General features: G+C 37.3%; 1 pseudogene; it reads left to right on the forward strand.

The window, feature by feature from the left end:
• Nucleotides 1–22,724: 22,724 nt before the first annotated feature.
• Nucleotides 22,725–111,453, forward strand: LOC130859236 (uncharacterized; annotated as a pseudogene).
• Nucleotides 111,454–144,179: the final 32,726 nt, after the last annotated feature.

Raw genomic sequence — 144,179 nt, forward strand, 5'->3', positions numbered from 1 at the left:
CCAAACTCTCTCCCCAATATCACACAGCAACATAAGTGCAGAATAAGGATGGAGGCTGTTACTGTAATTATAAAACAGACAGTTGGTTTTCAGATTTGGGCTGAGATTTATCTTTTTTGATTTCAGTATGAATTAATCCAGTTTCCTACCTACAAGCTCTGAGATCACTGATGAAGTATTTGTCCAACTCTCTTTCTCACCACGCCTACAAGTGATTACACATGATTTTCTCAGCCTAGAATTCCTGCTGTGAAAGAGCTTTGCAGTATTTGAATATTTTCAAAAGTCGCTTAGGGTAGCATGAGGAACACTGAAAAAAGGACAGCAAATCAACTAAACCCAGCCCTCAGAAATATTTTGTCTAGCTAACACAGGTATTCTTTGTGTTTTTGTTTGGATGTTTGCTTTCACTGAATTTGAGTGTCTCTAAAGCAAGGCACACAGCCTCAGAGTTCATCAACAGTTTCCCCTACTCCCCCTTTCCTTACACAAAGTCCCAGCCTACCTCAGTGTTACCTATAGGCAGTAGAGTCTAAGAGACAGTCGCTGCACCACTGGAGAGAGGGCATCTGTTTTGCCAAGTGGAGTTTGCACAGAACTAAAAAATCAAGACAGCTGAGGGGATTTTTAGGGACTATGTAAGGGAAGGGGGAGAAAATGACAGTTGAGGCTAACAGCAAAAAGAGAAATTTTGAGAATGAAAACCAAACAATGTACTGGAGAGTCGTATTAAGGGTCTGCTAGGCTATGTGTAATGGAAATCCTACCCTGTGCACAGAAGAGTTTCAATAAAATAGTAATTTCTCATGAATGTATTATAAAATTGGATGAGTTCTGAGGAGCCAATCAAGTACTGAGTGTCTTAGTACAAGGCAAGGGCTGAAGATCTTGGACCACATCTGGGTTACATCAGCACAGAAGGGTAAATCCTTGCATTTGGGATTCTCTCTCTACCCAAGTTAATATGTGAGAGTTTCCTGCCATACAGCTAAGGAAGTTAACTGCATTTAGCTGGCATACAGGAGCTGAGCTCAGCCAATCAGATGCTTCTGCTGGCACTTAGAAACTTGAGAGAATGAAAGAGGACAGACACAGTGACAGGGATTACTTACAGTTCAGTGCATTCCAGGCAAACATTTAGTCTAAAGTGAAAGTATTCAAATAGTTCAGGAAATTTGGATTGGATGCTTTAGTTAATTTATTCTACTGGAGGTCAAAATCATTTTAAAACTTATTAAACCCATTTAGAAGTTATGTCAACAATCTCAATTTTAAAATATGTACATAAGAAAAAAATATCAAACTGTACACTTTAAATATATGCAGGTTATTGTATGTCAATTGTATCTCAAAAAAAGTTCTTAAATAAAAATAAAAATATATACAGAATATAAAGCTCTCGAGGAATTATAACTGTATTTATTAAGTTGCAACACAGTGGATTCACTTAGAATTCAAATCCCAATTTACCACTTGCCAGCTGTGTGATCCTGAACAAGTTACTTAACTTCTCTGTACCTCAGTTTCCTTATCTATAGCCTCAACCACCAAAGGCAAGGTGGGGGTGATTACCATAATGGACAGCAGAGTCAGAGCAGCAATCAGAATGGTCTGACTCTCACAGATATATGGTGTTGTCTAGTATTAGTTAGCTAGGACTGCCATAACAGAACACCGTAGACTGGCTGGCCTACACAACAGAAAGCTACTTCCCCATATCCTGTAGCTTGCAAGTCCACAGTCAAGGTGTTGGCAGGTATGGTTTCTCCTGAAGCCTCTCTTCTTTGCTGGCAGCTGACTTTCTCTGTGTGCATGTACATGCCTGGCATCTCTTCCTCTTCTCAAAAGGACATCAATCATTTTGGATTAGGCCCCCACACTTATGACTTCATTTAACCTTAGTCACCTCTTGAAAGGCCCCACTTCCGAAACAGTGCCTACCTCATAGGGCTGCTGGGAGGATTAAGTGAGTTAATATTTGTAACGTATTTAGAACAGTGGCTGGTACAAAGGAGTGCCATGCAAATGTTTATTAAGTGGTATGGGAAAAAAATTAAAGACTTTAAAAATCTGAATTAATTTCCTCATCTGTAAAATTGCATGGCCCCGCTCTTTTCGGCAGATAGGAATGAGGCATGTGTATTCGCTATCTATTTCTGCATAACAAATACCCCCAGGTTTAGCAACTTAAAACAGAAACAAACATTTGCTCTCTCACACTGTTTCTGTGGGACAGGAATTCAGGAGCAGCTCTGCCCGGTCACTCTGGCTCAGTCTCTCACGAGGTTGTAATGGAGACATTATCTGAAGGCTTGACTGTGGCTGGAGGATCCACTTCCAAGATGGTTCACTCACATGACTGATAAGTTGGTGCCGGCTATTGGCAGGACACTTCCATCCCTCACCACGTGGACTTCTCCAAAAGGCTGATGAAGTGCCCTCACAATATGGCAGCTGGCTTCCTCGAAAGCAAGTGAACCAAGAGAGAGCAAGGTAGAACTGACAATATTTATTATGACCTGGCCTCAGAAGTTACATTCCATCACTTCTGCTATATTCTATTGGTCACAAAGATCAACCCTGACATAATATGAGAGGGGACTACACAGGGCCTGAATACCAAGCAACATCATGAATAGGAGTCATCTCAGAGAATGGCTACCAAACTTGGCCACTCAGATGCTGCTGCCAGGACTTTGAAACATGAAACTGAAACAAGGATATAGTAACAATTGAAGATTATTTACAGCTCGGCACAAATACCAAGTAGAGACAGCATCAGTTACAGCATGCCAAGCATACAACAACCCTGGTGTATTCTGAACTGTATTTTCCATTGTGTTAGAATTTTTTTTTTGGTTCTGTCTCATTCTTTAAACCTATTTCCCAGTCTCTCAATTGATTCTGTGATAGGCCCAATATTTTTTCAATAATTAGTTTTTTAATCTGCTAGCTAGTCAGCCGGCTTCTGTTATTTGTATCCAAGAACCTTGACTGATACAATCTAGAAAATTTCCCCTCTGTCCTCTGCCACTATTCATCTCCCTCTTTCCTCAGACTTCATCTCCCAGGTCATACATTATTTCTTCAATAAAGCCTTCCCTAACCCCTCAAACTAGGACAGGCACCTCACTCCATGTTTTAATAGCACTTTTTCTCATTCTCACCTCTGTACTAAAAGTTATAATTAATTCTTAACCGCTATTATATAATCAATTTTCCTCCAGTAGAATTTGTCTCCATGGGGGCAGAAAACAACCATCTTGTTCACTGCTATATCCTCAGACTCTCACATAGTGGGCCTCTCAAAAAAATGAAGACTAAAAGTCAAACACAAACTTTTTGCTGTCCTTATTGTCTTTATGAAAGAGCTGACATCCACAATCATCCATTTTAGTTTGGCTTGAAAGGGATGTTGTCATTTATTTTTACATTTTCCTATGTATTTTTTCTTTTAATTTTGAAATTGGCGTTTGTTTTCAAAGCTGTTTGATGTTGCCATCCTCTATCACCAAAGATTCCAGTTTAATATAGTTTTTATTCAGTCAATTCTTTCCCTATGGGGAGGCCAAAATATAATTAGAAGTTTGCTTCATGAACATGGAATTTGAACATGAAGGGAGTTAATTATTTGATTTGACTGTTCAATGGCATCTGGCTAAGGAAACTTGACTGAGCACTGAGATATTCCTGCCAGGATGTCTGACAGGTCCCTGAGCCAGCGTTCCCTCTGCAGGGATGGGAAGTGCCAATGCTCGACTTTCTGGCCCTTGTTTTCTCTATTGACCCCTCTCCACTTTCAAGTATTTCACTTTCTTTAGATACGCTATTACCAACCAAGTCCCCATTTGACGGTGTGGAACGATTTATTTAAAGGTCAGGCTTGCCTGATCAGGATTGGAAGATAGAAAGCGGCGGAGGAGAAGCGAAAGTCTTAGAATGATTCTTTAAGGTCTGTTTTGTTTTGTTTTAATTCATCTGGTAAATTCAGTATGACCTGCATCACCAGTTTAAGGTACAATTAAGATAATAAATCTTTTTCAGATTCAAATTAATCATCCAATCCCCGACAGGACCAATTTAAAAGGAAATCCAGTGGCTACCTCTTGAAATCTCTCCCCTTACCCAAGCTGTCAAGAACCATGAACGTTTACACAGTCCAAAGGGGTCTTCTCTGTTTTTCAGTTACTCATCTCTAGCAGAAGAACAGAAAGAGGCAGGGAGAGAGATGGAGGAAGGGAAAGAAAGAAAGAAACTAAGGGAGGAAGAAGAGAAGGCACTCAAGCTGCCCAGTTTCAGACTAACCCCAACATTCAACTGTCATTTCTGTTTTCACTTTCATGCAAATTTACTGCACTTAATTGATCTGGTCCAGTGCATTCATTGGAGCCTTTTTACCCTCCCCAATGATGCAGCATAAGCTGCAGAGGTCTATCAAAGAGGTATAAGATTTCTTCTCACCCTTTCAGTCTAAGCCACTGTTCCCACAGTGTCTCCTTGTGACAGGGAGGTCTCCCAGGTACAGACTGTTATGGAATGAACCTGCACGACTTCCTACAATTTACTTGTCAAATATCTGCCTTGCCTTGGGGACAAATGCTCCTGGGAGGACACAGGTGAACTAATTTGAAATCATCTCAATCTATCCAATGTTAGGATAAGGTCATCTCAAATGAAATAGGGACATTCTATTTCCTGCTGGAAGTCCTTGACCATGTAAATTTACTCCACTTTTGTCCAAGCTTGCATAGCGAAAGATACATGGAGAAAACTTTAAAGGAGTCACAAAATATTCTAAGTCAATGGGTTCCTACTTCTTCCATTTGAATAATAAGTGACCTAAAAGAAATTCTCAGAATTAAGAAAATCTCCAAATTGACACTGTATATAGTCACCTAGGAGAAAAATGGCTTGCACCTTCTTTCCCCAACCGAGACACAAAAACTGTTCTATCTTGCCAGGTATCCCTCATACTTCTATACAAAAATAAAATAAAAATACAGCCCATAATCAGTAAAGATATTATATATAAGAAAATGTGGAACTGACTTGAAAGGTATAATATAGTAGATAACTGGACCATTTAGCACAGAGTTACCCTTGGTAATAGTACCCTAAATTTTGTCCAAGTATTTATTCTTTCTACATGCAACCTATGTGATTGGAAGCAACTGATTCTACAGTCCCACGTCCATAGAGACAGACTTGTACTGCAGGTCTAAACTAATTCTGTTTCACTGGACACACTGATTCAGGGATGGGTCCATGGCTCAATATCAACTTAGGAGAACCAAGTTTTTGCTCTACTCTTGAAGGGCAGAAGTTCTCTTTCCTGCTACATAAGTAACCACCACTAAAAAGCCTGCCTTAAGATGGAGCCGACCCAGATTAAGCAGAACTAGTAATAAATCTTAATCATAACAGATATAGAGTGCTCAATTAATGAAACAATAAGCTTCATTTTCAGTTGAGTTATTTCAGTTTGGGATTTCTGTCGCTTTCTATCAAAAGAATCTCATCTGATACACAAGAACCAATTAGCATATCAGAAGGTTAAAACAGGAGACGGGAAAGAGTGGGGAAGTACATTTTCTTTTTCTCTTTAAATTTGTGCCTCCGGTAACAACAGGAAGTATAGTTTAATTGGAAATAGGCTAACACAGCTCTAAGAATAATCATCTAAGGCTAACTGCCTGGGTAGTTTTTACGTCAGATAAATTGGCTCTCCTGTTATACAGTGCATCTCTCCTGATTCGTACTTGATGAAACTACAGCAACAAAAATAACCTCTTAGAACTGCAATATCAACATCTTTCCGGATTCCATTTTTCTGAGCAAGAGAATAAGCAAAGCACATTGTTTAGATGTTTTTAATTGGATGAATATCAGCTATACAATGTTTTACTATCACCGATGCCTTGTGTGCTAAGAATTTCATTACATTCTAGTATCACCACATAAAAATTTCCTTGTATTTGTCACAAAAATATTCTTACACAAAGATAATAATACAACTTCACTATCTATATATTAAATTTTTCTTTAAGAGTATCCACTTGAAGTCATGGAACACCTGACCCGGTTGAAAGATTCTGCTTTTGACCATGATTTGTTCTTTCCAAAATAGACTCTTAAAAAGAGAAACATTTGAATAGATTTTTGTTTCACCATTAGGTCCTAAGCAGTTACTGATTACCCAAATCCATGTTGTTCTCTAAGAAAAGAAAAGGAAACTCAGAATGTGGCCCTTGTCCTCCAGAAGTTTATAAGCTGGTTCCAGTTACAAAATAAGCAGAGTGAAAATTTTTTAGTACCATTTACACAGTAAAATACGAATGACTATAATACAGAATCATTAAGTGATGTGAAAATATTTGGTTAAAGTGGCTTCTAGCAAATATTTGTGGCCTCATTCGAAGGAAATATGTTAGTCAGCAGAGGCTGTTTTTACATTCACCAGTACCTGAAGAGTCACATAATGTCCCCGAACGAATGATTTTTAACATTCATCTGTTCAAGAAAGGATTACACGCATTCTACGTGTTAGATGCTGTATTAGGGGCTCCTCTTGGTCCTTCTTGTTTTACTTAGTCTTTTATTTTGGATGCGCACCAGGTGTGCAGAATCATCATCCCTGGTTCACGACACTATCATTGATTCATTCAGGGAGCGCGGTGAGCTGACTCCAGTGGGCGGCTATCAGATACCTGTTTCCTGATACACATGACTGTATATACATAAGGGAGTGGAACTGCTGAGTCAGATGGTATACAAACGCTCTAATTCACAAGATAATGCCAAATTATTCTCTAAAGTAGATGAACCCATTTATAGTCCTACCAGCAACGAATAAGAAATCCAATTGCTCTACATCCACACCAACACTTGGTATTGCTAGACTGCTTAATTTTTTCCCGTCTACTGTGTGTAAAATGGTATCTCATTGTGGTCTTGTTTTCCTAATTAATTATAGGTTAAGCATCTCTTCATATATTTTGTGGTAATATATGCATTCTTTCTTTCTCCATTTCTGACTCTATTAATATTCTTAACATTATAGGTACAGATAACAGACATAGATAATAAAATAGCAAAATACAAGATTCTAGCAAGTCAGCAAAATATGAAGGATCACTTAAGAGCTCAAAGTCTCTCATATTCTTTGTTTCTTGGGGATGTGTGAGAGAAGATGTGAACTTTGGCCTAGTAATTAAAGGAAATATTATTAACTTCCAACTATTATTCACCTTTCGTAATATTAGACAAGTTTGCATCAGAATCCCTCAATTTCTCAGCCTTTCCCGTACGTCATCTCACTCCCATAGAGTTCTAGTCAAATCAAAAGAAGAGAATGTGGACAGGAAAGGTCCCTTCTACACAGAATGATTCTGAGTGACCTGAGACCAAGACCTTTTCAAACTGGAAAGCTCATGGGTTCTGGTCATGGTCTGGAGACTAGCTGATTGGCCAGAAACCCAGAACCCTAAGGTCACCTGGAGCCACCCCAGATGACCACACCCAGATGACCTGTACTGTGAGACCACAGAAAATCATTTCAAAGAAAAGTCAAACCGGAATATACACTAGATTCAGAGGCACAAGAGATATTTGCTTTGGGTATGTGGCAGAATACCAACTAAAGTGGTACTCTCACTTCTATTTCCAGATGTGGAAGATAGACAGATAATGACTGCACAAAAATGTTAGCTTCACTAGAGGCCTGACACTCACTGAAAAGCACAATGAAATACTGGAGACATTTACAGCTATAAAGACAAACCAAAAATAATTTAATAAGATAAAAAATGTTTTAAGCTTTTAAAAGGTGGAAAGAAAAATTTACATATTCAAGACATATTCAGAAGTTCTAAACCTTTTTAAGATCATGGTTTTTTCCCCTCAAATGAAAGCAAGAAATTTCAAAACTTCAGAATCCAAAGTTGCTAAGCAAGCATAAAAGGTGGGAGAAGCCTCAACTGTAATGATCTTTGCTTGCATTCCTATACTGTTCTCGTAATCCGTTCAAGCTGCTGTAATAAAATGTGACAGACTGGGTAACCTAGAAACCGTAAACATTTATTTCTTACAGTTCTAGAGGCTAGGAAGCCCAAGATCAAGGTGCTAGCATGGTTGTGTTATGGTGAAGGCCTGCCTCCTGGTTCATAGCCTGTGTCCTCACATAGTGGAAGATTTAGGGATCTCTCTGGAGCCACTTTTATAAGGCACTGATCCCATTCATGAGGGCTCCACTCTCATGGCTTAAGTACCTCTCAAAGGCTCCACCTATTAACACCATTGCATTGGGCATTAGGGTTTCAGCATAGAAATACAGGAAGAGACACAAACATTGTCTATAGCAGCTACTATTATGCCTAGTATATTTTCTTCCTCAACATTCCAGTATATTCAGAACAGGCAGGTATCTAAATTTTCATTTTAACCAGTGGACAAATTGAATCAAAGAGAAATAAGGCAACTTTCTGAAAGCTACAAGGGGATTAGCCTCACCAACAGACCTAGAAGTCACATCTCCTAAATCTTACCTGTAATTGGGCAATTCTACTCTTCTCATGATAAACAGGTTAAAAGAAAGTACAATTTCAATATCACATCAATTCAAAGCTTTTTTTTAAAAAAAGGTATAAACATGCCATGTGATCAGCTATTTTAATTCTGTGTGTATATAAAGAATCTGTGAAAAGCTTCTGAAACCAGTGATCAGCCACCCCAACTCTTTTGTGCTTCCTTTTAAAAATTTCCAGATGTCACAACTGTCACACCTACTTGTTAAATTGGAGAAATTCTTGAACCACAGTAAGCAGATGCTAGAACAGATGGAAAGTTTCTTTTTGGGCTGAGAAAAAGAAATTTCCAATTAAGAAATGCCTGGACACTATTTTGTCTCCCTTCTAGTTGACTGAACTATGAGATTTCCTTATGTCACAGTTTAGAATTTAAAAAAAAAAAAAAAAAAAAAACTTTGTTTCGCTCAGTATGCTTTATTTCTTCATGTACCCATAAACATTAGCATAAAATATGCTCATTTCTATATCCCCTTTATAAAATTGCTATGCTGCTTTAAAAAAATGGAAAATTAATGAAATATTTTCACATAATGTTTATATTTAACACCTTTATTCTTGCCCATCTTGTGTTAAGTTTGCCTCTTACATTTTCTCTCCATTCACTTACAACATTAAACAGTAAATGAATGTGTGGAACATTCATTTTTTTCACTATTTTATCCCCTACCTATCCCAAAAGAAGCATCACAAAATGCAACATAAAATAGCTCATTTGCGCAGGTATGAAGGCAGATGTCGGCTTTTCTACCAACTATCGTTCCAGCTCCCCAAGTGCAACCTCCACCCAACAGTTATCTTCCTTAGTATCTTTCTAGGGAAAAGGTGAGCTGGTTCACTCCTGAACCATCCACCTGGCAGCTGCTTCGCTGACAGGTACTCTCACCATGCCCTGATTTTTCTTGTGAGCTTTTTCCAGGTTTCACTGCTGCCACCATCCCAAGTTCTTTACTCCCCCAAATTATAAGCAAGCTCAAGGGCACGCAGAACTGCCTTCATGGAAGGTCTGTGGCCATAGAGGGAGATGTACAGCAGCTCACAGCTGCCTGAGGTACCTAGAGATAAAATATCAGGCCTAGTCTTTAAATGTCCTCAGCCATTTAAGTGCGCTTACTTTTTAGCGCAGTTTTAATTTCACAGCAAAATTGAGCAGAAAGTACAGCGAGTTCCCATGTACCACCTGCCCCACACATGCACAATCTCCTCCACTATCAATATCCAGCACCAAAGGGGATAGTGTAATTGTTAAAACTGATGAACTTACACTGACACATCACTACCTCAAATCCATAGTTTTCATTAGTGTTCACTCTTGGTGTTTTAAATTTTATAAATTTTGACAAATACTTAATGACACATACCCACCATTGTACTACCACACAGAATAATTTCACTGCCCCCAAAATCCTCTGTACTCTGCCTGTTCATCCTTCCCTCCCCCTAACCCCTGGCAACCACTGGTCTCTATCTCCACAGTTTTGCCTTTTCCAGAATGTCCTATAGTTGCAATCATACAGTATGTAGTCTTTTCAGTTTGGTTTCTTTCACTTAGTAATATTGTGTTTTCATGACTTGATAGCTCATTTCTTTTTAGTTGTTGAGTGATATTCCATTGTCTGGAGGTACCACAGTTTATTTATCCATTCACCTACTGAAGGACACCTTGGTTGCTTCCAGGTTGGAGCCATTATGAATAAAGATGCTATAAGCATCCTTGTACAGGCTTCTGTGTAGACATAAGTTTTCCATTCATTAAGGTAAATTCCAAGCAGCACAATGGTAAGAGTATTTAGTTTCGTGAAAATCCATCAAACCATCTTCCAAAGTGGCTGTACTATTCTGCACCCCACAAGCAATGAATGAGAGTTCCTGCTGCTCTATATCCTCTCCAGGACTTGGTGTTGTCAGTGTTTGGGATCTCGGCCATTCTAACAAATGTGTAGTGGTATCTCGTTTAATTTGCAATTTCCTAATTACATACAATATGGAACATTTTTTCTTGTATATGTGTATCTTCTTGGTGAAGTGTCTACTCAGGTCCCATTTTGGGGGGGAGGTGACACTTATAAACAACTAAAATTTATTTCTCACAGTTTTGGAGTCCGGGAAGCCCAAGATGAAGGCACTGGCAGACTCCCTGCCTGATAAGGGCCTGCTTCCTGGTTCACATACGTCCATCTTCTCGCTGTAACTTCACATGGTGGATGAGCTCTCGTGCCCATTATTCAATCAGGCTATTTTCTTATTGTTGAGTTTTAAGAGTTCTTTGTATATTTTGGATAACAGTCCTTTATCAGATACGTCTTTTGCAAATATTTTCTCCCAGTTTGTGGCCTGTCTTCTCATTCTCTTGGCAGTGTCCTTCACAGAGCACGTTTTTAGTTTTAATGAAGACCACTTTATCAATTATTTTTTTCATAGATGGTATGTTGGTGTTATATCTAAAGTCATTGCCATATCCAAGGTCATTAAGATATTTTTTCTGTTATTTTCAGGAGTTTTATGGTTTTACATTTTACATTCAGGTCAAAGATCCATTCTGAGTTTTGGTGACGTGTGTAAGGAAAGCCTGGGTCTAGATTCCTTTTTTCGCCCATGGATGTCCAATTGTTCTAGCACCCTCAGTCATTTTTTCAATAACTGAATTTTCAGCTTCCCTAAGCTCCAGAGTTCCAGTTTATTTTTATTGTGAAATAACGTTCCTATTCACCATCTTCTCAGTTTTCCCACAGGGCCTAATTTTTATAACCTAACTCACTGATTAAGGTGTATCTAAGTGAGATGCTTCCTTCCTGTGCGTCCTCGGTTAGAACATGTTAGGGAACATCTGGGTGGGAGGGGTGGGGCTCATTGACTCTGCCATAATTTTATTCCAAATGCAGATAAAACAGACCCAGTACTATCATATAAAAAAGTAATCAATTATTGTGCTGGACAGCTTTCTCGTTTGTATCTTGTGCTTTTTCTTTTTTATCTTTCTCTTCTTTCTCAATGTTTTGTGAAATAAAACCACAAATAGACTTGAGAATGAAATCTTGGTTGCAGTATTCAAGAAACAAAATTACTTACTACGTTATACACATGGTCTCTGTATTTTACCCTTAAGTACTTGTTTGCCAATATTTAATAAACCCTCCAAATTTCAAATGCTCACTCTTCTATCCTGATTCTGGCAATACGTAGCATCCTGTTTTCTAAGATGTATCTTAAATAAGTCAACACATTGTAGAAAATAGTTTAATAAATGAATAAAGCACTTTATTTTCACCTGCTTTCCAACTTCAAGGAAGAATTTTAAATAACTATTACATGTCTTACACTATGTAAGAAAAGACTTAAGGGGCTAACTATTCAGAGTTGTTTGCAAGCTATAATAGAAAAGTGTTTAAAAATGTCTTCATGATGAAGACAGGAAACATATGAGGAAAGATAAAGCAGTAAGAGACAGTAATAAATGGCTGCCATGATATACACGAACCCTCAGAAATGCGAGGACAGCATTAAAACAAAGTAGCTGTGTAATTAGAGAGGTGAGGATCATACAATGATACCCTTTTTCTTGGAATTCCAACTGCATCAGGGCCCATTAATTTTGGGTAAATGAAATTCCACTAATGTTCCTTAGAGTCATTAGCTTTGAACCGCTATAAAAACATGCTTTAATTGATTCTGGAGATTTAGTAATATTTCACAGACTAATACCTAATGAAATAGGAATAATCATTACTATTCATTTTTGTTTCAACTTGACTTGTACAGGCCTTAGAACTATTGGAAACGTTTTTATAAATATTTATAAAGACATTCCTCATATTCTGGAGTTAATTGGTGTTTTCTTGCCTTCTATGAAAAAAGGTAAACAAACAGAGAAATTAAATGAATTTTTAAAGAGAACCCTAAAGATATGAAGACAATCATTCTTTTCCCTAGAAACTGTCTCCTTTCTACCAATCTTCTTAAAACAAAATAATTTTCCAGTAAAAAATAAAAAGGCAAATGTCTAAAAATCAACAAGGGTAATATATACACATCAACACATTATTTTCTCTTGACAATGTAAGCAATAAATTGCCAATGCTCTATAAGACTGCTTAAGAGTTAGTCCAAAAATAAAAGGGTAAGAAAATAAAACTTTAATCTCTTTATAGAATTAGGCTTTATATATTTACCTCTTTTTCCCCTTAAATTCTATTTCATTTTATATATAGGCTGCAGATTTTCTGTTTTTCAATAATGTCCCTCCTTGTTTTCCTAGATGAAAGATGTAATGATCCCACTAATTCTTTCTAAATTAAGGTTTTACAGTAAAACTGACATTACCTCTTTATGTTCATTGCTTTTCTTTAGCAAACAAGTTTTAAGGTTAAATATGTCCATTAAAAGCCAACAAAATAAGATCACTTCTTAAACTTGTGCCCAGGGCTGCATTTGGGGCCTCTTTTGCAAATGTGTGATCACATTTTCATGCAGTTGAAACAATAACAATTTCTCCTCCAAGTTACTTTGTGTCCCCACAACCAAGTGGACTTCAGTGTGTAAAAAAACAGAAATTTCGGAGGTTTGAGGAGAGGATCCTCTTCAGAACCTTGGTTGCTTCAATTCAACAGGAGTGCCTCTTCATTTTTTACCCACTGCAAACAAAGAACTCCTAGCTTTTTCACAGCAACAATGAGAAACAATTAAAGACTCATGAGCAGCTTTTCAAGTCATCAGCCCAGCTGAGGAATTGGCCACTGACAGCTGGACTGATGGAATATTATGAGTCGTCAAAGGAAACCCACAAGAACCATATGGAGTGACATTCCAACACTTTTAATATGCCCATCAGAAACTCCCACAGCTGATGGTGTTCACACAGCTGTAGGTTATTAGGAAGGAGCCTTAAATGAATGAGGGAGCCCTCTTTAGGGTCATTCACTATCATAATAATGTTAACTAAAACCTGCTGGTGGTGAAGCAAGTTAGTGGAGAAGAAGAGTACATCACTGTTTCCTGACAGCTGCCATAAACTATAGGGAGTTCTATCTTTTGTGTGTTGTAAGAAATTAATTTTATGTCTGAGTTTTATAGTGATCTCCTGGGGCTAATATATGTGGCTTTTTATCTGACTTGCAGTTCCTGAAATTCCAAAATATGCCTTTATTAAATAAATAGAATTTCATTGGAATTACATGCTAAAAAATTACCAAAAAAAACCAAAAAACCCAGAAAGAGAATCTCTAAATAATCTCCAGAATGGAACTTCCCCGGTGGTCCAATGGGTAAGACTCCACACTCCCAATGCAGGGAACTAGATCGCGCATTCATGCCACAACTAAGTTTGTATGCCGCAACTAAGTCCACATGCCACAACTATGAAGTCCACATGCCGCAACTAAAATCCCACATGCCACAACTAAGACCTGCCACAGCCTAAATAAATAATCTCTAGCATACCTCAAGAGAATAATCAAAAAAATTTATAATTTACAACCAACATGAAGGTTTTAGAATACCATCCTGAATAGTCAAGGTTCCATGTGAAATGAAGATATAGGGATAGGTATTCTTCTCCCCCAAATTATTTCTTTATTGTTATTGATAACATATTAAAAATATTTTACTTATTAGTAAAAATCAACCATTAGGTAAAAAGTAGCTTGAAGATAAACTTGACCTATAACTTTCATTCTACAATGGAGAAGCCAGTTTCTTTTCCCATTTGAGTTTCAAGCATGCCAATATTGAAAAAAAAAACATGATAAAATAAGGATCACATCACAGTCTAACAATAATCGGTGACTCCCTCTACTGTTCCTTCCACATCTAGTAATCACCTGTTATATGATTAAAATAGCTGTGGCTCAGTTTAAGAGCTTCTGTTTCTGGACATGGCTAAGAGAAATTAGGTCAAATGTCAAGCCAAATTCACTGGCTTCTGTATGAAGCCAATAATAGAATGCCAAGGAATCACTTACAGCTCATTACAAGATAATGATCAGATTCTTCTCATCTGTGTAGGTGCTTTATTCAACGAGGTTAATGTTGTTGAATCAGCAAAAGCACTTCATCAAAAAACACAACCAAGAAACCTATTAAATAAAGAAAACGTTTTTAAGTTTTCCTTTGCAATTGCAGTGTTTCTCTGTACATGCACAGCACTTGAATCAGGACCAACCCTAGCAGAGAAGTGTTGCTCTGATGCAGTACCATTCTTTCTCTTGACTGCACACAGCAGTCACTCCTCATCCACAGACCACAGCATGAAGCATTCACGCAGTGGAGGAGCTGCAAGTTAGGGGCAGGCGGAGCTGCTGACAGTCTGAAGAGCAAATGTCTCAAGAGGACATTCGGCTCCTGCTTGTTAAAGAGCGACTCCCAGAGCAGTTTGTTGATTTCCCTCTTTCCCTTGATTTTTAAGTTTTTCTGTTTTCAAATTTCTGGCCCGTTTTGTGTTGTTTTGTGAGGTGGTCAGTCAGGGGTGGCCACAAGAGGAGACAGAGCAGAGACTCAGAAAGACAAAGTTCATTACACTCACAGGTCCTAGAGAGGAGGCACAGCAGGGCATGCCGTGCAGGGCCACATGGAAAATCACCTGGATGGTCACGGACAGAAGACAGCTTAGGCTTCCACCTTCATTGGGGTTTCTGTGGGAAAAGCAAGACAGGGCAGGTAAACAGGTTAGGAGTGGCTAGTTTGAATAATTTCAAAGGACCCTGGGCTATAGGGATGGTCCTCTAGTTGCCTGGTACCTGGCCTTGGGATGATTAAAAGAGAGGAATATTGCTCCTGTGGTGTATGGATCAGATAGAGGAGGTGTTGCTTTGACTGGTGAGTTTGCATATCAAAGGCATGCTTGCACTGCTTGATCTCTGCTATCTCTAAGACTTAGCTCACCCTACAAAGGGCCATTTCTCCTCAGTCAGAAAGATTTTTTTTTTTAAGATGTCAAAACATCGTAATATATAGAAATTTTTAAAGTATATACAACACCTGGCCTTAAAATGAACCCAATTAAATAAGTTAGACAAAGAGAAACCTTACATTAATTTATCTTTACACAAAAATAGTAGTAAGGGAAGAAGTCGTGGGAGGGAGGAGATATGGGGATATATGTATAAATACAGCTGATTCACTGTGTTGTACAACAAAAAACTGGCACAACAGTGTAAAGCAATTATATTCCAATACAGAGCTTAAAGAAAATAGTGAATGATGGTCACTTACACACTATGTTTTTCAGGGTTCTTTAAGAAGACTGATGTTGATTTGTTCCCCATCATAGATTTTTTTTTTTTAAAGCAGCAATATTTATGATGATAAATCTGCAGAAGAGCCAAATAAGAACTTGGTCTCAGCTTCACTGCTCTCTCACTTTTGAGCTATATTTCAAAAACCCAATTTTTCTTTCCTTCCTCCTATACTGCATGAAGGCTTAGATATGTCATCTTTATTTCTATCTATAATAAAAGAGATCCCAGCACAAGGACCAATCCTTATGACATACACAGGATGAGCACGGAGGCATCTCTGGCTGAGATCCAGGCCGTCATGGAGAAGACAGAGCAAGAAGCTGGTGAGGCCCACTTTGGTGAGACTCCAGGGGCTGAGTCTTGCCCTATGTTGATGCCTCAGTGTGTGAACGACTCCTCAAAGCTAAAAGGAAAAGGACTAGCTATCAATTTTCACATACTAAAGGACACAAAGACCCACAAGAAACAAATTATGTTTGTTTGTTTTCCTTTGTTTCCAAAAGGATAAAAATCCTTGGAAGGTGTTGCATGGCTAGGTGGCCACACATCTTGGTTGGCCCAGCTCCCTGCCAGGTTACACCTATTGTCCCAAGGTGTTCTGAACAGTGGTCCCTTTTGTTTTCAAAAGTGTTCTGACAGCCTGAGTTCGGATTCTAGCTCCACTAACTTCCACGACAACTGGGGTGAGTGGCTTGACCTCTGTCACAGGTTTATTATATGTGAGTGGGAATAGTAGTGCTTCTCTCATAGGGTGGTTTTAAGAACTATATAGATTAATGCCTAGGAGATGCTTAGAATAGTACCTGATACTTATTAGCAAGTACTCGCTCAATAAGAGTTAGCTATGATTTTATGTCCTGGCATTTATGTTATGACTCAGAAGGTATTATATAGTAATTTCTTACATTTTGGATTCATCATTAGTTATCTGCCTATAAATATACATCAAATAATTATCAGAAGATATTAGCTCTAGAAAGAATACACATTCTCATTGTGTATAAGGTATAATTTTTTTGGCCTGAGATAGATAAAAAAAGTATTAGTAGAATCTTTAAAATTGGAGTTCTGCATATAATAAATAAATGTAGAATGCACTAGTTATTCAATACTAAGATTCACTGTTTCTCTGAACAGATCTCTATTCAGAAAATCACTTGCAATCAATGCTGTATAAATGCTTTGGTATCCCCCATGCCACAAACAACTTGTCTTTCAAATCATGAGATTTGGAATCATAAAAATAACGATATTTAGAAACATATACACAATCATATGTACATGTTAAATACCAGATTTTAATATGTGTGTGCATGTTTGTGTGTGAAATGGCTTAATTCACAAAGAAAAATACTGATACAGTTAACCATATTAAAATTAAGACAAAAAATGGCAAGACTAGCTATAAAATGCGAGAAGACACCTGAAACACATATAACTGAAGGTTATAGTATCAAGAATATACAAAGTCATACAAGTCAATAAGGAAAACAGAAAAATGGGAGAAAGGAGTAACTATTTTATACAAAAGAAACATCTGGCCAATAAAGAGATAAAGTAGATCAATCTCACCAAAAATCTTGACAATGCATATCAGATCACAATGCAATATCATTTTTCAAAATCTGTGGCAAAAATTAAGTACTCTGACAATACCAAGTGTTAGAAAGTGAAACTGTCTTCCTGGTTTTATGAAAACAATCTGTAGAGTTGTAAATCCTGTAGATTTGAAAGTGAGTATACCGTACAGCCAGCAAATGCCTTTCAAGGTATATATGCAAGGTAAATATTTGCATGTGTGCACCAGGAATCCAGATAAGAGAGATCTTGTATCACAGTTCAGAAAAGCAACAGCTTTGACAAGTCCAAATGCCTATCGCAGGAAAATGGATAAATCAATAGTGGTACGTGTTCAGCATATAACAGGAAAAAAGGAACGAATTACAGATACAAGGACATAGACAAACCTTAGCAACAACGTTGAACGAAAGGAAGTAAAACTAACTCAAAACTAAACAATGTATTTTTTAGATATATGCATCTCTTTGTTTATGTGTATGAAATAAAACTATTTTTAAAGGAATAATAAACACAAAATTTGGGATACTGCTTACCCCTGAGGGGAGAGAAGAGGGACAGAAAAGATGTATAGATAAATTTAGTATAAATATAATAATCCAGTTCTTGGGTTAGGTGGTAAGCTCTTTAGATGGACATCTTTATGTTATTAAAACAAATAAAAGAGGGTCAGGTTAAGTCAAGTGATGATAGCATGTCCTAGATCAAGAATTATGATTAATCCAATACCAGGCATCTGGGGTCCAGAAAAGATGGCAGCTCCCATTAAAAGACTAGTGATGAGTGGGGTATTTGCTTTTACATTGTTTCCTTGTTATATGTTGTATTTTGTATACTGTGGGAGTCACTCCATGTCATTACCACTTCTTCTATAGCAAATATCAAAAGACAAAATTTTACAGAATAGAAGAATGTTTCCTTTCACATTTTACAAAATCTACTATAGTGATCACTGCTTAGTAGGCAATAGACAGCATTGCTGGTATCTTCAAAGATTCACCAAGTGACTGGAGAACTTGATGAGACAAAAGAAATAACAGACCAAAAACAAAACAAAACAAAAACACCTAGAGAAGCCTATTTGCTTTTCTTTTTTTCTTGCCACTTCTATTTTGTAGGTCACTAACTGCCGCACATGTGCCCCATGCTCCTGGTGATAAGGAATAATCACGTAAAGTCCATTGTCAAATTTAAAACATAAATGCATATTTTCATTTGTAGAAATAATCATAAAATGTACACACAAAATGGTTTTTAAAAAGACTCAAGAAACTTTTCAAGCTCATTAATCTAATTATTACTACCTACACTGAGATTAAAGTGTTATAGAAAAGGGCAGCTTTAGACACATTATGCCCTGTGCTTGGTAATTTTAAGTTTAAAATTAAAAACTGCGATTGTGACCAACCAAATTCCTGAACTGACCAAGGAATATTTAGAGGTATAGTAAAAGTCAATAACATATCACGGGCAGGCTGATATATAGAATATAAGAACATGAAGTTATAAATCTGAACCAACCTAACAAAAACCATTCATAAACCTGTAGCTAATTATTCACTCTACATAGTATTGTGTTGACTAATTCCAGAAACGAACAGGCAGAAATGTTCTCCCTCATCCCCCAGAACTTTTAGAAGATGATGACAACAGACTTCGCATTTGATCATAACCTGTAAATTGGTGATGTCAAGAAGTTCAGCCGGGGAGCATGTGTGTCTGTTCCCTCACGTGGTTGCTCTCGAAGCCATGCTTCACGACTCATCTGTTTTCAGCCAGAGAGCTTTCTGGTCCAAGAGAAGCCGGGAGTGGTGTATAACAAGAAGCAAAGAGGGCGAGCTTCCCTGGTGGTGCAGCGGTTAAGAACCCGCCTGCCAATGCAAGAGACATGGGTTTAAGCCCTGGTCCGGGAAGGTCCCACACGCCATGGGGCAACTAAGCCCGTGCACCACAACTACTGAGCCTGCACTCTAGAGCCCATGCACCACAACTATTGAGCCCATGTGCCGCAACTACTGAAGCCCACACACCTAGAGCCCGTGCTTCGCAACAAGAGAAGCCACCACAATGAGAAGCCCGCACATAGCAATGAAGAGTAGCCCCCCACTCTCCACAACTACAGAAAGCCTGTGCGCAGCAACGAAGACCCAATGCAGCCAATAAAAAAAAAAAAAAAAAAGCAAAGAGGGCAAAGACCTATATACCTTCATTTATGCAAGAAATATTTGTTCTCTATCCTCTATATGCCACGCACTTTTGTTGGATGCTGGAAAATAATGTGGAGCAAAATGAACAACTGGATTACATAGTGGTGTGTGCTGTGATAACTGAATAGACTAGAAGGGAACAAGTCAGGATGCAAGAAAACCAGTTAGGAAACTACTGCAGTAATCCAGGGAGGAGATACTGGTCTGAACTAGGAGCATGGGGAGAAAAATGATATTCAAGGGTCTTTATAAGGTAGAATCAATTGGTTTCGGTGCTTGAAAAAGAAAATAAAGGTTTAGTCTAGACATGGAAATGATATTTTAATCTTTATTCTGAGTAGCTTCTACTTATGGGGAATAGCGGGAAAGGACACTCTGGCAAGGCACTAATGTGGTGTATGGTAAAGAAAAGAAAGACATTCAGATATTTCTCCACCCAATGCGTATGTATATACATACATACATCTAGTTACATGGTGATCTGTGTGGGGACAAGTGTGCATTTTGCCGATAGCTATCGGTTAGAAGATTGTAGGAAAGATTTTTATAGTTATGTTTGCCTTCTGTTTGATACTGGAGCACAATTACTTGTGATACAAAGTAAGTTTTAATTTCAAAATGTATTTGCATTTTTGTAGTTCAAAATTAGTCATCAGGAGCAGGTGATCTGCCTGTCTGAAAAGGCACAGAAATGAACTATTTTATGTATTACCAGAACACTGGAAATGTTCCAGAACAGGGATTCCCAAATTTGTCTGCAAATTAGGATCACCTGGGATCTTTTAAAAACTGCAGGGACTTCTCTGGCAGTCCAGTGGCTAATACTCCACACTCCCATTGCAGGGGGCACAGGTTCCACCCTGGGCAGGTGACCAAGATCCCAAATGCCGCAGGCAAGGTGCGGCCTAGAAACAAACAAACAAACAAAATTGCAAAGCACAGGCCACAACCCAGATCAACTGACAGGAAAATCACTGGGGATGGGACACAGGCATTGGTACTTTTTTTAAGCTCCCCAGGTGGAACCAATGTGTAGACAAGTTTGGGAACCACTGGTCTAGAACAGGAAGATAAACAAAGGGGAACTGAAACTCTCTGCATAAAGAACCTGGTCTAATTTTCAGGCCTACAAACGCAGATCTATTTTTAAAAATCATTATCTTTCTGTAAATGACTCGGATTTCTCTTTTAGGGCCCCAATTCCACAGAGTAGCCGAAGTTTGCTCTCAGGCCCAGGGTTTCTCTCCTTTCTTCCCTCCGTTGCTCTTTCACTGGGGCTGGGGGAGGGGAGAGCTATAAAGTACAAGGCGGAGAGAGGGGTTAGAGGGGTGGCACCCATCCAACCCTCAGCTGATATCCCTCCACGCGGGTTCCACTGGCTCCCCTCAACACAAGCCTTCTCCAGTGCAGTTTCTGAGGTCCCTAGTGCAGCTGCCTCGTCTCACCCGCGGCGCTCTGGGATCTCCAGCCTCATTGCTCACAGCCTCACAGCTCCTGGCCGCAAAGGCAGACATTCTGTGCTGCCCCACATCACACTGAAGCTCAGGGGGTGAGGGTAGCCTTTAAAAACAGTGTAGAAAGGAATTACAGGTATTGAGAATGAAAAACACTTTAATAATATAACAAAATAAATTATGATATGTATTTCTCCTTGTCATCGACTAATTACACAAAACAATTTTTATGTTTGTTACGATTTGTTTGGCTTGCTATTATAAGTATTTTCTTCAACCCTCTACTTCTTTCCTGAAATCTTCTTAAGCTGCTTGTCCATTATGTGAGTTAATTTTTTTAAATAAAAAACAGAATCCATAAACCTACTTAACAGTGCACAAAACTGCAATACTGTTCAATATATTGAAAGTTAACAAGCGGCCTCTCCACTTCAGAGAATTCCCAGTATTCCCTCAGGAAATACTTCCTGGACCATATGTGACTCAGGACTGGCTGATAAAATATCAGTTTCAATTCTTTAAGAGTCAAATTGTTCATAAATACAAGATAAACCCATTTAAAGATGAATACTGGCCAGCATCCATCTTGCAATAGTTCTTCAGTTTCTGTATGAATCTCTATTGTGCGTACTCATCACAGGGCTGTTTCTAGCATCGGTGAATAATAAACTTATCGACGTGAGAGGAGTATACTTCTGGTTGGTGAGGTTGCTGTTACTTTACAATTTTTTTCCCTTAATCCCTCAAGAAACTAAATACCTCAGAATATACACATGCAGGTCCTATTATATCTCTAGATCACTATCCATTAAAAGATGCAATAATATACTGGGATGTACGAGAATCATTTTTGTTAGGTTAGGAAATATTTAACTTAAAGTTGCAGCTCACAATGTGTGCTTACTATAAACAAAGCATGCTTAACACTAGGTAAAAAGTATTTGCAGATTTGAAGAAATACTGAAAGAAAACAAGAAATCTAATGATTACATGTTAGATGGTTGGGAAATGGGTGTTTTTCTTTTAGATTTTCTTGAATATCGTAACACTGAACATTTTTAATAGTCTTTTGATGTGTATTATGCTAGATATAAACAGAACTGCAGCTCTGCTCACTAGAATATAGTTCAGGGCATATCCTGGCTTGAGTAAAGCTTCTTAAACTATAGCTAAAACCCCAACCTGATTATAGCACAAGAATTAGGACATGCCAAAGCACCAGCATTACAAAGGACTACCGCTTTCTGTAAAGGCTTTTCTACATCTGAAAGCTGAGGGTCTAACTGCTGTGGCAGGTTTATTTTTAAACTGCTGCATGGCGGTATAGGTATGTGAAAGCACTTATCATTCTTCGATAAAAATGTGCTCAGGCTGCGTGCTTTTAAATATGCATGACTAAGTTCCCAGTGTACTCTGTGGTCATTCATTGGCTGTGTGCTAGCCCGCCTGATTGCCTGTTATCTCATCAGCAGAAGCAGTTCAGAACTTGATGTGGTAGCAGAGAAAGCTCAGGTTCAGACCACTGACTCTGAAGACTGACTGATATTGCATGGTGTCTGAAAGAGGAATTAAAAGGGCTCTAAATGAGAGCAAGAATGAGCATATCTGAAGCCTTATTACTGAGAAAGGAATGGGCTAGAATCCTATTATTGAGAAAGGATCCTGGCTAGGATCAACTTTCCACATACCAGAAGATCTTCCTGCACAGTGATGTTTTTTCTCCTTAAAGTAAGCAGATTCCATGTCACATTCTGTGCCACAAAGGTGAGTTTTCACAGACACGGTGAAATGGTATCTGGGCTATGGAAAGAAGAGGGTTGGGATGAACCCACCTTCTTTAGATGAGAAACAGATGAGCTGCAATTTCTAAACTGAAACAAAAATACCCAAATACAAAGACTCTTCCTCCCATCCTTGGCAAGTTCAAAATAAGATTTATTGAACTTCAGCTATATTTAGAGGCTTCTGACAAAGACTGTGAGGTTCCAGAGATGGTCCTACCCCATGCATCTCCCAGTCAAGTAGAAGCAGGTAAGTATCAACAGCCAATGTGCAAGGCAGAGTGAAGAAACGGGCCACAAAAGAGATGATTCATTGTGTAAGAAAATAAGATGCCTGGCTTAGAGGATCAGGAGGAACTTTGTGGAAGACGTAGAATTTAAGGTAGACTGCAATGACAGGTAAGGCTTCAATAGACTTGATGTAAAGGAGGCATTCCTGGGGCTAGGAACTACAAGAACAAGGGCAGAGAGACAAGACCACAGACGTCATGATGGGAGAAAGGTCGGGCGTGGAACATAAAGCCTGCACTGGGGAGCGAGAGAAAGATACTACATACAATGGGAGCACACTTTCAGACGGTGAGCTGAATTTAGCTACCTGATGACTTGTTTGGCCTGGTCAGTGTTCAGTTTTATTTTCTATTTATTTCTATTTATTTTACTGCAGAAATAGAAAGACAGACAGAGAGCTTGCTGTATTTGAATTAGCTACCAGTATTTATTTATTAATTTTTTATTTTTTATTTTTTTTCCCAGCTAGCTACCAGTATTTAAATAATGGGAGAATTATACATCGAAGTCTGAGTGTTTGGCTTCTCTTGAAAAATCTAAAGTTCTGGCAGCAATGCTGGGGCTGCCTTCCCACAGATCAGCAGCCAGCGGAGATGAGCAGAAGTGGACCCCTGGACAGGGCACAAATTCCGTTGATGGCTACAGGGCCTCGTATTTCCTGTTGCCTCTGCAAATGTCAGCTGCCATTTATTGTTATGTCTGGGCTAGCTTGTTGTTGTTGTTTGTAGTAAAGACAAAAGCTTTTCTTAAACCTTGCTTCATGTATGTCTGATGGGTGTAGGTACTTGCGGTTTGTCTGTCTTTTAACCTCCACCAAAAAGGAAGACATTGAACATCAGCTAGAAGCATTTGTTCTTCATTTGGTAGCCAGTGATGAAGCTCTGAAATATTTTGAGGATTTAAGTGGCTAATGGGAGGTGTGCTTTAGGAAGCTTACCCTAGAAAATGAAAATAAAATTAATTGCAAAGGAAAAAGAGAGATGGCAAGAAAAAAAAAAAAAAACAGAGGCCAATTTAGCATTCAAGAGGCTAAGATGGTTGGGGTTTGGGGCCATGAGTGGCAATGGAAAAAAAAAAAAAGACATCTGTCAGAGACACTGCAGAGAAGGAACCAGGCAACTTACTGAACTGGAAGAAGAGATGGAGAAAGATTAAGCAATTAAAAATGACACTGAGATCTCAGGCCAGACTAGGATGGTGGTTCCACTAACAGAGAGGTGAGTAGACTGGAGTCACTGCTAATTTTCCCAAGGGAGACTATCACTTGCTTTGGAGCATGGTGAGTTTGTATTGCTGGCTGAATATTCTGGTGGAGAAATTCATCAAGAGGAGTAGCTGTTTCTAAAAGTCAGTAGAACACAACAGTTCAAAGCATGGGCTCTGGAATCAGACAGAGCTCATACTGATCATCTGTAAAATGAGGGTAATATCAGATCCTACTTTCCTCCAGAGGCCTAGCTAATGAAATGTACTACTTTAAAAAAAACATTGTTATGTATTTGAGTTGAGAATTAGCTACACTAGCTCGTGGAAGCTGTGGGAATGGGAGAAATAACTAAAGAGACAACTATAGAAACAGAACATGTGATGTGGATGCCGCTAGAAATGCAGTGATGACTAAGTCAAACTTTTGGTGATTCTGGATGGATGGATGGATAGATAGGTAGATAGGAGATGGTGTATTGTGCAGTACTTCCTCAAATTAAAAATATTTTGTCAAAATATCTTACACTAGGTTAAAGATACAAAAACTCCTACTATTAGTAAATTTAACATTTGTATTTTCAACCTCTCACAAAATTCAGTGATACTCAGACAAAAGAGAAAATTTGGCTAATGAGTAGGCCTGGCTAAGTGTCAGCATTTTATGTCAACATGCCTCTTGCAAAAAAAAAAAAAAATTCTTTTTTCCAACCTCTCTTCCCCAAGATTTTTAACCCTAGAGTTGGAAATAGAAGAAGCCAATGAAAACACTGGTTGTCTGTAAGATTAGAATGTTCAACTCAGTAGTCACTTAGTGTCTTAGAATGATATGAATATTTTATATAGAAATAAAAGCAAGAGATAAACAGTTTTCACCTATACTCCAGTCAGAGTAAAAATTGGTCACTTAGTGAGAAAGAAAACTTTACTGAAAGCTGAAAAGATTGTTAAAATGTGGCAAGTTACACAACCATTTCACTTGTTAATTCAGGAATTCACGAAATGTCACCTGTCCAGGGTGTGCAATACTGGTTTGTTATGGGCATGTCTTTAACAGGTCTGTTAGAAAGAAATACCCTCCAGAAGAACAACTGAAAGGCAGGAAAATGGGAATTTAAGTCTCAGTTTGCCAGGTAACCACTTACTTCTGCACCTTACCACATAAACAAGCCTTGGCAATTAAGTCAGTGACTCAGCCCAGCCCTCAGTTTATTTAAGGTACAAGAAAAGGTGGTGAGTGGATTAGATTAAATGATTTCTAGTTTTGAGAAATTTCCAGGTCTAACAACTTATGACACTCTATAGAAATGGATTCTGCAATATATATTATGTTAATGTTCCACTCTTTTTACACTCCTCTAAATCGTATGTTTGGGATGAATAAGAGTCTTTCTGCCTTCACAGAAGACCTTGAGTTTTGTTAATTTCTCCCAGTACTAGGTTCCACAATGACTGATAAAATGAGCCACGAGGTGAAGGCCATTTTCCAAGGCTTCTCATTAGGGTGCGCCTAGAGACTGCTTCCTAAGAACAAGATATGACTTTGAAGAATGTCTAACCAGCCAAGAGAATCACCAGGGACCTCTTTTAGCTACTTCTGGCACAGAGTCCAGTTTAGGCCCACAGCCTCCCACTGGTTCCTCAAGAGAGACCAGCATCTACATGGATTTTGCTGTGTTTGTCAAATTCCCTTATTCAAACAAGAGACAGTGATACAAAGTGTCTCCAAAACAAAACTCAAAAGTGCCTCAAGTTAGGATAATCTGTTTTTTTTGTGGCTCAGTTACAGTTCTTGACTGAAACCTCCCTAGAGGAAGGACACACATTATGGGGCCCAGCACCTCACTTCCTCACACATACCTGCATTCAGCTGGAATAGATATAAATAAAACAAAATGAAATCATCAGAACTGCTTTTCCTCAAAAGATACATGGACTGTTCAACTGAATTCCACTCATCTTGATATAATGAAAAGTCATTTGTAGCACAGAAAAAAATTTTTTCAATGATATTTTTACAACTTTTACAATTTTAAAGTTGAGGAACTAAAAATGTACTTTGAGATATTTGACCTAAACGTGTTAAGTTTTAACTGATTTCAGAATATACACTTACAGGGCAAATCTCCCTTCTTTGAAGCTTTCACTTCAAAAATGTTGCCAATCTGCAAAGCTCTGAACTAAAACCATTCAATATCAGACTCAGAAATCTGCTCTACTGGCTGGATCTCACTGCTAAAACAGAAATATGTTCAAAAGACAAAACATTTCATTGACTTGGAGAGATCATAAAGCGTGCCAAACAGATTTCAGGCAATTAAGATCATAAGAAGTACATCCAAAATATCAAGAATTTATAAGACAGAGAGGCATCCTATTCCTGATGACTTTACGGCATGTACTTTTCACAAGTTCTAATATTTCTTCCTCGAATAAAATGTTCACAATGAAACTGGATAATCAAAATTACTCTTTACCTGGGGTGCATAGTACTTGTCAGAATTTTTAGAGTAGCATCTGAAAATGGTGATGTTACTAAATACTACAAGATGAGAGCCCTCTAATTTTAATACTAATCAAACTAAACCATTTGGAAGCACTCTGATTTCTCTTCCTTCTGAAGCTTATTATATTCATTACCTCACTTCAATCAGGTTCTGGATGACTTGTTTCTATTCTAGTTAGAGCCTTTGTTAGAGCGGTTTAATCATACTAATAAGTATTGGCCCGAATTTTCCCATCCCTATGCCCATGTAACTTCCATAAAGTCAGAACCCCTTTCAAAGTGCCTCAACCTTGAGAATTCATGTGGTGTCCATATGGGAATATTTTGTACATCTTGAAGATGATTGTTTCTTTGTTGTTATTATTACCTTCTTCTCAAAACAAATAGAGCAAACAGTGCATGTCATGCCCATCATTTTCAGAGAAGAAATCTCCAGAAAGTGCTTAATGGCCAATTGGAAAATGTTCTAACAATAGTCTTTCCTAGTTTTTCAATTTACTACAGGTGGATAATCTCTGAAAAACCCAAGACAGTAAACAGATTGAATCACTTTTAACAATTTGAATCTTGAATGAATTCCAGAGTGCTCAGAGTGAAGCTGTTTTGGCTTTCTTTAACTAATGCCTCAAATAAAGATTAAATAATTTTTCATTGAAAATTGGCCGAAAGTACTGGAAAATTGTGTGCTTAGAAAACCACATTCATTATAAGATGAAAATTTGGGCATTATAATTACACTGATATTTTATTTGCCGTTGTCATAAATTTGGGGGCAGGGATTATCTCAAAATCTTTCCTTGGTATGCTGAAGTTCTCTAAAAGAGACACAATTCTAATAAACTGAGAAACTGAAACATAATTAGAATATAATGGGGCTTTCAAAAGACAAGTTGCAGACTTTCAAACTGAATACAGTAACATATTTTCCAGTCTTGTTATGGGGTCTCAGAATTCTAGTTTGGTATAAAGTCCATCACCAGCATGATAGGACTATTCTAAATTTAGTATTAACTACTCTTTTAGGCTGAATTTGCCATCAACTAAAACAAAGGCCAGGAAAGTAAAAGTATGCATACGGCTTAAAAAGATGGTCTGTGTTCTATTAAATTATAATGCATATAACAAAATAAATCAAAATATAAAGCTTGCCCAACTAACACGAAATCTCTAATTGAGATCGATCTCTCTTTTTAAAATATGCACATTTAGATGTTTTCAAAATTTACTTTGGATTTCCACTGTTGATGAGCACAGTCAAAACTGCCTCTTACTTTCTTGATTTAAATATGGTAAATGCTAAGAAAGACAGATTACTGGTTCTGGACATAAAGGAAATAGCGCTAGCAACAATGCCCAATAGATCCATCATAGTGTATGAAGAAAATGGACTTTTTATAGTCCTCCTGTGTCAAGGAGAACCTTTCAATCGAGCCATCTCATTCCACCATGTGCACAGGAAATGTTTACCATCGTAATCACACAGGTCGATGAACACTGTAGAAACCTCGTAAATGAGCCCAGACTTTGCCGTCACTTCGGGACTGGCAGATTCTGGCCAAACTTACACTGAAGAAGAATGTGAGCTATTGGAGAGGTGACATAAAGATAATTTATCCTAGCAGTTGCTTCGGAATTTGAACATTAGGGAAAAAAGATCAAAATTGGCACCTGTATTGTACAAAATGCATAGCTACATAAGAAAATCTCATCTTTTTTTGTAAAAACTTCTGTTTCCCCAGTTGCACTGCTTAAAAGTGAATCTGTGTACCAGAAGGTTGTTCAGGATTAAGAAACTTAATGCATTTTACCACAAGCAAATATAAACATTTTCAAGGAAAGCACAAGGCAAGAGACATGAAAGACCATATGTTTTCAATGCTCTCCATGTCAAAACAATACCAGTCTCCAAAAAATAACTGCTAGTCATATTGAATTATTTTGCCAGATATCTTCCAAAAGTTACTTGGAAGAAAGTACAGTGCACTCCATGTACCATGTAGTGAATAAAAATAGATTTCCCCAGACTAAACGTATTACATTCATGAATTATCTTGTTGGCTATAATACTTTATAAGGTTTCTGAGTTTACTGTTCATGGCTTAGTGGCAAAGGTAAAAATGAGATAAGAGAAAACAGAAGCTTAATTTTCTGGAAAAGGTTTCTCAACAAGCTGTGTAAACTCCTTTACTTAATACTTAACACGCAAAAACAGAGCATTTTCCCCTTCCGCTGGGGCAAAGGCACTGTAAGCAGCCTTCCTGTTTTAACACTCCATGGTCACCTGTATTTTTCACCTGTATAAAAACACTGCTCAGCTGACCAGATGGACGGGGCGCCGCAAAGGAGTTGCTCAACCTAGCGTCCTTTCTCTGACTGCCCTCGCATTGCCAAACCACTTCCTAAATAATAACATCAAAAACTTGGTGAATGAATCCTCAAAAACAAAATCTCTAATATCAAAGGAACAAACCACGCCCTAGAATTAGCCACGGATACTGAAGATGGGAAAAGAAAAGCAAAAGCAAAATGGAAGGATTCTTTACTCGGGATTCTGGCAAGATTAGCTGTCCCTGCCAGAATTTCTCTCCTAATCTTTTTATACTTCGAAGGCCCACAGTTTCCTTCCTAATCCCTTTGTTTATCAGAACCCACCACGTTACCAGATGCTTCGCTAGACGCTTCCTATACCTTATCTCACCTAATCTTTCCAGCAACCTAATGCACATCTTGACATACCCAATGGGCTAAATAATTTGCAGCGCCCAGTGCAAAATGAAAACATGAGGCTCCTGGTTCCAAAAGCTACTAAAACGCGCCATTACAGACACTAAAATATAAAACCTTTATCTGTCTTTCGCAGTCTCTCTCACGTTGTTTCCTTCCTTGGAGCTCCCTGGACGCAGGAGTAAATGCGCAGCCTCTCACAACGCCGCCGCCTCACCTGGCACGTATCACGTGGCGCGTGCGCACCTGCACGCGGAAGCCCACAGTTGCCTGGTGTGCCCTCTTGCCAGCTACCCAACCCACACGCCCCGCGTCTGTTGGGGGCAAGGTTGTTGAGCCAGGCATCTTCCCCTGCTACGAGCCGCACACCCCAACGCAAGTCAGCAGGGATGCACTAGTTACCTGGATCCAAAGTGGGTAACAGGCTTGCCCCACCCCCTCCCTTGCAATGCCCTAGGGCCCGGCTCTTAGACACCTGGGGCAGGAGAGATCCTCCCCGCGCCTGCGCCCAGGCCCCTGCTGACAGCGGAGGTCCCAGCTGTCAGTGGTGGATCAAGATGGGAAGGCCAGTCAGGGCCCAGGAAGCCAGGGGCATGGGAGGCTGGCAACCAAGAAACCATCTCAGAGTGGCGAGCAGGCAGCGGAGAGGCCCCAAGCACTTCTCCATCGCCATATCCGACTTCACTTACAGATCACAAAATCAAAGATAACGTTATTAAGAATTTTAGAATGCTGATCATAGTAACTTAAACCAAGCACAGGACGGTACCAAACGCGAAGCCCTGTGCGGCTGCGCTGGTCGCATGTCCATGAAGCTTAGCACTGCTGCCACCAAGAAGACATCCAATAAATATCAGTCCCTTTCTCTTCCTCAACAATGCCCTCACTCTAAGAACCCTGACCAACCCCTCCCGCCCACCCAATGGAAGGTTTCCTAGGCAAAAATATAGCAGATACATTTCCACCAAGGGAAGAGAAGAAACTTTTTTTCTCTTATGTCTTCCTTTTTTTTTTTTTTGGAAAATGAGGAAACTGACACAGAGCTTAAGTGACATGCTAAGAGATAATCCACCCGGTATGTGTGTCTGTGGACCTGAGTCTAAAACCAGGGCCCTTCACCTTTCCATTATGTGCAGCTGTCAGGTAGCTAGAGTGGAAAATGCACAATGAACACTTCCTAATAAAATATGTTGATATCTCACAATGTTACAACCCTATTTTACCACTGACTTTTAGGGGAAAAGAATAACCAAAACACCTTGGCCTTTTAGCAGACGTTCCAGAAATGTCCTTTTGTGTGTTATGGTTTTAATGTGAATGCAGTGCTTACTTAGTAGAGTAAGAGTCTACTTGAAGCTGGTCATCATTAACTTGTTACTCATGTATGGTATAATGTATAAATGTGATTTTTGTTTTAGAAGTAAGATATAACTAATTGTAAGCTTATTCTTATAATAGTCTTGAAATGCATTATAAACGTAACCCCGTAATAGTCTTGAACTGTATGAACATGTCATTATATAAGCCAGTGTATTTTAGATAACTTTTTGTTTTATTGTTTAAACAAATTAATATTTATCAAAACATTAAAAAACCACATTATAGGAAATTTGGACTATGAGAAAAAGAAAATAGATCACCCATACGCTCTCCAGTCTCACCCAAACACACTATTAATTTTGGTCTACTTTCCTTCAAGTATTGTTATATAAGCAACAATATGCAATCATACTATAGTGTTTCATTTTAATAAAAGGAAAATCTAAAACCAAAGATAAAAAGCTCTACACATGATTTTATTATTTTGTCTAAAGAGAGACATGGACTAGATACTTTTTAAAGATCCTTTCTATATTGGAACTGAAACTATAACTTTTTAATTTGTAAAATACTAAAAAGTAAAAATCTCCCAAAGCTGACCTAAGAAGTAAAATTTTCCCCCCATTTCATCTGTCTAATTCCCTCCCTTAGACTTAGTTACTCCTATAGTTTGGTGTATATCTTGTTTAAATTTCCCAAATCTACATTGGCATGTATAAAAATACATGAATATATACATGAATTATTATAAAATCTGAATCATACTATACATACAGGTCTGTGACTTTATTTGTATACTCAATAGTTTATAACCTACAGCTGGTACTAAAATATTAAATCACAGTGTTGACCTGCTTATGTTTATTAATGTCTATCTAAATAAGTAAAGCTTAAAGGGTAAGATGTGTTCAGGTCAGAAAATAACATTTCTCAATATCTTGTAATAACCTATGATGGAAAAGAATCTGAAAAGGAATAGATATATGTATGTACAATTGAATCACTTTGCTGTACACCTGAAACATTGTAAACCAACTATACTTCAACAAAGAAATAAAAGCTATTGTTATATCAAATAGGAGAAAGAAAGAAAGAAAGAAAAAAGAAAAGGAAAGGAAAGGAAGGGAAAGAAAAGAGAAAAGAAAAGAAAGAAAGGAGGGAAGGAAGCAAGGAAGCAAGGAAGGAAGGAAATAACATTTCTCACACTGACATATCTAGAAGTCTTTTTAACATGAAGATACTTTTATTGGCCCGTCATCAACGGGGCATCCTTCCTAGGCAAAAGCACTTTTGCCCACCTCCTATTCTTCGTTTATAACTTCCTTGTGGGACAAGAAGTCTCTTTGTGTTACAGCTAAATACATAAGTGAAATCTTCTTACCTAAACTACAAGATATTGAAGAAAGAACAAACCTAATGTATCTTGCTTTTCCTATAGTCCTTAGAATAGTGTCTTGTATAAAGTATGCCCTTAATGTTTGTTGCTTAAACGAGGGCATGAGTGACTGACCCATTGTTTCACTAACAGTAGTATTAGATTTGCACTAATCAATCCAGGCCCTCCTGTAGTCTTTCTTGGTGACCAGTATGTCAGATGACAGATCAAATTCAGTATGTGAGCAGTGCCAGAATAACTGATGAGTATATATAATGGCTGAACCCAAAGCTTTGTATTCTAACCTGGTAATTAGCAGGGAAATTTCATTAGGCACTGTAACCTTTCAAAACATCCCCTCACATTTATTTAACCATTTTAAACCTATTTGAATAGATCAGGACAGTGATAAATGTCTTAAAAACTCGACCATTTTTAGTCTCTAGGAATAAATAATTTTTCAAATAGATACTTTTGTAAGATTTTAAACTTCTATCAAATTACACACATATGCCTTAATTTATTAATAGATACATGCATGCATATCTGTGTGTCTGTTTTAGTTTCTCTATTCTTATACACACTTAACCTTGTAAATAGTATTTTCTCTTGTTTTGATTCCCTGTTTCTTTTAGATTGATTATGCAAAATTTCAAATGTACACAAAAAGAGAATAGTATAATAAACTCATCCCCAAACTTCAACAAATTATTTAGCAAATGTTTACAGTGCTAAAAGTGACATAATTTGTTTCCAAAGCATCGTACAACAGTTCTTGTCAGGCTCCTTTTCAAATACTAGACAAGGCTCTATGCAAAAGTAAACAGGACAAGAGTCACCTCAAAACAAACGATTCTCAGGAAGTAAAAACCGGAACCACATGTGCACCTTTAACTGCAGCTTTCCATGCAAGACAGGTCTTATACTGAAGCATCTTCTTTGCAAAAATAAAGCAGAAGAATGCAGAGTTAAGAGCAGAAAAGACTGCTCAAGATATCCAGAGTGCTACCACGTGCCCAGAAATTGCTGGACCCTGTAGAATGCACAGGGTAAGTACGAGGCACAACCCTTGTCATCAAGGAACACACAGATTTGTAGGGGATGATAAGCTATGTAATTACCAGGCAAAAAAAGTATATATTTAATTTGATAAGCCAGAAATAAATCATTACAATGGTGTTGAATCATTTATTTATATCCTATGTACTTTTTTTCCAATCCAAGTAATAATTTCCCTTGTTTTCAAACTACTAGGAGACATGTTAATGATAATAAACTTGCAGGTTGGTGGAAAATACCAACTTTTGTACCTTTATCAACAAAACCACATGAAGCTTAACAAAAAAAAAAATCTCATGTAGTACCTATGTCACCAATGATCTTGTTACTTCTGTTGTAGCCCATGAGCCATCTCGACAAATCAATATGTGAAAGAACATGTAACTTCTTTTCAGTTGATATAAAGGCAGCAAAGTTTTCTAGAAACTATCCTTAAGCTTATCCTCTTAGCATCACAATTCCCTCTGACCTGCCTCAGTTAAAAAGGTAGGTCAACTGCTGGAGAGAAGGGAAATAAAGAAAAATGAAGTGGAATCATAAAATTTACTCCAGTTCCTCATCCACATTACAAAGTGTAGTGCAAGGGCCACCCTGAAAACTTGTCAGAAATGAAGAATCAAAGGCTTCACCCAGCTCTCCTGAAGCAGAATTTGTATTTTAATAAGATCCTCAACTGTTTCTTTTGCCTATTAAAGTTTGAGAAGCACTATCTTAAGCTTTCTTCCATCTCTATGCAGATCCTATACAATTATATTATTTTGCCACATCTCTGAAAACATGGTTTCTTTTGACTAGAGAATCAGATTTCATGTAACTGTTTCTGAATGATATGTACGCTCACGGATACATTTAAGTTAATATTCTTTTGTATATAAAACTTGAGTTTAAAGACCAGTCATATTAGCTGCTCTCCTTTAAAGTTAATTTACTTGGAGGTCTTAATTAAAAAGTTGAAATTGGAGTTAGAACCTTTGATTTCTGGAAATCAATTAGAAGCTTCAGCTAGAAAAGAAACTCATTTCACGATAATCAACAGATTCATCCATGTCTCTATGTCTCAGCAAGAAAGAGTGAAGAAAGAATAAATATTAAAACAAAATATTAGATAGAAAATGGAAATACTGCCACTAGCAAGCTCCAACCAAGGCCATTATAAAAACACTTAAGCACACAATTTCATAGCATCTTTCATAGTCATTTCTTATAGAGGAAATACGGATTTAATCTAAAAACTTTTGTTTTCTGAATATCTGCAAAATAATTTTAATTGAAGAAATATGAGAAGGCTGAAGTGGTTTTCATTCTATTACATTGGCCCCTTTGCATTTTAGTGAGCTACACTATGAGTTTTTAAAGTATTTAAAATGTTAAAATAATTTTTGGTTAACTATTTGTTTTTACATACATTTTGATTTTAGCAATGGTGACTATACAAATGGTCTCTTGTATCTGGGTTAGAATATATATGTCATGAATGTCTTTATGAATCCACAAAATATTCAACAAATCTGCCAGAATTTACCACTTTTATTAAAAAGACACATCTGAACTCAAAAAACTAAGTTCCTTCTGAAAACTGTAATTTAGTGGGGTGGAAATGAGATGAACTGATGAAGCAGAGGAGAGTTTGGCTTTGGTGGTGGGTGAAGGGACAGATTCAGACATTGGAGACGGTGAGTGGGGTGTGGGGCACAGGGATAAAGAGGGACAACTCTCCCTCCTCTTTCTTTCCTTTTCCTCCTCCTCTCCCTCCACTGTCACCATCAGCTTCTACATTTTTTTTTTTTCACAGATCAAAGAACTTCTGTCCTCACCAGCTAGGGAAGGTCAAGAAACATCTTCGGAAGACTGTTCCCTTAATTTGCCACAGGCAGTTCATTAGGGACTGTCAGAAAGAAAGACAGATCTGGTAGTTTCAATTTTAAATTAACCATATTCATGTTTTTAACACAGAACATAAAATCACAGGTATGATCTTAGTAGTTAAGGACCCCCTTAAGGTTTTTATTAGGATACATGTCGATTCAATATGTTGGAATTGTAAACATAAGAATGATTCAGCATCAGGTTTGCCAAGACGTAAGTTGCCTGAGAAAAGGAAGATACTGGAATAAGGCAGACCTAGGGCTAAGAAATGAAATTAACTTCACTGCGGTTCAAGAGGATGTGGGCAGAAGTCTAAATTGGGCCCTCCAAAAAGGGCATGGAGAGGCTGCTTCATTCCTGGCCCATTTCAGCCTCCATAAGTAATGGAATCGAAACCTGTGTGGACAGCAGTAGGAGCTGCAAGCTGAGACAATCCTTGAGGACAGCCAGGTGGTAGCATTCATCTGAAATCTTCCACGTGCTTTGAAAAGTAATTCCATTTTGGAAATTGGAACATAGATATCTGAAGCTTCGATAATATTAGCTTCTGATCAAATTTTCCTCCTAAGAAACACTTGACACCATTCCTCCTTTTGTTTTTCTTATGCCAAAACTCTTAAATTATCTTCTCAAATCTGAGATTATCTTGACAGAGCTATCTTGCTATAAGATGTTTCCCCTTCTTGTCAGACACATGTGTGTTTCATCATAAGAAATGGTATAAAAAAATATTTGTTCTTCAGCATTATTTGTGAAGTTAGTGTTTCACTTCCCTTATTCTTCTTTCTCTTCCAAACTCTTGACTTTCAAATACAGGAAGAGTTGTTTTTTTTTTGTTTTTTTAATTCCAGCTGTTAACCCAAACCATTCAGTTTATACATTAGAATTAAAATGTACAAGAAATGCGTTCTAGATATTTTTCTCAGTGATATATTTTTCTTCTTAGTGTATTAGCAGAACTGTGTAGAAGTTGGTAGGTTATGAGAATCTTAATACACCTTGAGATTTTCCATGGAAACTACACCATAGCAAGTAGCCTCCCAACACTACCATGATTTTTCCTATAAGGCCAAAGATCACTATTGTTCCACAGAATGCAAGAAGGTTCTGCTTCAAAGGTCAGAATTTTGAGAGATGAGCCTTATATTTTACTAGATGAGCCTTATCTAACTCCAGAAGCAGTTTCTTGAACTTTTTCTCTGTAGTATAACATGTGTTCACTCACCAGAATTTTAACCCTAATGTTTTTCTTACACCTCCGCAAGCTATTTTATTTTGTTTCTGTTTTATATGTCTTAACATTTCATCTAGAAGCTCTTCATCCTCCTAAATAAGTTGGAACAAAACCAGAAACTCCTCAAGAGCTTTTACAAAGTTGTGTTTTCCTCTACCATGTAATAGTAACATTTTTTACATACTCCATTTGTGTTATATTTTTAAGCTTTCCATGTATCATTAAACTTTCCATCTCTCCCCAAAAATTATATTCTCCACAGAAGATACTATTGATTTTTAACTAACACCACAACCACCATCCCCACCTCTGAGCCTAATACACCTGAGACATCAAATAGGGATCTAATACGTCTTAGATGAATTACCAAATGAACCAAAAACCATTCCTTTTGTGGCCAAAATTCTTTTAGTGCCAAGTGTATTACAAGCCAGTGCAGGGGAAAACTCCTACAAATTCTAGAGGAATAGGAGATCCCTTTGAACTCTGAATGTCTACTTCTTGGGTCCAAAAAACTGCTAATCTTCTGAGCATTAGAAATTAGCTCAGATGTGCACCAGCCAATGAGCCCAAACCCCTTCATTAACCACAATAGCACCCTTACATTCTCACCAGCAATGTAACAAAGTATTTCATTCAGCTCTTCCTGCCATTATCTCTATCTCCTAGTACTTCTTGCTTTGGAGATATCAGATTTTTAGAGACCCTGTTTTAAAGACTTACATGGCTACTTCACAATCCCTTGATCCTTCCTGTTAGAAATTTTCCATTTCTTATTTAAGAATAAATTAGTTTCCGAAGAATAAGTAAATTTAGGCTTTATATTTACGTTTCTACTCTTTCATAATCAGAGTGCAACAGAAAATAAAATTACAATCCCTGTGTAATATTTTGGTAATTTTACCTTGGTTTTCAAATATTTTTAAAAGTCTTTTTATAGTTGCATAATAACATCAGGGGAAAAAAGATTAACAGTTTCTTAAATGGAACCAGAGAACTAGAGAATAAACTGTTGCAGTAAAAATTGGAAATCAAACACTAAGGAACTCATAATTCAATAAATGTTAAATATCAGCATCATACTATTCATTGAAAGCTGATTGTTATTCTATAAATCTTTACAAAAATTATTCATCTTTGAACCGTCAGGACCTCAGTGGTTCATGATGTCTTGTATATAATAAGTTTAACTGAACTATACACAGTAATCAGTGAGGTACCAAGGAGAGTTAGAACAGAAATAGAGAACATTTATTCTTAAGAAATTTGCAGTTTAACAAAGCTGCAATATATTGCAAATATAACATAACTATTTGAGCAGATATATTAATAATACTGGACACGAAATTAAATTAGTTTCTTTATTGAAAAACTTCCTGGAGCCCTTAGAATATTCAGGGACAATGAGAAAGATGGATATAGTGAGCAGAATTACACAAATTTAGTTGACCATAAATTTCTTTTCCTCTCCCTTCAAAAGAATACTTATTAATATCTCTCAAGAAAGCGATGCTCCATTAAAAAAAATTTTTTTTCAGAAAGTGAGAACTAATATGATGACAGCTAAAACAAGACATGAGTAATCAAGAAAAGATTTATGTGATCAAGACAGTATGGTACTGGCATAAAAACAGAAAGGTAGATCAATGGAACAGAATAGAGAACCAAGAGGTAAACCCAAGCACATATGGGCACCTTATCTTCGACAAAGGAGGCAAGAATATACAATGGAAAAAAGACAGCCTCTTCAATAAGCGGTGCTGGGAAAATTGGACAGCTGCATGTAAAAGAATGAAATTAGAACACTTCCTAACACCATACACAAAAATAAACTCAAAATGGATTAAAGACCTAAATGGAAGGCCAGACACTATAAAACTCCTGGAGGAAAACATAGGCAGAGCACGCTAGGACATACATCAAAGCAAGATCCTTTTTGACACACCTCCTAGAATCATGGAAATAAAATCAAGAATAAACAAATGGGACCTCATGAAACTTAAAGGCTTTTGCACTGCAAAGGAAACCATAAACAAGACAAGAAGGCGACCCTAAGAATGGGAGAAAATACTTGCCAATGAAGCAACAGACAAAGGATTAATCTCCAAAATATACAAGCAGCTCATGCAGCTTCATACCAAAAAAACAAATAACCCAATCCACAAATGGGCGGAAGACCTAAATAGACATTTCTCCAAAGAAGACATACAGATGGCCAACAAACACATGAAAAGATGCTCAACATCACTAATCATCAGAGAAATGCAAGTCAAAGCCACAAAGAGGTATCCTCACACTGGTCAGAATGGCCATCATCACAAAATCTAGAATCAAATGTTGGAGAGGGTGTGGAGAAAAGGGAACCCTCCTGCACTGTTGGTGGGAATGTAAGTTGGTACAACCACTATGAAAAAGTTTGGAGTTTCCTTAAAAAACTAAAAATGGAACTACCGTATGACCCAGCAATCCCATGCCTGGGCATATACCCAGAGAAAACCATAATCCAAAAAGAAACATGTACCAGAATGTTCATTGCAGCACTACTTACAATAGCCAGGGCATGGAGGCAACCTAAATGCCCATCAATAGATGAATGGATAAAGAAGATGAGGCACATATATACAATGGAATATTACTCAGCCAAAGAAAGGAGTGAAATGGAGCTATATGTAATGAGGTGGACAGACCTAGAGACTGTCATACAGAGTGAAGTAAGCCAGAAAGAGATAAACAAATACCATATGCTAACTCATATATATGAAATCTAAAAAAATGGTACTGATGAACTCAGTGGCAGGACAAGAATAAAGATGCAGATGTAGAGAATGGACTTGAGGGCATGGAATTTTTGTGGGGGGAGGTGCAGGGGGCGAAGGGGAAGCTGGGATGAAGTGAGAGAGTAGCATTGACATATATACACTACCAAATGTAAATTGATAGCTAGTGGGAAGTTGCTGTATAACACAAGGAGATCAACTCGATGATGGGTGATGACTTATAGGGCCAGGATAAGGAGGGTGGGAGGGAGGGGATGTGGGGATATATGTATAAATATAGCTGATTCACTTAGGTGTACCTCAAAAACTGGCACAAGAGTGTAAAGCAATTATATTCCAATAAAGAGCTTTAAAAAAAAAAAAGAAAGAAAGAAAAGATTCCAAGACAGGAGTCCTGAATTGAGTTTTCAAGGAGGGTGACATGTTTGGGGAAAAGGCATAACAAGGCAAGACTAACAAATGTTTTTAACTCTCATTTAGAAGAAATGTAAAACACAGAATACACATTAGCTTAACTGTAGTGGTATCAATAAACTAAAGATGACAAGAAAGGAACCTTTAGACATATTTTACTGGAATAGATGAAGGTCAGTTACAACTTTTAAAACAAAGATTTCACAGAGATTGTGCTTGTAGGTATATTTATACTGATGTGATTATGGGTACACCTTCAAACAGTGAAAACATGAAAATAAATGCAGTTTGTTGCCTACACTGAGTAATATTAGTCTAATATTGTATCTTGCTAGTCCAAAAGTGGGCTCACTTATCTGTTGGAGAAACTGAAGGTCATCTTCCAAATTGAATGCCCATTTGGATGAGATGAGATACATTTGAAAAGAATGGAAATATGAGGTATGTGGGAGATGAAGAACCTAGGGAAAAATAAGAGAAAAATGGTAGATAATGGGATGTCTTGATGTCATTCTGCCAAACAGTTCTGAGGATGGGTTTTGTAACACATAAAGAAGAAAAATTAGATTCAGAACTAAAGATGCTATTTTCCAGTAAAACACTGAGATGATAGGCTCTAGCACCTAAAGAGAAGTTTGAAGCTAATACGGAAATAGGAACATCTCCACCTTAGGACCAAAAGAGGGTGGCAACGTCTCATAGGGCGCGAAGAGCAGTGGCCAAGCAGTGGTATCCACCCTTGAGGCCCATGGAGTGGCAGGGAAGATGCTTTCCCCAGGAAGGCATCAACTGCAGTTGTGATGCGACAACTCCCTCAAAAGTCCTGTTTGGCAGCGTGATGAAAAAACATGAGTGAATTTCTTTTTCTCTTGCATTTGAGACATCCCTGGATATTTGCAAAAATAGGTGGTGCTGATGTCCAATAGTCATATATGTAAATAATCATAATTATATAGCATTAAAAATAAGACTACTTGAACTGGTAGATGGGTCAGATCTGGCGATATTTTTGTAATGTAGAGCTATCGTGTTTCTATATGGTGCTTGAAGACACACTTCTAGGTCAAGAATTGCAAACAGTAATGTCTACGGGGTTGAGGGGAGCGGTGCAGTACATATAGATATGTATAGTGCACCAGGTATAACATCGCCGATATAGCTCGTACCCCCCCCCCCGCAACATCACTCTTTCCATGAGGTATTACAGCTTAAAACACTATCTAGGCGTAACCAAAAGGCAGTAAGAGGCTTTACTGTTTCACCTTTGCTCTCAGTGCTCCTCTTGATCCTCAGTTTTTGCCCATTATCTTACAAAATAAAATCTGGTCTCACTGCCATGTCCCTCGCGGGTCCATCACAATTTAGATTATTACTCTGTCTTCATCTCTTATTGTCCCTCATTGATTCTCTAGAATCCAGCTGAAAATTCATGATGAAGGAATACCAAAAAAATGCATTTCTTTTCCAAAACACTGCTAAAAGCAATGCTGTGACAAATATTAAAATCACATAATCTTTCATCAAGAATTTGAGTCCATATTTCTCCATGAAATGGGCATAGACCATAGAAAAAGAATATAACCTAATTAAGGCTACAAGGAAAAGTAAGAATAGTTCTAATTTATTAATATTTGCTGTGTGCCACCATTTGGCTATGAGATGTCTGTTTACCAAATCTCCTATAGGCTAGGTTTGTGAATACACCCCATGTCTTCATCATTTCAGCATCATATTTCTCTATGGCCCAGATACAGTGCATGAAACTTCATCCCTGTAGGCCCTCTTCACGCTATACAAGTAGATGCATACTGAGGGCAGTCACCGTCCCCAAATGGCCAATTTCAATGCAGGCTTTAGCGAGATCACCCTGCTACACATCTACAGAAATAATGACTATCAATTTTTCTCTCATTTGCCTAAATTAATAATGTTAATACTTTCCATCCCATGTACCTCTGACCACTTTATATAATAGCCATTGAAATAAAATCCGTGAACTGTAAAGAAAAAGACCATAGCTTTTAACACATCTGTCTTCATGAGTGGTACTCACCACTATAGTTAAATGGACTAGTAGCATCCACACTTTCTCTCATCAAGATGCAGTAAATAAACTACTCCACTGAAATCTAGCAAATTTACTGTATCTAGATCACCAAGACTCACATATTTCCACAGCAGAAATAGTTTTTCTGGGTCCCAGACCCAGACAAGTTCAAAGCAGGATTTTGAAACATTATTTTTGATCACTCTGATTTCTCTCACATTAATACAGATTGAAATATAGTATTTTCCTTAAAAATATAGTATTTTCCTTGTTCTTAAAATTATTTTGAGTCCATGTTTATGCTCGAAGAAAACCAACATTGACAAAAGCATAACTATTTTCCAGTTGAGCCAGAAAAGTAAAATGATATTAAATGTAACTTCTTTAGATTACAAAGTTGCCTTCAACAGGAAACTGTTGGGACAACAACTTGGTGGGACTCATCATCCCTCTTGTGCTGATGAAATTCAGCTTTCGTGCCCTCCTAGTTCCCTGGTGCGGTTTCTCCCTCTTGATAAAGCAGCCTTCCTTCTCTGTAACTGCCTTGGCAGACATGCTGGCTCCATATGGTTAGTGTGTGGATGAGGTTTCAGATCTTGAGTCTTTAGAAGCACTAGTCTGCAGGATCTGGAAAGGTTATATCACAGTAACCCCTCTGATATGGAATCGTTGGTTCACTTCCCATTTAAAAGGTCATTTCACATTCTTCATATTTTTATGTTCCACACCCAACATCCATTTTACAAGCCAAGTGCACTAAATCTGAGAACTTCAAAGAATCACAGATTTCAGAAGGACTTTGAGAATTCATTGAATGCAACTTCTTGCTTACAAGCAATGTTGCACTTAAGCTATCACAGAAAACTATCCTGGTTTTAAAGCCATCTTAGAAAGGTTTTCCCAGTCTGCCTAAACATCCTATTACAAACCCCTAGCAGACTTTCCTTACAAAAAATTCTTCCTCACACACTATCTAAATCTTTCACATCCTAGCTTGTGTTTTTTTTCCTGCTCCAATCCTTTGCTAACTCACGATCTTTCCTACCAATTTCCATTGCTTATTTCAGTTGATGGCAATATTCTGTTAATTATCAGTGGTCTAAGTTATAGATATCTATTTTTCAGGACTTTCAAGCCATCAGTTGACTGATCACTAATCAAATCTTCCTCCACAAACTTTCATGAATCCATTTGTTTTCTCTGCATTCCCAGAGTCTCCAACTGAGTTCACTGTGCTGCCTCGTAAGTAGGATATAGCAGAAAGAATGCTGAACAGAATTCTGGAAACTTATCTCCAGTGTTTGCCCAAAATAGATTAATGATTAACAGCCTTCGATAAGTCACTGCATCTTCCTGAGCATCAAATTCCTCCTTAGTAAACTGAAAGAATTAAAATAAATTTCTTAGGCTAGTTTACCCTTTATTTTTCTATAAGTTTATGATTCTTTAAAACTTGTTAACTGGTCCTCTGTTTTTATATTCCACTCACCCTGTACACTGTCATTAAATTAAAATTCTCAACTTGCCATTACCTCTCTATGAGGAATCTGAGGCTTTGAGAGAGTAACTTGTACTTCCAAGGTCACATACTTCACAGTTGATAGAACCAATTGGAAAGTTGGGAAGGATTGAGAGGGGAAGGCCAAAACTTTGGCCCCTTAATTATGCTTGTATGGGGTAACTACCAGTAGTCTAGCTAAAACTAAAATAACTGAAGTTAAGTTTGAGCTGCTGCTCACTGAATGAGAGAAAGAGCTTATAATTTGAGTTCTACCAAGCTAACTGCCTGCTGAAAAATTTTACAAAACTCAATTTTCTTTAGATAAGTAATGTAAACCAGTTTCTACACTATATCATTCACAATCATGAGGATAAAATCTAAACTTATTTGACATACAAAGAAACAGGAAAATATGAACCATTCTCAAGAGAAAAGACATTCAATTGAGACTAATCCTGAGATGACACAGAAGTTGAAATTAGTAAATAAGGATTTTTAAGCAGCCATTAAAATTATTCTCAAAGACATAAAAGAATATATGTGTACAATTAATAAAAAAAATATAAAATCTCACCAAAGAAATAGAAGCTAAAAAAGAATCAAATGGAAATTCTAGACCTGAAAATGCAATACTTGAAATTTAAAATTGTATTGGATAAGCTTAAGAGCAGAACTTAAATGACAGAAAAGACAGTGAACTTGAAGATAGATCAATATAAATAATCCAATCTGAAGAATAGAGAGAAAATGACTGGAAAAAATAAAGAGTCTCAGGGATTTTAGGGATATTTTCAAAAGTTATAACATGGGTATAACTGAAGTCCCAGGAAGATAGAAGAGAGAATATAACAGAAAACATATTAGAAGAAATAATGGCCAAATTTTTTTCCCAAATTAGGTTTAAAAAGACATAAGTGTACAGATTCAAGCTCAGCAAAACACAAACAGAACAAATCTCTCCCCAAATCCACATACACATAGATCCATCATAATAAACTACTAAAAACAAAATAGAAAGAGACAAATGTTGACAGAAGTCAAATAAAAATGATACATTTCATATAGGGGAACAACAATTTAAATGACTGCTGACATCTTCTCAGAAACAATGGGGGCTACACTGAGAAACATCCTTAATGGGGTGAAAGGAAAAAAAACTGCGAGCCCCAAATTCTATATGTTGTGAAAATATATGGAGGGAAAATATATACTGGTAGACATGTGCCAGTAAATTCAGAATTACATGCTGTTTTACCCCTACTTCTTTGATTCCTTCAGAAAATTTGTTTCCTAACCTGCCTCAAAAACTCAAGATTTATAAGCATTCATATAAAGCATCTTCCACCTTCCACTCAGTACAGCAAGATATACCTGCTGATTTACCCATTATACCAACATGTTTTTAAACTTTGTAGGGATTAGGGATCTACCCTCTATATCTTTATGTTTCCTATGGTTATGCCATTGCCTTTACAAATGTGAGACATGCCATTAGAACTTCAGCTGTGTTCTAATTTCCCATCAACGAGAAAGCTGATAATACTTCCCTTTTAGGGTAGGGCAAATAAGGGCTTGGGTTACTTCAATATTTTGAGAGCCTTACACAAAAAGATATCAGAATGTTGTTTACAGCAATGTTAAAAAATCAAGCTGGCACTCAGATGTAAACATAGAGGTTTTATATAAAGTGTTTTTAATTCCTTGGACAAAATAATCATGTAACTACAGCATATTTAGATAATATATCCTAGATTATCAGATACCCTAGAGAACTTTAATATGATAGTAAAATTAATAAATATGATCATTGCTATATACGTTTTTTTTCTTTCTCTTTTGTAAATCTACCAAGATAAAATCTTACTTTGAGAAATCTAACACAGAGAATTTTTTCTTTTTATTTGTTTTCTCTTTGCACAATTATTAATCTGTAATTAAATAAAAATACTAAGTGCTGTTTATGCTTGGAGTATTTGCTAAGCTTTCTGAAGACTATTTTTCTTCCTTAAACATCTGGCTGTGAAACCAGAAAGGCTAACTTCCAAGTTTGAGAAGCAAAGTAAGCAGAAAAATTTTCACAGTGATTCTTCTTTCCTAGATTCTCCATTAGTATTTCTGGTGGAACTACTGACTGCAGAACTGAGGTAAGCCACATGGAGAATTCTATTGTTAACTGAGATGGCCTCAGCCAAACAATGTTTGAGGAGCTTTGACTTTGTGGCTTGGTTTTATACATCAACCTTCTCATGTTACATACACTAGTCTTAACCCTGATATGAACTCTTTAAAACTGAAGAGTAATTTTCAATAAGTATTTTCCCACCACACAAAGTATTCTGTAAGAATTCTGTAATCACAAACCACACACTAAAAGTGATGTGTTTGCAAATCTTCCCTCAAATTGGTCATTTTCATTCTCATAAGTCTCACCACCCTGAGTCATTCAAGAAATAAACAACCCACTACTTGTTTGAGAACATGAAATTATTTTTCCTTGTTGTACAAGTTTTAAATCCATGCTTTGTTTCTGAAACTCACATTATATCTTCTAAAGTAGTTCAATACAATCACCAGAATTGGGACAATGTAAGTGAATATATTGACACGTATAAAACTTCTTGCTGCTGTGAAATACCCCCACTTGTTTTCTCCCCTACCTACCATTTACTTTATGTTTTCCAATTTCCAGCTACCTCAGTAAGTATTTTGTATACATTCTCTTATTTCATTCTCACAAAAATTCTAAGAGGATGTTGCTTTTCCCCATTTAAAGTTGGAAAAACTAAGACTCATAAAAACGAAGTAAAGTACCCTAAGTTGTGCAGTTAGTAAGAGGCAGAACTAAGATCTAAAACGTGTGGAGTTGAGTCTATTATCAACTGCTTCCCTATTGTCTCTCTTTTTAATACAGTGTGGTAATATATAATATCCAATCAAATCATATATGTTATAAAATGATACAACTATATATTATATGTTTATCTAATTATAATATGTATAATGTACTTATATAACATAATATAATGCTGTATATTTATATATAAATCATATATAATTTAAATTATATAAATGTATATTAGAAAATTAAATAAATATAATATTCAAATACTACCAAAACATGCATTATGTATCTAATAAATAGGTGATTATAGTATCTGAGTTCTAAACAATTTGTATATTTATTATAATCTGAAAGTAGACTTGAGAATCAGTGTTCTGTGGTATAGTTATAACTGAACATTATAAGCCGGTATATTTTAATCAAATCTTACACTTTGAAAACATCTTTGTACCAGATCTACGTAGCACGTCAAATTATGATTGCTTCTCCCCACAAGTCAGTTTGACTAATAATGGCTCTGTTAATTATGCCACTAGAAGATTTACAACTAATTATTTAGCAATAGTAGATGTGGCAATTATTTTTGTTAAAGCAACTTGTATTGATTACAATGAAAAATATGAATAAAATTTTATTTGTAAAATTTGTTTTATTGAAAATAATGTTGAGCCATGGTTTGGTAACATGGCAATACAATAAACTGCTGGGAAATGTATTGCTACTTTTTGATGTTGACAGTGGTCTAATTGTATGCACCCAAAGAGTATACAGCAAAATAATGTGTCTGTTATGATTAGTTGCTTCCTGTCCTATGTTGCTTGTTAAATATTTTAATTGTAACCCTAGTTTCATAAATACATGAAGCTTGAACTTTCTTGTGCTTGTGTGGTAAAGATAAAGCTTTAGTAAATAGCCCTAACGCTCATATTTTAGGCATTTGGCTTAGAAATAGCAGCATATGTCTTCTTTTTGGTTCCTTTAACTTGTTTTCAAAATACATGAATTTAATCAAATATTTCGGCTGGATAAACTTGTTTCTGCAAGATAAAAGTACATAGAATAAAGAAATATCATATTCAAATAAAGGAGACTGAAGGAACCAATATTTTAAATTCAAAACAAAATTTCAAAGGACTAAGATCAGCTTGAAAAAGATTATTTGATTTTTAATAGGCTTGCACCAACTTGGATGTGCACATATAGGGGTTTGATAAGGAGGCCTCCATTTTCTGTGATAGACAACAGAGGTTTAAAATGTAGATTTGACAATTTGAAACTTTTATTGGATAAAGTGATGCTTAGATTTTTTTTTAAGCTAAGAACTTAAATTGCCAGAAATTAGCTCCTTTTTCTTATCTTTACCCTTCCTTAATATGGTATTTTTAGCAACAATTTCAAATAGAAATATTGTTTTTTGCATCACTTTTTGGCAAAGCAGGCCGTTTCACTGAGCATAAGCAGAGAGTGATACAGGCCAAGTAGAAAGGAAGTAAAACTAATGAGCTCTAGTATAAAAAAAGTGTGAAGCCAAGTTAGAAGTAGGTGAGAAAAATGTACACAAAAAAATACAAGGGCAAGCATGAGAAGATATGCAGTCATTAGTTTACTAATAGATGTGAATACAACTTAAAATGCTTGCAGGGAAAAAAAAGTGTAAAACGGTGTAGAATTAATTAAGTCCATGTTCACAACTGTGATTCCTAAAAGAACTCTCACCAACCAGGCTAAGTGTCCTGGAGCCTTAAAGATACTGTCTACCCAGAAATGATGTCATTTCCACAGTGGTGCAGAATAATAGTAATCCTTAAAAGGCTGTACAATACATGTCTACACTGGGTTATTTGCTAAGGGCAGCTTAGAGTTTCCACTTAGGCAGCTTTGGTATTTTAGAACTCTGCTGTTTGACTTACAGTTGAACCACAAAGAATCACACAAAGAATAACACTACACACTTTATTCCCAGGAGATAGAAAGTATGTCTAAGTGGGGAGACATAGCTTAATTTATAATCTGGAAGGAGTGTGGGGCATGGAATTTATAATGATAGGTAAATATTTGAAATTTTTGAGGATTTTCTTTTCTTTAGTATGGATTTGCCTTGTAATATTTTAAGTAAGCCACAATTAGATATATTGCCATATATATTTTAGGTACTTGCCTTTGAAGTTCTTTTATATCATGTTAATTGGAACATTTCTGGTGCATTTTCTCAGGAAAATAATGATCAGGGGATTTGGAATTAGAAAATGTAGGTTTAGTTCTAGTTGAACAAATTGTTTATCTGGGTCAGTTTCCTGGAGCTAATAGTATCTCTCAAGTGTTGAATAAGTCAGTCAAATGATAATCACTGTCAGAAAAGAAAAAAGAGTAGCTACTAAGCTAGATGCTTGACTTATTGTAATTCATTTAATCCTACTAATTCTCAAGGAAAGGATTGTTTATTTCACTTTTCAGATGAAAAAATGAAGGCATAAAGAGGTAACTAGCCTCAGCTAGCATACGTAGCAAGTGCGGGAGGCACGGGTTAAATTCAAGCCTGTCTTATCTCAAAGACCACACTTTTTTCACTATGTCACCCTGCCTACCTAAGGGATAGGACAGTATTTTGTAAATTGAAAAGTTTATTGAATATTATTGTTGAAAGCAAGGATTAATGATTAGAATGATTGATTACCTAATACAGTTGATTAACAGTTGGCTTCGTATTCTGAGTATAGTGTGATACACTAGGAATTTCTTATTTCCACTTTCTATTCTGGTTTCCATGTAGATGAAAGCTCAGGAAGAGATACTTCCTTTGACAGATATTTCCTTTTCCTTCTGGGCCCACAGCTAGACTACAGTTCCCAGCCTCCAATGCAGTTAGAGTTGGCCATGTATTTAAGTTTCAGATGATGAACTGTAGGCAAAAGTAATACACAGAGCTTGCAGGGCTGGCCCCTAAACCCTTCCAACTTTCTTTCCTCATCAACTGATCCAATGCCAAGGATCCAGGGAAGGACTCAAATCCTTTGGGCATACTGGAGCCACTAGACAAAAGGAATCACATCCTTAAGTAACTACATGAAATAGAACTCCTGCCCCCACCTAAACCTTGCCAATCCACATTACGCTGTAACTTGAGCAGTAAACCTTTTGCTGTATTAAGCCACTGAGATTTCAGAGTAAGTCACAACAGCAGTTAGTCTACCCTGACTCATACAAGAGTGTGTCTAAGAAATGGTTTATAAAATCAGACCTGTGGCCCATTTAGTTCAGACACCTGTCACAGTCAATTACACAGGGGTACATTACATAAGAATAACATAATAATGGAGTAATAACCATCCTATAAAGTGCTTCCTATTTGCTAAGCACTGTGTTAAATTCAAGCCACCAACGTCAGCTGTACATGTATTATTTTACTAAATCTTCACTCTTTGAGGTAGGTGCTATTCACTATTGTCATTTACAAAAAGGAGATTCTAACTCAGGTAACTTGCTCAAACAATTCATTCTGACTCCCAAGCTCATGCCTACATCCACTGTATAGAAAGGTTTTGTTGTCCTGAATTCCTTGAAGAATCTAACCAGAATCTGTCATTATAAGTTTATCTAAACATTTTGACAACACGTATACTTTCAATGTGGACCACCTCAGCCTCAAACATTTACTAACTTCTCTGTATGTTTTCAAGCTTCCTGCTTGGAGATATAAGAAGTGACCCCTCATTCTCTGCAATTCATTGGTTTTCTTGATGCAAAACATCTAAAATAATAGCTAATAATATGTTTCAAAATTCTATTTTTTAAACAGCTTTATTATAATACTTAGATTGGTTTCAAAGAGCATTTCTGATCATTTCCATGATTTCCTCTGAAATCATGAAAGAATATCAAGCTGACATTGACCAAAAAAAAAAAAAAATCTACAAGATGTCCATTGGTTCATAAAGTTCTAATTATTTTCCATATAGACTGTCTTACACTTGTATGCATCAAAGTTACTGTCTATTTTCTGCTCACTTGCAGAACCTGCAATTTCCTTTTCTCTCAGAGATTTCACAGGCCAGAGAAGGCTGTATCATAAGGAAATTTGACATTTTACTCTGCCTTCTTTACTCCATGCTAATTAAAATAGTCAATAAAACGATGTCGCCACTAATCCAAAATGGGCACTAGTGTAGAGATTTATCTATGTGGTAAATAACTGTTTATCCCTAATTATTCCTTTCTTTTCTGAAGCCAATCCCAACCACTTATAAACCGTCTTCTCCAACATATGTGGAAGCTACCTGGGCCAGCATAAAACCAGAGGAGCGAGGGGGAGAGAGTGAGACTTAGAGAATATCTTGAGACTGCCACTGAAATGGGTAATGAGAAAGCTGAACTATAGTAAAGAGATGTTTCATCTGATTTAGGCCTCTCTATATATTGGTTTGTTCATCATGAAAAACATTGTACCTTAATAACAAAATTCATATTTGCTCTTATGCAATTACCTAATTTGGGGAGCTATAATCCTTTTTTTAGCTTATAATCCTTCATGGTCAGTGAAACAACTGGTTATTATGACTCTTCTATCTTAATTTTACCACTCCATACATTTATCCTTTCTAATTCTTCAATATTGATATTGGAAATATAAACGAAATCTGATAAAAAGCAAAAACTGCATTGCCAAATTGATTAAACTAGAGACTTCTAAATAAGCTCCTCCAAATCAAAATTTTGCTTCTAAGAAAGCCATTCTCTAGTAATAATTGTTAAGCAGTTTTCACCTATATGGTCTCCAAGGAGCATAGATTCCATTTTCCCCTGATTGCAGTGGCGGCTGGTAGGAAAATCTCACTGTTTTTCTTCCCCAGTAATCCAGCTACTCACTTTGCTTTTCCTCCATAGGTTTCTCTGTCCACATAGAAGAGCAATATTGTTACACAAAAACCACAGAGTTATTTTTAGTCTCTTTTGTTAATTTTCCAAAAACCTTCTATGAAGAAATTCTAAAATGTCACAGAACATAAATGTCCTTTCTGCTATATGCGTCTGTCATTTCCCTCAACTCATCCTCTACAGAGATAGTAGGGTAACCTATCTAAAGTGTAAGTTGAAGGTTAAAAAAATCTCAAATGATTCCTCCTTCCCCTTCAGAGTAAAGCCCAAGCATCTTCACATAGCCACCAAGTGCTTTCATGATCTAGGCCTTGCCCAGCTATCCAGTCTCCTGGCCTCACTGATTATGCACCAGCAATACAGAACTAACACTCCAGGCACTTTGTCACTTCTGGGCTTGGTTTCTATGTCTTCTACCCTCCACCATGCGTAGCACCTCAGAGTCATACAATTCAATGTCACCTCCCCCGGGAATCCTTCCCTGAAACTGTACTCCCCCAGCCTACCTCAGCAGAGGTTACATATTCTTTCTCCTGAATGTTATAGTAGCCGGGGCCCAACACCATCACTGCTTTTGCCATGTGGCATTTTAAATTATCTCTGCATATATCTGTCTTCACCATCACACTATGATCTGGAGGCCAGGGACTTTATCAGTTCTTTTCATTTTAAATCCCAATGTCTTGGCAGATGGTGTAGCACATAGTAGACACTCAATAAATATTTCCTGGACGGGAAAAATTAAACATATGTATTGAAAGTAAGCTCAGCTGAACCATCCAAATTTCAGGTCTGATTCAACTTTGCCGGTATGCATCTCCATGCATGCTGCTTGCCTCAACTCTAGTCTTGCAGCTGTCCTTTTACCTGAGCATCTCTTTTAACCTGTGTGGGTTTTGTTTTCTTGTTTTGTTTTTTTACACCTTCACTCATTATCTGTTTTCTACTTTTCCTTTTCTCTTTCTCAGTTCTCCAATCATATTATATGGTTAGTTAATAATGAGTAAGTTGTTGGCAAAAATTACACCACAACTTATGTTTTTTAAAAAATTGTCCTTAAATAACTGTAAATGCTATGATGTTTTAATAAACTATGATTTAACTAACAAAATTATTTCAGTGTATGTATACTTACACCTATTTTGATCATCTGCAGATTGAAAATCACTCTCAGTCTATAACTGTTAGCTTTACTGACTATTGGGTTCATATTATGTTAGTCCATGGGGGATTCTTTTTTTTTTTTCTTGTTTCTCGTTTTTATTTAACTCAAAATAGCTAATAACAAAAACATTTAAAAAATATCTCCAACAGTTGACTATTCAGTCATTTTTGGTTGATGACACGATTATTTAGTTCTTGCTTATTTCTTGCATGTAGTAACACATCTATCATAAATAACTCTCTAAGAGTCTGCAGCAAGTTTTAAATCTGTATATTTAGATCCTAACCAAAAACCATAATTTAGTTATTAGTTTTGAATCTAAATATTTTTCTCCCACGCAGAAGCTTATTAAACTAATAACCATAAATAGGCTAGCTATTAAATAGTTTTTAAGGAAATGCCCAAATACAGCACATATATACAGGCTGCATATATGCTTTTATCCTTTGCTGCTCAAAATCTGAACGTCTATAAGAGGTACAGTGGAGTTACATCATAAACACATTTAATTTACATTAACTTAATATATGAGGTCAGTGAAAAGGAAATGATAAGGAACAAGGAAAATAATCATCTGGCAATTATACCACCTATTCAATGAATGGATGCTCTCGAGTAAACCAAGATGAGTGCTGTCAATCTGGTGTTCCCTCAGTCACTGTCAGTTCACATCTGTCTTTTAGAGGGCAAACATCTTACAAGGCTAAGTATAATTCTACAGTTTAAAGTTATGTGTTTTTCCTGCAAAATAGTCCCTAAACAAACAACAACTTCAATTGGTCTTCAACTGAAGAAACAGTTATCTCTTCCAACAATGAAAAAAAACTGGCTGTCACGGATGGAGATTTCCAATATGGTACCATTCTAAAGGGCTTTCAAGGATAATCTTGAGACCCCATTTTATCTCATGTGCCGATATTAGACGTTAACCCCTGGATGTGATGCAGCTCCACCGTAATGCAAAGTAAAATGCCATGATTTTTAAAATGCCCTAATATTATCAGTATAATTTCATTTCCAGTTTAGTTCCTTCCTCACATTTAGCACTGTGTATTTCTGTGATGCTTTCTTGGTGCCAGCACCTCAGAACGTCATCTAACACTGGCTGAGAAAAATCTCATGATGAAAAGATTAGTGTGTCATAAAATCTGAACAAAAAAGTTATCAAAGTTGATCAGTCTCACTATGATTTGGGATAAGATTTTCAATTAACAAATGGTGTGACTGAAGCCGAGAGTAGCTGTTTTGCTGCACTCGGAGCTTCCAAAGATCTTCTTTATTCTTTCGCCTTCTCTTCCTGGGTTTCTAAATTGGCAGCTACATTCTACTTTTTATACACTTGGCCTTAACCTCAGTACTGCCCAGGTTCAGTTTCTATTTTTAAAAGCACCATTCTAATGGAAATGTCCCTGCTCTGAATTAAGCTGGGACTGTGAATTTTACGACTAGCAAGAGCCGTTACGTCATAGAGTTTAGATTAATTTGGTAGGTATCGATTTCCTTGACTACGACTTGGAAACTTGCTTCAGCTTCTTCTAGCCATGGAGGATTTCTACCTGGGCTGTAGATGAGGGGGGCCTGGAGCCCAAATTTCTGGGTCTTAAAGCTAAGGGTTGTGTCAACTTCCTGCCCTCAACCTCAAATTTTTATAACTTTTTTTTCCTCCTGCTACAATTAAGGTACAAAGACAAATATACCTAAGAGCAGAACATTTTGATTATTTACAATGCAGCTGAGTAAAATGTACCTGCTTTGAAGATAGATTTAAAGATAAAGATGGCTGTTTTTATAATAATTTTTAGCATCTAAGAGTAAAACTCTTCAACATCCAAAAGTGCAAAATAAAGGCTGTGCATATATTACACTGCAAGGCAAACAAAACACACAAATCAAGAAAAAGGAAAAAAAACTGCAATGTACAAACATATGCATGTTTATATAATATATTAAAAAAAAAGTTGACAATAGTGACTTAAAGAGCAATGGCTTTGAATTACATTTTAATGTTGGTATGCTGTCAATACGCAAAAATTATCATACTAAGTAAAGTAAGTCAGACAAAGACAAATATCATATGTATCACTTATATGTGGAATCTAAAAATGATACAAATGAACGTATTTACAAAACAGAAACAGACTCACAGACATAGTAAAAAACAAACTTACAGTTACCAAAGGGGAAAGGTCCGGGAAAGGATAAATTAGGAATTTGGGAGTAACATATACCCACTGCTATATATAAAACAGACAAAACAACAAGGACTGTATAGCATAGGGAACTATACTCAATATTTTGTAGTAACCTATATGGGAAAAGAATCTGAAAAAGAATACACACACACACACACACACACACATATATACCTGAATCACTTAGCTGCACACCTGAAACTAAGACAAGATTATAAATCAACTATACGTCAATAAAATTTATTTTAAATATTAAAGACATGATCAATACCAAATTACATTTCTATAGTATAACAAATAATATAATGTATGGAGAATAAATAAAACTATATCAAAATGTTAACAATATTTGAGTGGAAGAAATACAATTTTTTTTCTTCTCTGCCTTTCTGTATTTTCCAGTTTTCCAAACCAAAGATCTATTCAAACGGAAAACATAATTTCCACTCAAAAAAAGAAACAAGGGCATGATCTTTGCCTTTCTATAGCTCACACTTCAAGCTATAATCTCTAGTAATTTGTAGCTTTTAAACTATTTTCACATTTAATATGTCATTTGAGCCTCACAAGAAAACAGATTCCTACAAATGAGAAAAATTAGGCTCAGAAATTAAAGTACTTTCTCAAGATCCCTCAGCTATTAAGTGGCAGAGACACTTTTTAAACAAATTCTAGTTATGTTTTAAATATGAACTATTTTTATGAAAGAGATAGCATAGACTCACGAAGAAGGTGTAGGAGCCAGAGGGAAAGCCACAGATACAGAGAAGAGAAGGGATTACTGGAACATAAACCAAGAATTAACATTTAATGAGTGTGGACCACATGCCCCACTGAGTTCTAAGCACTTTGCACACAAAATGGCCTTTATCTTCTACTTAATTTCCCCATCTCCATTTTACAGATAGGGAAATTGAAGTACAGAGAAGCTAAGTAAGTTAATCAAAGTCACAGAGAGGTAAGGCGCAGAGCCAGAATTCAAACCCACACATTGTGACCCATTAATCCAGACTCTGAAGCCTACTCTACCTATTCCCAGTCTGAGTCATAGAAGTCACCAACCAACAGACCTCCCTCAAGTTTACTTGACAGATCTGAATAATCAGAAATGAATCAATTTTCACTTTTTTCAGCAAACTTGTAATAGGGAAGAAACTTTGTATTCTATTACAAATTAACCATTAAAGGGATGTTGCTATAAGCTTAAATTATACATAATGCCCATCTCTGGGAACCCTGCCTCCCCATAAAAAGCATTAAGGTAAAACACCTTTGCATAGCTTACAGGAAACATCCTGACTAGGTCTACCTGTGAATGACTGCAGGAAGGAAGGAATTAACACATCCCCTCCAGAGGATAACTGGAACTAGGAAATGTTTGACTTTACTCCCTCCCCTTTTAGTGCAAAAGAAGTCTGAATTCTAAACTTGGGCAAGATGGTTCTTTGGGACACAAGTCCACCACCTTCTTGGTGTGCTGACTTTCCAAATAAAGTTATCATTCCTTGCCCCAACAACTTGTCTCTTGATTCATTGGCCTGTCATGTGGTGAGCAGTACAAGCTTGGACTCGGTAACGAATTAACCTCTTGAAATTCATCATTTTCTTACAACGTTGGTTTTAGTTTCTTTTTAATAGGTAGATGGAAATCAAAGGATTAAATAATAAAGTTTAGCATTGATTTAACAACCTAATTATTATTTTTTAAAATCACTACTTTATTGGAGAAAAAACTGCTTTTATTGCATGAAAATACAAATTATCTGGCTATATTAATCATGAGCTAGATGCAATTGCAGATTAAACAATAACTGAGTAAACAATTACCTAATCTTGAGGCCACAGTATAGGAACACCTTCAACCCTTCCCATTCATCTATAAATCTAACATCCTGGTTTTTGTTTTCCTCCTGCTCAGAGCTATAGATGTAACCATTTAAATGGGGGAGGGGAGAAATAGGTATATAACAAATATATATTGACAGAAAGAGAGAGGCTTTTAAGAGTCTTGTCTTCTTATAGTAAATCCAGAGATGGAGCCGTTTTACCTTGGACTTTACTAGATTTTGTTGAAAATAAATAGATTTTCTGACTTCTGATACCCACTGAGTCAAAAAAAAAATTCCTTTTGATATTTGAGTTCTATAAAACTTGATTTGAATGTACCACTTAATCATTCCAGATTGTATGCCCATTTCCTACTGGCTCTAGACCAAGTGAATTTAAACCTTTATCTCTTGCAGTCACATTTGAACATGGTACACTCAACAATAACAAGCACAAGAACAGTGAAGCTAGACCTAAGGCAAACAGTGAGTCTCAAGTTTATCTCCTTTAGGCTTTCTACATGGAATTTAGTGAATCAATTATTAAATATTAGTGCCACTCATTGAGTTAGATAATCTACTAGCTTTACTGTTCTGCTCTTACCTATTCACTTCCTTTGTCTGGACTGATTTTCAGAGATAGAGACACAAGATAAATTGCCTGGCTAGATTTTAAACTCTTTACCTTTAGGCATTTTCTCTGCTGTTCTTTTTTTTTTTTTTTTTTTTTTTTTTTAATCCTTGCAAATTTAGACACCATAGAATACTGTTATTTGCCTCATAATGGCCTCTTCAGTATGTTTCACAGTCTTTCGTGGAGAATAATGACATAATGATAGTGTTCTCACACCCATATTTTCTACTTGATAAACTAGCAATTATATGATTAAAGCATTTTTAGAAACTCACTTAAGTATATGATACTCTAGAAACCAGTCCATCATGTAATTACACAGTCAGGAGAGAAATTTACATAACTAAAAACCATCTGAAACAGTGTTCATGACCAGTATGTGATTTTTTTTTTTAATGGACAAATATTTAGGAAATATTAAATAATTCTATAAATAATATACTTTTAGTTAGGATTATAAATTCTGAATTTTATGAATTGTGTTTAAACTTTTATTTTTTTGCCCCCTACTAAAAGAACACTATGCTGAGCATTGCTGAAAACATGTGCTGGATACTTTGAGACCAGCTGAGAAAAACCTATGATCTTTCTCTAAGAAAACACATACCTACAGAGAAAAGAGAGAGGCAGGCGATGCCTAGGTGTTTAAGCTCTGTGATGATCACCAGTTTGCCCAAGAGTTTTCTTACATATCTCTGAAAGGCAAATCTGACTAGATCTTTGTGATTCTTTTTAAATGTCAGGTTATTACACCAACATCTTCATGAGTTGGAGGAGATATAAATATATTCACACACACTATTTTCTTTAGAAAACAGGAAGGACATTTAACAGGATGCCCACGAACCTCAAACAGCATGTATTGGAAGGACCCATCCTCAAAATATAAACAAAATAACATCTCTTTTCACTTTTTTGCTCAACTTCTGGAAGAACCAGTTACCTCGCTTTTTCCCCAGTTCATTGAGAAAAACTACAATTACAGAAGTATATCCTGAGAACCAACCTCTCAAAGGGATAATTTTATACATACAATTACTTGGGTGAGTATTGCCTAAAAAGAATGCTTAAGTTATGAAGTAAAAATAATCAAGGTGCAAAACCATGTATGTTATTCTAAGACACTGGCTTGTTTTTTAAGAAAGACAAATAATATATACTTATACTGGGTTACAGCTATTTAAAAAGTATCTCTGTAAATATACACAAGAAATCATAGCAGGGTTACTTTGCTTATGGTTGTGGTAGAGAAGGATGTATATGAATTAGATGTGGGGAGAAAGCAAGGAAGATTTTTTTATGTATATTTGTACACTTTCTGTTTTTTGTTTGAGTCATTTGAATGTATTATCTACTCAATAATTATGTCAGTTTTAAAAAAAGAAAGGAGTCTTGATCCCTGTGTGGAGTAGATAAGGGAGTGTGAGCTAGACCAAGTGTATTCTTAGCTGTAATGCCAAGTGAGCTTTAAGAGAAAAAAGTCACCAAAGTTAGATGCTTCTTGTTACTGGTTTATTCCATCGCCATTACCACCCACAATGACACTGGCTTCTAACTTAAAAGAAGTTGAAAAACACACCTTATTTTATGTTATAATGATAGCAACATGGCAGAATCAAACCACCACAGGGCATTATCAGCATAATCATAAATACTCGTGACAGTTCCTGAAACAGATGAGGAAAACTAGCCATGGCCAACAACCAATTGCCACCATTCCGTATAAAGCTTAACCTTGACCCTCAATAATGTAACTGGGATACCCATTCTCAAAAGCCCTGCCATTTAAAGCACTACAAAGGGCTCAGAATAAAAACAAAGACAGCTAATGAAGTACACAAATACTATCACAGCCTTCCTGATCTGACCAACTTCTATGCAGTTATCTGGCTCTTCCAGACCTACACTTCTTGCGCCATTCACTTTGTGACCAGGATATCATTAACTCTGGTATTAGGCAACAAGATAAAAGAACTGTTAAGTTGTCAGTCCTTGTGTAAAGGATAAAAATGATGGTGATACCACTTGGCATAAAGCTTCACAGAACTATCACTTGCAGAAACTTGTGACCCCATCATGACTCTAAGAAGTTAGGTAGGGCAGGGGTCATTAGCTATACTTTCCTATCACTTAGTGGGTGAGAAATCTGCTTCAAGGCTAGTAGGCGGCAGGACCAGGACTCTATCTGAGATCTTTCTGAGCTCATGTTCACTGCTATTACATACCCTGTGTCTTCTCAGTTTCTGGGTTTTCTCCTTCCCCAAAGAGCAAGCTTTTACAAAATTGTGGGAAAGTGAGACATATAAATGCTTACTAAAGTTTACCGCTATGCTGAGGGAGAAGTCAACAACATGCTGTTTTCTAGGTCTCTACTGAAATTTCTGTATAAAGGGCAAAACTGTTAAAAAGGAACTGCTGTATTTTGCAAAATGAAACAAACACGGATTGCAACATTTGAGCTTTCGACTCAGAACTTCAGAACACTCTGTTCTGTAATTTTGATTTTAGATAACGAACTGTAACTACTGATACATCCCCTGGCTGACCTTATTGGTTTATATCTAGGAATGCTTTAGTGGAGAAATAGTGAGTTGCTTCTTTATTCTACTTCTACCCACCTGTGTGATTCCCATCTTCCTAGCCACAATGGGAGGCAATGTGGTAGCATGTCGACATAACACACTACAGAAAAGAGTCAAAACTTGATGGGAAATCTAAATCACACTCCACTTTGGGCTATTCAAATATGAAAAAAAAAATCTTGAAGAAGTGCTTTCTGTTTTTATTTCCACTGCACTCTGGTAATTGCTGGTAGAATTTCAATGCACACTAGCTCTCAGGCCTTCAAAGTAAAAACGGTGGAGGTCAGGCAGGCTCCCCTGTTGTCATTCATTTCCTGTGCTAATGTTACACTGAAGAAACTTTTAATGGTTTGGTGTAAACAGAGCAAGATTAAAAAGAAAGCTTTTAGAAAATAGATTTTCAGAAAATAAAAAAGGCAATAATTATTGCATTAAAAACTCCTTTATTTGTGCCTTAATATTGTGACCTATCAAAAAATGACACTTTAATTGTTTTAACATCTCTTTAAATGTTTTGTATTTATTGTTATTCCCAGCAGCTAACAATAAGAAAATAGCAGCATTAAGCTCAGTTTGAGAACATTTTTACTAGAAATTATGATACTAATGAGCTGTGAAGAAAATGTTGCTAATCATACTTCTTTTGCAGTCTTGTAAAATATTACAAACAAATAATAAAGTAGACAAAGTAAATGTAGATGTGTGTGTATAGCTTGACAGAAAAACTTCTTTTTTTTTTTTTTTTTTTTAATTGTGGCCCACGAGCTTAGTTGCTCCGCGGCATGTGGGATCTTCCGGGAGCAGGGATTGAACCTGTGTCCCCTGCATTGGCAGGTGGATTCTTAACTACTGCGCCACCTAGGAAGCCCGACAGGTAAACTTCTTTAATAAAAAAAAAAATAAACTCAAAGTTTTAGTTTCTCTCTTTTCCATACAACAAACCATGTTTAATGAATTTCACTTAAAATTCACAGTAGATATTGAACGAAAAAGAACACGACAACAAAATATTTCAGCATATGTTGAATAGCGCTCAGATCCCATCTGTGGCAATATGTACCCCAGAAGCAGATTATCCTGTGATGCTGGGGTATTTGAGAGGCCCTCTGATAACAAAGCCCATGTAGCTGGTCTTGGGCACAGAAGATCTGGAGTCTAGCCCTGATCTAGCCATCCACTGTACGTTGAAGAGCTCTAATTCTCACCTTCATATCTTTAAAATGGAGATCTTAATTCCTGTGTTACGGGATATTTGAGAGATTTAAATTCAGCATGTAAACAAAAGTGCCTAATAAACTTGTAAAATGATATGTAAATGGAAGATATCATGTTATCATTACTAATACCTGAACTTGGTCATAAACAGCACTAAAATTCTAGTATACAGATTCAAACAATCCCAATTTTTTGAGTAGAAAGAGGAAAATAGGTTATCATTTTAATTTTTGTTACTGTTTTGAAAATATAATACAGATGAAACATATTGGAGGGAAAGCAGAAAATCTGCACTTATTCTTAAAGGTAAGTATTCATCTCCTACTCCTACTTATTCGGCAAAACACAGAATGTTCATCTCCTACTTGATAGACAAAACACAAAGATGTTAATAATGTTATTTTAAATAAGGCAGTAGAAGAACTGGGTTCTAGAATCCCACAGACCTCTCAGATCCACCCACTAATTCTGCAACCTCAGGTAAGTTACTTAACGTATTTCAGTTTCTTCACTTATAAAAAGCAGACAGTGGAAGTACCAATGACTCAGAAGACTTGTGAATAGAAATGACTTATCACAGGTTTAGAGTTTAGTACACTGTCTGACACATAGTAAGAATGCAATACTCATTTGTTGTTACAATATTATTTTATATTTCCTCACATGGGCATTTTAGACACAAAATCTGAGTGATCCTTGCTTTCAAATGCAGCTGGTGAACCTGATCATCAAAATCATCTCACACACACACACAAAAAGCTCTAATACACTTTAAATACACTTTAACAGCTTAATGGACATATTTTCTAGTCTTAAACAATGACAGTAAACTTAGTAAAGGTTTATTCCAAATTCTTGCCGTGGAGCTTCATTTCTTCATTCATTCATTAAAAAAGAAAGAAAAAAGTATTTATGGAAACCATATCTCATCCCAGGCACTGCATTCAGTGGTGGGATAGAAGGTCAAGCAAAAAAAGAGCTACAATCTCTGCCTTCAGGTTTTAAGGAAGATAAATCTTAATCAAAATTATTACACACAAGAAATGTAGACTTGCAACCATAAAAAGTACCATAAAGGAGAAAAACCCAGTGCTTATGGGAGTATAACATTAAAAAGAAACGAACAGATTGTGTTGGTGAGGGACAGCTTCCCTGAGGAAGTTATTATTGAGTTGCGATCAGAAGAATGAGTGGCGTTAACAGGATAAAAAGTGTGAGCTACTGTGCTCCAAGTACAAGCATCTATGTGTCGGTAGGAGGGAACGTGGCCCCTTCGGGGGCCTGAACGAAGGCAAATGAGATGGGAGCTCAGAGAAGGGGAAGCAGGGAGTCAAGGAGGTGGGGCTGGAGAGACAGCCAAGCCCTGTATGCTGTGATAAGAGATTATTTTCTGATTCTAAGAACAAAGGAAAACCATCGAAGAGTTTTAAGGCTGGATACGCAGTTGGTTTTGAGGAGAGGAAGGGGTTGATGTGATCCAATGTGAATTCTGTGTGTGAAAAAGAGTTTAGAGGGGGTCAGAGTACTTGTGGAGAAACTAGTTAGGAGACTGTTACCAGGGTTCCAGAAAGATAATGTAGAAGCGTAGATGAGGCAGCTGAGCTAGAAATGTTTGCAAGTGATAGAGGAAGAGCTTGGTTTTCTGTAAAGCATACATTCTTTTCTTTCACTGTCCACGCACATTTTTCATGGAAAGACGTTTTCCTTTTGGAATGTTCTAGAGACTCCCAGTAAAGGCTAATTCACACACATTTGAATTCGATGAGGAATCAAAACGCCAATTTCTAAATAATCAGTATCGTCTTCCTCTAGATGAAAGCCCTTATCCAGTTTTACTATAAAACAACACCAAAAATGAACCAAAGGAAATAATGTCCCTTGAAACACGTTTTCATTATGAAAATGTCATAAGTAAACAATAATTCAAAGAGCAGCAACACCTTTCAATTCAAGTTGAAAAAAAGGCAAACACATCCAGGAAAGGAAAAAAGTCATAGGAAACAGATCCGGTAGTAATTCTAAAATAACCAATGGCATTATCTTGGGATTCTGCCAGAAGAATAGCTGCTACCTTAGTACCTCCTGTATTTTGGTCACTAAGCAACCATACTTTGTATGTAAAAGTGATATGTACAATAGCCAAGGCACCTTTCTAGTACCTCATAACAGCTGAATGAATGCAGAAACATACACACATACGGCCACATACAAACACACTGAAATATATTAAGCTCACACATTTTGAAGGATTAAGCAGAAAAACAAAAAGGACAGCACAACACACATCTTCATTTTTCAAAAAAGACATGCAGAAACATCCATTACAATTTTCTCTAAGATAAATTGTATCCCTCAACCAAAAGAAAAAAAAAATGAAATTATTGGCAGCCTAGTTCTCCCTGAGTAGAAGTGAGACATTAATTTAGATCACTGTGCACATTGAAAAGCTATTGCACTGCAGGGATTTCCAATTACATAATATGGAATCAGAACTCTGTTTGGATGTCACTTGGCTGCCAGCATCCATGGGTGAGCTGTATAACACTCCTCTGTCATGTAGCTCATGTGAGAAAAGAATTCTGCTGTTCCAAGAAATGGCACTCATGTTGGAGACCTTCCCAGTTACACAAAAGAGCATAATTTCCACATTATCCCCAGGCATACTGTCTAGGATGATAAGTCTATGATAGCTTTATGTGTAAATTATATACACAGTTCTACTAATGAAAGGCATGCAGACTGCTTTTTGGTGGTGGCAGTGCAGAAAAACAAAATCAATTTGTTTTTCAATTTTTGAAAATGATACCTGAGCTGTCTATAATAATCAAAAGACACTGTGAGGATTAGATGGTAGATAATGTAATTGCACTATGCTTACCTAACAGGTCAGAGCTGGTTTTATCAAGCAATGTCTAGAGTGCAGACTTACCAATCACCTTGTAACTGGCTTGTTTCTGTGCTTTGGTTTTAAGATACTCTAAATATCATGCTTATCTCAGTTTTTCTTCAGGGACTGCGCTCTTGATTCTGGTTTAATTTTTTTCTACCTAAGAAAGCACACTTACAGAAGAGAGACAAGAAGTAAAGGAAGGATGAATATTTTCATGCTTATTGTCTATTTGGTGACAAAATTCCATATGCAGTACATAGTGTGTGCCAGATATGGGAGATAAACTGGAGAACAAGAGTTCTTTCCTTCTAGAAGCTCACGACTCTCTTACTAAGATGTCCAAACATGACAACTTTTGTATACTAGTTATCAATATTATTTTGAAAATTTATTTCATTGAATTCAATCATTTTTACATCAAATGAAGAACAGAAACTAGAAAATTGGGGTAGGCATAATAATACCTAATGTTTGTTGAGCATGTAGTGTATATATAAGTTTTGCACATATGCACCTAATGACAACCTAGGCATGGGATTATAAAAATCTTCATTTTAAAAATGAAAAAACTGAGGTTTGCACAAGTTATACCACAAGATCACAAATCTAATGTGTAGCTTGAACTTAAACCAATATAATCTGATCCCATGATGCTGTCTCTCATTCATTTCTCTACACTGCCCTATTTTAACATTTACCATAATCTGAACATTCGGGCATCTCAAATTTTGTTTGTTTAATTTTGTTGCTTGATTTGGAAACTTTTTTCATCCATTTTCCTTTCATTTTATCTTGAAGATCTTGGTGGGAAAAGTTAATCAAGTCTTTTTCTGGGTTAGTCCATTATAGTTGAATACATAACCATGTTGCTCTAACTATTCTCCTATTGCTTTCATGACAAAATTTATTTACTGAAGATCTTGGCATTTATATGCCAAGGACTGTGTTAGGTGCTTTATGAGTAAAGATGTGATCCTTGTTCTATACTGACAGGCAAATCAGAATTAATAAATAAAATAAAGGTCCAATAAGAGATATGGTAGGAAGGGTGCAGGGTGCTAAAAAAGCAACTGCCAGCAGGAGGTGCAGATGAGGCTTCCTGTATGAGGTAGTGTTTGAACTGCTACCAGAAACTTGAGGAGTACCGGGACTAGATTTAATTTTTAGTTTTCCTACCTTGACCTCATCTTCCAGAATTTGGTTTCAAATTTGCATTCCCACTGGCCTCCAACCATTACCTAATTGCCAACTGCAACGAGTCACCATATGACAGTCTACACTGTCACCAACTGCAGGTTTTTGAGAGTCTCTCTTTCTTTGATATCCTTGCTTCTACACTCATCTGGTTTTCTCCCTCCATCCCTGACTATCTGCATTTACTTCTCTTTTTCTTCTGTCCTTCCTCTTCACTTACTCAGAAGCTGTCCTCAGGTCCATTATTCTCTGGCTTCTTCAAGTTTCTCTTAAACTCTCTCCTTTTTTTTTTAACATTTTTATTTATTCGTTTTTTAATTTTTATTGGAATATAGTTGCTTTACAATGTTGTGTTAGTTTCTACTGTACAACAAAGTAAATCAGTATACATATACATATATCCCCTCTTTTTTGGATTTCCTTCCCATTTACGTCACCACAGAGCACTGAGTAGAGTTCCCTGTTGGTATACAGTAGGTTCTCATTAGTTATCGATTTTATCCATAATAGTGTATATATGTCAATCCTAATCTCCCAATTCATCCCACACTCCCTTTCCTCACTTGGTGTCCGTACTTTCATTCTCTACGTCTGTGTCTCTATTTCTGCTTTGCAAATAAGTCCATCTGTACCATGTTTCTAGGTTCCACATACAAGTGCGATTATATGATATTTTTTTCTCCTTCTGACTTATTTCACTCTGTATGACATCTTTCCCTTTTTTAAACTCATGATTTAAACTATTTCCTCACCTCTTTATTTTTATGTTGACTTTCCATCAAGTAGCATAAGTGATACTCATATATATATGTATATAAAACATATAATGTAAATTACATATACTATATATGACAAATAAAATTTTACATTCAATTAAAATGCTTATAATTATATATTTATTTTTAAAATTTTTCTCTACTAAGTTAGATGACTAATTTTTGTACTATGTGTGGAATTAATATATACTGGAATGAAAAAAAAAGCAAATAGATTACCTATGCTCAGGAAAAAAAAAAAGGAAATTGTAAAGAACAAATGTGTTCATATCCAAAATGCCACTGATATCTAAATCTTCCTTTTTGATTTATCAAGGGATGAGAGATTAGTCTTCTTTGACTGGATTGAGGTGAGAGTGGAGGGCAGTGGCACTTTTTCCACAATTACTGAAACTTAGGGAAAAGTTACCATCTCCTCAGATAATATACCTCTTCTAGAAACTCACATGGCTTTCCAACAGCCAAACAAATCAAAAGTATCAGAAAAAAATGAAAGAAATCCTAGACTGAATAGGATAGATTAAAAAAACAAAAAGACGATAACACAACTATTTTATGAAGTTAGTTGAAAAAAGACTTTGAAACTGGGAATGAATAAATGTATCTGTATTAGATCACATCTACTGAACTTAATATGAAAAGGTGTTAATATGATTTAACATGAGTTAAGGGACTTCCTGCTGGTCCAGTGGTTAAGACTCTGTGCTTTCACTGCAAGGGGCGTGGGTTTATTCCCTGGTTGGGGAACTAAGATCCCACATGCTGAGTGGCCAAAGAAACAAACTAACACAAAACCATGAGTTAAGATTGTAAATGCTTCTAGAGGGAACCTACCTCAACATAATAAAGGCCATATATGACAAAGCCATATCAAACATAATTCTCAATGGTGAAAAACTGAAAGCATTCCCTCTAAGATCAGGAACAAGACAAGGATGTCCACTCTCTCAATATAGTTTTGGAAGTCCTTGCCACAGCAGAGAAGAAAAAGAAATAAAAGGAATCCAAATTGGAAAAGAAGAAGTAAAATTGTCACTGTTCACAGATGACATGATACTATACATAGAAAATCCTAAAGATGCCACCAGAAAACTACTTGAGCTCATCAATGAATCTGGTAAAGTTGCAGCATACAAAATTAACACACAGAAACCTCTTGCATTTCTATACACTAGCAATGAAAGATTAGAAAGAGAAATTAAGGAAACAATCCCATTCACCATTGCAACAAAAAGAATAAAATACCTAGGAATAAACCTAACCAAGGAGGTAAAAGACCTGTACTCAGAAAACTATAAGACACTAACAAAAGAAACCCAAGACGATGCAAACAGCTGGAGAGATATACCATGTTCTTGGATTGGAAGAATCAACATTGTGAAAATGACTATACTACCCAGAGCAATCTACAGATTCAATGCAATCCCTATCAAATTAACAATGGCATTTTTTACAGAGCTCGAACAAAAAACCCTAAAATTTGTATGAAGACACAAAGGACCCTGAATAGCCAAAGCAATCTTGAGGGAAAAAAATGGAGCTGGAGGAATCAGACTCCCTGACTTCAGACTATACAAAAAAGCTGCAATAATCAAGACAGTATAGTACCGGCACAAAAACAGAAATATAGATCAATGGTACAGGATAGAAAGCCCAGAGATAAACTATGGTCAACTCATCTATGACAAAGGAGGCAAGGATATACAACGGAGAAAAGGCAGCCTCTTCAATAAGTGGTGCTGGGAAAACTGGACAGCTACATGTAAAAGAATGAAATTAGAATACTCCCTAACACCATACACAAAAATAAACTCAAAATGGATTAAAGACCTAAATGGAAGGCCAGACACTATAAAACTCCTAGAGGAAAACATAGGAAGAACACACTTTGACATAAATCACAGCAAGATCTTTTTTGATCCACCTCCTAGAGTAATGGAAATAAAAACAAAAATTAAAAAGTGGGACCTAATGAAAGTTAAAAGCTTCTGCACAGCAAAGGAAACTATAAGCAAGATGAAAAGACAACCCTCAGAATGGGAGAAAATATTTGCAAACGAATCAACAAAGGATTAATCTCCAAAATATATAAACAGTTCATGCAGCTCAATATCAGAAAAACAAACAACTCAATCAAAAAATGGGCAGAAGACCTAAATAGGCATTTCTCTGAAGAAGACATACAGATGGCTAACGGGCATGTGAAAAGCTGCTCAGCATCACTAATTATTAGAGTAATGCAAATCAAAACTACAATGAGGTATCACCTCACACTGGTTAAAATGGGTATCATCAGAAAATCTACAAGCAACAAATGCTGGAGAGGGTGTGGAGAAAAGGGAACTCTCTTGCACTGTTGGTGGGAATGTAAATTGATTTAGCCACTATGGAGAATATATGCAGTTTATTGTATGGAGGTTCCTCAAAACATGAAAAATAGAATTACCATATGACCCAGCAATCCCACTACTGGGCATATACCCAGAAAACACCATAATTCAAAAAGACACATGCACTCCAATGTTCATTGCAGCACTTTTTACAATAGCCAGGACATGGAAGCAACCTAAATGTCCATCAACAGATGAACAGATAAAGAAGATGTGGTACATATATACAATGGAGTACTACTCAGCTGTAAAAAGGAATGAAATTGGGACATTTGTAGAGACATGGATGGACCTAGAGACTGTCATACAGAGTAAAGTGAGTCAGAAAGAGAAAAATATTGTATATTAACACATATATGTGGAATATAGAAAAATGGTACAAATCAACAGGTTTGCAAGGCAGGAATAGGGACACAAATGTAGAGAACAAACATATAGACACCAAGTGGGGGTGGGGGAGTTGAGGAAGAATGAATTGGGAGATTGGGATTGCCATATATTCATTACTAATAAGAAAAAAAATATCAAATTGTACACTTCAAATATATGCAGTTTATTGTATGTCCATTGTAACTCAATAAAAGTTCTTAAAGAAAAAAAAGATTGCAAATGCTTCCTAAATATGCCATCCTTATAAATTAGAGGAGAACACTGAGAATTATGCATAATGGTTCATTAAAAGCTCATTGAATATATTCTACATATGAAGAAAATCTACTTTTCTTTCCTTGCCTCCCTCTTTTATTTCTAGTGAGGTAGAGATTGATGAGGGTGTGGTAGTGGCCCAGCTTGATGTATGGTATTGTGGTGTTAGAGCCCAAATGGAGTTATGAGGTTGACTATGGGTGGAGGGAGAGATGTTGACAGCCATTCTGGAGCATAGTTGAAGTCTGAGCAAAATAAGGAAGGTATTTGCTTAGGGGGCACCTAGGCATGGAGTTGGGAGTTTTTATATATGGAAGCAATCACATTAGCATATATACCTAGAATAATGAGAGCCAGGTTCCTCACTATTCATAGGATTGCCATATTAAAAAAGGAGAACGCTAAACTTCACAGTGTCAGATTAGAACTGGAATATTAGCGTAAACTCAAGGTTTTCAGTATTCATTGATAGATACAAATATACAAACAGGTGCAAACATATGTGTGTGTATATTCCCTAGGACTGTCCACTGGGAAAACCTGCGAGTATTCACACTCCAGTAGCAATAAACACATCTAATACTCAGATCTTGGTTTCTAAATACCATCCTCCATAAAAGGAAGCAGAGGTGCTTGGAGAAAAAGTTAATTCCAGGACTGGGACAGAGAAAGTACAAGATAAGACTTCTTGTGCCAGAAAATAAGAAAATGCTCAGTGAACATAAGGGACATGCTAAAAATACACAGAAACCAGCATGAATGGGCTCCCGTTGGCCAAATCTGGGATAAAATGAGTATTATAATAAATAATGATATTAGCAAATTATGGTTCAATGAATAAAATGGGAATCCATGAACTCATATTGATAAAAAGAAATAAATGAATAAATAAATGAGGAGAAGATAAAGTTTTTTCTTACAGTGGACTACAACTAATAAATGCAGAATGAATAATGCAATTAGAAAATCACATTTGTCAACCATCACTGTAATAATCCAGTCAAGAAACATCAATGGATTCTAAAACTAGGGAGAGAAAAAGTAAGAAATGAGATATTTGCACAATTTCAAATTATCTCTACGCAGACAGTGATTAAATTATGAAAGGAAAATGAGTAATCTCATATGGGAGAAAACTGACAAACACAACCTTAACCAAGTGACCAGAGTTACATCACCAATAATGAGATAAAGTGAAGTAGTGAGATATACAACATAACATGGTACAGAAAACATAGCTTCTCTTCTGTGATGTGATGCCAAAAATTGGATAATTGCAAATTAATAGTAAGGAAATATCAAACATACTCAAATCGAGGGACAGTCTACAAAATAGCTGACCAATGTGTAGGTCACAAAAATCAAGGAAACACTAAGGAACTGTTTCAAGAGTTTCAAGAGTCATGGAATCTACATGCATCACATGATCCTAGACTGGATCCTTTTATTTTAAAGGATTTTTCGAGACAATTGGTGAAACTTGGATAGGTTCTGTGGATCAAACAGTAGCAATGCATCAGTGTTAATCTCCTAACTTTGATGGTTATACTGTGGTAATGTAGGAGAATGTCCTTATTTATAGGAATTACATAGCAAAAACATTTGGGGGTGATGCGGCAACATGGTGTCAACTTACTGCCAGGAAAGAAAAATTATTTGTATTGGACTTATAGTTTTTCTCTAAGTTTGATGTTATTTTTAAATAAACTTACACACAAACACACAAATATGTCTATATACGTGTGTAAACACACACATAATATTTGACATTCAGTTTTCAACTAGTCTTTTCTTCTCACACACTTTTTGTATAACTTTCTCCCTTGCATATAAACTTGTGAACACACACAGGCACCAAGGTTCCTCTCTTTAGTGGTAAATGTTTGGTTTTCATTGCTGTCATTTGCTATGGACATTTTCCGTTCTGAAGAGAAGTTCTATCCACAAAAGAAGGCTAGACGAATGATGCTAACGTAGAAATGTATGGATATGCTAATCCCTTTATTCAGCATATACTTTTCTATAAAGTGTAAGTAGGCATTTCTTCTGTCTGAGCAAGAAAGAATAGCTACTGAAAACTGAAAGTAAACTCTGCAGTATGGGGAAAGTAGAAATTTTTCCAAGGACAAAATTGCTAACCAGCACTGGAGGTCACACCTAACGGTCAGATAGAAAGAGAGCCCAAAGTGTGCTTCAAGTCATGAGTAGAGCAAACACTGTAGAGAGAGCTATCTGCGTGGATACTGTGGTTCATTGTCTGGAATAAGAACCTTCTAAATGATACTAACGTTTGAAATGAAAGGGCCCATATTCATATTCTTGCAATTTTCTCTTAAACTGACTGCAACAGACTGCGGTCCTAACCATTACACCAAAACTGCTGTTTCTAAGACCACCAAGGACCCCCAAATTGCTGCATGCACTGGTGAATGTTCAGTTTTATCTCATGTATTCTGTCAGCAGAATTTCACAAAGGTGATTGCTCCTTTCTCCTTTCCTCACTTTGCTTTCATGTCTACATTTGTTTTCCTTCTAACTCACTGGGCGCACTCCCTGTGACGTCTTACTATTGGAATACTCCGGAGTTCAGACCTTAGACACTTCCTCTCCTCTACCCATAATTGTGTCTTTTCATGACTTCATTCAGTCTCACAGCTCTGAATACCATCTATTCAGCTGTCCCTTCCCTTGATCTCAAATTGAGATTAAAAACTAATGATTTGGACTTCCTAGGTGGTGCAGTGGTTAAGAATCCACCTGCCAATGCAGGGGACATGGGTTTGAGCCCTGCTCTGGGAAGATTCCACATGCCATGGAGCAACTAAGCCCATGTGCCACAACTATTGAGCCCATGTGCTGCAACTACTGAAGCCCACGTGCCTAGAGCCCGAGCTCCACAATAAGAGAAGCCACGGCAATGAGGAGTCCACGCACCACAATGAAGAGTAGCTCCTGCTCGCAGCAACTAGAGAAAGCCCATGTTCAGCAATGAAGACCCAACACAGCCAATAAATAAATAAAATAATAAATGTATTAAAAAAAAAAAAAAACTAATGACTTGATACCTAGTAAATACCCAAGTTGAGATATCTGCACTTCAAAAGTCCAGAATCTTGAACTTCCCCTACAAAAGCAGCTCTTCTAACTGTTTTCCTATCTTTGTTAATGGCAAATCCACTTTTCTAGTTGATCAGAACAAAAGATCTCAGAGCCATTCTTGACTTTGCTCTGTCTCTCACACCTGTAACCAACCTGGTTCAAATCCTGTCAATTTCACCCTCAATATGCATCCAGAATTTCACTACTTCTCACTGCTTTCCCTGTCACTTTTCTGGCTCAAGCCACCTTCATCCAGCCAGGATTGCTAAAATAGCCTTTTAACTGGCCTTGCTGCTTTAACCTTTGCCTCGACAGTCTATTTTTAACACAGGAGCCAAAATGGTCCTTTAAAATTTGTCAGATCATGTCACTAATCTGGTGAAAGCTTTCCAAGGGACTCATTGCAAAGAGTGAAAGCCAAAGTGTTTACAATGTTGCATAAAGTCCTACACAATCTGTTATTCTGTACCTTTTTTTTTTTTTTTAACCTCACCTTATGGTACTTTTCTCTTGCTCACTCCACTCTACCCTTTCTGACCTCCTTGCTGCATCTAGAATATTCCTGGCACACTCCCACCACAGAGCACTTTCTGTTCTAACTAGAAAGCTCTTGCCCCCAAATCCTACATGGATCCCAGCCTTGCCTCTTTCATATCTTAGCCCAGGTCATCTTTTCAGTGAGGGCTTCCCTACAGTCTCAGCTCTTCCCATCCCAAACCACTCTTTGGTCTCTAATTCCCCTTTCCTGCTGTACTTTTTAAAAAGTGCATAACATTGTCTAACGAACTATATAACTTCTTTGTTTTGTTTAATGTTTAACTCCCTGCTAAATTATAAACTCCACAAACACATATTTTCAGCTTTTAGTTTACTACTAAATTTCTAGCACTAAATTAGTGCCTGGAGCATGGTATTCACATCATAAATATTTATGAATGAATGAAACTTAATGGGAAAGCAATAAACTAAAGTATGTCACCCAGCAGCCAGAATTTGATGGACAATGTGGTAGAGAAGAGAAGAGAAGAGAGAAAGTGGAATCCATATCCTTCTATTGCATAGATCCCAAACTCAATTTGGCAGTGAGATCAGCCTGCCCCACTTTAGCTGGTTGAGAGCTCCCTTGGGCAAAAAGTTATCCTGATGTGAATAGAGATTAAATGCTAGTTACCTCTGAAATAGCCAGTGCAATCCGATATCTACTGAAAGGAGGAAAGGGCCAAGAACTTAGATCATAAACTTTGAGAAACCAGTGTCTACATAGAATTTCAGATATTAAAAGTATAGCATATTTTTCAATAGTTTTAGAGGGTTAATCTCTGAACTTACATTCCAACAGACAGGTAACCACACGGCAGCAAACAAACAAAAAATCAGCACAAAGGCTGATGTTAGTTTAATAATTGTGCTTTTAGAGATTCTAAATATCACAGGAGAGTGGGCTTAGTCATCCCACTAGCTACTTAAGACTTGACAAGTCACAGAATCTTGACACTATTTTTATATGAGGACAGTATTCTTAACGTGAGAGCCACTTAGGGAAATGAGAATGGTGTTTTTGAACATACAGAATACAATCTGATCCCTTAGAAATATCACTGGTCCTTCACAGTCCCTGTATTTTCCTAAAGATTCCTTGTGGATACTTAGAGAACATTTGAAGAACTTCAAGTTGTCTAGCAATAGGACCGAGAAATTAAAAGCTGTTAACTGCACTATAGCCAATGGGACATATAGTCAATACAATTATAGATACAGAATTAATATAAAGATTAGGATTCACCTAGCATAGGTAAATATCACATCGATATTGTTAGCATGTATGTCCCAGAACCCTTTTTGCTTCTTCCTTCAACTCTCTCCTTTTTTCTCCCCTCAATATCCTTCTCATGTGGCCAGTATTTACATATTCACTCTACCCACTGATTTTTATCCTCAGGAAATGACCTCACATATTAAAGTCTGAAAAGTCTAATTTTTCTCAAAAGTAAAAGCTCTTCCACCAAAGAGATTATCCTCTAATTGTGGAATTTAGCAATCAATAGAGGAGTAGCAATATTAGTTTTTCTAGCATCAGGAAATCACATCAAATACCACTTCAAAACAATCATTTTCTTAACTCAGTCAACAAAGTATTTAATACCCACTTAGTGATAGGCAGCGTTAAGTGCTGGGAAAATAGCAGTCAGCAAAAAGATACGGTTCAGAGCCTCCAAAGTTTACAATATAGTAAAGAGAAGCAGATATAAAATATGTAAATAAATAGCTATATAATTATAAAATATAATTGCAAGATGATCAAGTTTCATGAAGATAAGAGGGAGGGTACTATAAGAGCAAACAACAGAGTACTAAAGTGGGAAAGTTAGTGAAAGCTTGTCTGCAGAGGTATTACTTAGGTCAAGACTTGAAGGATGAGAGAGCACCAGTCATACCACAAAACTAGAAGAAGAACGTTCTATGTGGTGGCAAGGCTCTAAGGAAGCAAAAAGTTTGGAATTTTCTAGAAAGGATAGGTGCCAGTGTAACTGGAACATAGTTAAAGAGGGTGGGAATAGTTCAAGATAAGGTTGGTCAAATTTTTTGTACCTTATAGGACATTGTAAAGAGTTTGGACTTTTATTTTATGTTCAATAAGTAAGTATTTTAAAGGATTTTTAAGAAGTGTAATTTGACTTGGTTTACAGTTTTAAAAGCTCACAAACACTGCTATGTGATGAATGGTTATGGTGGGCTGGAGGAGGAAGTAAAGAGGGAAATGGAGAGATCAATTAGAAGGGTATTATGATAACCCCAGTGAAAGATACTGTGCCCTCAATTAGGATGGCAGATGAGATGGTGAGAAATAACTGGATTGAATGTATGCTTTGAAGGTATAATCTATAACTTGCTGAAGGACTGAGTATGGTTATGAAGAAGAAAAAATCAAATGTGATTTCCAAGTTTCGAGTTTGAGCAATTGTGTAGTGGCCGTATCAGATATTGAGATGATTTTAAAAAGGGGAGGAGAGTTTTCAGAGGTCAAGTTAGAGTTCTGCTTTAGATATGTTAAGTTTAAGACAACTGTGAATCATTCAAGTGAAGAGAGATGTCAAGAAGCTAGCTAGAGAAGACTTCTACTTCCAACAAAAATAAAGTTGGAATAATCAAAGTGAACTAACAAAATATATAAAAGAATTGTTCTCAAGACACTTGATATATGGCAACAAAGGAGAGTGACCCCCTGAGATACAGGGTACAAATGAGGTGAGACTTAAGATGATCTTATTTAAATCCCTGAGAGTGTTCCCACAAGATGGCACAGGCAACAGAAACCTGGTAAAAGCCCCAAGTTGAGGAGATGGAGCTGAGAGTGTAGGGGGATCAATAAGGCTTGAGTTCACAGGACAAAAAACTAGACAGGAGAGGGCTACATTGAGGAAAAAAGTCTGGAATTCTGCAGATAGCCTCCCTCAAGTATTTAGTAGAGCACTGGTCATCATCAGGATTTGAGTAAACTACCTGAGGACTGAGAAAGAACCATCTGAGAGGATGAGAAGGAAAAGAACTTAGAGCTGACATGGGCTGGGAATAATCCCATTTACCCTAGCCAGACTGGAAGATCTCATGAGTTATGGGGCATTGAGTGAGTATTCAAAAGGATCTTGCTTTAATAATGGTAATTACCTGAAGTAAACACTGTTCTGATCCCACCAAATAAATCTTCAAAGAAGACCTGGAAGGATCAAATGGTTTCCAAGTAACTTAACTGCATCCCAGAACAAAGCCTCAGAATATTTATAGGAAAAAAAAAAAAAAAATCCAGCACAATGTAAAATTCACTATGCCTGGCATCAAATAAAAAATTATCAGGCATACAAAGTAGCAGGGAAATATGACTTATTATAAGGAAAAAAAATGAATCAAAATAAATCAACTGAAACTGACCCAGGAATGACACAGATATTAGAATTAGGAGTCAATAATATTAAAACAGTTATTATATAATTGTTTCCCACATTTTTAAAAACTCAAGGAGAACAATGGGAGATATAAAAAAACAAAATAAAAATTTTAGAGATGAAAACTACAATATCTGAGATGAAAAATACACTGAATTGTCTGAATAGCAGATTAGTCATTGCAGAATAAAATATTTAGTGGAATTCAAGACATGGCAATAGGAATTATCAAAATGGAACAATGAGAAAAAGATTTCAAAATAAATAGAACTTCATTGAGCTCTTTCTAAAATTCATATGGAAATGCAAAGAACTAGAACAGCCAAAATAACTTTTAAAAAGAAGAGTAACACTACCTGTTTTCAAGATGGATATAAGCTACATTAATGAAAGCAGTGTGGTATTGGCATGAAAACACACAAATAGATCAATGGAACAGAACAGAGTCCAGAGGTAGAGATACACACACACAGACAACTAATTTTTTGACAAGGGTGAAAGGCGATTCAAGTAAGCAAAGATAGTCTTTCGAAAAGTGGTTCTGAAACAACTGAATATCCTTATGCAGGAACTGTATATCCATATACAGTAAAATGAGCTTTGATCCATAATTTACACCACATAAAAATTCATTCAAAATGAACCCTACACCTAAATGTAGGACATAGAATTATAAAACTTCTGGAAGAAAATTAAGAGAAAACTGTTGTAACCCTGGTTTAGGTAAATATTTTTTAGATGTGACACCAAAACCATAATACAGAAAATAGATCAGTCAGTTGTACCCTATCCAAATTAAAGATGTCTGCTCTTTGAAAGACTCTGAGGAGAGAATGGAGACAAGCCATAGACTGGGGAAAATATTTGCAAGTCATCTACCTGCTAAAGAACTTGTATCTAGAAAAAAAATGTATATTTAGATATAAATATATTCTAGAAAAAGAATATATTGATTCTCAAAACTCAATAACAAGAAAACAAACAACCCAATTAAAAAATGGGCAAAAGATTTTTTTTGTTTGTTTGTTTTGGCCCTGTGGCATGGGGAATCTTAGTTCCCCGACCAGGGACCGAACCCGTGCCCCCTGCAATGGAAGCACAGAGTCTTAACGACTGGACTGCCAGGGAAGTCCCTGGGCAAAAGATTTGAAAGGATACTCCACCAAAGATGATATCACACAACAGATGAATGGATAAAGAAGATGTGGCACACATATACAATGGAATAGTACTCAACCATAAAAAGGAATGAAATTGAGTTATTCATAGTGAGGTGGATGGACCTAGAGTCTAGACCTAGAGGGAAGTTGCTGCATAACACAGGGAGATCAACAGGATGATGGGTGATGACTTGGAGGGGTGGGATAGGGAGGGTGGGAAGGAGTCGCGGGAGGGAGAGAATATGGAAATACATGTATAAATACAGCTGATTCACTGATTCACTGTTGTACAGTGGAAACTGGCACAACAGTGTAAAGCAATTATACTACGATAAAGAACTTAAAACACAAAAATAAAAAAATAAAATAAAATAATTAAAAAAAAATGATACACATATAGGAAATAAACACTGAAAAGACACTCAACATCATGTTTTGTTAGAGATATACAAATTAAAACTTCAATGACATAACAGTACACAGTTACTAAAATTAAAATACTGGCCATACCAAGTGTTGACAAGGATAAGGAATAGCTAGAGATCTCATACACTGGTGGTGGGAATAATAGTACAACAGCATTTGAAAACAGTTTGGCAGCTTCCTAGAATTTTAAACATATGCCAACCATATGATCCAGCCATTCGCTTCCTAGGGATTTACCTAAGATAAATTAAAACACAGGTCCATACAAAGGCTTATGTAAATATTCATAGCAGCCTGATTTGTCATAGCAAGATATTGGAAAGAACTCAAATGCCCATCAATAAGTGAAGGGATAAATGAATTGTGATAAATTCATACAATGGAATGCCATTACAATGGAATACCACTATTCAGCAGGAAAAAGGAATGAACTATTGATAAACACAACAGCATGGATGAATCACAGAATAATTAGGATGAGTGAAAAAAGACCAGACCAAAAAAAAAAAGATGAAAAAAATTATTGCCAGTGGCTGTTTAAAGTAATCTTGTTTATTTGTATGTTGTCATCTTAAAGATACAGTCCTGGGACTTCCCTGGTGGTCCAGTGGTTAAGACTCCACGCTTCCACTGCAGGGAGCACAGTTTCGATCCCTGGTGGGGGAACTAAGATCCCACACGCTGCATGGCTAAATAAATAAATAAATTGTATTTTTTTTTTTTAAAAGCTATAGCCCTAAAACTCTTTAAATACTATAGGAAGATTCCATACATTATATTAAATCTTTCCATTTACATAAAATGCTAGAATATGTAAACCAATACCTAGTGACAGAAAGCAGATTTTCAGTTGCCTGGGGACTAGGGAGGGGGTGGGGCAAATAGGAGGAATTAGAAAAGGCACAGGGAAACTTTTGGGATGGTCAGTGTTCACTGTTTTGTTTGTGGTGATTGTTTCATGGGCAAATACATATGTCAAAACTTAACAAATGCTTCATTTTACATATGTGCAGTTTACTGTATGTCAAATTATTCCTCAATTAGCTGTTAGAAAAAGGAGAAGTAGGAGAAGGAGAAGGGAAGAAAGAGAAAGTAGATACGTGAGCTCAAAGAAGTGTCCTTTGCTAGAGAGGGAAGTTTGGAAGCCATCAGCATGTACACAGCACTTCAGAAACCCTGGGAATGAATGAAATCACTTAGAGAGAGATTAGTAAGAAAAGAGAAGAGGGCCGAGACTGCTACCTTAAGAAACACCAAAATGTATAAGTTTAGGATGAAGAGGATCATGACACATTCTTTGATTTTCTTAAATTGTTTAAATCCAAATCATATCAATTTTAAAGTATCTGATCATCATTTTATTCACTACAGGCTGAACCAGTAGGAATGTAGATCCAATTAAGGTAGCTTGTAACTTAATTATTGTGTCTGTTTTACTTGCTCCTATTCTTTTTTTAAAATTTATTTACTTTTTTTAATTTTTATTTTTTTAAGCTCTTGATTGGAATATAATTGCTTTACACTCTTATACTAGCTTTTGAGGTACACCAAAGTGAATCAGCTGTATTTATACATATATCTCCATATCCCCTCTCTTCTGTGAATCCCTCCCGCCCTCCCTGTCCTGGCTCTCTAAGGCATCACCCATAGAGTTGATCTCCCTTTGTTATACAGCAAATTCCCACTAGCTATTTATTTTACACTTGGTAGAGCATATATGTCTATACTACTCTCTCACTTCGTCCCAGCTTCGCTTTTGCCCCCCACCCCTGCAACCCCGAGTCCTCCAGTCTATTCTCTGCATCTGCATCCTTACTCTTGCCCTGTCACTGGGTTCATCAGTACCATTTTTTTTTTTTTTAGATTGCATACATATGAGTTAGCATACAGTATTTGTTTTTCTCCTTCTGACTTACTTCACTCTGTATGACAGACTCTATGTCTATCCACTTCATTACATATAGCTCCATTTCATTTCTTTCTTTGGCTGAGTAATATTCCATTGTATATATATGCCACATCTTCTTTATCCATTCATTTGTTGATGGGCATTTAGGTTGCTTTCATGTCCTGGCTATTGTAAATAGTGCTGCAATGAACATTCTGGTACATGATTCTTTTTGGATTATGGTTTTCTCTGCATATATGCCCAGTAGTGGGATTACTGGATTATACAGTAGTTCTATTTTTAGTTTTTTAAAGAATCTCCAAACTATTTTTCATAGTGGCTGCACCAGCTTACATTCCCACCAACAGTGCAGGAGGGTTCCCTTTTCTACACACCCTCTCCAACATTTGATTCTAGATTTTGTGATGAAGGCCATTCTGACCACAGTGAGGTGATACGTCATGGTTTTCACTTGAATTTCTCTGATAATTAGTGATGTTGAGCATCTTTTCATGTGTTTGTTGGCCATCTGTATGTCTTCTTTGGGGAAATGTCTATTTAGATCTTCCCCCCCATTTGTGGATTGGGTTATTTGCTTTTTTGGTATGAAGCTGCATGAGCTGCTTGTATATTTTGGAGACTAATCCTTTGTCTGTTGCTTCATTGGCAAGTATTTTCTCCCATTCTGAGTGTTGTCTTCTTGTCTTGTTTATGGTTTCTTTCACTGTGCTAAAGCTTTTAAGTTTCATGAGGTCCCATTTATTTATTCTTAATTTCATTTCCATTATTCTAGGAGGTGGGTCAAAAAGGATCTTGCTTTGATGGATGTCCTAGCGTGCTCTGCCTATGTTTTCCTCCAGAAGTTTTATAGTGTCTGGCCTTACATTTAGGTCTTTAATCCATTTTGAGTTTGTTTTTGTGTATGGTGTTGGAAGTGTTCTAATTTCATTCTTTTCCATGTTGTTGTCCAATTTTCCCAGCACCATTTATTGAAGAGGCTGTCTTTTCTCCATTGTATATTCGTGCCTCCTTTGTCAAAGATAAGGTGCCCATATGTGCTTGGGTTTACCTCTGAGTTCTCTATTCTGTTCCATTGATCTTCCTTTCTCTTTTTGTGCCAGTACCATACTGTCTTGATCACTCTGCCCATGTAGTATAGTCTGAAGTCAGGAAGCCTGATTCCACAAACTCTGTCTTTCCTTCTCAAGATTGCCTTGGCTATTCGGGGTCTTTTGCGTTTCCATACAAACTGTAAATTTCTTGTTCTAGTTCTGTGAAAAATGCCATTAGTAATTTGATAGGGATTGCATTGAATCTGTAAACTGCTTTGGGTAGTACAATCATTTTCACAATGTTGATTCTTCCAATCCAAGAACATGGTATGTCTCTCCATCTGTTTGTATCCTCTTTGATTTCTTTCATCAGTGTCTTATACTTTTCTGCATACAGGTCTTTTGCCTCCTTAGGCAGATTTATTCCTAGATATTTTATTCTTTTTGTTGCAATGGTAAATGGGAGAGTTTCCTTAATTTCTCTTTCTGCTCTTCTGTTGTTAGTATATAGGAATGCAAGAGATTTCGGTGCATTAATTTTGTATCCTGCTACTTTAGTAAACTCATCAATTAGTGCTAGCAGTTTTCTGGTAGAGTCTTTATGGTTTTCTATGTATAATATCATGCCATCTGCAAAGAGTGACAATTTTACTTCTTTTCCAATTTGGATTCCTTTTATTTCATTTTCTTCTCTGACTGCTGTGGCTAAAACTTCCAAAACTATGTTGAATAATAGTGGCCAGAGTGGACACCCTTGTCTTGTTCCTGTTCTTAGAGGGAGTGCTTTCAGTTTTTCACTATTGAGAATGAAGTTGGCTTTTTTTTTCTAATATAAGGCATTTATTATATTGAGGTAATTTCCTTCTATGCCCATTTTATGCAGAGTTTTTTTTTTTTAATATTTATTTATTTATTTGGCTGCACTGGGTCTTAATTGTGGCACGTGGGATCTTTTAGTTGCAGCATGTGAGATCTAGTTCCCTGACCAGGGATCAAACCTGGGCCCCCTGCATTGGGAGCATGGAATCTTAACCACTGGACCACCAGGGAAGTCTCTTATGCAGAGTTTTTATTATAAATGGATGTTTAATTTTGTCAAAAGGTTTTTCTGCATCTGTTAAGATTAGCATATGGTTTTTAACCTTCAATTTGTTGATATGATGTATCACATTGATTGATTTGCATATATTGAAGAATCCTTGCATCCCAGGGATAAACCCCACTTGATCATGGTGTATGATCTTTTTAATGTGCTGTTGGATTCTGTTAGCTAGTATTTTGTTGAAGATTTTTGCAACTATATTCATCAGTGATATTGGCCTGTAATTTTCTTTTTTTGTGACACCTTTGCCTGGTTTTGGTATCAGGGTGATGGTGGCCTCGTAGAAAGAATTGGGGAGTGTTCCTCCTTCTGCTGTATTTTGGAAGAGTTTGAGAAGGATAGGTGTTAGCTCTTCTCGAAATGTTTGATAGAATTCGGCCGTGAGGCCATCTGGCCCTGGGCTTCTGTTTGTTGGGAGATTTTTAATCACAGTCTCAATTTCCGTACTTGTGATTGGTCTGTTCATATTCTCTATTTCTTCCTGGTTCAGTCTTGGAAGATTGTCTTTTTCTAAGAATTTATCCATTCCTTCCAGGTTATTCAATTTATTGACATATTGTTGCTTGTGATAGTCTCGTGTGATGTTTTGTATTTCTGTGGTGTCCATTGTTACTTCTCCTTTTTCACGTTTAATTCTGCTGATTTGCGTCTTCTCCCTTTTTTTCCTGAGGAGTCTGGCTAATGGTTTATCAATTTTATCTTCTCAAAGAACCAGCTTTTAGTTTCATTGATCTTTGCTATTGTTTCCTAAATTTCTTTTTCATTTATTTCTGATCTGAACTTTATGATTTCTTTCCTTCTGCTCACTTTGGGGTTTCTTTGTTCTTCTTTCTCTAATTGTTTTAGGTGTAAGGTTAGGTTGTTTGATATTTTTCTTGTTTCTTGAGGTAGGACTGTATTGCTATAAGCTTCCCTCTTAGAACTGCTTTTGCTGCATCCCATAGGATTTGGGTTGTTGTGTTTTCACTGTCATTTGTTTCCAGATTTTTTTTATTTCCTCTTTGATTCCTTTAGTGATTTCTTGGTTGTTTAATAGTGAATTGTTTAGTCCCCATGTGTTTGTATTTTTTTACAGTTTTTTTCCTGTAATTGATATCTAGTCTTACGGCATTGTGGTCAGAGAAGATGCTTGATATGATTTCAGTTTTCTTGAATTTACTGAGGCTTGATTTGTGACCCAAGATGTGATCTCTCCTGGAAAATGTTCTGTGTGCACTTGAGAAGAAAGTGTATTCTGTCATTTTTGGATGGAATGTCCTCTAAATATCAATTAAGTCGAGACGGTCTAATGTGTCATTGAAAGCTTGTGTGTCCTTATTTATTTTCTGTTTGGATGATCTGTCCATTGATATAAGTGGGGTATTTAATTCTCCCACTATTATTGTGTTACTGTCAATGTGCCTATTTTTGGCTGTTAGCATTTGCCTTATGTACTGAGGTGCTCCTATGTTGGGTACATAGATATTTACAATTATTATATGTTCTTCTTGAATGGATCCCTTGATCATTATGTAGTGTCCATCCTTGTCTCTTGTAATAGTCTTTACTTTCAAGTCTAATTTGTCTGATATGAGTATTGCTACTCCGGTTTTCTTTTGACTTCCATTTGCATAGAATATCTTTTTCCATCCCTTTACTTTCAGTCTGTATGTGTCCGTAGGTCTGAAGTCGGTTTCTTGTAGACAGCATATAGAAGGGTCTTGTTTTGGTATCCATTCAGCCAGTCTGTGTCTTTTGGTTGGAGCATATAATCCATTTACATTTAAGGTGATTATTGACATGTGTGTTCCTATTACCATTGTCTTAATTGTTTTGGCTTTGTTTTTGTAGGTCTTTTCCTTCTCTTGTGTTTCCTACTTAGAAAAGTTCCTTTAGCACTTGTTGTAAGGTTGGTTTGGTGGTGCTGAATTCTCTTACCTTTTGCTTGTCTGTAAAGCTTTTGATTTCTCTGTTGAATCTGAATGAGATTTTTGCTGGGTAGAGTATTCTTGGCTGTAGGTTTTTCTCTTTCAAGACTTTCAGTATATCCTGCCATTCCCTTCTGGCCTGCAGAGTTTCTGCAGAAAGATCAGCTGTTATCCTTATGGGTTTTCCCTTATATGTTATTTGTTGCTTTTCTCTTGCTGCCTTTAATATTTTCAGTAGTTTGATTAATGTGTGCCTCAGTGTATTTCTCCTTGGGTTTATTCTGTATGGGACTCTCTGTGCTTCTTGGACTTGATTATATATTTGCTTTCCCATGTTGGGGAAGTTTTCCACTATAACCTCTTCAAATATTTTCTCAGACCATTTCTATCTTTCTTCTTCTTCTGGGATGCCTATGATTTGAATATTGGTGTGCTTAATGTTGTCACCAAGGTCTCTGAGACTGTCTTCCATTCTTTTTACTCTTTTTTCTCTTTCCTGCTCTGTGGCAGTTATTTCCCCCATCCTATCTTCCAACTCACTTATTTGTTTTTCTGTCTCAGTTATCCTGCTGTTTATACCATCTAGAGTATTTTTAATCTCAGTTATTTTGTTGTCCATTACTGTTTGTTTGCTCTTTAGTTCTTCTGAGTCCTTATGAACTGTTTCTTGTATTTTCTCTATTTTGTTGTCGAGATTTTGGATCATCTTTACTATCATTACTCTGAATTCTTTTTCAGGCAATTTTCCTATTTCCTCTTCATTTTTTTGCTCTTGTGGGTTTTTTTCCTACTCCTTTGCCTGCATGGTGTTTCTTTGTTTTCTCATTTTGTCTAATTTATAGGATTTGCTGTCTCCTTTCCCTATGCTACCTAGTAGTAATTCCTCCTGTTTCTGACCTCTGCCTCCTATGGTGGGATCTGTCCAGTGTCTTGAGTAGGCTTCCTGTTTGGGGGTCTGCTGTCTGCTTTCCAGTGTGTGGCTCTGTGTCTTTTCTCTCTGATGAGCAAGACCATGTCAGGTGGTCTGTTTTAGGGTAACTGTGAGGTTAATGTGGCTTTAGGTAGTCTGTGTGCTCATGGGTGAGTTTGTGTTCCTGTCTTGTTTGTAGTTTGGTGTGAGGTGTCCAGCACTGGCAATTGCAGACAGTCGGATGAAGCTGAGTGTTAGACTCTGATACAGGGCTCTGTGAGAGTTCTCTGCAGTTAATCTTCCCTGTGTCTGAGGACTCCCTAGTAGTCTAGCATCCTGGATTCAGTGCTCCCTCCCCAGAGCCTCCTACTTGACTTCTGATGGAGTAGTCCAGACTTCAGAGGTTGCTTGTCCTGGCAATAAAGGGGTTTCAAGAAGACTGTCCAAGCCCCAGACTAATGGCAGAGTGTTGAGTCGAACAAATACTAAGTCAAGGAAACACATACATGTAGAAGACACACAAATACTGAATCCAATAGATCATTAGGCACTGGAAAGACCTGACAGAAGAACCCCAGTATGCCATCAAACAATCAAAGAGAAAACCAACAGAAATTAAAAACCAAAACAAACAAACAAAAAGCAAACCCACACACACACAAACACAAATCCAGGGAGATTTTGAAAGCTACGATCAAATACAATAAAGAGCGAGAGTATCACCTGACAGACTGGAGGTTCTCAGAATAAAATCAGACAATTATACTTAGAACTAAGATAAAGACAAAACCTAATAATAAAAACCAAAGCAGTGTTTCATCTGGAGAATAAACCAAGGAACCAGAGCAGACCGATAATATTGCTTATAAGTATATTAAGATAAAATAAACTAAAAAAGAATAGAAGATAGGGCAACAGAAGAGCATAGTGTGACTGGAAATACGAAAAGAGAGGAGAGCGAGAAAAATAGAAATGTATAAAGATAGAGAAGGAAAGAGTATAGAGGAGATAAAGTTAGCACTACAAAAAATTTAGAAATAGAAATATGTAAAAAGCCTAAAAATAGAGATGAAAAAATGGAATAAAAGAATAAAAAAATATGTTATAATACATGTAGATCCCTTAGGACTAAGATTGTAATTAATTAAAAAAAAAAAACCACACACACACAAACACATATCCAGGGAAATTTTGAAAGCTAGGATCAAATATAATAAAGAGCGAGAGTACAATCAGACAGACTGAACATTTCCAAAACAAAATCAGACAGTTATAATCAGAACTAAGATAACGACCAAATCTAATAAGAAAAACCAAAGCAGTGTGTCATCTGGAGAATAAAGCAAGGAAACAGAGCAGACCGATAATATTTCTTATAAGTATATTAAGACAGCATGAACTACAAAAGGAGAGAAGACAGTGCAACGGAAGAGCATAGTGTGACTGGAAATGTGAAAAGAAAAAGAAAAATAGAAATGTATAAAAGAGATGAAAAGAAGGTAGGAGAGATACAGTCAGCACTACAAAAAACAGCTAGAAATAGAAATATACAAAAAGGCTAAAAAAAATAGAATAAAAAATATGTTAAAAACATGTAGATCCCTTAGGACTAGGATCATAATTAATAAAATATAAAACAAAGTAGAACTGACCCTAGAATGGACCAGATCAATAGAATTAATAATAGTATTTCCGTTTCCTTGAGGTCTCAGCTATAAGTGTCCTTCTACCCACCTTGGGCTTTTTGTATTACTCTGCAACCAGCAGAGCTTCCTTTATTGTTTGTGTGTAAGCACCGGTGTGTGGGGAGAGAGAGGGTGCAATAGTGGCTCCTTCCCCTGGGGGTGAGTGAGCACTGGCACCCTGCCTGGGTTGCAGTGGCTTGGGAGGCTCGGGTGGTGCCTGTTGCAGAGGGACACCAGTGGCTCAGGCCAAGAGCATGACTCCAACCCTGGCCCCTCCCCTCTGCTAAGACTCTGCTGGAACACCCTGCCTGGGTCACGGCAGCTCAGTTGGCTGTGGCGGTGCCTGTTGCAGAGGGGCGCCGGTGGCTCAGGAGTAAACAGAATGTCTCCAGAGCTGGGTCACTCTGCGGACTTTTGGCTCTCTGATGCAGGCACTCTAAGCCAGCCCCGCCCAGGGGCCTTTGTTATCCCTGAGTGCATTAGCCAGGCCCAGAGGGGTCCTTCCTTTGTCTGACACAGGCACTGAGAGAGAGGGGCTACACCCGCAGCTCCTCCCCCCTGCTTGTGAGTCAGGAGTATCAAGCTGCCTCCATGGCCATCCAGCTTTCCGTGGTAGGCAGTCTCCACTGCAGATTTCTTCCCTCCTGTCTTCTCAGTCCATCTCCTCTCTGCCAACAATGTTTTTCACCCTGAACCAGTTCTCTGGTTCCCACGTTCCAGCTCCCAGAGCCCCTGTTCAGCTCTGAACCAATGTCTCAGTCTGGACACGGTAAGCTGTGGTGCAGACCCTCTGTGTGTTTCTCACTCTTTCCCGTCTGCCCCAGCTCAGCTGCTTCACCCTCTTTGAACAGTCCCAAGTGTCTCCCTTCTGACCCAGGGAAATTCCCCATTGGAGAAGGGGTTTCCTCATCAGATAAGGGACGTTTCCCCGAATTCGGCAATCTCCCCTCTGTTTCAGATCCCCCTGCCCCAGGGTGTGGGACCCATCCCTTTCCTTCCTTCTCCTCCTCCTATTTCTCCTTTTTTTTTCCCCTCTCTGTCCTACCCAGTTATGTGAGGATCTTTGCAGTCCTTTCTGGTGTCCAAGGTCATTTGCTGGTGTTCAGCTGGTTCTCTGTGGGAATTATTGTGTCTTTTGATGTATTCCTGATGCATCTGTGGAGAGGGATGCATTCCACATCCTTCTACTTCACCGCCATCTTTCTGACCTGCTCTTATTCTTAAGACTATTGTTGATCTTAAATGACAGAAGTCATCTTTTGTTTTTTCCTTAGTTATTATTTTTAAGGTTTTATTCAAAACTATTATAGTGAAAATATTTCTTGTATTTCTATGAAATATGCCAGCATATTTTAAAGATATAATGCATTCTAACTTATTTGATGTTCAACTAACAACATTATATTTGGCATGTGTCATCAACAGCATACAGGATGTAAAGTATTCACAGAAATGAAAATGTGAACATTGTCATTTTAATTGACATTTATGAGATATGTCAGTGTGTCCTAAATTAAGTTGATGAGTTTAAAAAAACATAAATTTCGTGTTTAAGCTTAATGAAAATTTTTTCAAGTGACTAAATTAACTTTGTCCATTTGTTTATTTCTATTTTGTTATATTGAAGCTTTAGCCCTAAAACCTTCTAAATACTACAGGAGCTTTTTAAATTCTCATATTTATATCAGAAATGGAGTTTTAGTTTCAAAAACCAAGAGATCCAATACATCTCTCCCTCAGTCTTCTCTCCAGCTCAGACTATTCACTCTGCTTCTTCCTGCCCATTACCAAATATTTCCATCAGTGTGGTTTATGCTCTCTGGCTCCACTTCTCATCCTACTCAACCAATCAGTCTTCTCAAATGGCTCTCTCAAAGTCCACCATAAAATCTCAGTCCCCAGCATCCCTGAGCGCTCTTCTAGTCTCCTGTTACTTGAGCTCAATGCAACATTTGATACTACAGATCGCTCCATTCTTCTCCCAGTTTCTTTTTTTTTTTTTCTGCTTCTGTGATCCTACCTCCTCTTACTTTGCTGGCTTATCCTTTTCAGTTCATGAGTTTTTCATTCTTAGCTTAAATTTTGAATTTGCATGCTTCTATCTTCTACCCTTTTCACTCTCTTCCCTCTTCTTGGACAATCCACAATCCTATCCCCATCTATGTTTTTCCCTCCAGCCTCCTAAACTATTTGTATTTTTGTTTATTCTCCCTCTTGGAGCCAAAACACTCTTGCCTAGTTTAGTTTCTCAGCTAATTCACACTGGACCTGAAAGACTCAAGTCAAGAAAATATGTAATTCTTAATGGCTTAGAAGACATACCTAATCAACAATAAGCAAGTCTGTCAGAGAATAAACCTTACCATAGTTATGTTGCGATACTGTTTAAAGTGACAGCTAGACAATCAGTTCCAGTTTTTAACAAAATTACTTGGGGAGTAGTTTTCAGACAAACAAAAACAGAAATAAACTTGACGTCAGTTACTGAGCAGTATATAAAAAGTTATGGGAAGAGGCACTAGAAAGTAAAATCTAAGAAAGGGTATGAACTTTTCACTTGGCCCAGAGCCAGGGCTCATTCTACACGAATCTCATCAACATCCTGTCTAGTTGAAAGTAAACAAAAGTAAATTAAGGTATAATTTGCAACCAGAGGATACAGCAGTATGCTGAAGCCTGAGAAGCTCCAGTTCCTAGTGTTTGTGACGCCTCACTGTTCTAGATGAGGCCAACTTAAGTGCCACATTTTGAGTATAAACCTCTTTGGACCAAACCCAAGATATATCTACAGTGAGGTCCATTTTAGTGTTTAGAGAACCCAGAGGATTTGGAAAGGCTTTATTCTTGTAGGTGCCTCTAACAGAGAAATATGTCTTATTGTCACAAAGCAAATTTCTCTTCATTTCTAAATCAAATAATTCACCGAAGTTCTTCATCAAAATCCCAGTTTCTGAGGAATAGAGTGTATATAATTTGTATCCATGTGTTCTATAATCATGGAAAATTATCCTGTATAATCAATTACTTTTTCATTTCTTAGAAATACTTTCTTTGCGTTTTCTAAATAAAATCTTAGTGTTTATAGCAGTTATTATCTGAAGTTTTATATGGACCTCAGTCTATTAATGTCCATCAAAATATTCCATGTGTGCACCTGATAAAGAAAAAAGTGGCAGCGGTGTTTGTGTGTGTGTGTGTAGAGAGAGAGAGAGAGAGAGAATATAAAAGAGAGAATGGGATTAAGAGATGATACAGAAATTAAATATTTATTCAAATTAAATTGTACATAAGATAAATGATGTGTGGGTCATAAAATAGAAGTTTTATTACACTTAAGATTTTAGTTAGGAATTTTTTAAGTACTTATTTTAAAGATGTCCACATTCACATTTAAACACATTTGCCTATCACCCAATAACATGCCTGTTTTGCTTACTTTTTTTATTTTTGTGATCATTTTTATACCTGAATCACATGAAAACATTTAGTGAGCTCTCCACATTAAATGGTTTTTAAACCTATTTCTCTCTCCATACTTCCTCTTACCCATAAAGTAGCAGATAACATTGGTGCATGCATACAGTTAAAAGAAAGACATTCTGTTGATTATTCTTTGATGATGGTTTATTAGAAATGAATTATATTCATGTAGGTTGAAGATGAGAACAGAAAATTATAAATCTTAGAGACAGAGGCTGTAGGTATGGAGCTGGCGGGTCAACAACATTTATAAAGAGCATTATCTTAAACAGCTGTCCATTAATAAGTTTCTGAGAATATTGCTTGGCAGACACATTTATAACACAGGGAAGAACCCGTGAAGGCTTTTATTTCAATTACTGTGAAGATTCTCCAGGGTGACTCTCGGTGTCCAGGATGAAAGGCCATTGTAGTTAGTCAATACATTTTCTACTGCTAATTTTCTCTACTAATAAGATTGAAGTACATTATTTAATTGTTTTAGGTTTCAAGGTCTTAAAAAGGGTAATGATGTTAGACTTTACAATTAAGTAAAATCCTTAGGTTTTGGGTGGGGGGGAGTCCTCTCTGTAGAAACCTGTCTTGTCAAGAATTATTGAGCTGATGTCTAATTATCTATACTGACTTCTACCAGAAGGCAACTGAGTGTTGCATGTAAATACTGAAAGTAAGCTTCTCAGCTAACCAACAAATGCAAATTTCTCACAGGATTCTAAGAGCATGCTTTGATTATTCAAGAAGTCTATTCATTAATTTTAAAAAGGACACTGGAACGCCCCCCACCCCAATTTTCTTTTAAGAGTTAACTTAAAGCAACACATAGTAAAAGGTTGATTGGTTGATCGTGAGATCACAGGAAGAGCAGTATCTGACCTACTGCTCTTTAACATACTGTTGATTTTCTTTGAAAAGGATAGTAAAAAGGATATTTATGTTTCCTTATTTATGTATTTGTTTTACATTCTACCAGTTCACGTAATCCAAATACTTCTGTCCTAAACAGTGATTGCCAAACCCAGCATTTATAGGCAAAGAAAACAATTACCAACCTTTGCAATTTGCTGCCGTTTGTTGATTACTGCTCATGTGTTAGAAACTCAGAATTCCTACACTGCATTTGCCTATCACTGCCCTACTTTTCCTCTTTACAATAGGTACATTTTTTGAGAAAAAGAGTTTGGTTTTATAAATACATTGATGGGGAAGAAATTACCCAAAGAAAAGCTAAAGCCCAGAAAAATACTCTTAAGATTTCTTTTTCCCAACACCAGGGTTTAAACACCTTTTTCTCCTCTCAGAAAAAATAATTTTTGAATAAATTTTAAAATGTCCAAAATGGTTTATGTATTGGTCCAATTTTTTAGTGTACTGGGATAATTTTTAATGTTCTTCCTAAGTTATACCTTTAATAGTCATCTTTAAAACAGTAATAAACCAGTGCAAACTAAAAATTGTCACTTGCCATCTGCCACTACAAGGATTAGCTCACTTGTCACTGCAGTTGCTGACCTTCAACACACCCTGAAAGGAGATCAGGGTGGAGATCAGGAATGAGGCACTCTGTGCTCTGGGAAAACCTGGCAGAGCAGCCCTTCAGAGAGTTAGATATTTTCAGATTTATGAGCCCAAATTCTTGCATCTTTTCATCTCTAGAAAAGCACTAAAATCATTAACAGACACATCTGCTCCTCATGACTAGCAGCAACCTTCTAGTGACTAGCAGTGAGCTTCTGGCAAAATGTGTACTTGATCGTGTGTATTCCGCTTCACCAAAATCGCATATGTACTGACCACCCCCTTACCTCTTCAGAGCAGTTCCTCAGAGCTATCTGAGAAGCTGCCTCCAGGCTATAGTCCTCATTTTGCCCCCAAATAAAACTTAACTCACAACTTTCATGTTGTGTAATTTTTGTCAGTCAACACTAGGAACCCTGTAAATATATAAGCAGTGACACACACATTGCAGCAAAACCCTTTGTATCTTCTAAATTCAATCACTACGAAAAAAATAACAAAATAAAATAAAAACCACTATGAAAACTTTATACTGCCTTCAGGGATAGTAAGTTTAGAATTAGTATTCTTAAATTATTTTATTTAAAGTGAAGACAGATGGGGGCCTGAATATTGCCATCCGATGTCAATTGATGTGGTACACAATCCCACCCTTAGAGCTGGTAGAAAATACTGATACCCATCCAGCGTTCTTGGCCTTCCCCAACCAACAGAAATTGACTAGAGACCAGACAAGAAATTCAGGCAAGGCTTTATTGGGGCCCCTGCTGCAGCAGGTGGGGGGAGAAGGAGAACAAAAAACAGGTTCCCTTGCTTGCTCACTCCAGGGGCGGGGGTAGGGTGGTGCGGGGGTGAGCTTGTTCCTTATATGGGGTGAGGTAGGGGCATCCAGGGGTCAGGCCAGAGGGGTGGCTTATGTGTTTTCCCCACTCCTTAGGTGATGTTGTGTGCAGGGAGCATGCACAGTACCCTGCTTTTGCTCCAGGCTCTTCAGAAGGGACAGTTGGGTGTTTTGGTCTTTTTGTATCTTTTGGTCCAGAATTTGCACAACTGCATATGCACACAGTTATTTTTGGTCCCATATAGTTTCTATGTATTTCATTGCTGGAGGAGATGTTTGTCCAGATGCAAGCATTGCAGCACTGCAGCAATGGATCCCAGGTCTGTCTCAATACAATCAGACTAATGAATATAAAACTTCAAGTCACTGAAAGTCATGATAAAGGGGACATATTTTTACCCTAAAATATGGGTTTTCTGGCCATTAATTGTATTGTTAATGATTCACATCATATATTTTGCCTCTGTCTTCTTGCATTTCTAAGACAATGCAGCTTTATTTTCAGAATGTTTACCATTTCTAACTCAATATTGTTTCCCCAAATTTCTATCAGCAGGCTCCACAGAGTTCTCATTACGTATATAAAGCACATCACCATTAAGTCACTGTTGTCATCCTCTCAGGTACACTTCCCTGGTTCAGGAGCTTTATGCACCCTAATGAACCATGAAAGGCTAAGCAATCAAGAATTAATTTCATTTTGTTTCCTCAGAAGGCTTCCAAAAGTGATAGGTAACAGCCTTAAGAGTATCAAGAATTCAAATGAAAAACAAGAATAAGGTACATTGTAAAAAAACAAGTATCTTTTTCAGGGAATGCAAAATCATTCCAAGTGGTGGGCAAAGACAAGACTTGAGTACTCTGCTGGAATCTCTATCTGATCATCAACACTGAATTCTGAAGGAGAGTAATTTACTGGGGCAAATCAGCCACCTTGAGTCAAAGCCTGAAACTAAGTCAGGGTGGGGGTGGGGTGGGCAAAGATTTAACTGAAGCTGCTGTAAGTATATCTAGCAGACTCAAATGAAGCTAGATCTCACACTAGCAATCATTTTATTTTCCGTTCAGCCAACTTTTAGCTCTCTGGCTCCCTTTTCCACATCCTGCTCAACGATCACTCTGCTTACTCTTCCCTAGATAATCAACACTTACAACTCTGCTGGCAGAAGAAAAAACAACAACAAAAACAAACCACAATGTGAGAGTTGCGAGTTAAGTTTTATTTGAGGCAAAATGAGGACTATAGCCCAGGAGACAGCATCTCAGGTAACTCTGGGAGGAGCTTCTCTGAAGAGGTGAGGGAGGAGATTAGCATATATGTAATTTTGATGACGGGGATGTGCCGTCAAGCACACACTTTGGCAGAAGGTCACTGCTAGTCACAAGAAGGTTGCTGCTAGTCACGAGGAACAGATGTCTCCATTAATGATTTTAGTGCTTTTCTAGGTATGAACATTGGGATGCATGTATCTTTTCGAATTAACAAAAACATAAACAGTACTGACTGTACGGCACCCACTGTTCTACTAAACGCTTCATAAATGATCTCATTTAACAACTCAATGTGGTAGAAATCATTATTTTACAGATGAGGAAACTAAGGCTACTAAGTAATTTGCCTAAGATCACATAACCAGTTAGCAGTGGTTTAGGAATTTAAATGTAGCAATCAGGCTCCAGAGTCTATATAGCTGTTTGTCAGCCATTTGAGTTTGCTATTCTATAAAATACACCCATAACCTGAACAGGTATTAAGGGAACAAAATATGTGTATATAAAAGCTATACAAATGCAAAATAGTCTTGTTAGCTTATCATGTCTGTTAAACCCAAAGAGAAGTCTGGATATTAGATCCAGCAGTGAGAAAGAAGACAGTTACACATTGGGGAAAAGAATCATCTCTGGTTGAGAAAAAATGAATTTCTGGTGTAACATCAGGTCCAGCGTCCTCTGGGGTAATAGTTGCCAGAGCCAGAACTAGAGACTTCAAATTGGCACAAATATAACACAAAGTTATTGGACAAGATGCATTGCTAAAAGGCCCGAAACATAACAACACAAGATATAATTTTCTATGTTGGAAGGTCTTTTAAATATGCTCAAATGCTGACTCTCAACTATAATTACAATAAAATAATTTATATCAATAAAAATGTGTAGAATACATAATAATCAAAGTTAAAAAGAACTCATTACTCATCACCACTGTCCCATCTATTCTCAAAGCCTCTGGTTTCATTTCTTAATTGATATGTCCTAATTGGTAAAGCTTACATTCCATGCGGGCCAAAGAGGGGGGAGTGGGAGCAACCCAGAAAAAGCTCAAAAGGCCTTAAGGTCAATGGGAGGCGAATCTTTGAAGAATGAGGACTACAAGTCTCTCTTGTCTATGTTGCCTTTTCATGAAAAAGCTTTAAGGAGCCCTTAATAATCTAATATTTACAATGCAGGAAAAAACTATTTCAAACATTGAAACTTGGAGCATTTTTATATGATTATCAAACAGCCATTTAAAATAGCCATGGACTCTGCATTTGCCAAAGGGAGACTAAGAAAAGTCTTAGTCATTGATATTGATTCTGCCCCAAGTTTAAAACTCCTGAGGGGAATTTTTTTTTTTTAAAAGAGGATGTCTGCTGTGCAACAGGACTATATCTTTCTGGAATCACTAATCTAATTAAGCTTTACTTTGCATTTTGGGCTTAAAGATAGACTTTTAGAATGAAACAAAAATAAAATCTTTTAAAAATCAAGGAATAAGTAAAACTTCAGTTATACTTTCTAGCCATCATTTGGCTTTTAAAATCCTGATAACCTTCCCTCAAAAATAAAGCATTCCCTCTTGTCTAGATGACATGGCCTGCTTCCTTTTCAGATAGAGTACTTGGGACCCCAGGCTCTGCCTCTTTTCACTCACACCGTCTATGATTCCACATAATGCAGGGCTGTGTGGCCCTTCCACACCCCAATAGGAAACCCTGCAAGGTGGTGCTTCCTATCATTCTCGGGCCACTGCTTTCAGCAAATTCTGTTTTGAAAAACATTTGTTCGTGTGTTTTTTGGTTTTTTTCCATTTACCTTGTGAGATGTCATCCCCATGACATCTGACAGTGGCTTTGGGTGTAGGCAAACTCAAAAAGAGAAAGCAGCAAGCAGTGGTTAGGGAGGTGAGTTTCTGTGAGGCAGACAGTTTGAGTAATCTAACACAGAACATGCTAAATTCAGGTCAGCCTTGAATACTAAATCTGAGAAGTCAACGGTAGTGGTAGTGTACTAGCAAGCAGCTAAATGTTTTCACTCTGTCCACAGATGGAGCAGTGAAGCGCTTTGCTGAATTTTCTTTAACGACAGAATTCTGCCTTTTAAAAATATTTCTTCCAATTTACAAAGACTTTTATAAGACTGCATTTTTGGGAAAGGGGAGCCTTCTTCCTTCAAGGTATATTATTCAGGAACCACTATATGCATCCCTTACAATGCATTGCTGTTGCACCTTGTAAGTATTTCTAGGAAAGTATCCATCTTATATTTCTGTGCATACCTTGCAATGCTAGCACAATGTGTTCCTAGCAGTTGAAGGTATGCATTCAGATATTATCTGCTTGTCTATCCACCCATTCATCCATCTATTCATTCATCTAATTTATTAGACATATATTGAGCTTCTCTTCTTTACACCTTGAGGATATAACTGCAAATAAGACATAGTCCCTGTCTTCAATGAATTCATAAAGTATAGCTGTGAAAAGAGTAAATAACTGTGAATATCATGTGAGAGCAAGGATAATAGGAGTTTTTACAGAATACATTGGGCCCCAAACATGGAAATGAGCACTCTAACTGGAGAGGAAGAACTGATCAAAGGAGATTTTTTTAATGGTTGTAACGAGTCTTGCACGGGTATGCTCCATGCAAGGAAATGCATTCCCAGCCAGGCGTCTAGCTTAGGTAAAGATCTAGAGACACAAAATAGGACAGCAGCTGGTTCTAACATATTGATGGAGGGTAGAGGACCCTGACAAGGGATGCAATAGATATCAACAAGATGATTTTTAATGACGGGAGGCATTTCTCTCACAGAACAAAAATAAATGGCAAGCATATCCATGTAATACTAGGAAATCTTGGGTTGATCACTTTAAAGAAAAATGTAAATGAAATGTATTGAGGTGCTTTCAATAATAGACCCCATGCCAGAAAAAATATTTATGTTAACAGGTTTTCACAACATTGAGTGTTCTAAGTACTACCACATGAAGCAGAAAGAGCTTGTTCAAAAGGGATTGGTATCTTATAATCTATTTCCATTTTATTGTCATTTATTATAATGATTTAAATCTAACAGAAAATTACAGCATCTATAGCAGTGTCTGGCACATAGTAAGCACTCGATAAACACGTGCTGATGGAAATCCCATATGAGGCTGCATTTTGTAAACAAAAAAATGCTTTGGGTACTGACTATGGCTCTCCAACTTGCAACTGCTACTGCTTTTTTGATAACTAGTCTTTTCCCCTTAGTATCCCTAGGGTTGCATTCACTAGGTCTCTTTTTAGGCCCTACTTCTAACTAACCTTTCCTCTATCCCACACAGGGCTGGAGATGCTTGAAAATATTGTCCCCCAGTGTGTCTGGGCAGGTTTGAAGGATGTAGTCAGGCTATATTGGCCTTGCACCTGCAAGCCAAAGGAGCAGAGTTGCAGTTGCCACCATCAGTAGCAATTCAAAACACACAAATCAAAAAGGGAAAAGCAAGAGCTGCAGGAGCTGCCACAATAAAGAAGCAGAGAGGCCGTTTCCTCTGTGCTCTCTCTGCTCTCTACTATTTGGGTGCACATGGTTAGTGGGTGGGGTGGTGAGGACAGTGAAGGAAGAGCAGCAGAGAGAAGACAGTAGATAATGAGCAGGTCTGCTTAATAAAGAGAGTCTAAGGTAGGGACAGAGAATCTCAGGGCCAGACCCAGATTCCATTTCAAGCTACAGAAATGCCCCTCTAGACTCACTCCTCCACTTGGCTCACCACTTCTTGGGGTGCTGCCCCTCACTCCTGCTTCCTTCTGGTCCTCTTTAGAACCCCTTTCCTGATACTCCCTTCACTTTCTGTTTTGCAACTACCCTACTTACTCTTTTCAGCAAAATGAATCAAAGCACTCAGAAACTATGAGCTGGATAAGTCTTTAGAGACCATCGAACTCAAACCCCTCATTTCACATCTGAAGAAACATTGTCAGGAAAAGTCTAGCTTCCCATCCAAAACTCTACCTCTGGTGTGTAGCAGAGACGAACTTCTGTTTCCTGACAACCTCCCCTTTCCCCCACCCTCCACCAAGTCCAAGGCCATTCTACCATGTCAGGTTATCACTGCTCCTAAACAACTGGTTAGTGGATGATTATAGTAGCACACATTAAACACAGACTCTCTTCTGTCTCGTTAACACTTTCCAATATATCACCAATCAGTATTGTGTCCTTTTTCTCCCATGCTGTCCTTTTGTTCCATTTTCATCCACTCAAACACATACTTTTAAATTCCAGCCTCAGCTGCCCTGCCCTTCCATGAATTCATCTATCTCAATTCCACTACAGTGCTCTTTCCTTCTGAACTCATGGCACCTCTCATCTGAACTATTTATTTTACAAGCATGCTTTTACCTTCTTGATTAAGCTCTTGAACTGCTATTTGACTTACTTGTCTCTCTCTTTTCTTCTTACCTAGAAGATAATCTTCTTGAGTGTAGAAACCACGTATGTTTCTGTATTTACCCATCAACTAGGATTGTGGTGTGCAATCCTAGGATGGAAATGTAAGAAATATTTGCACAATGAATAGACCCTGGGAAGAGAATGGATGCTTTAATGAAAGGAAGGTTGTAATGGAAGATAAACATTTCTTGGAATGAAGTCTTTGAATACCCTGTAAGTCTTGCTATATAGTGAGATTTCAAATACCAAAAAGAAAACTGGGCCAAGCAAAGGCATGAAGATTCTCTGCACCTAACTTGTGTTTAAGAATTAGATGAAGAAGGTAGAAAAAGATTTGTCATTCAGTTTATTCAAATTAGAAGAATATACCTTATTTGCTAATCTCAAAAGTCTTAAATTCTAAATGCTACAAGTCATGCTAATAGTTGGAATTTGGAACACAGATATACAGTGTTCTTCCTGGAATCACACTGCAAATCTGGCAATTAATTTCACCCTTCAGTCCTTTCCTTGATGAACTTCTGCCTTATTCTTGAGAAAATATAGGAGGATGTGATCTCAACTATGGGTTTTCAGTTTGTTTGCTTGCTTTGGTTTGTTTGTCAAGACTGAAGGTCCAAATGCAGATATATTCCTGGAAATTAATTTGGAACTCTGAATGTTGTTCCCTCATTAATAATACATGGAAAGTAGAGCCTAAAATACAATAAGTTCTATAGTTGAGATACATCATTGGTAAAATAAATTTTATTAGTCAGACTGAGGACATACCCACTGACTTTTCAGTTTTATATACAGAAATTTGCATATAAAGTTCTAGAATACCGAATCACAAATAAGCACATGGAGCAAAACCTGTTCATACATTAGGGACTGTTTGTAGCTACATTTTTAACTGGTAAACTCGGTGTTCTTGAACTTCTTCAATTTTCTAAGTTGACTATGGTATACAATAGTGTATATCTACAGTATTTCCTTGGCTGGTCCCATAAGAAGGGACATAGCTTAGCATCTAATCAATTTGCTTTTCTTTGCAAAATCTATTTATTTCCTTAGGAAGAAATCAACTACCAGATAGCACTTAATACAGGTTACTGCTCAGGACAAACTTCACCTCTATACAAGGAAATTTTAAACCTTAAATTGCCCCCTAAAATTTAAGCTTTAGTTACTTATATTCATTTTGAATCAAAGCAAAACTGTCACTAAGTTCATTTCTATTTAAACTAAATTACTTCAACTGAGAAAAAAAAACAGCATTTTTAATAGTTTAATATCTTGCTCTTACCTAGAATTGTATCTTATCTAAAAAAAGAAAAAAAAAAAGGCTGGTATACATCCTACATACCTCTCTATATAAAAGTACAACAACAAACATTTTATTTTAATTTAATGAACTATTATGCATTTATTATATGTAGGAACATGTACCACTCTAAAGGCAATCAGGTGAGTTTGAAATAAACTTTCTCTGTTCTCGATCAACTTTCATCACTTTCTAGAGTATCTCTGATGTCTTTATCCACATTACTCAGATGGCATCTTGGCAAAAATTGGACTCAACTCTTTAGTGCAAAATTTCTAAGGAGCATTATAGTAGCAGGTGGGCATTAAAAAAAAAAAGAGCTCAGTGTTTGGAGTGAGACAGCTATGGGTATGAATGCTGGCTCTGCCTCCCAGTAGCTGTGTGATTTGGAGCAGGTTAATTAACCTCTCTAAGTCACAATGTCTTCATCTGTAAAATAATGCCTACCTGTGGGACCCATGTTTGGCCAGCTCACAGAGGTACTGCCACACTGGTTAATAAAGAGTTGAAGCACTTCCACACATTGATAAATAGCTGCTGCCTAAATCGCACCAATCCCCAGGTCCCACTCTACTCCAGGACTCCCCAAGTTCAGAAACCAAAGGATCAATGGTTCACAAAGCAGGGAGGTTTCTGGGATTCTGCTCCAGGGCTATCATTCTGATTGGTCAGTGCCCTTGTTCTACTGTCTGTTAAACATAAAATAATAAATGTAAAATGTCTCACACAGATATTCTTAAGATTTAATGAGATAGCAATGCCTAGCATTTAGCAGGAATGTGTGTTCTGTATTGTAAATTGTCCTATCTGTGCTCAGTTTCACAGGGCTGAATGTGTCTGCTGTGGCTTATAAAGAAAATCTCTCACTTCATAAGATCATAGGAGCTTCTACCCCGAATTATTTCCTCCTTTCTTTGAAGGCTGGCAATTCTGACTACATGTCTTCAGCATAAACGTATTTTGCAATAATAAAATGCAGGGAAAATGAAAGATTTCTAAACTATATCAAAAATGAGTTAGTACACTGACTTGGAATTTCAAAATGACTTGATTTTTTACTTTCATACCAATTCATTAAATTAATGAAAGTCTGTATGTTTCTATGTTTGTATAGTTTGTTTGACATTGTATAATCATAAACGCACACAAAAGTAAGGAGAGGAAAAAAGGTTTGTGATTTCATTTAACTATGAATTAGGAACTCAAATTGGAATTTCTTTATTTCAGGCAAAGAAAGATTCAGTTCTCAAAAGAAATCATAAAATAAATTTCTTTTCTCCAACTTTATGATTAAAGAAAATGGCTCATTCAGAAAAACCGAAATCCAAGAACCATATAAATCTTTCAAAGACTAAGTGTAGTAGAAAGTAAATAGATGCATTTCAAAGAGGTTTGTTTCTTTCCCTGATTTGCTGCCAGTTCCTTTTAGTGGCGAACAATAATATAAGTGTAAATCCCTATATATTTCTACCCAAAGCTGACCTGCATGCATGGATTTGAAGCATTTCAGTTCCTCTCTATTCCTGTTGGCCTGATACGGTGTAATTAGCTCAGGATATTAGTCAGGGCAGAGCTTGCCAATCAGATTTGCTATTGAAACAGTGAGTGTTGCCACTTCTAGCCATTTCTGACAGTACTGTTAGGAATTAAATCATGGCATTAGCCGAGTACTATTTGGCTGTGGAAACCTAGTAGGTCATCAGTTTATGCCCCGACTCTCCACACAAGTGGCAGGTGGAACCACGCTAGTCTCTGCTAAAGCCATGAGCTGGAGGCTCTGGCCAGTAGATGAGAGTTTACAAGGTTTTGTTTTTTTTAATTCATCAGGCCATATGCTGCCAGGCTCTCATGCAAATAGACAAAATTACAAATAATAAAAAAGAACCAACTGTTTTAGCGGTTGGCTATTTTGTGTCACCATTGCTACTGATGTGAGAGGCCAGTTAATGAAAGAGGAGTCTTGGACTCCCAGTGACATCAACCTAAAGGGATGGATACTTCAAAATCCAAGCTTCATTCAAACCATGTTAAACCTCTGCCCTAGGGTAACTCAGCTCCAGTATCTATTTGGCTAAAAGCAGGGGAGCCTGGCCTTCCAGCTGGCCTAGAGACTGGGCAAGTGTCTCTAATGCTCCCTGCAGCTGAGGCCCATTGTCCACTGATGTGAGAAGAGAGAAGAGGTTAAGTTTCATTTAGGTTGGGTTAAGTTGGGGCTTATGGGTTTATCAGGTCCAGACACACTTAGAATAAGCAGCTTTAGAAATTAAAAAAAGAGCTGAGTCGTAATTTTCCGTTTAAAATTATAAGAAAAGTAGCATTTATATGCTGTATGGAAATCCCTAACTTTTTAATATCAAAGACTGCAATAAAAAGCTCTGCAAGCAAATCTTACTCTTCCTCTAAAATACTTGCATTTAAAATTAAGATGTTGTTAAACTTCTGTATAATTTCTGTCATTTCTATATTCATAATTATCACCAAGTTTCCAGTCTGTACAAATGGAGAATTTCACACCCTGAATAGCATTCACACATTTATTTCCCATTTTAAGGCAGTAAACTCCCAACAAAAAAATGAAGTAGACTAACTCTGAATTCATATCTATATGTGTATATTTTAAATGATTCCATTTTAGAAATGTTGTGCTAACGTTCATTTGCACCTCTGCCAGGTCACTTTGAAGCCATAATTTGCACCTTCTTCAAGACTATTCAAAACCAGTTGTACTCAATTAATGTGCAATGTGTTGCAGTTCAAGAATTGTCAAAATAAAAGTATCGTGGAAATATATACACATTTATGTGTGATACTGAAAGAAGTTTGTGATGAGAGCCTATTGCTCAACTCTTGCTACACAGCAAGGATATTCTGAAGGGTGTTTTGCTCACTGGGGCCAAGGCACAACAAATGTCTTGCAGGCAAGCAAAGGCAAATAATTTTCTCTCCTGTTTTCTTTACCATGTCACCACAACCTGTGTTCCTTAGTGTGTCACTGGGTTTGCTTTTACCTCCTGGCTAATTTGTAATCTAAAGTATTCTTATGAAACATACATGAGCGTAATTGTATTGTCAGGAATAGTTCCTAGATCCATGGGGAATCCTATTAGAAGCTGCAAAGGTTTGTCTCCAACAAACCATCATTAATACACTCTACCAAAATATGACAGCTTTTCAATGAAGAAAAATTGTTAGTTTATAGATAAAATTAACATCATTAGAAAAACTATTTCATGTTGTATATAAACAACAAAGACAATGAAAGATAATGCCCCCTTTAACTGTTCAAAAGAGAGTGATTATAGAGTCCCATAACAGGCAATAACAGACCCTACTGTCACTGATATTCACGATCCTCATTCCAAATCAATTTGAATTCCTTTTTCCTAATTTGAAAGGGTTTACTTCATGGGGAGTCAAGGTCGGAGGTCTAATGTCTTACAAAGAAAGGTCTACCTTTCCAACAAATTTAAAGCTCAGAAGATAGCTCCCCAGTTGACCTTAACTTGAATGCATGTTGAAGCAAGGATTAACCCGGCCAGTTCATGAGGGATAAATGAAAAGATTTTCAAACATTTTCATGTTATGTGAAACTAAATAAGTGAGGAAGAACTGGTAATGTTCTAATATCTTGGTAGGAAATTTCAAGATGTATTACTTTTCACAGTGAATTCTAAAATTTACAATTCATAGTTAACGGTGATAAAAATTCTTCTGTCACATGAAAACACATGTCCCTAATGGACAGATTTATTTTGCAAAGTAAAATAATTGCAAAAATGTACCTAGAGTTATTATACACTCAAGTATGACAACTAACCATAAATTTTAGGAACAAAGTGGCTAATCAAATTTAATTGTAAAAAAACCAAGCATGTAAACAACTTACTGATCCCACTCTTCATTAGCTAAAGTAATAAGGTCATAAATAAATAAAATATACAGATGGTTCTCACATAGAGAAAGCAAAACATTTAACCATTTCTCCTGGTGATTCTTTTACGTGAATAGTAGATTCAACCACAACTTCATCCCACTGAACTCTGAGTGAAATTTTTATTAAAAAAGGAGACTGCACTCTGGAAATAGAGTGGAATTCATGAACACATTTATTCATTCAACAAATACTTATTGGATTCCCCATTACGTGCCAGGTACTCACTTTTCTAGGCACTGGGCACCTACCTGTGACCAAGATAATCTCTAACCTTATGGAGAGGCAAACCCTAAACAGGAAAGTAAACAAATAAACAATGTAAATAGAGACTGTGGTAAGAGCTATAAAGAAAATGATTAGGTAACATAACCAAGAAAAACTGACTGAGAAGAGCGATTTCAAATAGCTGAAGGTGAATCTTTTCTTGATATGAAAAGTATAATATTTACTTATGTCAAACTCAAAGACACAGATTAAAGAGTTAAATTTTTCCAGAGCTAAAAAGGGCCTTAGAGATTGTTCTAAATCATTCCCTCATTTTTTACAATGAAACTAAAGTTCAGATGGGCTAAGTGGCTTACTCAGTGTTCTATAGCTTTAGCTGAACAATCAGCTTTCACTGGTAAAAAGAGAAGGGAAGGACTTCCCTGGTGGCTCAGTGGTTAAAAATCTGCCTGCCAATGCAGGGGACATGAGTTTGAGTCCTGGGGGAGGCAACTAAGCCCCTGCGCCACAACTACTGAGCCTGCACTCTAGAGCCTGTGAGCCACAACTACTGAGCCCACGTGCTACAACTACTGAAGGCCACTCACCCAGAACCCGTGCTCCACATCAAGAGAAGCCACCGCAATGAGAAGCCTGCCCACCGCAACCAACAATAGCCCCCACTGACTATAACTAGAGAAAGCCTGTGCACAACAAAAAAGACCCAAAACAGCCAAAAATAAAGAAATAAAAATATTAAAAACAAACAGGAGAAGAAAGATGGTGGCTAAGTAGAAGGACGTGGACTGCATCCCTCTCCACAGATACATCAGGAATATACCAAAAGATGCAATAATTCCCACAGAGAACCAGCTGAACACCAGCAAATCACCTTGGACACCGGAAAGGACTGCAAAGATCCTGACATAACTGGGTAGGATGGGGGGAAAAAAAAAAAGGAGAAAGGGGAGGAGGAGAAGAAAGGAAAGGGAGGGGTCCCACACCCTGGGGCGGGGGGATCTGAAACAAAGGGGAGGTTGCTGAATTTGTGGAAATGTCCCTTACCTGATGGGGAAACCACTTCTCCAATGGGGAATTTCCCTGGGTCAGAAGGGAGGCATTTGGGACTGTTCAAAGAGGGTGAAGCGGCTGAGCTGTGGCAGCTGGGAAAGAGTGAGAAACACACAGAGGGTCTGCACCACGGCTCAGCATGTCCAGACTGAGACATCGGTTCACAGCTGAAGAGCGGGTCTGGGAGCTGGAACGTGGGAACTGGAGAACTGGTTCAGGGTGAGAAACACTGTTGGCAGTGGGGAGATGGACTGAAAAGATAGGAGGGAAGAAATTCACAGTGGAGAGTGCCTATCACCAAAAGCTGAGTGGCCATGGCGGCGGCTCGATACTGCTGACTCACAAGCAGGGGGGAGGAGCCGTGAGTGTAGCCTCTCTCTCTCAGCACCTGCAATGGACAAAGGAAGGACCCCCCCTGGGACTGGCTAATGCACTCAGGGATAACAAAGGCCCCTAGGCGGTGCTGGCCTATACTGCCTGCAGCTGAGAGCCAAAAGTCCACAGAGTGGCCCAGCTCTGGAGACATTCTATTGACACCTGAGCCACTGGTGTCCCTCTGCAACAGGCACTGCCACGGCTGGCTGAGCTGCCATGACCCAGGCAGGGTGCCCTGGCAGAGGAATAGCAGTGGGGAGGGGCTGCTGTTGGACTTGCTCTATCAGCCTGAGCTGCCCAAGTTGCCATGACCCAGGCAGAGCGCCACTGCTCACTCACTCCCAGGGGAAGGAGCCACTAGTGTACCCTCTCTCCCCCTACACACTGCATTTAACAAGGAACAATAAAGGAAGCTCTGCCAGTTGCAGAGTAATACAAAAAGCCCAAGGTGGGTAGAAGGACACTTACAGCTGAGACCTCAAAGAAACAGAAATATTATTATTAATTCGATTGATCTGGTACACTCTGGGGTCAGTTCCAGTATTTTTGGTTTTTTTATTTTATTTTATTAACTATGATCTTAGTCCTAAGGGATTTACACATTTTATAACATTTTTTATTCTATTTTTTATTATATTTTTATTTTTAGCCTTTTTATATCTTTTTATTTCTAGCTAAATTTTTTGTAGTGCTGATGTCTCTGCTACCTTCTTTTTTCATCTCTATCTTTTATACATTTCTATTTCCTTCTTTTTCTTTTCATATTTCCAGTCACACTACACTCTTCTGTTGCCCTGTTTTCTACCCTTTTGCAGTTTATTTTATCTTAATATACTTATAAGCAATATTATTGGTCTGCTCTGGTTCCTTGCTTTATTCTCCAGATGAAACACTGCTTTGGTTTTTATTATTAGGTTTTGTCTTTATCTTAGTTCTAAGTATAATTGTCTGATTTCATTCTGAGTATCTTTAGTCTGTCTGGTGGTACTCTTCCTCTTTATTATATTTGATCTTAACATTCAAAATCTCCCTAGATTTGTGTTTGTGTGGTTTTTTGTTCCTGTTGTTGTTGCTTTTTTGGTATTTAATTTCTGTTAGTTTTCTCTTTGATTGTCTGATGGCATACTGGGGTTCTTCCGTCAGGTCTTTCCAGTGCCTTATGTTCTACTGGATTCAGTATTTGTGTGTCTTCTACATGTATGTGTTTCCTTGACTTAGTATTTGTTCGACTCAACACTCTGCCATTAGTCTGGGGCTTGGACAGTCTTCTTTAAACACCCTTATTGCCAGGACAAGCAACCTCTGAAGTCTGAACTACTCCATCAGAAGTCAAGTAGGAGGCTCTGGGGAGGGAGCACTGAATCCAGGATGCTAGACTACTAGGGAGTCTTCAGACACAGGGAAGATTAACTGCAGAGAACTCTCACAGAGCCCTGTATCAGAGTCTAACACTCAGCTTCATCCGACTGTCTGCAATTGCCAGTGCTGGACACCTCACACCAAACTACAAACAAGACAGGAACACAAACTCACCCATCAGCACACAGACTACCTAAAGCCACATTAACCTCACAGATACCCTAAAACACACCACCTGACATGGCCTTGCTCATCAGAGAGAAAAGACACAGAGCCACACACTGGAAAGCAGACAGCAGACCCCCAAACAGGAAGCCTACTCAAGACACTGGACAGATCCCACCATAGGAGGCAGAGGTCAGAAACAGGAGGAATTACTACTAGGTAGCATAGGGAAAGGAGACAGCAAATCCTATAAATTAGACAAAATGAGAAAACAAAGAAACACCATGCAGGCAAAGGAGTAGGAAAAAAACCCACAAGAGCAAAAAAATGAAGAGGAAATAGGAAAATTGACTGAAAGAGAATTCAGAGTAATGATAGTAAAGATGATCCAAAATCTCGACAACAAAATAGAGAAAATACAAGAAACAGTTAATAAGGACTCAGAAGAACTAAACAGCAAACAAACAGTAATTGACAACAAAATAACTGAGATTTGAAATACTCTAGATGGTATAAAGAGCAGAATCACAGAGGCAGAAGAACGAGTAAGCGAGTTGGAAGATAGAAGGCAGGAAATAACTGCCACAGAGCAGGAAAGAGAAAAAAGAGTAAAAAGAATGGAAGACAGTCTCAGAGACGTTGGTGACAACATTAAGCACACCAATATTCGAATCATAGGCATCCCAGAAGAAGAAAAAAAAGAAATGGTCTGAGAAAATATTTGAAGAGGCTATAGTGGAAAACTTCCCCAATATGGGAAAGCAAATATATAATCAAGTCCAGGAAGCTCAGAGAGTCCCATACAGAATAAACCCAAGGAGAAATACACAAAGGCACATATTAATCAAACTAATGAAAATTAAACACAAAGAAAAAATATTAAAAGCAGCAAGAGAAAAGCAACAAATAACATATAAGGGAAAACCCATAAGGATAACAGCTGATCTTTCTGCAGAAACTCTGTAGGCCAGAAGGGAATGGCAGGATATACTGAAAGTCCTGAAAGAGAAAAATCTACAGCCAAGAATACTCTACCCAGCAAAAATCTCATTCAGATTCAACAGAGAAATCAAAAGCTTTACAGACAAGCAAAAGGTAAGCGAATTCAGCACCACCAAACCAACCTTACAACAAGCGCTAAAGAAAGCTTTCTAAGTAGGAAACACAAGAGAAGGAAAAGACCTACAGAAAACAACCCAAAACAATTAAGACAATGGTAATAGGAACACACATGTCAATAATCACCTTAAATGTAAATGCATTAAATGCTCCAACCAAAAGACACAGACTGGCTGAATGGATACAAAAACAAGACCCTTACATATGCTGTCTACAAAAAACCCACTTCAGACCTACGCACACATACAGACTGAAAATAAAGGGATGGAAAAAGATATTCCATGCATATAGAAGTCAAAAGAAAGCCAGAGTAGCAATACTCATATCAGACAAATTAGACTTGAAAGTAAAGACTATTACAAGAGACAAGGATGGACACTACATAATGATCAAGGGATCAATCCAAGAAGAACATATAACAATTATAAATATCTATGCCCCCAGCATAGGAGCACCTCAATACATAAGGCAAATGCTAACAGCCATAAAAGGGGATATCTCAGTAATACAATAATAGTAGGTGACTTGAACACCCCATTTACACCAATGGACAGATCATCCAAACAGAAAATAAATAAGGACACACAAGCTTTAAATGACACATTAGACCATCTCGACTTAATTATTTATAGGACATTCCATCCAAAAATGACAGAATACACTTTCTTCTCAAGTGCCCACAGAACATTCTCTAGGAGAGATCACATCTTGGGTGACAAATCAAGCCTCAGTAAATTCAAGAAAATTGAAATCATATCAAGCATCTTCTCTGACCATAACGCCGTAAGACTAGGTATCAGTTACAAGAAAAAAACTGCAAAAAATACAAACACATGGAGGCTAAACAGTATGCTATTAAACGACCAAGAAATCACTAAAGGAATCAAAGAGGAAATAAAAAAATATCTGAAACAAATGACAGTGAAAATACAACAACCCAAAATCTATTAGACGCAGCAAAAGCAGCTCTAATAGGGAAGCTTATAGCAATACAGTTCTACCTCAAGAAACAAGAAAAATATTGAATAAAAAACCTAACTTTACACCTAAAACAATTAGAGAAAAAAAAAAACAAAGAAACCCCAAAGTGAGCAGAAGGAAAGAAATCATAAAGATCAGATCAGAAATAAATGAAAAAGAAATTTAGGAAACAATAGCAAAGATCAATGAAACTAAAACCTGGTTCTTTGAGAAGATAAACAAAATTGATAAACCATTAGCCAGAGTCATCAGGGAAAAAAAGGGAGAAGATGCAAATCAACAGAATTAGAAATGAAAAAGGAGAAATAACAACTGACAACACAGAAATACAAAAGATTATGAGAGACTACTACAAGCAACTATATGCCAATAAATTGGATAACCTGGAAGAAATGGATACATTCTTAGAAAAATACAATCTTCCAAGACTGAACCAGGAAGAAATGGAAAATATGAACAGACCAATCACAAGTATGGAAATTGAGACTGTGATTAAAAATCTCCCAACAAACAGAAGCCCAGGGCCAGATGGCCTCACGGCCGAAATCTATCAAACATTTCAAGAAGAGCTAACACCTATCCTCCTCAAACTCTTCCAAAATATAGCATAAGGAGTAACACTCCCAAACTCGTTCTACAAGGCCACCATCACCCTGATACCAAAACCAGGCAATGATGTCACAAAAAAAGAAAATTACAGGCCAATATCACTGATGAATACAGATGCAAAAATCTTCAACAAAATACTAGCTAACAGAATCCAACAGCACATTAAAAAGATCATACACCATGATCAAGTGGGGTTTATCCTTGGGATGCAAGGATTCTTCAATATATGCAAATCAATCAATGTGATACATCATATCAACAAATTGAAGGATCAAAACCATATGATAATCTCAATAGATGTGGAAAAAACTTTTGACAAAATTCAACATCCATTTATGATAAAAAAAACTCTCCAGAAAATGGGCATAGAAGGAAATTACCTCAATATAATAAAAGCCATATATGACAAACCAACAGCCAACATCATTCTAAATGGTAAAAAACTGAAAGCATTCCCTCTAAAGACAGGAACAAGATGAGTGCCCACTCTCAGCAGTATTATTCAACATAGTTTTGGAAGTGAAGCAGTCAGAGAAGAAAATGAAATAAAATGAATCCATATTGGAAAAGAAGTAAAATTGTCACTCTTTGCAGAAGACATGATATTATACGTAGAAAACCCTAAAGATGCTACCAGAAAACTGTTAGCACTAATGGATGAATTTAGTAAAGTAGCAGGATACAAAATTAATGCACAGAAATCTCTTGCATTCCTATACACTAACAACAAAAAAGCAGAAAGAGAAATTTAGGAAACTCTCCCATTTACCATTGCAACAATAAGAATAAAATACCTAGGAATAAGCCTGCCTAAGGAGGAAAAAGAACTGTATGCAGAAAAGTATAAGACACTGATGAAAGAAATCAAAGAGGATACAAACAGATGGAGAGACATATCATGTTCTTGGATTCCAAGAATCAACATCGTGAAAATGACTGTACTACCCAAAGCAATTCAACACAATCCCTATCACATTACCAATGGCATTTTTCACAGAACTAGAACAAGAAATTTACAATTTGTATGGAATCACAAAAGACCCTGAATAGCCAAAGCAATCTTGAGAAGGAAAGACGGAACTGGAGGAATCAGGCTTCCTGACTTCAAACTTTACTACAAGGCTACAGTGATCAAGACAGTATGGTACTGGCACAAAAACAGAAATGTAGATCAATGGAACAGAATAGAGAACTCAGAGGTAAACCCAAGCACATATGGGCACCTTATCTTTGACAAAGGAGGCAAGAATATTATAATGGAGAAAAGACATTCTCTTCAATAAGTGGTGCTGGGAAAACTGGACAGCTACATGTAAAAGAATGAAATTAGAACACTTCCTAATGCCATATAGAAAAACAAACTCAACGTGGATTAAAGACCTACATGTAAGGCCAGACACTATAAAACTCCTAGAGGAAAACAGGCAGAACACTCTAGGACATCCATTAAAGCAAGATCCTTTTTGACCCACCTCCTAGAATCATGGAAATAAAATCAAGAATAAACATATGCGACCTAACGAAACTTAAAAGCTTTTGCACTGCAAAAGAAAGCATAAACAAGACAAGAAGACAACTCTCAGAATGGGAGAAAATACTTGCCAATGAAGCAACTGACAAAGCATTAATCTCCAAAATATACAAGCAGCTCATGCAGCTTCATACCAAAAAAGCAAATAACCCAATCCACAAATGCGCGGAAGACCTAAATAGACATTTCTCCAAAGAAGACATACAGATGGCCAACAAACACATGAAAAGATGCTCAACATCACTAATCATCAGAGAAATGCAAGACAAAGCCACAATGAGGTATCACCTCACACTGGTCAGAATGGCCATCATCACAAAATCTAGAACAAATGTTGGAGAGGGTGTGTAGAAAAGGGAACCCTCCTGCACTGTTGGTGGGAATGTAAGCTGGTACAGCCACTATGGAAAACAATTTGGAGGTTCCTTAAAAAACTAAAAATAGAACTACCATATGATCCAGTAATCCCATCCTGGGCATATACCCAGAGAAAACCATAATCCAAAAAGAAACATGTACCATAATGTTCATTGCAGCACTCTTTACAATAGCCAGGACATGGAAGCAACCTAAATGCCCATCAGCAGATGAATGGATAAAGAAGATGTGACATATATATATAATGGAATATTATTCAACTATAAAAAGGAATGAAATGGAGCTATATATAGAGGTGGATAGACAAAGAGTCTGTCATACAGAGTGAGGTAAGTCAGAAAGAGAAAAACAAATACTGTATGCTAACTCATATATATGGAATCTAAAAGAAAAAAAAAAATGGTACTGATGAACCCAGTGACAGGGCAAGAGTAAGGATGCAGATGCAGAGAATGGACTGGAGGATACGGGGTTGGGGGGTGTGGGTCACAAAGAGGAAGCTGCTACGAAGTGAGAGAATAGCATAGACGTATTTACACTACCAAATGCAAAATAGATAGCTAGTGGGAATTTGCTGTATAACAAAGGGAGATCAACTCTATGGGTGATGCCTTAGAGAGCCAGGACAGGGAGGGTGGGAGGGAGGGGATATGGGGATATATGTATAAATACAGCTGATTCACTTTGGTGTACCTCAAAAGCTAGTACAAGAGTGTAAAGCAATTATATTCCAGTAAAGAGCTTAGATTGGCCTTGTTCTCTGCCTGTTTTTCTTTTTCCAGATGCCACCCTGCTCCCCTCAGCCTCCGGCCCTCCATCTCCTTGAGACCTAACGCCGTGTCTTCAATTAAGTTGCAGAGTTCTGATGGAGAGATATTCGAAGTTGATGTTGAAATTGCAAAACAATCTGTGACTATCAGGCCACGTTGGAAGATTTGGGAATGGATGATGAAGGAGATGATGGTCCGGTCCCCTTGTCAAATGTTAATGCAGCAATATTAAAGATGGTCAATCAGTGGGGCACCCACCACAAGGATGGTCCTCCTCCTCCTGAGGATGAGGAGAACAAAGAAAAGCGAGCTGATGATGCCCTTGTTTGGGATCAAGAATTCCTGAAAGTTGACCAAGGAACACTTTTCAAGCTTATATTGGCTGCAAACTACTTAGACATCAAAGGTTTGCTTGATGTTATCTGCAAGACTGTTGCCAATATGATCAAGGGGAAAACTCCTGAGGAGATTTGAAAGACATTCAATATCAAAAATGATTTTACTGAAGAAGAGGAAGCCCATGTACACAAAGAAAACCAGTGGTGTGAGGAGAAGTGAAATTTTGTGTCTGACGCTGTAACACGGTAAGGATTGTTCCAAATACTCGTTGCACTGCTTTGTTTATAATTGTTAATATTAGAAAAACAGTCGACAAATGCAGCAGCAAATCAGTTGTATTAGCAGAACCTTGTCCTCATTGCATGTGTAGTTTCAGTACAGATTCCAAACTTATGGCTCCATTTCTTCTATATGATCAGAAGTTCTTTTTTCTTTGCTCTGAATAAAATTGAACTGTGGGTTCTCTATAGAAAGTGGCATTTTGGGCTTTCCCTCTTTTTGTAAAGCAATTTTTGCCTAGTTTGTTGTCCAGTTAACTTTAGTGACTTTTAAAGGTTGGCACTGTAAATAAAGCAACTTGCAAAAAATTTTCTGAAAACAAACAAAAAAAAGAGTGAAGGGAAAAGCCCTGTTGGTATTGACTAATTTACTAATTTTTCTGTGTTGGTGAGACATACGTCTAACTGGCATCACTAAATCTGGTTATCAATCTAGTTACAACAGGAAGAAACTATGTAAATAATAATCTTCATCTAATTAGATTGTTTTATAACTCCTGTGATATGTAGAGCTAAATATTTGATATCGTTATCACTTTTATTCCTTCATAACAATTTTTCTTTCCAGAGTGATCTAAGAAGACTGTGTATTCCTTGGATACTAGATACATAGGCAGAGGCACAGAAAACAATAGCAACAAAATGCTTTTCTGAACTTTGTAAGAAAGCCTATCACAATATTAACAATCTATAGGAGTAGATTAGATTGTAAAGCTTATTTTATAATAATAGTAGTAGTAGTAATAATAATAGAGAGATAATGCCATCAAACACCAATAAAGCGTTTTATCATTAGTTCCATAATCTAGTTTGATCCTTGAACAAATAAGAATGTCATAACTTGAATGGATATTATAATTCTTTTAGAGGTGATAAACGGAGATTCAGAGAGGATAAGTGACTTGCCCAAGGTCAAATAGCCAGCGAGTATCAAAAAGAACTGAAACCTAAACTTCTCTACCCAAACTTTGTGTGCTTCCCAGAGAATACCTATCCCCTCACAAACATGCATTACAAAATCATTGGGTGCTTAATACAATGCCAAGATCCAGGGCAGAAAGAGAGACCTGGTCTTTGCCATTCAGCAGCTCATAGTGTAAACGTACACACACACACACACACACACACACACACACACACACACACACACACACAGACACACACACACACAGACACACAGACACACACACACACACACACACACACACACACACACACACACACACACACACACACACACACTGAACTGGATCAGCTAGCTTGAGGAATGAAAGAAGCAATGGCCCTCAGCAGCCAATGTCTCACTCACAAATATTTTTTTCCTAAAATGTCCCATTAGTAAATTCTCAGGCATGAAAGTATTAATAGTTCCCAAGCTAGCTATCTGCTAGCTTGTTCTCTTGCTATCAAAGGGCCATATGAAAGAATACACCAAGGAAGCTCATGTGAGTAATTATAACAGACCAATTTGCTTCCATCATTAACCTAAATGCAGTATATTTAAACTATAATGGACAAACAGAGGCAGCACGAGCTAGGGAAGGGCCCCAGGCATCAAAATGTTTTCATTAACTAGGAAATTTGTCCCACCAGGCTAAAGAAATCCACTATGGAAAGATCGATTATTCCATCATCTTGTGGCCAATATTGCTAAGATGCAAGTCCAGCTCAATACACCGTCCCTAACTGCAGATGAGCTAGCCGTCGGGATTGCCAATTGCTCACTCGGAGACTTGCGTGAAAAGCTCTAAAATGGCCCATTACATCAGGTGGTTCGGAGGCATTTCATGATCCTCACTTCTAGAACAAGCATAGATAATTAATAAGGCTGACAGAGCCCATTATTTTTACACTCAAGTGCATCACATTAAACTAACAGACAGAGGCCACATGATGTGTGACATTTTTTCTACTGATAATCATTTATGTGGTGCCACTTGTGCTACTACATTTTTCTCTTTCACAGGCTGAACTCCAGTAGCCAGATACTGTGCAGCCATTGTCAGTATCCAGTTTTCTTTTTTGTTTTGATTTTCCTTAACTGGGAAAGCTATTCTGAGTCATTCTCACTGGTGGGACTCTGATGTAGTGGGAAAAAAAGTTTGAGATAAAATAAAATATTAGCATAAAGGGAGACAAAATTAAAAAATGACACCGAGCCAAAAGATGTCCAGTGTAGATGGGAAAAAAATATGAACTTAGCATGTCTGTTAGAAAGTAATTTTTGACTCTACCCTCATATTTTCAGAAATGGCATTTGTTGATCCTAATACATTTTCTCATAAAATGCAGCTGTCCTTTGAGGAATTAAAGAAAATATTCTTACCTGCTCTGTACTTTCCAATTATATGATGTGTTACTTTATAAATTCTCATTTTCATACATTAAAAAAAAATCAAACTGAGAACTTCTATTTTCAGTAATGATAGAAATAGTGTACTTTTATATTTAGTGTGGGTTTCATCATAGAAATGATTATTGAAAAGTGATTGCTAAAATCAAGTAGTTCATAAGCATTAAATCTGACCCCAGAACAATGAAACCTATTTAGGACAAACACACTGAAACACAGATATTCAAAAGTGTGCTTTCATCACAGTCTCTTTGAAAGGAATTGTAAAGCCTTGCTGCTGCCAGGTGGAACTAAAGAGAGAATACACATGTGTAAAAGTATTCTTACTTCGGGACTTCCCTGGTGGTCCAGTGGGTGGGGCTCCACTCTCCCTGTGCAGGGGGCCTAGATTTTGATCCTTGGTGTGGGAACTGGATCCCACCTACATGCCACAACTAAGAATTCCGCTTCTCGCAACAGAAGATCCCAAGTGCCGCAACTGCGACCCAGCGCAGCCAAATAAAGAAGTAATAAATGGATAGATAGATATATTTTTTAAAGTATTCTTACTTCATAGTTACATGGTCTTGCTTTTTTCCTTTTATTCTTTCCTTCCTTTCATCCATCCTTCCTTCCATGTTTCTTTTGACCGGCGATAGTTTACTAGAAATTCACCACCTGACTAATCTATAACATGTAGCTCCAGATAAGTTTTATAAGTAAAATATCAAATCTACCCTTAAATGCTGAAGATCTGCCACCAGTGAAATAGTCACCTGCATATACATAACTCAACTTATAATGTAACATCTTCACCTATGGAACTAAGATTATGAGAAGTATTATCCTTTAAACATTGTACATTTACAAATGCTCAGTACACCTACTATTTCATTTGATGAGAGGATATTTCTGTGCCTATGTAGAAAAGGTCCACCCCAAAACAGGTCTGTCTAGATTATTAAAAAAAAAATTTTTCACTTTGAAAATATCATTTCAAATGATTAGATCAATTAATCTCAGTCCGCAACAAAAATTTCACAAATGGACCCTATCTCCAGCTAGAAAACTCTTCTTCCAAACCCCTGCATAGTCACTGTCACACCTCCAGCTTCCCATACTTACTGATTAAAAAAAAAATCCTGTACTTATCCATCAAGTTGTCTTGAGACACTCTCTTCAAAGAAAAGAATAACTTCTCACAGTTGTGCTGAGACATTGGAAACATCAGCACTAAAAGTGTTCAGATGGTGTTCTCTGAGCTTTGTGAGGTAAACTTTGTCCAGGACACTGCTCTGGGCTCTGCGTCTCACTGATTAAGTCTGTCATTTACTGGAGAGCTGCAGGCTTCTCCCTGTCAGCTCAGGTTTATGTGCAGATAAGTCATGTGTGTAAAGCATACTGGATGCCACACTAACAGATGCCTATAAAACGTGAGATTATGGATGTCATTTTTTTTGTTGTTACTTTTTAATCTTTTTTTTTTTTGGATGGATGTCATTTTTAAAGCATCTCAGAAATGAAATCATTTGTGGAGGCAGTCTTAAGGGACTAATAAACCAATGTACATTTTTTATGATGGACATAGGGCAGATTGGGTTGCACAGAACTGACCCCCCAAATTCTTTCAAACCTGAGAATGGAAGCTTCCCTGTGGAGAGGATGGACTTCACAAGAGGACATAAACCACTTGACACAGTGTGACATAGTGTGATTCAAAAAGATGCATTTGAGAAGGTCACTGGTCCCTCAATAATACCCTCATTGACTTTTGCCATAATGGTATCTTTATTTCTTTGTGTGTTCAAGACTACAACAGCTGAGTGGAGGATAACAGAAAGCATGATTAAGGCACCACAAATAAAATTCATTTTCTCACAATCTTGGCAGACCTTGCTTGATTATAAAGACACAACCCAATGTAGATAAAGATGTAAAGAGCCATTTTCTCCTAAATAAGATTCTCCATTAATTTTCAAGCAAGCTTACTGATCCAGTTTACCTGATAATTCCTTTTCACCCATATCTAAGGCCTAATAAATTGTAGGTGTTTTAGAAAAATGCATGTATATAAAATGCTATACCTTGATTTATATCTATTATTGACTTTCACTACAATTTTAGGATTCAAAAAATATCAGCCCTAAAAACTAATTTAAAAATCACCTTTGAAAATATTAATGGTTACCTTGCCATGCTCTGGTTAAGAAAGTCTCACCCCCAGCTGCTGCATTACCATTGGCAGTGTCTCCCTACTTCTAGAGTCTAGACTCTAAATAATTCTGCCTCCTCTCAGCCTAGAATCTCATATTATCATACTTTATCAATCACTACTCCTCCTTGTGGATCATCAACCAATTACTGGGTCTTTTTTTTTTAATAAATTTATTTATTTATTTTATTGGCTGTGTTGGGTCTTTTTTGCTGTGCGCGGGCTTTCTTTTAGTTGCGGTGAGTGGGGGTTACTCTTTGCTGTGGTGCTCGGGCTCCAGGCGTGTGGGCTTCAGTAGTTGCAGCACATGGGCTCAATAGTTGTGGCTCATGGGCTCTAAAGCATAGGCTCAATAGTTGTGGTGCACGGGCTTAGTTGCTCTGCAGCATGTGGGATCCTCCTGGAGCAGGGATTGAACCCGTGTCCCCTGCATTGGCAGGCAGATTCTTAACCACTGTACCACGTAGGAAGCCCCCCATTATTTCTTAAAGTGTTATTTCCAACTAGCTTCCAAAACTTTACATCTTGAGTCATGTGTTAGATTTACATCTAATCCTCTCTGCTATAGACTGAATGTTTGTATTTCCCACCCCCCACCAAAATTCATATGTTGAAACCTGATCACCAACGTGATGGTATTAGAAGGTGGGGACCTCTGGGAGGGGATTAGGTCATAAGAGCAGAACCCTCATGAATGGGATTAGCGTCCCTATCAAAAAGACCCCAAAGGTCCCATTGCCCCTCATGCCATATGAGGAAGAGTGTGAAGACATTATATGAACCAGGAAGTAGGCCCAAGACAGATATCAAATCTGCTGAGCACCTTGATCTTGGACGTCTCAGCCTTCAGAACTGTGTGAAAGAAATATCTGTTGTTAGTCTACGACATTCTGTTACAGCAGCCCAAACCGATCAAGAAAGAACTATAACCTCCATAAATGTGTCTTCCTTCCTCTTTCAATAAAATTTGGTGAGGTCTACTTATTTCAGCTTCTCTGTAAAGCATTCCATAATTTTTCTGGCTTTTCAAACTTCAAGTCACTTGGGCATCTTGTTAAAAATGCAGATTCTGTCTCAATAGTTCTGGATGAAGCTGGAGATTATGCATTTCTAACAAGCTCCTAGGTGATGCTGCTGTTGCTAGCGCTCAGGTATCCTTTGAGTAACAAGGTTCTAGATGACAGTTCTAATTCCTCTAAATTCACTTAGGGCAGAGCAGGCACCATGCATGATTTAGTCATCTTTATATCTCCAGTGAACCACAGAGCATTTGACACATCACAACACTCAATAAATATTTGTTGAGTAAATGAGTGACTGAATGAACATATGTGTAACATTCAATCTGGCAATTAGAAAGTTCTGCTTAAAATAGAGTATTTTTGTATGTACTTTGAAATTTAGTTTTGCACAGGTATATTATAGTTCTTTGCACCTTTAAAGAGCTATATATGCCCTCTGTGTCCACAGAAAATAGGCACTCAATAGAAATATTGATTAAGCTGTCAATTGATAAAAGGATTGATTGAATAAGTAACTGGCAAAGGCCAACAGTCTGCACATGAGTTACCTAGAATGCAAGGGTCATTTGACAAGCGGACCATGCTAATAAATAGAAAGCTTCAAGCTCATCAAAAGGCTGAGTCAAGGGGCAGAAATGTTAAAATGAGCAACCAGGAAAAAAAAAAGGCCCTTTGTAGACACAGACACACTCTAATGAGAAAAGTGCTTCAGTTAGTTAAAATGCCAAGCCAGTGGTTGATATGCTTGGGAATAAAACCAAGCATTATTACTCGGGTAGGCAGCTGGTGCTTTTTTTTTCTTAATTCAAAGCTTCACTTTTGTAAATAACAATGGAAATTGAACAACTGGCACATACCAAGCTTTGCAGACTGTGTTAAGTGTGTTCAGAAATGAATTTCCTCAACAATTTCTGCCTTTGGAGTAATTAAATGTATACTGACTTGCAGTATGATTTATTCAGTATTTCACATCCGTGTGTTATCTTTTCAATCTATGCATGTGGTGGGCACACAGTAATACTTGTTGAATAAATAAAATATTTAGACGAACTTGGATAGAACACCATTCTGGTTCCAGATATGGATCTGGTATTAAGCAGAGAAGAGTAAGAAATGGTCAGGAAGTGGAATTTAAAGCATGTAACTTGAGTGGATTCCCAGACTGGAGAGAGACTTCACATACATTGGATATGAATTTCTTTTCTTTTTCTTAGTTATTTCCCCAGAAGATGAACTAGCTTAGAATTCTACCAGTGACTGGTTCTTTAAAAATATCATGTCATGTAAACAGATGAAAACTGCAGTGCCCTGAAGCTTTCAGAACCACTTCACCAAACATTGACTTTGCCATGAGATTACAAGTAAACCAGATACAAATAATTTATCAGTGGGGGCAATGTGGTGCTATCTTCTGACAATATTATATTTGTCAGAAAAGTAATTAAGGTGTCAATTCTTAGAAATATAGCATATATATATATATATATATGGCTCAGACAACTATATGGTTCAAAATATAATGCTTAAAATTCTTGTTTGAATCTCTTAACTACCTATTCTGTAATTACTTAGACAATTACGCTTTGATTCTGCTTAAGAAGGATTCTGCAAGAACATAGGGGCTTCTTATACATAGAGCATTTAAAATAGGATGGAATTAGCAATCTGTAACTTAAAATTATACATAACGTTTAGCATCATTTAAAATTAGAGCGCCAGAAGAAGATTTCCGTGGCATTTTCATTATGCAGAGAGGTAAACAACAATAAGCCATACATGAATATGAAACTAACAGCACGATAATTGCTTTATTCCTAGAGTGTGTGTGATATTAAATCCTCAAATAAACACTTACTTAACCTCATTCTCACATATGGCTATTGCTTTTATCAAAAGCAGCATACCTGGAACACTCAAATTAAGACAGCTTCCGCAAGTCCACAGAAATCACTTCCACCCCCTGGAAATTTCAGAGCAGTTTCTTTGCAGGCTCTAGTATTGGAGGGATATTAGAGAATCAATGGAAGTGAGAGGAAATGTAGAAGTCAATAAAAAAGGCATTTCACATATTATTGTTTTACATGTGACATCATACTTTACTCCTCTGCTACGTCTTTAAAAAGCCTCATCCGGATCATTAGCCCAGCCATACCAGGGAAGAGCTATCGCCCCACTGAGACCAAGTCCAAGCTCTCCCTCTCTTGCACAGACCCCTGCTGACTTGTTTTACAATATTTATGCAGGAATCTGTTAAATCTTATATTTGCTGCATTTTTCCTTCTCTGCAGAAATTCTTTTTTTGTATTTTTCTGACTCATAATAGCAGATAAAGTCTATCTTGTGCTGTGGGCCCAGCTTTGCCCCAAATTTAACCCTAAGTAATGGTTTCTCCATGTTACTCAGTGCCTGAAACTTACTCATTTATAAAGAGGCTTCTGACACTACTGGAGTTTTCCAGTAAGAAAGGGTTAAAGGGTCAGTAATAATGTTACCTCTACCCTGTGAGTATGAAACTGTTAGAGTTCAAAGTTATTTGATGTAACCTGATAAAAACATCTCATCATTTTCCACAAAGCTTTCAAATGTGAGGTTTGGAAGGGGTGTGTGGCTAGTGTAGTATGACACTATCTTTCCTAGCAGGAAATATCAACCACTTCATTGGGAGACAAAGACCGAAAAATAATATAAAAGGAGAAACACGAGACAATTATGAGATCCAAAGAAAAGAAAACCTTGTCGTCCCAAATAAGCATCTTTAAAAATTAAGTTCTATTGTTCCAGTGATGAAATTAGTATGTCTTTGTTGATCTAAACTTAAATTTGACACAATGGGTAAATTTAAGCCTGAGGCTTTTATGCCATTATCAGAGCCTCTGTCAGTGAGTGCTTTAACCTAATTATATTTGATGCAGCAAATCAACAAAACCACTGCTGGTTATGACCTCTGCCAAGAGCACTAGCGAGCTAGACAAATGGAGCTTAAGATGCTATTAGTTGTTCTGTTGCAAAGTTCCAGATACAAGCCGACAGGAGGCCGCTGTAGGACTGGGGCGTGCATCCTCCAGATGGCATCCTGCATTGGCTTGTGGCAAAGCTCACAGGGATACTGGCACATTTTCTCTGTCAAAATGAAAGTTTTCCAATTACAAGGAGATAATGCGAGGAGATGCAAACTTAATCTCTTGAACAAAAGGTTGCAAGCTGTGTAATAGCCATTTCAGGGGAGAGATTTCACTATTGTTCAATTGATTTAAACATTGCAGATCACAAAATGGGCTATCTTTCCTAATAAAACTAAGGAATCGGCTGTAGTTGATTTTATTTCCTGGACAATGTTGTAATGGTTTCATCATTTGAGGGAGGCTTCTTTTAAATTAGTGCTCTTTCATTGAATTGAACCCTGCGATTAATTTTTTTTCCCTAATGTCTGATCAGGTACAAAGAAACCATTTTTCCCTTTACTGAAACACCAAATGCTTGAAATGAAGGCTTCAGGTGTGATAGTATAACAGACCCCTATTGGATACTCAATCGTAGAATTTCATTAGAAGAACTAGACACGTTACATAGTAAGAAGGTATCATTATCATCAAAATCTATGAGACAATTTAGCAAAAAATGTTTGCTTCTTCATTTTCTAACCCAGTGAGCACTGGCAAAAATTGTATGTACAACTATCAATAGCTATGGAAATGAGATGACATGCCTCAACACTTGTCCAAAAATACCTGGCCTATCAAAACAAGTCAGTAGGTACTTTGTTGTAAGGTTACTTCTCTGGAAGAGGTGGATTTGCCACTTGATATGAACACGCTATGACAAAGCAAGAGAGTCATATCCACTTCTGCGAATCCAACAGCAATATTACACAGGATGAGAGCTTGTGTGTGTGTATCTTCCAGCAGAATGTTTCATCGGATAACCATAACTGCACTCCTGTACTGAATACTTTATACAGAATTTCAGCAGAGAGTAAATGATAATACAATTCTAAAATAAGCAAAGATCCTTCAATATTTATGCTGGATTTCTCTGTGTGTGTGTGTGTGTGAGAGAGAGAGAGAGAGAGAGAGAGAGAGAGAGACTGATTGATTTAAGGAGAATCAACCAATCCAAAAAATTTTAAACACAGATTCAGGATATTAAAAAGGACAGGGTAAACTTCCAAACATTAATTATGCAAACTCACACACAGAAAATAATTTCACATCAAATTCCAAAATCACTTAAAACATCTATTTTACTCATTTAGATGAAGATCAATGTTGCAAGTTTGTATACAACACCGAACTGCAGTCAATAGGGTAAAACTGCAGTAAACAGATGCCTTTTTTTGTTTCCACAGGAAGGAGCTAGGAAACTGTCAGGCTTTTGTTGTTGTTGTTGTTTTTACTGAAAATTCAGTCAGCTAAATAAAGTACGATGATAAAGTCTAAGTAGTCTCCACTGTAACATTGTAAGAGCTGTAAATCAGTCAGAAATACAAGCAAGCCCTTCAAATCACTCAGAAAACTTAACAGATTCCTACTGAAGAGTTAACATTTTCAAGCCATGAGCACTTTTAAAAAGTCTCAACATCAACATAAAGTGGTCTATAACAGCTGTTGTAAAGCTCAACATCAATTTTATGTTGGCTCAACTGCTAAACAGCGATCACAATGACATCCCTTAGGAGGAATTTAAGGGCCCAAGTGGATAGCAATTTAAAAACTGAGCAGGAAAATCAAAACTAATTCTTAGTCTGTTTACAAAAATACTTCTCCCTATGTTCTTGTACCACCACCTAGTGGTTACGTAGCCCTCAATCGGCCCATTAATAAAAACCAAATAGAAGCTGTTGTGATCTTAATAAAGGGAGAGGGGAAAGAAAGGAAGGAGAGGGAAGAAGGGAGGCAAAAAAGGAAGGAAAATAGAAGGAAAAGAAAAACAGAAAAGAGAATATAAAAAGAACATAAAAAGAGAAAATAAAAAAGAAAAGAGAATATAAAAAGAAAAGGAAAAAAGAGGAGAAAGTAAAACCAAGCAAAAGCAAGCACACACACAATTTCCAGGTCTTAAGATCTACTTCCTCATAAAATTCATAGAATGCTATCAATTGAAGTTAAAACATTATTTAAAACCATTTTTTTTGTGCATTTATCAAGTACATGAAAATTCTATAGTTGAGATGACAACAGCCTGTTTAAAAAATAAAAATAAAAGGTGAATTTCTAGGGATTTATCCTACACTATACAACCTACAGTTATATTCACCTGTGTGCCTGTGATATAAGTAAAAGATTACACAGTATTTGTAAGCTTCACTGATGATCAATTTACGTAAACTATGGCACATCCATAAAGTAAAGCATGAAATAGAGCTTTATCTTGCTGTGCAACAATCTCTAAGATATTTGGTTAAGTGGGGAGAAAGATATAGAACAATGTATTTTACAAACTACCACTTGTATGAACATATGTTTTCTTTTATATGTATACAGTCTCTCTGGAAGGATAGACAAGAAGCTGGAAAAATTACCTTCATAGAGGGACCTGGGTAAGTTGGAAGCCAAGGTGGGAAGGACACTGCAATTTTGCAGTTTAAACCATGGGGATTTAAAATCTATTACCAGGGGTGGGTGGTGGTGGAGAAAGATGGCAGTGAAGTAGAAGGATGTGGAGTGCATCTCTCTCCACAGATGCATCAGGAATACATTAAAAGACACAATACTTCCCACAGAAAACCAGCTGAACACTAGCAGAAGACCTTGGACACCAGAAAGGACTGCAAAGATCCCAACATAACTGGGTAGGACAGAGGGGAAGAAAAAAAAAGTGGAGAAAGAGGAGAAGAAAGGAAAGGGATGGGTTCCACACCCTGGGGTGGGGGGAGCTGAAACAGAGTAGAGATTGCTGAATTCAAGGAAACCCCCCTTATCTGATGGGGAAACCCCCACTTCAAAGGGGAATTTGATTGGGTCAGAAGGGAGGCATTTGGGACTGCCTAAAGAGGGTGAAGTGGCCGACCTGTGGCAGACGGGAAAGAGTGAGAAACACACAGAGGGTCCGTACCACGGCTCTGCAGGTCCTGGACTGAGATGCGGACTCACAGCTGTACAGGGGGTCTGGGAGCTGGAACGTGGGAACTGGAGAACTGGTCCAGGGTGAGAAACATTTTTGGCTGTGGGGAGACGGACTGAGGGGACAGGAGGGAAGAATCCATAGCAGAGAATGCCTACCAGGGAAAGCTAGGCGGCCAGGTGGCAGATTGCTACTGCTGACTCAAGAGCAGGGGGAAGGAGCCACAGATGTTGCCTCCCTTTTGGTGCTTGCGATGAACAAAGGGAGGCTCCCTCTGGGCCTGCTGTCGAAGTCGACAAGGGATAGAAAAAGCCCCCTGGTGGGCCTGGCCTGGTGTGCCTGCTGCTGAGAGCCAGAAGAAGTCCACAGAGAAAGACCTCTCTGGAGACATTTTGCTTATACCTGAGCCTGCTGGCATCCCTCTGCAATTGGCTCCACTGCCACCAGGGCTCCCCCGAGCCAAGCAGGGCACTATTGCTGACTCACATGCAGGGGAAGGAGCCACTATTGTACCCTCTCTCTCCCCACACACCAGCACCTACAAACAACAATAAAGGAAGCTCAGCTGGTCGCAGAGTAACACAAAAAGCCCTCAAGGGCTGCCCATTACATGCCTTGTGCCAGGCACCAGTAAAGAACCATTTGACATCATCCTCAGGGCTCCAGCGATCCAAACAGGATGCTACTGTTGAGTCACATGCAGGGAGATGAGTCACTATCAAAGCCTCTCTCTCCCCACACACCTGTGTCTACATATGAACAATAAAGGAAACCCTCACTGAGACAGACCCAAAGAGCACCAAGGTAGCCTCAGGACCAGACTCTGGTGGTTAGACCACATGCAGAAGCAGGGACAAAACCAAAGCTGAACACCAGGGACAGGGGGTCTAAGGAAGAGGTTCTAAAATCTTTCCATCAGATATACACACTGCAGACTAAATCCCCATGATCACCTAGGTAGACCCTATGTCTTTGGAATAACTGAGTAGACAATGAATGTTCCCACAAATGAAAAAGGTCTACTTTTGGCAGCTGTGGACTCTGGGAGTAAGCACACACAGGAATTGGGCCAGATCAGAGCCTAAGTGGACCCCATAGGACCCACAGCAGGTCCAGAGCCCAACCCAGAAGCAGAAGAGGGCCTCCTGGGGAGACAAACGTGGCCTGAGGCTCAAGCATGTACAAGGACACTTACACCTGAGACCCCAAGGAAACAGAATTATTATTATTATTTCTATTGATCTGATACATTCTGTGGTCAGTTCTAGTTTGTTTGTTTGTTTGCTTGTTTTTATTATGACCTTAGCCCTAAGGGATCTTCATGTTTCATAACATATTTTTTATTCTCTTTTACTTTTATTTTTATTTTGAGCCTTTTAATATATTTCTATTTCTAGCTAGCTTTTTTGTAGTGCTGAGTTTATCTCCCCTATTTTTTCTTCCTTCTCTTTAATACATTTCTATTTTTTTTCTTTTGCTATTTCCAGTCATACTACACTCTTCTGTTGCTCTGTGCTCTATCCTTTCCTATATTATTTTATCTTATACTTTTAATCAATATAATTGGTCTTCTCTGTTTCCTTGCTTTATTCTTCAGATGATACACTGCTTAGGTTTTGTTGCTGGGTTTTGTCTTTATCTTAGTTCTAATTGTATGATTTCATTTTGGGGATATTCAGTCTATCTGGTTGTTTTCTTGCTCCCTGTTTCTATTTGGTCCCTATTATATTTGGTCCTTGTTTTCACAATTTCCCTGTTTGTTTTTGGTTTTGTTTTGAATTATTTTTGCTTCTCCTTAATTGTCTGATTACATTCTGGGGTTCTTCTGTCAGGTTCTTCTAGTGCTTTATGTACTATTGCGTTCTAGTTTTGTGTTTCTGGTACATATATGTGTATCCTTGATTGAGTAATTGTTTGTTTGACCTAACCTGTTACCATTAGTCTGGGGCTTGGATAGTCCTTCTTAATTCCCTTTATTGCTGAGACAAGCCACCTCTGGAGTTTGGATTCCTAGACCAGAAGTCAAGTCAGAGGCTTTGGGGAGGGAGCATTGAGTCCAGGATGGTAGACCACTAGACAGTCCTCAGCCACAGGGAAGATTAACTGCAGAGAATCCTATCAGAGGCAGCTATCAGAGTCTAAGACCCAGCTTTGCCCGACTGCCTGCAACTGCCAGTTCTGGATACCTCACACCAAACTACGAACATGATAGGAAAACAAACCCACCCATCAGCACACAGACTACCTAAAGCCACATTAACCTCACAGATACCCTAAAACATACCACCTGACACGGCCCTGCTCATCAGAGGGAAAAGACTCAGATCCACACATTAGAAAGCAGACACCAGACCCCACCCCACCAGGAAGCATACTCAAGATACAGGACCAATCCCACCACAGGGGGTAGAGAGCAGAAACAAGAGGAATTAATACTAGGCAGCATACGGAAAGGAGACAGCAAATCATATAAATTAGACAAACTGAGAAAACAAAGAAATACCTTGCAGGCAAAGGAGCAAGATAAAAGCCCACAAGAGCAAAAAAATGAAGAGGAAATAGGAAAATTGCCTGAAAAAGAATTCAGAGTAATGATAGTAAAGATGATCCAAAATCTCAAAAACAAAATGAAGAAAATACAAGAAACGTTTAATAAGGACCTAGAAGAACTAAAGAACAGACAAACAGTAATGGACAACAAAATAACTGAAATTAAAACTACTGTAGATGGTATAAACAGAAGAATAACTGAGGCAGAAAAAATGAATAACTGACTTGGAAGAAAGAATGGGGGAAATAACTGCCACAGTGCAGGAAAGAGAAAAAAGAGTAAAAAGAATGGAAGACAGTCTCAGAGACCTCAGTGACAGCACTAAGCACACCAACATTCAAATCATAGGCATCCCAGAAGAAGAAGAAAAAAAGAAAGGGTCAGAGAAAATATTTGAAGAGGTTATAGTGGAAAACTTCTCCAACAAGGGAAAGGAAACAATTAATTCCAAGAAGCTCAGAGAATCTCACATAGAATAAACTCAAGGAGAAACAAACCAAGGCACATATTAATCAAACTAACAAAAACTAAATACAAAGAAAAAGTATTAAAAGCAGCAAGAGAAAAGCAACAAATAACACATAAGGGAAAACCCATAAGGATAACAGCTGATCTCTCTGCAGAAACTCTGCAGGCCAGAAAGGAATGGCAGGATATACTGAAAGTCCTGAAAGAGAAAAACCTACAGCCAAGAATACTCTACCCAGCAAAAATCTCATTCAGATTCAACAGAGAAATCAAAAGCTTTACAGACAAGCAAAAGGTAAGCAAATTCAGCACCACCAAACTAGCCTTACAACAAGTGCTAAAGGAACTTCTCTAGGCAGGAAACACAAGAGAAGGAAAACACCTACAAAAACAAACCCAAAACAATTAAGAAAATGGTAATAGGAACACACATGTCAATAATCACCTTAAATGTAAATGGATTAAATGCTCCAACCAAAAGACACAGACTGGCTGAATGGATACAAAAACAAGACCCTTACATACGCTGTCTACAAAAAACCCACTTCAGACCTACAGACACATACAGACTGAAAGTAAAGGGATGGAAAAAGATATTCCATGCATATAGAAGTCAAAAGAAAGCCAGAGTAGCAATACTCATATCAGACAAATTAGACTTGAAAGTAAAGACTATTACAAGAGACAAGGATGGACACTACATAATGATCAAGGGATCAATCCAAGAAGAACATATAACAATTATAAATATCTATGCCCCCAGCATAGGAGCACCTCAATACATAAGGCAAATGCTAACAGCCATAAAAGGGGATATCTCAGTAATACAATAATAGTAGGTGACTTGAACACCCCATTTACACCAATGGACAGATCATCCAAACAGAAAATAAAGACACACAAGCTTTAAATGACACATTAGACCATCTCGACTTAATTGATATTTATAGGACATTCTATCCAAAAACTACAAAATACATTTTTTTCTCAAGTGCACACAGAACATTCTCTAGGAGAGATCACATCTTGGGTGACAAATCAAGGCTCAGTAAATTCAAGAAAATTGAAATCGTATCAAGCATCTTCTCCGGCCACAATGCCATCAGACTAGACAACAATTATAGGGAACAAAATGTAAAAAATACAAACACATGGAGGCTAAACAATACATTATTAAACAACCAAGAAGTCACTGAAGAAATCAAAGAGGAAACAAAAAAATACTGAGAAACAAATGACAATGAAAACACAACAACCCAAAACCTATGAGACACAGCAAAAGCAGTTCTAAGCGGGAAGTTTATAGCAATACAGTCCTACCTCAAGAAACAAGAAAAATATCGAATAAAAAACCTAACCTTACACCTAAAACAATTAGAGAAAGAACAAAGAAACCCCAAAGAGAGCAGAAGGAAAGAAATCATAAAGATCAGATCAGAAATAAATGAAAAAGAAATTTATGAAACAATAGCAAAGATCAATGAAACTAAAAGCTGGTTCTTTGAGAAGATAAACAAAATTGATAAACCATTAGCCAGATATCAAGCAAAAAAGGGAGAAGATGCAAATCAACAGAATTAAAAATGAAAAAGAAGTAACAACCGACACGACAAAAATACAAAAGATCATGAGAGACTACTACAAGCAACTATATGCCAATAAATTGGATAACCTGAAAGAAATGGATACATTCTTAGAAAAGTACAATCTTCCAAGACTGAACCAGGAAGAAATAGAAAATATGAACAGACCAATCACAAGCACTGAAATTGAAACTGTGATTAAAAATCCAACAAACAAAAGCCCAGGGCCAGATGTATTCATGGGCGAATTCTATGAAACATTTCGAGAAGAGATAACACCTATCCTTCTCAAATTCTTCCAAAATATAGCAGAAGGAGAAACACTCCCAAACTTGTTCTACAAGGCCACCATCACCCTGATACCAAAACCAGGCAACAATATCACAAAAAAAGAAAATTACAGGCCAATATCACTGATGAATACAGATGCAAAAATCCTCAACAAAATACTAACAGAATCCAACAGCACATTAAAAAGATCATACACCATGATCAAGTGGGGTTTATCCTTGGGATGCAAGGATTCTTCAATATATGCAAATCAATCAATGTGATACATCATATCAACAAATTGAAGGATCAAAACCACATAATCATCTCAACAGATGCAGGAAAAGCTTTTGACAAAATTCAACATCCATTTATAATCAAAACTCTGCATAAAATGGGCATATAAGGAAATTACCTCAACATAATAAAAGCCATATATGACAAACCAACAGCCAATATCATTCTCAATGGTGAAAAACTGAAAGCATTCCCTCTAAAGACAGGAACAAGACAAGAGTGCCCACTCTCAGCACTATTATTCAACATAGTTTTGGAAGTGTTAGACACAGCAATCAGAGAAGAAAATGAAATAAAAGGAATCCATACTGGAAAAGAAGAAGTAAAATTGTCACTCTTTGCAGAAGACATGATATTATACATAGAAAACCCTAAAGATGCTACCAGAAAACTGCTAGCACTAGTCCATGAATTTAGTAAAGTAGCAGGATAAAAATTAATGCACAGAAATCTCTTGCATTCCTATACACTAACAATGAAAAAGCAGAAAGAGAAATTAAGGAAACTCTCCCATTTACCATTGCAACAAAAAGAATAAAATACCTAGGAATAAGCCTGCCTAAGGAGGAAAAAGAACTGTATGCAGAAAACTGTAAGACACTGAGAAAAGAAATCAAAGACGATACAAACAGATGGACATATCATGTTCTTGGATTCCAAGAATCAACATTGTGAAAATGACTCTCCTATCCAAAGCAATAACACAATCCCTATCACATTACCAATGGCATTTTTCACAGAACTAGAACAAGAAATTTACAATTTGTATGGAATCACAAAAGACCCTGAATAGCCAAAGCAATCTTGAGAAGGAAAGACAGAGCTGGAGGAATCAGGCTTCCTGACTTCAAACTATACTACAAGGCCACAGTGATCAAGACAGTATGGTACTGGCACAAAAATAGAAAGGAAGATCAACAGAACAGAATAGAGAACTCAGAGGTAAACCCAAGCACATATGGGCAACTTATCTTTGACAAAGGAGGCAAGAATATACAATGGAAAAAAGACATCCTCTTCAATAAGTGGTGCTGGGAAAACTGGACAGTAACATGGAAAAGAATGAAATTAGAACACTTCCTAACACCATACACAAAAAGAAACTCAAAATGGATTAAAGACCTAAATGGAAGGCCAGACACTATCAAACTCCTAGAGGAAAACATAGGCAGAACACTCTAGGACATCCATTAAAGCAAGATCCTTTTTGACACACCTCCAGAATAATGGAAATAAAATAAAAAAGAAACAAATGGGACCTAATGAAACTTAAAAGCTTTAGCACAGTGAAAGAAACCATAAACAAGACAAGAAGACAACCCTCAGAGTGGGAGAAATTATTTGGCAATGAAGCAGCAGACAAAGGATTAATCTCCAAAATATACAAGCAGCTCATGCAGCTTAACACTAAAAAAGCAAATAACCTGATCCAAAAATGGGCAGAAGACCTAAATACACATTTCTCCAAAGAAGACATACAGATGGCCAACAAACACATGAAAAGATGCTCAACATCACTAATCATTAGAGAAGTGCAAGTCAAAACCACAATGAGGTATCACCTCACACCAGTCAGAATGGCCATCATCACAAAATCTAGAAACAATAAATGCTGGAGAGGGTGCAGAGAAAAGAGAACCCTCCTGCACTGTTGGTGGGAATGTAAATTGGTACAGCCACTGCAGAGAACAGCTTGGAGTTTCCTTAAAAATCTAAAGATGGAACTACCATGTAACCCAGTAATCCCACCCCTGGACATATACCCTGAGAAAACCATAATCCATAAAGAAGCATGTACCATAATGTTTATTGCAGCACTATTTACAATAGCCAGGACATGGAAGCAACCTAAATGCCCATCAACAGATGAATGGATAAAGAAGATGTGGCATATATATATACAATGGAATATTACTCAGCCATAAAAAGGAATGAAATTGAGTTATTTGTAGTGAGGTGGATGGACCTAGAGTCTGCCCTACAGAGCGAAGTAAGCCAGAAAGAGAAAAATAAATATTGTATGCTAACTCATATATACGGAATCTTAAAAAAAATGGTACTGATGAACCCAGTGACAGGGCACGCATAAAGATGCAGATGTAGAGAATGGACTGGAGGACACAGTGGGTGGGGTGTGAAGGGGAAGCTGGGATGAAGTGAGAGAGTAGCATTGACAGACATACACTACCAAATGTAAAATAGCTAGTGGGAAGCTGCTACATAACACAGGGAGATCAACGCAATGATGGGTGATGACTTAGAGGGCTGGGATATGAAAGGTGAGAAGGAGTTGCAGGAGGGAGGGGATATGGGGATATATGTGTAAATGCAGCTGATTCACTTTGTTTTACAGCAAAAACTGGCACACAGTGTAAAGCAATTATATTCCAACAAAGGGCTTAAAAAATAAAATAAAATCTATTCCCTATTTAAAATTAATACATTTTAAACCTAGCGAATAGTACATGATTAAAAGAACTAAGCATTACATGTGGCTTCTTTAATCAATAAAACCACCTCTGCAACTTTTCCTTTGAAGAAAAATTTGTCATGTTGAATGTGAATGTAAATTTAATGTAAATTCAATGTAACTGTGACAAAACTGAAGTTTCCATTTTTCTCTATAAAAAGAAATACAATAGTCCAAAGGAGGGAAATTATTTGTAAAAGGCATAAAATTAAAATAATGAAATACTAAAACCATTTTACTCTCACAGTTTGACAAGCTCTAGAGACCTGGTTTGAGGAATATTCTTTGCAAAGAGGATGTTTTGGGCCCGCACTCTGGACTGAACTGCTTGGACAGTGAGAAAAGTACGTCGGAAACAGCACTAGTTGTTCACAGATGTCTAAAAATAGAAAAGTCAAGAAATTTTAGGAGGTAAAAAGAAGTAGGGAAGGTGTATATCGTCTTTACTAGAGAAGGAATGAGATCTGGACCATTTGGACTCCTATCAACCATCACAAAGAACTATGCTTTTAGATGTTAGCCATTATCTTCCAAACGAGGTTACACCCACAGCCACAGAAAAAGGCTGATAAAACTGGCAGAAGAACAAGGCCCATTGTAAATTTTTGTGTTAAAATATTCATTTGTTAAATACAGACATTTAACATATACCATCATTTCTGTACACCTGACTTAGCAGTTCTTTATTTATTATTATTCTGGGGGCCTCACAAAATGAAAATCTCTGACAAGCCCTAGAGAAGACCCTGAGTACTAAGGGAAGATGGAAAACAGGCTTAGAAAGGAAAAAGAAAACTCAACAAGTTTTGGATCATGAGACCTAGGGAAACTGGTACTGGAGAAGGGATAGAGAGCACTCGAGGACCAGGGTGGGTGAGGCACCGACAAGGCAGTGCTTCTCCCTTCTACCGAACAAAAATACCCTAACAAACGAGAAATGCATTGGAATGCTTGACTTTTATTTCATGACCTGATAAAAACTGGCATACCCTTGATATGCCTCTGTTCTTTTTTGTTGATATTCATATTATCCACTATATTTCAAAGGTCAACATAAGCTATGCCACTGTGATGGTTAATTTTATGTGTCAACTTGACCGGGACGTGGAGTGCCCAGATATTTAGTTCAACATTCTGGGTATGTCTGTGAGTGTGTTTCTGGATTAGATTAATATTTGAATCTGTAAACTGAGTAAAGCAGATTGCCCTCCCTGATGTGGGTGGCCCTTATCCAATCATTTAAAGGCCTAATAGAATAAAAGGCTGAGTAAGAAAGAATTTTCTCTCGTTGACTGTCTTCAGATGGGACATCAGTCTGCTCTTGCCTTCTGGCTCAAACTCAGACTAGAAGTTACACATCAGGTCTCCTGGTTCTCAGACCTTGAGATCAGACTGGAATTACACCTGGCTCTGGGCTTCTAGGCCTCTGTAGTCATGTGAGCTAATTCCTTATAAGACATACCGTCGGGGGGACTCAAGGGAGGGTGGGGAGGGAGTCAAGGGAGGGAGGGAATATGGGGATATGTGTATAAAAACAGATGATTGAACTTGGTGTACCCCCCAAAAAATAAATAAATAAATAAAATTAAAAAAAAAAAAAAAGACATACCTGCATATCTACCTACAAACATATATACATACACACACATAAATCCTATTAGTTCTCTTTCTAAGCAATCAGAACTCTGACTAATACAGCCACTTTACCAGGTGCTAAATTCTATAAAAAGTTCTTAAATAAGTAAACATGTAAAATATTTAGTCTTTAAACTACAAATAGATAATTGTTGGGAACTTGGCGTGAAATCAGTACTACTACAACCTGTTGAGAGTAAAAGATATTCCTTAATTAATATATTCTGTGAAACAAACATTAGAAATATTAAAATATATTGTTGAATATTTTAGAATATTCAATAATCAGAAGTGACTAGGTTTTCTTTGGGCAAAGGTATAGGAAAGAAGATGAGTCCAAGAAGCAATGCAGCAAAGAGATATTCCCATGACAAGGTTGGTCCAGCCTCAGCTTTTGTATAAAATTGAATCAATGCTCACTAGCATAAGCACTGAACCTTGAAAACACTAAAAACATTTTATTTCTGCATTAAATTTATATCCTTCCTCTGTATTGCAAACTAATATTGCGTCATATGGATGTACCACAGCTTGTTTAAATGTTCACTTGTTGCAGGACATCTAAATTGCTTCTAGTTTGGAGCTATTACCAATACAGTTACTATGATTATTTGTGTATAGGCTTTTGCATGAACATTAATTCTTCATTTTTCTGAGATAATGTTTAGGAGTTCAATTGCGGGGTCATATAGAATTTGCATGTTTAGTTTTTGTTTGTTTTTTAACAAAATGCCAAACTGCTTTCCAGAATGATTGTATCAATACCATTTTACATTCTCACCAGCAATGTATAAGTAATTTTTTCTGAATCCTTGTCATCATTTCATATCGTCACTGATTTTATTTTAGCTATTTTATTAGGTGTGTAGTGATATCTCATTGTGGTCTTAATTTGCATTTCCCAAATAGCTAGCCTGATGAACATCTTTTCATGTGCTTATTTGCCATCACTATATCCTCTTCAGTGAAATGCTTCTTCACATCTTATGTCTATTTACATATTGCATTTAAAAAAAAATTTTCAGAGTTCTTTACATATTCTCTGTATCAGTCCTTTGTCAGATATGTTTGCAAATACTTTCTTCCAGCTTTTTTTTTCTCTGTAGCTTTTCTTTTTATTCTCTTAACAGTATCTTTCCTAGAGCTAAAGTTTTATTTTTGAATTTTGATTGTCTAATTATTTTTAGGGATTGTAATTTTGCTATTGAGTTTAAGAACACTTTGCCTAGCCCTAGACCCTGAAGATTTTCTCATGCTTTTTTCCTAAAAGTTTTAGAGTATTATGATTTACAGTTAAGTCCATGTATTTAATTTAATTTTGTATAAGGTATATAAAATATTTTGTATAAAAACTTAGTCCAAAGTTCATTTTCTTTTTTTTTGTTTTCCCACTGATGTTCAATTGCTCTGGCCCCACTGTTTTTCAACAACATTATCTTTCCTCCATTAAATCATTTTCACACCTTTGTCCACAATTAGTAGGGCATATTTATATGAATCTATTTCTAGGTTCTCTGTCCCTCTGCCACTACCATAGTCTTGACTGCTGTGGCTATATAGTAAATCTTGAAATTAAGTAAAGTTCTCCCACCTAAATTTTTTTTCAAAATGGTTTTAGCTATTTTTAGTTCTTTTGCTTTTCTATGTATGTTTTAGAATTAGCTTTTCTATATCTGTAAGTAATCTTGATGGAATTTTGATAGGAATTGAGTTAAATATTTATAACAATGTGAAGAGAATAATCCTTTATAACTGTTGAATTTGTCAATCCATTAATATGGTATGCTTCTACCTTTATATAGATCTTTGATTTCTTTCATCAGTGTTGTATAGTTTACAGCATAAGTTTTGCACATGATTTGTTAGATTTACATCTAAGTGTTTCTCTTCTTTTGAAGATTTTAAATGGTATTTTTATTTTTAATTTCAGTATTCACTGTTAGTATACAGAAATGCTATTAATTTTTATATGTTTATCTTAAAGCTTATGACCTTACTGAATTCACTTATTAGTTCTAGAGGTTTTTTGGTAGATTCCTTGGGATTTTCTACCAAAAAAGCCATGCCGTCTGCAAATATGGACTATTTTATTATTTCCTTTCCAATCTATATTACTTTTATTTACTTTTCTTGCCTTAATGCATGGGCTAGGACTTTCAGCATTATGTTGAATAATGGTGGTGAGTATGAATATCCTTGTTTTGTTCTCTTAGAGAGAAAGCATTCAGTCTTTCACCATTAAGTATAATATTAAGTGAAGGCATTTCATAGATTATCTTTATCAAGCCAAGGAAGTCCCCCTCTATTTCTATGTTCCTGAGAGTTTTTATTATGAATGATTACTAACCTTTGTCCAATGTTTTTTCTGTATCAATTGATATGATCATGTGATTTTTTTCTTCTTTAGTCTATCAATATAGTGGACTACATGGCTTGATTTTTAGATATTGAAACAGCCTCACATACCTAGAATGAAACTTACTTGGTAATGATGAATTCTTTTTAGATATTACTGAATTCATGGAGCATTGACTAAAAAATAAGTGTGTCTAATTGGCAATTGGACACCCAAACTCCCACCCCAACCCTGTACAACCTTCTACCACTCTCATATAATAGGTGTCTCCAGGCTAACAGACAGCTAAAGAAAGGATGAGGCATCTATGGAAGAAAAGGTATTAAAAAGAGCCTGCATACCAACAGTAATGTTCCAGTTCTCCCACCCTCCCAAAGCAGACCACGATCCAGTCCACACTCAGATGCTGGCAAACAAGGTATACTCCAAGGTTAAAAACTGGAAGATTTCTTTGGTTACTAAACTAAAGAGGAAAATCCTATTTATACCAACATTTAGGTGTTTTTACCATTGAAAATCCTTTTTATCCTATAGCAAACCCCACACAGTCAACAAACACAACCATGCACATAGAACTTCCAATCAGCTTTTTAGTGACTGACTCTTAAATATTAACAATCTAGAATCATCTGGCATTTAAGGAAATCTGATGTGAAAGAGAGAAACCAAATGAAATAAGCAGGAAAATTAAAATTTGGAAGAATCAAGAACAATGCAGTAAGGTGAAGAAAATTTAAAAGAGAAACAGAAGGTACTGCATTCATGACGATAGGGAGCAAGACAACAGAAAAAGGCATATTCAGAGAATAAGAACAAGCTCTTGAAAACCAAAAACTTAATAGAATAAAAGATTCAATAACAGGTTGGAAGGTAATGTTGAGGATATTCCTTAGAAAATTAAACAAAACAAAAACAGAGAAAGCATGAAAATAGGAGAGCAAAAATAAGATAATAATAGAATCGGATGAGGAGTTCTTTATCCATTAATAAGAGTTTCAGAAAACGAATTCAGATAAAATAAATAGGGAAGATATTATTAAATAATAACTAGTATGTGATTAGGAGTGGAATAGAAAAGTTTCAAAGTGCTGACTTTGAGGAAAATATTTAAACTGATAGGTTAACTGTGTTAAGACAAGTTTTAGAGATGATGTAGTATGGAAATGAGTTAACCATAAGAACATAGAAAACTAAGTAAACAAAATAAAAATAGGCAATGGGGGAACAGTAAGTTGTATAAGAAAGGAAATTTAATTATTTAATAATATATTGCTTGGCTGTGGAAGACATTTATGCTGTCATAATAATGTAAGACTAAATATATATTTAACGCAAATGCGACATGGCTTGGGGAAATTGAATGAGAGAAATTGGGAGAAAGTATGGGAAGGGATAGTGTAAAACTCCTATCTTCCGTGGTAGAGTGTTGTGTCAATAGATAATGTCTCAAATTAGAAAGACAAAAGACATAGCCATATAAATGTGTTTTTGGAAACAGAGTTCAAAACCAGAAAATAAATAAATAAATAAAAAGAATTAAAAGTGAAAGCCTGCGGAAAATGGGAATCAGAAGGTGGGGAGGGGTGGAACAGAGTCCTGGGAAATTCCTCATAAGGTTTGTACTATTGTTTTACTTTAACTACAGGTATATTTTATTATGATTAAAAGCTAATTTGAAAATACAGTTGACCCTTGAACAACACAGGTTGGAACTGCTCAGGTCCGCTTATATGCCGATTTTTTTCAGAAAATACTCCAATACCTCATGATGCATGGTTGGTTGAATCCATGGATGCGGAACCACGGATATGGAGGACCAACTATGGGACTTGAGCATCTGTGGATTTTGGTATCCATGACAGTCTCAGAAGCAATCCCCTGCGGATACCAAGATATGACTGTATAAGTAACAGTGGTCACAATACACTCTGAAAAATTTTGAGCAATACAGAGCAGTCCTATCAAGAAAGTAACTTTCTCCCCCTTCCCACTGCCCAAGGTGATGTACCCTCTCTAGCTGTAAAGTGCGTGTACTTCAGGGCATTTTTTTCTACACATGCAAATGTACACTTAAGTAAAAGAAATGGCTTGGGGGTAAGTAGTTGTTATGCTTAATTTTGTGTCAACTAGGTAAGACCATGTTACCAAGATGTTTGGTTAAACACTATTCTAGATGTTTCAGTGAAGAAATTTTTTGGATGAGATTAGTATTAAATCATTAGACTTTGAGTAAAGCAGACAACTGTTCCATAAGATGGGTGGACCACATCTAATCTGCTGAAGACATTAAGAGACAATAGATTGAAAGCCCGAAGGGAAGAGGAAATTTTGCCTCTGAGCCCATCTTTGAACACAAATTGTAATTTCTTCCAGCCTGCCAACCTACCTTGCAGATTTTACCTTTGTTTCCATAGTCATTTGAACCTATTCCTTAAAATAAGTCTCTCTTTTGATCGATCTTTCTAATCTGTGTGTGTATATACATATGTCCTATTGGTTCTGTTTCTCTGGAGAACCTGACTGGTATAGAAGTGTTTTTAAGGATATATTGAGAATAGACTTGAAAGCTGAGAGGAATGAGTCTGAACTAAGTAATACAGGATATGCACTAAAGAAATCCTCAGAAAATGAAAAAGCAGAGATAAACTGATTAGGTGTTTTGTGTTACTGCAGTACAGAGAAATGCATAAAGAGGATCCTTAATATGAAGCATATTTGTAATTTTAATAGTAATTTAAGAGATGACATGCCAGTGGTTATGTTCATATTAACACAGCTGCAATTCTTCTTTCAGTCAAGCCAAAAACTGAAGAAAAATTTGGAAGAGAAGCTGAAATAGTAGAAAGTAATAAGGAATCAAACAAACTTACTCTCAAATCCCTGAAGACAGAACTGGTTTCACATCCTTATTCTGTCTTGAATTTGCTGTGTTGTCTTGAACAGGTTATTTCATTTCTCAGATCTTGTGCTCCCACATGTATAAAAATGGGGATAATTATACCTCTCTCACAAGGTTATGAAGATAATTAAATAAGAGAAGGTATATGAATGTAAAACCCACATCATGTTGGGCAAGATGTCATTAACGAATAATGAATATTAGTTGCTTCCAGGGAGCACTGTAAGGGACACCAGGTCTTAAGTGACTTTTCCTGGCAGGGGGAGTTTTATTCCTCTCTCCTCACCACAGGGGAGAGAGGGGAGGAAAGGGGGGAGAGGAGCAGAGGGGAGGGGAGAGGGAGGATCCTGACCAGGAAATAAACCAACTGCCATTTACAAAGAGAATGTAGGTGGAGTATCCACGTTAGTGAGACAGAGAGCTTGAGCTACAAGGGCAAGCTAGGAGGACCTGGAGAAAATACTTTTTGTTCTAGCTCTTGTTTGTCATTGTGTGTTCAATGAAGTTAATATTTTCTTAGGACTTTCACAGCTGGCACCAGAATTTCTCTTAGGGAAAGAACCTGTCTTTGTTCAGGAAGATATTATGCTTGAGTGCTTTTCCCTTCCCCGCTTGGTGGAGAGCATAGTGGAAAACAAGATGTCAGAGGACCCGGAGGCCACTCAGCATGGGATGAAGAGGGGGACTTCTCATTTGTCTTTTCTCCTCTAGATAAAAGGGGCAAAACTGGGTACAGGTCAGACAGGAGGGAAGAGAGTCAGCAAGATGGAAAGAAACTAGAAGAGGTGAGAGGAATCAGTGAAACCCTCGGTGGTAGAGGGGCTGAGGAAGGACTCTCTGATAGGACTGGGATTTTTAAGGTATTTGCCTTGCTGTGATGCAAATTTGTATCTCCACTGTCTCCCCATTGGACTTTTGTGTGAGGTAGATGCTAAGAGCGGTTTTCACCTGCAAATTTTGGTACTTTGTTCTCAGGAGCATATATTTGGAAGACCCCAGGGCAGAGACGTTTATGTTACATGTGCCCCATCATCCTCAAGGAGCCTACCTGTTTCCAGTGAATTCACCTTTTCAACCTTATTTTTCACTCCTTTTCAAAGCACATATTCTCCCACAACTATATCTCAGCATATCATCTACCAAATGTACCTTTTTCATTATCATCATCTCCTCCCACCTTCTGCTCCTTATTTAATTCCTATCAAGGTTCAGCTCAATAGCCCTTCTTCCAGGAAGCCTTCCTGATTCGTCCAACTCAGATCCAGTCTCCTCTCCACAGCTCCCCAACATTAATGGCTTTAGGACATGTGTGTGTCATTAATTTGATGATTAATCCCTAGCTTTTCATATTTATATATCTTAGTCTCTAGACCACTTCAGGGAAGGGGCCAGTAAACTTAGTAAAAGTAACTGGAAACATCAGAGTGTCATTGTTTAATGTAAAGTTGTATGAGTCTCTCAACTTTTCAGCTATGTGTTTTAAGCAGAATCACTCAAAATCTGGTTATCCTTTCTTTGAGATTTTATACTAATTCTGTGTCACAATGCTTTGGCTGTTACTTCCAAATTAATCTTCCTCCAAATCACAAGCTACAAAACATGTCATCTTGGGAGGGTAGGACTCGGGCTCCACCACTTGAGTAGAACAGATCTATTGCACTTATTTATCAAACACTTATTGAGGTATCTCTCAAAAAGGATTTGCTTTTAGTACTAAGTATAGTTTTCTGGGCACAACGTATTTTTGGCTGAGGGTCTTCAATCAATATCTCTCACCTTTAACAACATGGATGGGTGTATCCAAATTATTTTATTGGTTGCTCTATAAACATAAAAATAATGGCATTTTGGAGCCACAAAGCTTCCACAGAAACACTTGGCTTTGCTTTTTCTTGGTCACCTATGGTTTCATATGATACTTTTCAATCAGTGATGCTGACAAGCTGTGCTCCCAATGGGACATAGTTTTGCTTCCAGTTTCACTGACTGAGCACTGTTTGGGGTAGCCCTGCACAACACTACACTAGCGCATTACTTGGGAGAAAAATATTCTTGGCCAACTCCAGCAAAAATCACTGATTACAATTGCAGAAATTAAAAAAGAATGTCATAAAAGTTGAACACCAGTGTTTCGTAGCATATGAAATACCTCTCTCACCAAAGCACATACACTTTTCATCAGCAAGAGGCAGCTTTTCAGAAAGGCATGATATCATCTGTGTATCTTGACTGTAGCAATGAGCATAAGTAAGTATAAATGGTGACTTCCTTTGTGCTCTTAGGAAACCAAGCAGGACCCTGTGGGGCTCCTGGTCATGGAAGCCTTTCAAACAGTTGGTAATCAGGGAAGGGAGGGGATGCAGAGACAAGGGGGGAACAGTCAAAAAAACAATAGTGCAGCCAAGGGGCAGGATCCTGCTTCTGCCACAAGGCTTACACATAATGTCTTTGAGCTCTTCTATAGAACTAAAACCCCCAACAAATTAGCATTCTTCATTCCAGAGAAGATCACAGTTTGATAACCTTGAGAAGCTCATCAGGGGACCACCTGAGGTCAGATTAAAGGACTGCAGGTCCTGCACACACCCTGCAACAACCTCACCTTGAACCACTGCTATAAAACTCCTCACCAAATCATCCCGAGTTAGTTCACACAGTTTTTTGCAGCACAAGCCTGCTGTGTCCCCCTTTGCCTGGCAAATCAATAAAATGATTCTCTTCTACTTCATCCAAAACTCTGTCTCTGAGATTCAATTCGGCACTGGTATGGAGGCTAAGTTTTCATTGTCACTTACAGAAGACAAATGACCAATAGATGGTTGTAGAAAAAAATATTGCTAAGGACACTGTTCTTGCCTGTGCCCCCAAGAGGAATGCCTCTGCTGTCAACAACACAATTGTAAGTGTCCTATCTACACACACCCTGACCAACTGTTTTGAACAGTATATATGAAAATCATATTGGACATTTATTAAAATGCAGATTCTTGGATCACTTTGCAATAATTTCTGTGAATACACTTGGAGTAGGGCCCAAGCACTCCTGTATTAACTTCAGCCCAGATGAGGAGTTGTGGAACCACACTTTAAGAAATGCTGCTTTGAATCTGGGACAACATAGGGCCTATGTTCTCAATAGTGAGAAGTGGAAATGTTGATGAGTCTCCTGCCAGTATTGCTCAGGACCTGAGCCAATCTGGGCTCTGAGGCCATTAATCGTGTCTGCAACAGCATGCTGCACTAGGGAAGGGTGGGCTCTAATATGAAAATTTCCAGTAAGGGAGGTTCACTATAACAAGGTCATAGGAATGGCAGTTGATTCGGTAGAGAACATTTGATACTCAGTTTCAAGGTCCCTGTGAAAACTTATAACTATCAAAAAAGCAAAACACTTCAGTGCTGTATTTTGGGTGGTTCATTTGTGTGTATAAATTTATCTTAAATTAAATAAATACAATTTGATGCAAACTGAGAAAGTCTGACTGGACAGGTTGTCGCAGACATTGAGTCCTGACAATAATGATTAATTTGGGGGGGCATTTCAATACATAGGATTATTTTTAGAATTGGGGCACAGTGCTAGCAGCATAAGAGGCATCCTAGGATAGTGTGCCTTATGGTCTATTCTCTTTGGTGTAACAAAAAGTCACTGGCTGTGTAGTTGCAGGGTCCAGAATTTGAATCTTGGTTCTGCCACTTTAGCTTTGCAAGCTGGGGCAAGTAATTAGTCTCAATAATATCTCCTATATAGGGTTTTTTTTTTTTTTTAAGGAATCAGAGAAATCCCATATGGAGACGACATGGCACAGATGTAGTGAGTTCTCACCCTCTCTTACTCTTACTCCCTTTCTTAGTAATATTTCCTTTCTTGATTGACAGCAGGACTATGTAGCAAGTCATCCAAACTAGAAGGTTGAGGGTCATTTTAAAAAATTCACCTGCTTTTTCAAGTTTCGTATCCAATCAGTCATTTGACCAACTCTGTTCCTAGAAACCTCACCCATGCCAGCTGCTCTAGCAGACATTTATACTTGATGCCTCCTTCATCTAGACTGTTCTTCCCCTTCTATTCCTCTGCTGAAGAGAGGGTGATGTCTCCTTCTTTCAGAATGTTACAAAGCCTTTGATCATTCAGTGCTGCACAGGCTTCCTGTAGGTAACAAGGCAGCTGAACACCACACCAGCATTACACCCTGTGACTCAGCTCCTTCTTCATCTGGATCCTGGCTCTAGGAGTTAGAGCGAGCTTTTAACACAAGTTCTGGGTGGAGTCCTGAAAATGGACATGATCCTTAATGTATATAGTCAATACCTATCCCAGCCCTCTCTTGAGGCTCCTAAGATCTGTGCAAAACAATGCCCACTGCCAGCTTACCCCCTGGGACTTACCCTGGTGGAAGGAGAAAGGAATCACCCGTTTCACAAGTATCTTAGGTCAGTAAAGTGAAGGCACTGTTTCCATTTGACTAAAAGGGGTTTCCTATGAGTGTGTTTTAACAAAGGGAATCATGATAAAAAGAGTATCTATGCTAATTAGAAATGTAGAAGCTTGAAAGAAAAAAATCGAGACATTTTCAGAGAAAAAAGATTTCTCTAAAAGTAGGAAAACCTGAATTACATATTTAAGAATGAAAAACATTTCAAATGATTTCTTGTAAAGCATAGCTACTCCAACTCCTTAACTTGGTTCACTCCAAATAGTTTCTGAAAGCTAAACAACAAAGACTACATGTTAGGAAACCCAGAAACGTTTGTAAACTAAGTGATTTTTCAGAAATCAATATATCTGCTATGAACGATAGGCCTAGATATTATAGAGCACAATTATATAAAATAGAAAGTGATGACTGAAAGGAACAAGAATTTCATTGCCTTATTCTTGTTGTTGCCAATTCCTAGAACCAAGTTCTGAAGGTTTGAATGTCGATTATTGGGAGCACAGTTATATATGTGGTGGCGGCAAACTTAGAACCAGCAGGAAAACAAAAGCAGCATGCATGGGGCCCCAGGGCCTGCTCCATTGTATGTAGTCAGGAAATCTATCCTTAACTGGGTTAAACACATTTAGGATCTGACAATGATTAAGAGATTTATTCAGACATTTGCCAAATACAAGAGAGCCTCATGAAGTTACTACAAGACAGTGTTCTGGGATTTGGCAAGAGGCAAGGATCCTTTCACAATATCATGACAAGGAAGCTTTCCATGACACAAGTTACCTACTGCTTTTTGTTCCATCTTCTTTAAGTTCATCTATGGTCAGAATGCTGATGCTAAATAAAGAAATATGCCTTCATGAGAAGGTGGAGTAGGTTTGAAAAAGAACTAGTCAGATTGTCTAGGAAATAGAGTTCCTTTTTTGGAAATAAAGATTATGAGAAGCTGTTTGATATTGTACCTTCAAAAAACACAATAACTGACATTAATGGAGCATCTAATTTGTGCTAAGCTCATGCAGAGTAACACCACACTCCTGATGAACCTGAGTGGAACCCTGTGGGGTTCCTGGGCATGGAAACCTTTCTGTCCCCTGTTCCTTGCTTGTAGGGAACAGACTTTAGCCTTCAAGACCTTCCCTGAGTCCCAAAGGGCAGATTCAAACAGTTGCTCATCAGGGAAGGAAGGCGATGCAGAGACAAGGGAGGAGCTGTCAAGAAACATCAGTGCAGCCTCGGGGCAGGGTCCTGGTTCCACCTCAAGGGATATACATAAGAATATATTTGAGCTCTTTACAAAACTGAAACCCCAACAAATGGAGTTAGCATTCTTCATTCCAGAGAAGACCACCTGAGGCCAGATTAAAGAAACCAGAGAAGCTCATTGAGAGATTACCTAAGACTAGATTAAAGGAGTACATGCTCTGGCCACACCCTAATCGTATCAGCAACTCTGCCCATCGTATCAGCAACTCTGCCCTTGAACCATTACTATAAAACTCCTTACCAAATTCTCATGGATTGGGACACACAGTTTTCAAGGGCAGGAGCCCACTCTGTCCCCCTTTGCCTGGCAAAGCAATAAAGCTATTCTTTTCTACTTCACTCAAAACTCTTGTCTCTCAGATTCAATTTGACACTGGTGCACAGAGGCTGAGTTTTCAGTATTACTGACAACCTGTATCTTGTTATAGTAACCCTAAAAAGTAAGTACTATTGTGATTTACATCTTATAGATGAAAAGTTTAAACTACAGAGAGGTTAAGTAATTTACCCAAGGTTAAACAGCTAACATGGGGTAAAGAGCGCATGTGGTTAACTGCCACATTATATGCACCATCTTACTGTGTGATATTGATAGATTTAACTAATCAAATTTTGTCTGTGTCTCATAAACTGGAAAAACAAAACCTTATTAAAAGCTTTAAGTTAATGATCAAATCATACTTCCTCTCTGAGCATAAAATTGTAACTGAGTAGGACCCTATAGGGCCTTGCAGGGACAGACCCCTCCCCCATATCCTCTGCTTTAGATTCTCTCTGAAGTACCTAGATAGTAATGTCTGATACACATTTCCTGCGTTG

The sequence above is a fragment of the Hippopotamus amphibius genome, chromosome 8 (genome assembly GCF_030028045.1).
Source record: "Hippopotamus amphibius kiboko isolate mHipAmp2 chromosome 8, mHipAmp2.hap2, whole genome shotgun sequence".
NCBI lineage: Eukaryota > Metazoa > Chordata > Mammalia > Artiodactyla > Hippopotamidae > Hippopotamus > Hippopotamus amphibius.